At 47.8% G+C, this 140,939-nt stretch overlaps 5 protein-coding genes across 11 annotated transcripts; 2 read left to right on the forward strand and 3 right to left on the reverse strand.

The window, feature by feature from the left end:
- Window positions 1-6,646: 6,646 nt before the first annotated feature.
- On the reverse strand, window positions 6,647-27,019 carry LOC148687426 (uncharacterized). The gene is made up of 6 exons (XM_088660700.1): window positions 26,742-27,019; window positions 22,970-23,077; window positions 17,653-17,739; window positions 11,176-11,345; window positions 9,428-9,531; window positions 6,647-6,918 (listed from the first exon to the last, which is right to left on the reverse strand). Exons 1-6 carry the CDS (start codon window positions 26,932-26,934, stop codon window positions 6,762-6,764), a joined length of 819 nt encoding a protein of 272 aa, XP_088516826.1. The 5' UTR covers window positions 26,935-27,019; the 3' UTR covers window positions 6,647-6,761.
- Window positions 27,020-27,782: 763 nt separating this feature from the next.
- Window positions 27,783-61,871, forward strand: LOC118079513 (C-type lectin domain family 4 member F-like). 2 transcript variants are annotated; one of them, XM_088660702.1, is made up of 7 exons: window positions 27,783-27,871; window positions 47,662-47,775; window positions 49,807-49,914; window positions 50,636-50,734; window positions 58,729-58,880; window positions 59,721-59,833; window positions 60,865-61,871. In XM_088660702.1, the coding sequence occupies exons 1-7, from the start codon at window positions 27,865-27,867 to the stop codon at window positions 61,001-61,003; spliced, it is 732 nt and encodes a 243-aa protein (XP_088516828.1). In that variant the 5' UTR covers window positions 27,783-27,864; the 3' UTR covers window positions 61,004-61,871. The 2 variants fall into 2 exon arrangements, with proteins under 2 accessions (XP_088516828.1, XP_034959628.1); XM_035103737.3 differs by lacking the exon at window positions 27,783-27,871 and adding an exon at window positions 43,290-43,404.
- On the reverse strand, window positions 61,765-65,730 carry AP5S1 (adaptor related protein complex 5 subunit sigma 1). 2 transcript variants are annotated; one of them, XM_088660701.1, is made up of 3 exons: window positions 65,327-65,730; window positions 64,893-65,081; window positions 61,765-63,394 (listed from the first exon to the last, which is right to left on the reverse strand). In XM_088660701.1, exons 1-3 carry the CDS (start codon window positions 65,542-65,544, stop codon window positions 62,968-62,970), a joined length of 834 nt encoding a protein of 277 aa, XP_088516827.1. In that variant the 5' UTR covers window positions 65,545-65,730; the 3' UTR covers window positions 61,765-62,967. The 2 variants fall into 2 exon arrangements, with proteins under 2 accessions (XP_088516827.1, XP_034959626.1); XM_035103735.3 differs by having other exon boundaries at window positions 65,585-65,725.
- A 9,327-nt stretch (window positions 65,731-75,057) lies between these two features.
- Window positions 75,058-102,254, reverse strand: CDC25B (cell division cycle 25B). Of its 2 annotated transcripts, none has more exons than XM_035103698.3 (16): window positions 101,619-102,254; window positions 97,181-97,290; window positions 96,062-96,113; window positions 90,184-90,225; window positions 89,109-89,145; window positions 88,307-88,417; window positions 88,053-88,169; window positions 87,190-87,333; window positions 84,937-85,014; window positions 83,590-83,766; window positions 81,204-81,299; window positions 80,915-80,977; window positions 79,233-79,331; window positions 78,376-78,509; window positions 78,031-78,142; window positions 75,058-77,172 (listed from the first exon to the last, which is right to left on the reverse strand). In XM_035103698.3, exons 1-16 carry the CDS (start codon window positions 101,798-101,800, stop codon window positions 77,032-77,034), a joined length of 1,695 nt encoding a protein of 564 aa, XP_034959589.3. In that variant the 5' UTR covers window positions 101,801-102,254; the 3' UTR covers window positions 75,058-77,031. The 2 variants fall into 2 exon arrangements, with proteins under 2 accessions (XP_034959589.3, XP_088516829.1); XM_088660703.1 differs by lacking the exon at window positions 101,619-102,254 and adding an exon at window positions 97,810-97,970.
- Window positions 102,255-123,601: 21,347 nt separating this feature from the next.
- Window positions 123,602-139,005, forward strand: SPEF1 (sperm flagellar and cilia associated 1). 4 transcript variants are annotated; one of them, XR_015947827.1, is made up of 9 exons: window positions 123,650-123,937; window positions 126,626-126,737; window positions 128,095-128,248; window positions 129,259-129,321; window positions 132,433-132,481; window positions 134,796-134,850; window positions 135,892-136,003; window positions 136,371-137,003; window positions 137,088-139,005. XR_015947827.1 is itself a non-coding variant. In XM_088660704.1 (9 exons), exons 1-8 carry the CDS (start codon window positions 123,826-123,828, stop codon window positions 136,476-136,478), a joined length of 765 nt encoding a protein of 254 aa, XP_088516830.1. In that variant the 5' UTR covers window positions 123,650-123,825; the 3' UTR covers window positions 136,479-136,480; window positions 138,511-139,005. The 4 variants fall into 4 exon arrangements, 3 of the variants coding, with proteins under 3 accessions (XP_034959616.1, XP_034959615.1, XP_088516830.1); XM_088660704.1 differs by having other exon boundaries at window positions 136,371-136,480; window positions 138,511-139,005; XM_035103724.3 differs by having other exon boundaries at window positions 123,633-123,937; window positions 136,371-139,005.
- Window positions 139,006-140,939: the final 1,934 nt, after the last annotated feature.

Genomic DNA, 140,939 nt, shown 5'->3' on the forward strand with positions numbered 1-140,939 from the left:
GTGAAGAATCAATCTGATGGTTTCTCACGCTACTAATTTAGCAAAACCCGAACACCCCAAGGGTCCTCTGGTCCAATCCTGTGCAATGTGGGAATCTCAGCTAAAGCATCCATAATAGATATAGAAGGGATAAGTATTCTTGGGGAGCCAGAAGTCTACTTGACCAGATGCCCCTCAGATCAATACTTTGAGCACATCTATTTGTGCCATTTCCTGGCTATCTGTTGGCAGGCCGTTGAATTTCATGCTGGATCCTGTACACTGATTAGCTCAGCAAATCATTGTAAAGGGAAGCCACCCTGTAGAACTAGCTGCAGAAAAAGAATGAAATAGAACCCTTTGCCGTTCCGAAGTGCTCCTCTCTGGGGAACAAATAATTTGGAATCTCGGGGTCACTTTCTAGGAGGTGACTTTGTACAGGTCTAAAATGGTCACTTCACTGCTCGGCAGTGCTCCGTTTGCTGGCCCCCTCACTTCCCGGTAATCTCGGGAAGAGCCCCGGAGAAAGTGGAGGCAGGCGCCGCGGGAGCCATTTTGAGCGTCATTTTACCCTCGCGGAAAGAAGCCCTGACGCCGGTGGAGGAGAGCAGCGGGTTCCCCTAAAGTAAGGATTAAATTTACTTGAAACTATCAAAGACTGTGGAAATTAATCTAATTAGAAGAACCAATTTGCAACAGGGGGTAATCTAAAAAGGGAGTCGATTACCCCCCCCCCGAAAGACAATGAGGCAATGACTTAGCCCTTGGCTGTCAAAAAGATCGGAAGCATCGAATTTACCAGGATGCAGACTTAGAAGCTCCTCTGCAGCAGGCGCAGGGGAGAGAATTGATCGTATGGAGAGCCTGCAAGCAGCATTATTTGATAAAAGAGAGTCCCCTTGAAAGCTGTATCTGGGTCCAGGGACAGGTCAGTGAACGGACCCAAGAACATTAATTTATCAAAGATTTGGATTACAATATTGAAGTGGGAATTGAACAATTGAATTGTTGTTGTTTAGTCGTTTAGTCGTGTCCGACTCTTCGTGACCCCATGGACCATAGCATGCCAGGCACTCCTGTCTTGCACTGCCTCCCGCAGTTTGGTCAAACTCATGTTCGTAGCTTCGAGAACACTGTCCAACCATCTTGTCCTCTGTCGTCCCCTTCTCCTAGTGCCCTCAATCTTTCCCAACATCAAGGTCTTTTCCAAGGATTCTTCTCTTCTCATGAGGTGGCCAAAGTATTGGAGCCTCAGCTTCACGATCTGTCCTTCCAGGGAGCACTCAGGGCTGATTTCCTTAAGAATGGATAGGTTTGATCTTCTTGCAGTCCATGGGACTCTCAAGAGTCTCCTCCAGCACCATAATTCAAAAGCATCAATTCTTCGGCGATCAGCCTTCTTTATGGTCCAGCTCTCACTTCCATACATCACTAGAACAATTGAATTAAGAGTTGTTAAAAAGTGGGCAATGGACTTAAGAAATATATGAAGGAAATGAGATTTCATAATAAAGGAGGGATATACCCAACTCAATCAAAAATGGCGCAGAGAGAACTTGGATATTTGATCCCTGCCATTTCCGGCTGCCCAAGCGACTAGAGGCATATGAAATTTGAGATGTCTGAGAAAGACTTAGCCACAACAACATCACAAGACCTTGTTTGGCAAAAGATTTCCTCTGTGCTCCAGGATATCAAGCAAGTGTTAAAGCAAGATTCAGAACAGCTGCAGGAGCTCAACAAATTATGGAGAGACAGAGACACTACAAAAGACTTACAAATACAATCCTTGAAAGAAGAGGAACAGGAAGAACATAACGCCCCACAAGTGGGAGATGTGGGGCAAGACTTAGATCTTTCCCAAGGAGTCCTCAAGAAAGAAACAGTGGACACTTCTGAACTCCTAGTGAGAGGGGGAGTTCAGGGTAAAAGCTGGAAGATGGAAGGAAAAAGGAGGAAAAAAGAGATAGATATGGATTTGGACAATGTAATGACCTGGTTTCGAGATACAGAGGAGAAAAAGAGCGCAAAGGAAGAGGGGAGGGATTGGACAATAGGAGTAGTCATGATGGGGTGGCGGAGTTTGTGGAAAGAACTTTGGGGTTGGACCTGGGAAAGGGTGGGAATAGGTTGAATAAGTAAAGAATATCTTTAATGGACGGATATGTTTGGTTTGGTTTGGGTATGATAAACGGAATTCACTGAAATGTCTAGAGGATCTGGCTATAGCAGTAGGGGGGATGGGATTAATTAATTAATGAGGAAGTAAGAGGATAGATCAATTGATTAATTGAAAAGGTATACATTTTTGGTAAAGAACAATAAGTTTAAGGGAAGAAATAAAAGATAGAAGAATTAAAATAGAGTTGATTTAAGTTTGGGAATTGAAAGTATGAAAATAATTATTTAAATATATAAATATGTTATCATGTATAATTTAGAAAATTAATTTTTGAGTATCAAAAAGGATTTTATTATTATTGTGGAAATTGCCAAATTGATAATTAATAAGGAACCCAGAGTGGGGGGAGTCGGGGAAGTCCAAATTGTTTTAACAATGATATGAATCAGGATTTTTTTTAAAAAAAAAAATCCCCTCTTTTTTCTCTTTTTCTTTTTTGGCCCTATTTAGGTCATTTTTTCTTTTTCCTCTTTTTTTTTGTTGGTCATTGTATGTACAAATGAAATTTGATCATGATGTATCTTTAGATATAAAGCTATTGGAAAATGAATAAAATTATTTAAAAATAAAAAATAAAATGGTCACTTCACAATGGACGCTATCGGCACATTATCTTGGGGTGACCCACAGAATTTCTTTATGTTGTGCGTTCTGCTGAAGTTTGGTGTATATAAACTGGGCAGACATAAGGAGTCTGGTATGAGTGCTGGATGAAAGAATGAAGAAACTTAAGTTTTATTGTTCCTGGCAGACAAAGCCATTCTGAGAACAGGCTTGGCATATGGCCAGTAGGACCGGGCAATATCTGATTTTCATCATCGTGGTACAGTCATACCTCGGTTTAAGTACGCCTCGGTTTGAGTATTTTCAGTTTAAGTACTCCGCAGACCTGTCTGGAACAGATTAATCCACTTTCCATTACTTTCAATGGGAAAGTTCGCTTCAAATTAAGTACGCTTCAGTTTAAGTACTCCACGGACTGTCTGGAACACTTTCAATGGGAAAGTTCGCTTCAGGTTAAGTACGCTTCAGGTTAACTACAGACTTCCGGAACCAATTGTGTTTGTAAACCGAGGTACCACTGGTTACAGGTAGGTAGCCGTGTTGGTCTGGATCGAAGTAAAATAAAAAAAATTCCTTCAGTAGCACCTTAAAGACCAACTAAGTTTTTATTTTGGTATGAGCTTTCATGTGCATGCACACTTCTTCAGATACAGTGAAATGGAAGTTTCCAGGCACTTATGTAGAGAAGGGGTGGGGAGGGGTGGGGATGGGGAGGGGGCATCACTCAGAAGGGTGGTGGAAATGGGTGATTGACTGACTGATAGCTGTTGATGACTGCAAACGACTGCAAATGGTTTTGCATGAAAAAGCAAGGGTTGAGATGGCTGAAGATCGCTTATCATGTATAATGAGATAAGAATCCGATATCTCTGTTCAAACCAGGTCCCTCCATGGTTTTGAGCTTGGTGATAAGTTGCAATTCAGCAACTTCTCTTTCCAGTCTATTTTTGAAATTCTTTTGTAGTAAGACAGCTACTTTGAGATCTTGTATAGAATGTCCTGGGAGATTGAAGTGTTCTCCTACTGGTTTTTCTGTCTTCTGGTTCCTGATGTCAGATTTATGTCCATTTATCCTTTGGCGTAGGGTTTGGCCTGTTTGTCCAATATAGAGAGCTGAAGGGCACTGTTGGCATTTGATGGCATACACAATGTTAGAGGATGAGCAATTAAATAGTCCTGAGATGGTATGTTGGATGTTGTTGGGGCCAGTAATGGTGTTGTCTGGGTGTATGTGGCAGCAAAGTTGGCATCTGTATATCACCAGCTAAGCATAGCGATATACCGATATATCACAGTGTCTGAAGTAAGGATAGAGTGATGTAAAGGCATTGCCAGGCTTCACAGTTTTTCCTGCATTGTGAGTTTTGCTGGCAGCTGCTATTGTGATTCGCTGCCACCCTGCAGAAGGCAGGGAGAGCTGAGTCAGCAGAGTTCACAGGGGCTGCAGGAACTGAGAGAAACATTGGCTGGCTTCACAGTTTTTCCCACATTGTGATTTTCGCATGGCGCACACATCATGATTCGCGATATATTGCCAGGCCAAAAACCAATGCCACAATATGGTCTTCAAACCAGTTTTGGACTATATATCGCCCAGCCCTAATGGCCAATATGGAGTGAAGGGGTTAACACCCACGCTCATACGTCCTTGGACTAACTAAGCCAGAGAAGAAGAAGCAGGGAAGGGAAGCCTGAAATGAATTGATCCAGTGTACCAAGAAAAAGTTACAGTACTAAAGGATAAGGCATCATTGAGGATGAATGACAGGTCCACTCTCGGTCAGAGAAATAAAACAGAGATGAAAACCAGGTAAAAGAAAGCAATACAGGCTCTTTAAGACTCATCTTTATTGATCTTCTGCAACAAAGTCACGCCCCGCCCCCAACAAAAGGAAGAGAAAGAGCCCTGAACAAAGCCAGGAACAACTTTTAAAACTGCAGAAAGTTTCCAGCACCATTTGAGGGTTGAACATGTTTGTTTATAAAAAGTGGCTTTCTTGGGTGTTATATTTGATTGGATGAAGCAAATATTGGTTTTATACAGTGGACATATGAAGAATCAAAACCCTTTTCTTTCAGCATCTTATTTGTTTCTATCTTTATCTTTTAACCTATTTTCTACACTTTATTTATTTTTCTATTGCTTTTTCCTCTCCAAACAGAGGGGTTTGCTCTCCCACACCTCAAACTGTATTACGAGTCGGCATGTTTGTGTTGGATGAAGGAATGGGTGGAACTAAAAAATGCAAACATCCCAGACCTAGAGTGGTTCAACCTGTCTTTTGGATGGCATGCTTACCTTTACTATGGAAAAACCAAGCTGCATAAGGGATTCCTAAACCACATAATTAGGAAGGTCTTTGTGTTGTGTTTTGGCACGACACAAAGATCTTCTAGAAAGGAAGACCCTTGATTGGATATCCCCTACTGGGGCTGGGGCGGTGAAAAAGGTAAATTTGGATAAGAATTTGGGTACTTATAAGGATCTCCTTAATTTGAGAGATTTGTAAAATAATAATAATAATAATAATAATAAGGAAGGGATTCCAAATTGGGTTACAGATTGGTTTCAATATTTTCAACTAAATGAGGTCTTTAAAAAGGATAAAGAAAGAGGAGGCTAAGAATTTGGGGGTGAAATGGTATAAGGGAACAACAAATTAATGTAATTTTCTGTGTATAAGACTAGGTTCTTTTACCTTAAAATATTTTTTTAAACTAGGGGGATAGTGAAGAGGTGGGATGGGTGCTTGGTGGGTGCTTGGTCAAGGTCTGCTGCGGCAATTGGGCGGGCAATTGGCGTTTTCTTCCTGTAAAAGAAAAAGCTCAACAACTCTGGGCAATCTCCCCCCCCCAAAAAAAACCCAACAACTCAAGGCAATCTCCCCACATTTCCTCAATTAGGAGTCCCAAAAAGTAGGAAGCAACTTATACACGGGGGCATGTTATACATGGGGAAAGTACGGTATATAATATATATAATATATAAATATAATATAAATATAAAATTAGAATAGGAAACCAAAGATGAAATGGTTAAGGCTGCAATGACACACTGGGCAATAGACATTGGACATAACATTGAAATTTCAGCCTGGGATAAACTATGGAGCAAAACCATGAATTTTTCAGCCTGCTATTTGATAAAAGAAAACATGAAAGATAGGCTCTATAGGTGGGTACCCGACACCCAGAAAATTGGTAAAAATGTACAAAAGAAGGTCTAATTTGTGCTGGAAATGTTCAGAGGTGGAGGGATATTTAATTCACATGTGGTTGTGTAAACATGCCCAAGAATGCTGGGAGATAGCCTATGACAAGCTGGAAAAGATATTGAAATTTACATTCCCCCCAAAACCTGAAGACTTCTTGCTGGCCATAATTTGTGACAAGATACCAATGAAGGCATGTAATCTATTCCTTTATGCAACTGCAGCAGGCAGAATTGTATAGCATATGCTAAAAATTGAAAAGAGAGGGAAATCTCTACTGATAGAATTTGTCGAACTAGCAAGCATGACAGCCAAAATAAGGAACCAGAATGACTAGCAGACATGGGGTGAGTGGGAATGCTTTGGGGGTGTATTTTAAAAGATATGACACCAAAATCAACTTTCAGGTAGGGTCAACTACAATGAAGGAATGAACGAGGAAAAATAGGGTGGATAAAGTATCTACCGTATTATGAAGCAAAAACAAGGTATACCTTGAATGCCTTGGAGTGTTGGATTGGGAAGTCTGTATAGAAATAATGTACAATAGGAAAACATGATGTGTAAGCAGAAAACTGGAAAAACATAAAAAAATAAAAAGAGGGAGAGAGGGAGAGAATGGCAACCCTTCCGAAGCACCCATCACCCAAGTGATAATAGCAAACAACCTCTCAACTCTCTTGGTTTCAGGGAGCACAAAGAACAAGGCTTGTGTGGAATAGTTTATTTCTGTTCATTCTTTCTAAGCAGACTTCTCCTGAAGTTGAACCATGGGGTGAAACCCATTCTGTCTTCAGTCACGTGTTGGCCCAGGTTTGGCCAGCTTAAATTTCTACGGTCTCCTTACAAACCCAGTTCCGTAGTTCATGGCAATAGGTATCGAGCCAATTATTTCCAGGCAGCGAAGGCACAATGGAGGTGCAGTCCTTCTCCAGGCTTCTCCTGCTTTCTGTGTAGAAAGTGTATTCCTCATGCCAATACCTGGGACAGAGAGGAAAGACTTCCATTAAATCCAAGACATGCGGAGAGGATGGATCTACCAAGGCAACAGAATGAGGAGGATGTGAGAGATGGCAAGACCTGTTGAGGCAAAATGGGCTGTGACACTTTTGGATTCTATGTGGGGAGGAGAGCCACATTTTTTAATGTTCAAATTCCTGCATGTTCTTATTAAAAGACGACTAGACAGATTCACCAAGGAGAGGGCCACCAAAGGCAGGTTTTTCACAATGGGCATCTTTCTGGCCACTGTGAGAACAGGATGCTGGACTAGATGGGCCAAAATGTAACAAAAAAAGGGGGAGAAAGGAACGCATGTTAACTTCAGCAGTCCTTGGGCAGAACATCTTGGTAAGTTGTGCCCTATAAAGATCTACCTGGGGATCCTGCCACCTAAGGTGGCTGCCTCACCTGGCACCATGGGTAGGCCAGCCCTGGCCCTATGGCTGAGCTCTGTCTGCCTGACTCCTTCTCCGTGGCCCTTAATCCCACCCCAGAAAATTGCTCTATGTGACAGTTGCCTCTGTTTCTCCTTTCTTCGGAAAGAAGGGAGATTGCACCAAACGGCACTTGGCAACTTGCAAGTGTCCAATTAGTGTGTGAACAACAACAACAACAACAACAACAACAACAATATATTTATACCCCGCCCATCTGGTTGGGTTTCCCTGGCCACTCTGGGCAGCTTCCAACAGAATTAAAAGCACAATAAAACATCAGACATTAAAAACTTCCCTAAACAGGGCAGCCTTCAGATGGATTCTAAAAGTCAGGTAGTTGTTTATTTCCTTGACATCTGATGGGAGGGCGTTCCACAGGGCAGGCGCCACCGCCGAGAAGGCCTTCTGCCTGGTTTCCTGTAGCTTCACTTCTCACAGGGAGTGAACTGCCAGAAGGCCCTTGGAGCTGGACCTCAGCAGAAAGATGGGGGTGGATGTGAGCTGAGGGGGTTAATAGCTCAGCAATCGCCCTGCATCATGGGGGCCTGTGACGTTTCATGCATCCGGAAATGCTATGTGCTATTGTATTTCTGTGTAATTTGAAACGCTGTATATTTCCTGTTCTGTCCTGTCGCTGCTCTCAGCCGAGATGGACCTAACAAGCCCCGGCTGAGGAGCTCTTAATAAATCTTCTCTGTTTTACAGAGCTGGGAGTCACTCTATGTTGTTGTTGTTGTTGTAGTCGTTTAGTCGTGTCCGACTCTTCGTGACCCCATGGACCAGAGCACGCCAGGCACTCCTGTCTTCCACTGCCTCCCTCAGTTTGGTCAAACTCATGTTCGTAGCTTCGAGAACACTGTCCAACCATCTCGTCCTCTGTCGTCCCCTTCTCCTAGTGCCCTCCATCTTTCCCAACATCAAGGTCTTTTCCAGGGAGTCTTCTCTTCTCATGAGGTGGCCAAAGTATTGGAGCCTCAGCTTCACGATCTGTCCTTCCAGTGAGCACTCAGGGCTGATTTCCTTAAGAATGGATAGGTTTGATCTTCTTGCAGTCCATGGGAGTCACTCTATACACTCTGCTATTTCAACTGAGAAGGAAAAAAGCTTTTAAGAGACTTTGAAAGCAGAAAGGCGCAGCGGGAGACTTTCTTTTTGTGACGCAGCTGAAATGCCAGTGGGCAGACAGGTTTCTCACCTTATGCCCCAGCTGCTGCGTTGATAACTTTCACTTTCTCCAACAGTGGAGATGCTCCTTCAGGTCTACTGGGCTGAGGTCGTTTAGGGCTTTAAAGGTCAGCACCAACACTATGAATTGTACTCGGAAACGTACCGGGAGCCAATGTCGGTCTTTCAGGTTATATGTTATATGGTCTCGGCGGCCGCTCCCAGTCATCAGTCTAGCTGCCGCAATCTGGATTAGTTGTAGTTTCTGGGTCATCTTCAAAGGTAGCCCCACGTAGAGCGCATTGCAGTAGTCCAAGCGAGAGATAACCAGAGCATGCACCACTCTGGTGAGACAGTCCGCGGGCAGGTAGGGTCTCAGCCTGCGTACCAGATGGAGCTGGTAAACAGCTGCCCTGGGCACAGAATTGACCTGCGCCTCCATGGACAGCTGTGAGTCCAAAATTACCCCGAGGCTGCGCACCTGATCCTTCAGGGGCACAGTTATCCCATTCAAGACCAGGGAGTCCTCCGCCCCCGCCTGCCCCCTGCCCCCCAAAACAGTACTTCTGTCTTGTCAGGATTCAACCTCAATCTGCTAGCCGCCATCACTCTGCATGTCCCAGAAAGCACACTGGTGGTCTCTGCCGGGGACATGCAGGGTGAAGCATCTCTGCTCCCCCTGTTCCTAGGTAAGGTAGAGCTGGAAGTGGAGGGTGGGGTGGATGAGTCAGCCTGGCTGGCCTGGCTAGTTTGGGGGAGCACCACACGTGTGACAACATGCATGTGCAAGGCACCACAGCAGATTACTTAACTTCCTTACATGCCCAAGGACAGTAACACCTCTTGACCTAACACCTCTTGAAATACCCCCCTTTTTTTAGACTTACTGTTTTATTACTCTGGAGCCATCTGTCCATTCCCAATTGCCTTCCTCCCTTTCATCTGTAAAACCAATCCAGGCGGGGTCTCTGAGCTGAGAAGTGATGTAATTCTGTGGAAAGAAGGAGCGACCTCAGCTGTCAAAATGCCCCAATTCACCTCCCTAAGCCTGAGCAATGTGGCTCTAAGGAACTGCACTTCGAATGCTGTGACTTGTTGCGAGGTGCTTGGCAACATGTACTTGTAGGGGATGCTGGGGCGTCAAATTCCTTGGTGATGGGGGGGGCGGAGAGCAGAGAGGAAGAAAAGAGAATATTACTTCTGTCTGGTGCCTATATCGGCTCTGTGGCACCACTTCATTTGTGCCCAAGAATTCGGTGGTGATGTTTACTTATTTTATTTATTCATTTCATCACCAGGGCGCATATTTCCTGTGGTGGGTTCACCTGAGATCTGGTACTCCCTACAAGTGGTTTTCTACAAATACTTTGGCATATAGTAAGCAAAGATGCAGAATGTGACAACTTTGCAAAGAGGCTTAGGCACGTCTCCTGCTATTAAGAATTCACTGTGTAGTCAACTTACAGTATGATAATATATCAATCTATCTACTCAAAAGTAAACGCCTCTGTGTTTAATGGGGTTTCCTCCCAGGTAAGTGGGTGTAGGACTGCAGCCTGGCTTCCTTGTGTGGAAAGAGTGGGAAAGCTTCAGAACTTAAATATTGGGCAGTCCACTGTGTTTAATGCTATTTTATAAAGGAGGAGTATTAAATAAAATAATTTGAGCACAATTAAATTATGATTAATATTATTATTAAAAATGCATTTTAAAATCATGTTAATTATCTCAGTGCTTTTGCTGCTGGGGAAGAACATTGGAAGATGACATTTGGCAAGACTGTGTGAGCGGGGGGGGGAATAATGTTTGGAATACTTATAAAAATGGCTTGGAACTTCTGCAGAGTTAATTCTTTCATTTGCCCCCTCGTTGAGGGGAAGAGGGACTGGACTTTGAAGACTTGCCGGGGCTCTGGCGGGGAACCAGATCATTCTTCTACAAATAATTATAATTAATTGCTTCGACTGGACGTGGAGGGGAGAACTTGGAGGCCTGGCAGGCAGGACTTTGGCGGAACATTGGCTGACTCCCTGTTTGAAATCAAAAGTGGAATTTTACAGCCGCATCAGAAGAGTTGAGAACAAAGAGAGAGACCTCTCCAGGGTAACTCTGAGTCAAAAAAGGAGATTGGGAATTAATTAAAATGGACTTAATATTTGATAAAGGAACAACTGATGGAAATTTAAACCTCACACAGGACGATGGAGAACTTCATTTGCAAATTTACTAACTACTATATGTTTTAATACGAATTGAAGTTAATCATTGTAGCTGTGGTATAAGGGATTTTTATCAAGAATAGGTTGCATTTGGTTTGAGCAATAGTCTGGAGTCAGAACTAAAGGGAACCAGACCCACGTGGGAAGCCATACAACATTTATAATTGGCTATGTAATTGATTTGTATCTGAATTGGTATTGCTATTTGGTATTAATATAATTTGGCGCATATTGGATTTTTGTAATTGAAAATTAATAGAAATTATTTAAAACAAAACCGAAGCAGCCATGCCAATAGCTGCAAGAGATCGTAACATATTTGCAGGTGAGGGCAAGAACAACCAAGGTTGACAGGAGGATTGGGCACTAGAGGGGATGACCACTTTGTGGAAGAGAGAAAGAAAAATATATATAACCTGTTCTTCATCACTTAAGACGGAGGCCAAGTGGGAATCTCTAGACATACAGAAGTTCTCCGCATCATACCAAGTCTTTCTTCCTTTTGAAACATAGTAGAGATTCCTCCCAAAAGTTTTCCAGGTACCAGCAGATTTAGACATTTTAGTATCTTTCTTGAAGATATTTTCTATGAGTGAGAGAGAGAAATGCTGCTATTGCATGGAGCATGGACTGTGATCCGTTGTGTTCAAAACCCTGTTCATCCCTTGTGTGGTGTGGGGCATGTGGTCTTGGTCCACGTGGGAACCAATGACACTGCAAGCCATAGCCTCCAGAAGATCAAAAGTGATTATGAGGCTCTGGGCAGGAAGTTGAAGCAATTAAATGCACAAATTGTCATCTCATCTGTCCTCCCAGTTGAACGACATGGCCCAGGGAGAGAGGGAAAAATAGGGGAAGTGAACAACTGGCTTTGCAAATGGTGCAAACAGGAACGGTTTGGATTCTTAGATCACGGTCTGCAGTTTCTTGAAGACGGACTTCTGGCAAGTGATGGGCTGCACCTCACAAAGGTTGCAAGGAATGTTTTTGCCATGAAACTCAAAAACCTCATCAGGAGGGCTTTAAACTGACTTATGTGGGGGAGGGAGACAGTGGTCCTGAAGGTAGGAGTCTATCAAATGCTGAAGATGATCATCCAAATGTCAAGGACCAAATGGAGCAAACAGCATGCAGACCTAGTGGAGGGAGGAAAATATCCTTAAATAAGAGACATGGGGGAATGATCAATGGTCTTCAGTGTCTGTATACTAATGCACAGAGCATGGGAAATAAACAAGATGAACTTGAGCTCTTGGTACAGCAAACTAAATACGACATAATAGGCATCACTGAAACCTGGTGGGATGAGTCTCATGATTTGAATGTAGAAATAGAGGGATACAATCTATTTCAGAGAAATAGACCAAACAGGAAAGGAGGAGGAGTAGCGTTATATGTCAGGGATGTGTATACCTGTGAAGAGATGCAGGATTTAAAACTTCAAAGCCAAGTTGAGTGTATCTGGGTCAAAATTAAGGGAGAGAAAAATAACAGTGATCTCATTGTGGGAGTTTACTATAGATCCCCAAGCCAAACTGAGGACACAGATGATGACTTCCTGGAACTGATGGCCAAGCATTCAAAAGGAAGTGAGATAGTAGTAATGGGGGACTATCCTGATATTTGTTGGATGTCAAACTCAGCCAAGAGCATATGGTCAAACAGATTCCTCACTGGCCTTGCAGACAATTTCATTGTCCAGAAAGTGGGAGAAGCAACAAGAGGATCAGCCATTTTAGATCTGGTCCTAACCAATAGTGATGGCCTGGTTAGTGGGGTAGAAGTGGCAGGATCATTAGGTGGGAGTGACCATGCTCTTCTGGAGTTTATGATACAGCGGAAAGGAGCAACCAAGCATACTAAGACACAAATCCTAGACTTTAAGAAAGCCAACTTCAGAAAACTTAGGGAAACGCTGGGTGAGATCCCATGGAGAGAAATACTAAAAGGGAAGGGAGTTCATGATGGTTGGGAGTTTGTTAAAAGGGAGACATTAAAAGCACAACTTCAGGCAATACCAATGAGACAGAAACATGGAAGGTGCCTAAAGAAGCCAGGGTGGCTATCTAAAGAACTTTTAACTGGGTTAAGATTTAAAAGGGATATGTACAAAAAATGGAAAAGGGGGGAAATCACCAGAGAGGAATTCAAACATATAGCCAGAGCGTGTAGAGACAAAGTCAGAAAAGCTAAAGCACAGAATGAACTCAGGCTCACCAGAGAGGTTAAAAGCAACAAAAAGGGCTTTTATGGGGTATGTCCGTAGCAAAAGGAAGAACAAGGAAACAGTGGGGTCACTTAGAGGAGAAGATGGTGAAATGCAAACATGTCAGACTAATCTGATCTCAGTTTTTGACAGAATTACAAGCCTGGTAGATGAAGGGAATGCTGTGGATATAGCCTATCTTGATTTCAGCAAGGCTGACAAGGTGCCCCATAATATTCTTGTAAAGAAGCTGGTAAAATGCAGGCTAGACAATGCTACCATTCAGTGGATTTGTAACTGGCTGGCTGACCAAACCCAAAGGGTGCTCATCAATGGCTCCTCCTCATCCTGGAGAGTAGTGACTAGTGGGGTGCCACAGGGTTCTGTCTTGGGCCCAGTCTTATTCAACATCTTTATCAATGACTTGGATGATGGGCTTGAGGGCATCCTGAGCAAGTTTGCAGATGACACCAAATTGGGAGGGGTGGCTAACACCCCAGAGGACAGGATCACACTTCAAAATGACCTTAACAGATTAGACAACTGGGCCAAAGCAAACAAGATGAATTTTAACAAGGAGAAATGTAAAGTACTACACTTGGGCAAAAAAAATGAAAGGCACACATACAGGATGGGAGACACCTGGCTTGAGAGCAGTACATGTGAAAAGGATCTAGGAGTCCTGGTAAACCACAAACTTGACATGAGTTTGCAGCAGCTAAAAAAGCCAATGCAATTCTGGGCTGCATCAATAGGAGTATAGCATCTAGATCTAGGGAAGTAATAGTACCACTGTATTCTGCTCTGGTCAGACCTCACCTGGAGTACTGTGTCCAGTTCTGGGCACCACAGTTCAAGAAGGATACTGACAAGCTGGAACGTGTCCAGAAGAGGGCAACCAAAATGGTCAAAGGCCTGGAAACGATGCCTCATGAGGAACGGCTTAGGGAGCTGGGTATGTTTAGCCTGGAGAAGAGAAGGTTAAGGGGTGATTTGATAGCCATGTTCAAATATATAAAAGGATGTGATATAGAGGAGGGAGAAAGGTTGTTTTCTGCTGCTCCAGAGAAGCGGACACGGAGCAATGGATTCAAACTACAAGAAAGAAGATTCCACCTAAACATTAGAAAGAACTTCCTGACAGTAAGAGTTGTTCGGCAGTGGAATTTGCTACCAAGGAGTTTAATAATAATAATAATAATAATATATTATTATTATTATTATTTATACCCCGCCCATCTGGGCGGCTTCCAACAGAAAAATAAAACACAGTAATCTATTAAACATTAAAAGCCTCCCTGAACAGGGCTGCCTTCATATGTCTTCTAAAAGTCTGGTAGTTGTTTTCCTCTTTGACATCTGTTGGGAGGGCGTTCCACAGGGTGGGCGCCACCACCGAGTAGGCCCTCTGCCTAGTTCCCTGCAACTTGGCTTCTCGCAACGAGGGAACCGCCAGAAGGCCCTTGGTGCTGGACCTCAGTGTCCGGGCAGAATGATGGAGGTGGAGACACTCCTTCAGGTATACTGGACCGAGGTGTGGACCGAGTGTGGTGGAGTCTCCTTCTTTAAGCGGAGGCTTGACAGCCATCTGTCAAGAATGCTTTGATGCTGTTTCCTGCTTGGCAGGGGGTTGGACTGGATGGCCCTTGTGGTCTCTTCCAACTCTATGATTCTATTATTCTTCCCAGGGCCCTGAAGGGTGGCGTGAGGAGGCACCTCTCTCTGGGGTGGGGGCTCAGAGATGAGGGGCCTGGAGGACTCCCAAGGAGAGGGGAGAGGAGAGGAGGTTCAGGGAACACTCCACAAGGAAAGGTGTTTGAAAAGGGGCGAGGGGCTGCCAGCTCTGCAGGCAAGGGGTGACATAACTGGGCTCCTGTGCCCCACAGGGGTGCTGCAGAAAGAATGCAGTTGGTCAAGAGAGCCATGGACGCAGAAAGGTTGAAAACCTCTGTTCCAGGGTCTTAGTCAGCAGTCAGTGTTGCCACTTCAGCAACGAGGTGACATGTGGCAACGGGCAGACCCGTAGCTAGGGGGTGGTAAGGTGGGCCCCCACCAGGGACGCAGGCGATTGGGGGGTGCAAAATCATCTTTAAAAAAATGTCCATCAATATAAATATCAGTTATTGCCTCATAAGAAATGGTTTTAAATAGAAGGTGAATTGAATGGGTGGAGGGGAGATGGGTTTGGAGAAGAGGCAGAAAGAAGAGCTCATTTGTCAGTGGCTGGGGGGCGCAATCTGGACGGTTCTGCCAGGGGCGCAAGATCACTTAGCTACGGTTCTGTTGATGGGCCTAACGGATCGGCCTCATGCACAAGTTTTGACAAGTAGCTAGGACTCGTTCTTCACTGGAGAAATCACATTGGGCACACAGAGGTGGTTTGAGGTTAGCGTGCCCGGTGAGCATACCTGCTAGGAACAGCTGGAAAAACGGGGATTTCCCGGGGAAAACAGGAGAATTGGCAGCTATGCCGGTGAGGTCGCACTGGGTGTCATGCTGCAGGGGGCACCACAAACCAAAAACCACCAGAATGCCTATACTGTATTACGCAAATCCAATTGAAAAAAAAACACATAAACGTAATAGGCCTCATGGTAACAATTACGAAATTATTTACTAGAAACTACTTCTCAAAAATTAGATACTGTCACGGTCCGGTCGGCGGGCGTCAGGACCAGAAGTGGTGTAGAAGCAGGAACAGGTGCAGGGCTGAGGGTCCAGCAGCAGGCAGTCACAGGGTCAAGGAGCAAGGCAGAGCCGAAGGTCTGGGAGTCAAGGAGCAAGGCGTCGGCAAGGCAAAGGTCCAAGGAGCAAGGAGCAAGGCGAAGGCTCAAGGAACAAGAAGCACGGCGAAGGTTCAAGGAACAAGAAGCAAGGTGAAGGTTCAAGGAACAAGAAGCAAGGCGAAGGTACAAGGGTCGAGGATCAAGGCGTCGGCAAGGCACGGGTCCACGGAGCAAGGATAAAGGCGTCGGCAAGGCAAGGGTCCACGGAGCAAGGATCAAGACGTCGGCAAGGCAAGGGTCCACGGAGCAAGGATCAAGACGTCGGCAAGGCAAGGGTCCGAGGAGCAAGGATCAAGAGGCCAGATGCAAACAGGCAGGGATAGTGTTGCTGTGGCAAAGAGCTGAAGGGAAATGCTGAGCTTTTATCCCTCCCAGCTCCTGCCACCAGGTGCAGTGAGGTATCAAGTGGCCTCACCTGAGTGGCCACTCCTTGCTTCTCCAGCACAAGCTGAGGCAGGCCCCAGTCCTGCAAAGCACTACAGGCCCCAGAGCCTGACTCCTGCCCATACTCCTGACAGATACAGCTTCTTATAATGTCAGAATCAACAACGCAACATAACATATTAAAATGTAGCTTTCCAGTTGACCACCAAGTTCAGTATGTACAAAATACAAGTCCTATATTGTCAGTGCCGTGGTACATTCCTTTCTAATTTTTTCATGTTCTCTTATATTTTTCTGTCTGTCGTATTCCTTAGAAGAGTAGCGTGAAATAATCTTCTAAGTGCATAGCTGCCAAGTTTTCCCTTTTCTCGCGAGGAAGCCTATTCAGCATAATGGAAAATCCCTTTAAAAAAGGGATAACTTGGCAGCTATGTCTAAGTGTCTAATGAAGATGATTGGGTTGGCAGACAAAAGAACCTGGCACTGCTGGATGCTGGCACAGGCAGACAAGACAAGGATTCCTGGATTCCCTGTTTCACCCAAAGATTATTTCAGGCCACTCTTCTAGGGAATACGACAGACAGAAAAAATACGACAGAAGATGAAGAAATTAGAAAAGAATGTAGCACGGCACTGACAAGATATGGTAGGACTTGTATTTTGTACATACTGAACTTGGTTGTCAGCAGGGGGGCAGGGGCACCACAGCAATACTGTAGAACAGAGTGCGAGAGGTGCAGGGGTGCCAAATTTTAGCATCACACAGCTACTACGCTGCACCTCATTGCCTGCAACGCTTCGGCTTTTCTGCCAGACCTGTGGCTCCCCAAGCAGTTGCTTCGGTGGAGGAGGGGATTTGATTTAAAGACAAACCTGCCTGATTTGCACTCTCCAAAACGACCTGAAACACAACCATTCCTCAAAAGTTACACTCCTCTGGGTTTTGAAATGCAGTTTGCCAGCCAAGGAACTTTGGGAAAAGGCACAGACTAGGGTGAAGGGGGCGTTGAAATGCCTATGTTTGCGATGTCAACAACAAACAAACAAAAAACACGCATCCTCTTAAGAGGAAATTACTTTGCAAAAATAAAATAAAATGCATCTTCAGCAATATTGCAAGCAAAACTGGGCATGCTGAGGAGAAACATGCGCTGAAATGCTGGTGCATTTTCATGACAACCTGTTTTAAATAAATGCAAACTGCCATGGGAATGTGGGAAACTGAGAAGCTGAAGAAAGAAACCAAAATTGACGGAGCAGGGCCTGGGTAAAATGCAAGAGAAAGCTGCTGAGACTGAACACTCATATGTCCCAGCTCCTTCCCTTAGCTTGTGCTCTGTACCCGCATTTAATGCTCATTCAATGTGGCTTTTAATCTTTGTGGCAGATAAGGGTGTGCCCCCCCCCTTTTTTGCAATTCCAGCATTCCACCCTTTCAGTTTCTGGCATGCCGCCATATCCATTTGCCCCCTTGCATTCTCAAAGTGTGCCCCGTATTTAGACATGCAGATACTCACGGTAGGTTTTCTTCTGCTCTGCAAATTCGTGTTGGTTGCTTTTCAATGTGTCCAACAATGTCACAGCAAATTCTGATAACTTTATGGCTGAAAGTATTCCCAAAATTAGAATGAGAGTTTCTTCAACACCAGCCTGACCCAGACCCAGACACATTTGCTTCTTCATTTGAACATGTTATAGGGTTGCCATATTTTAAAAAAGCAGGGCACCCCAAAATTGTTTAGCTTTATTTTGACAAAAATGCCCCCCAAACCCCACAATTTTTAAATGGATTTGCCTAAGATCCAAAGTGCTGCCTTTTGGAAATTCCCTCCCCCCCCCCACTGAAATCCAAGTAATGACGACAAGGCAGGGATTCCCCCCTGTCTCCATTGTTGTTAATCCTAACACTGGAAGTGTTAACTAGAGAAACACGGGGAAATGATGAAATAACAGGAATTAAGGTTGGGCTGAGTGAGTACAAAGCCAAAACCTTGCAGACAACATTGTGTCGACATTGAAAAATCCAATGGAAAGTGTCCCAAGGACAATAGAAACTATAACAAAATTTAGCAAAATAAAATAGAAAAATTCCTTCCAGTAGCACCTTAGAGACCAACTAAGTTTGTCATTGGTATGAGTTTTCATGTGCATGCACACTTTTTCAGATACCACGCAGACTTCTTCAGATTCTCCAGAGTCTTATCTGAAGAAGTGTGCATGCACACGAAAGCTCATACCAATGACAAACTTAGTTGGTCTCTAAGGTGCTACTGGAAGTAAACTTTCCTATTTTATTTTTATTGTGTTTTGACAGCAGACCAACACGGCTACCTACCTGTAACTAAAATTTGGTAACTTAGCAGGATTCTATGTAAATAAGGTGGGGGGGTGATACTTAAAAATCTACACTCAAAGGCAAAAGAAAGACTCGAGAATATTATGAGAATTAAAATTGGGGGGGGGGGTTAAAATATTTGGGAAAATGGATATCAGCAAAGAAGAACTTAAACCTTTTCCAGGATAACGTATGTTAAAATTGTGGGACGTAATCCATTGGAGCAGTCAAATGCAGCATTCCTTATTTCCCTAGAGTGGGCACAGGCAGGGGGACACCCAGTCAGGGTAACTTTCTCTTCCGCTGGTCTGGAGCATCCTCCCCCTGCATGTGACCTGGGAGATGGGCATGGCTCTGGCTAACTGCATAAAAGAGCTGGGTCACGCAGCCATTTTCTCAGTCCAGTTCCATCTATTCTTGCTTCACTTGCTCTCTTGTTCTATCTTTTGCTGCCATGCTGCTCTCCTGCAGCCCTTTTATTATCTTAATGTAATTTTGCTGTCTGCTGGCTCTCAGCCAGCAGCACATGAGTTCAGTCTCCTTATGAGATGAACTCACAGTTTACTCCCCAAGTAAAGCCTGCCTTTCAGGGATCATATTGTGAACTGAAATGTGAGTAAACCTTTTGTCACTTTACTCAGAAAGACTCTGGTGCCTTTATTCTTTTAAGAGGGATCAAAGGGGGCACCAGGAAATAATATTAACTAAGAGATTCAAATGATTCTGCAAACTAGCTTCCAGCTATATTGAGGGGAATCTGCTCTACTACATCACTTACTAGTGTGAGTGAAGGAAGGATAAAACTTATCCAATATAAAAAGATGTTTGGCCCAAGATGATCTTCTTATTTCAAACACTCACGGTAATAAATAGCCCAAAATGTTTCAAACAGTGGAAGAAAGGCATGGCAAACTTCATCTGGCAGGGGAGAACCCCTCCCCCCCAAAAAAAATAATTATAAAAAATATGACAGACGTAAGAGGCAGAGGAGTTTTTGCCCTTCCAGACCTCAGACTTTATTATGAGGCAGTGTGCCTGTGCTGGATGAAGGAATGGATGGAGCTAAGAGATACCAAAATTTTAGACCTAGAAGGTTTTGATCTGTACTTTGAATGGCATGCATATCTGCACTACGACATATCAAGCTTCCCAAAACCATGTCATAAGAAGAAGTATATACATGGTTTGATAGAGACACAAAGATCTTTTAGCGAGAAAACTCAAGATGGATATCACCAACAGAGGCAGTCTCAGTGAAAAGGTTGAACATGGATGAGAAGTGGGCCACTTATAAAGACCTTAAAGAGTTTAAAGAGTTCACCTGGGGGCGGGGGGGGGAATAGATTTTGGATCATACTATAGATTGGTTTCAGTACTTTCAGTACTTATTTAAAAGAGATAATAAGGAAAAGGGATTTGCAGAAATGAGTTCAGAATTCGAAAAAAATGTAATAGGAAAGGATGATAAATTAATCTAGAAAGTTTTTAGAGAGTATTGGGAACTGTTCCACACAGAATTAAAAAAGATTCTACAACTCACATTTCCCAAAAGACCAGAGGCCTTTCTATTAGGGATAATAGGTGATAACATCTGAAGAAGTGTGCATGCACACGAAAGCTCATACCAATGACAAACTTAGTTGGTCTCTAAGGTGCTACTGGAAGGAATTTTTTTATTTTATCCCCCAAAAAGGCACTCAGTATTTTTCTGTACATGATCACTGCAGCTAGAACAGTATATGTGAAAGAATGGAGAGAAGCAGAGATACCATCGAAGGAAATCTGGCGGGACAAACTGATAGAATACATAGAATTAGTCACCGTGACCAGGAAACTAAAGAATAAGGATGAGTTAAAGAGAAGAGTGGAGGGTATAATGTACAATTTAACCTACAAGTAGGAGTTAACATATGAGCAGCAGATAACATCAAAAGAGGAAGACTTCAAATGATAATGGGTGAAATGTTAGGATATGCAGCACATCCAGATGTCCCTAGCATACCACAGAGAGATGGATTGGGAAGTCTTAGGGAAAGAGATGAGTGATTGATACTGTATGACATGGGTAGGCAAACTAAGGCTCGGGGGCCAGATCCGGCCCAATCGCCTTCTAAATCCGGCCCACGGACGGTCCAGGAATCAGCATGTTTTTACATGAGTAGAATGTGTGCTTTCATTTTAAATGCATCTCTGGGTTTTTTGTGGAGCATCGGAATTTGTTCATTTTATTCCCCCCCCCCAAAAAAATATAGTCCGGCCCCCCACAAGGTCTGAGGGGTGGTGGACCGGCCCCTTGCTGAAAAAAATTGTTGACCCCTGCTGTACAATGTGTGTATAAAGCTGTTAAAACTGCAGAAATAAAAGTAAAAATGAAAAATGAAATCCCAGTCATGTCTGGGGAAATCTGGATGTATGACAGTCCTAAACATGTAGCCCACCTTCGTATCTCACAAAGTGGGATCCTCAGGGAAGTTAATGAGTCAGAAGTCTATACTGTATATGCATTCACAACCCGCCCCCGCCCCCAATCTAGAATAATCAAGCACTGAAGGTATTATCTGTAACAAAACAAAAACAAAAAAAATCCCATAGAAGCCAGAATCCTAATTAGATAATAAAAGCAAAAGAGTCCTTCTAAAATGTACACCACAACAGAGTGGTTCTAATAGCATCTTCAGAATGGCAGCCAAGCCTGCCTTTTAGGGGAGGATAATTGGTTTAATTGACACAGAAATGAAAATGTGTGTGCATTAATGAATTTTTAAAATGGAAAGTGGCTAAATGTCTATTGCTAACATTGGGGTTTTTTCACAGAAGAAGTGAACTTGGTGAGCTGATAATTAACTAGTTGTCGTTTTCTGCTAGCTAACATATAAGTGCCATAACCTTTTAACAGGTCTCATAAAGCACAACTCTGTGTATGGAAAATAAGAGTATATTCAATTTATTGTACACATGTTAATACCGCAATATAACACGTACTAATGCTCCAATTGGTATGAGCTTAAGCGTTTCGTCACCCTTCACCAGGTCGGTCCAAGTACATTGCTAAATGATACATGACATTCTGTTAATGACTCATATAATACATTCCCATATGCAAAAGGCCAACTAATATAATCCAAAATATTCAAGTATTACACTTACATGCACAGGCAACTTAACGCTCAACCATAAGGTCATCTCGCCCTTGCAAGATATACCAATATGTTGTTTAAGCTCATACCAATCAGAGTATCATACATGTTAAACTCTGATATTTTGTGTACAATACATTTAATATTCTCTTATTTTCCATATACAGAGTTGTGATTTTTGAGGTTTTTCTATCTGTAAACCTTATCTGTATATCAGGTGACAAAGGTATTTGGTTGCAAATCTCCATTTTGAAGGGAGTTGCCTTTAGTCTTTTGTCTTCCAGACTCCATGGAACAAGGATATAAACAAAGCTCTCCTGAAGCAGCCTAAGGTCAATAGAGGCTGGAATGGAGGCTGTGAGCCGAGATAGACCTGTTTCCTGGTGTGTCTGGATCATTTCATATTTTCCAATATGCTGGGTCTCGGTTGGACAGCACAATACATTGTGGGGATATTTTGGGTGTACCTAGAATGCTTATGTTCTGTTTCTGAAGAGTTCTGCAAGTAAAAGTTTGAATAATATTTTAATGGGTCTGGACGAGGATTTCTTGCGGAGTTGAGGTCCAGCAGTTTAACAACCCTGATTGCCCAGTTGTGACCCGTGACAGGGCCTTCTCGGTGGCAGCCCCATTTGTGAAAAGCCCTCCCCTCACGGTTTACTTCTAGGATAGCTTTTTAATATGTTCCTTTTTTTTACCCAGGCATTTGATGGCTGAGAGTTCAGAATTGGGCAACCCTGAAATTATTGGTCTGAGAGTAGGAGATTACTTTGGGGGATTTTAAACTTTTTTAAAAAAATAGAAGAATGGAGGCTTTTGAATTATGGTGCTGGAGGAGACTCTTGAGAGTCCCATGGACTGCAAGAAGATCAAACCTATCCATTCTTAAGGAAATCAGCCCTGAGCGCTCACTGGAAGGACAGATCGTGAAGCTGAGGCTCCAATACTTTGGCCACCTCATGAGAAGAGAAGAATCCTTGGAAAAGACCCTGATGTTGGGAAAGATTGAGGGCACTAGGAGAAGGGGACGACAGAGGACGAGATGGTTGGACAGTGTTCTCGAAGCTACGAACATGAGTCTGACCAAACTGCGGGAGGCAGTGCAAGACAGGAGTGCCTGGCGTGCTCTGGTCCATGGGGTCACGAAGAGTCGGACACGACTAAACGACTAAACAACAACAACAACAATTGCTATATACACAGAAACCACAAACTTCCTATAAAGGCTAGCCAAAATTCCACATCTGTCTCTTCAGGAGACTTCCGCCTTTTCTTTTCACTCCTCGGAGCTATGGAAACTGTGCCGCGCCCCGCATTTCGAAACCAGAATCGGAAATAAATAGTTATTCCTATCCCACTTACCATTTCCGTAATTGAGCTTAGGGCGTCTGTATGAAGCGGCCATTGAGCCTCTGAGTCTGGACACCGGCTGTTCGAGGGGATGTTCTTCTTCTGCCTGCATTTTCTTATCTAAAGTTATTAAGATAAGGAGGGGAACTAAGATTTCCAGGTGCCTAACTTTAAGCTGCTTGAAACCTGCCCCCAAACAACTGCCCCCCATAACCCCATATGCCATGGGTAGGCAATCTAAGGCCCGGGGGCCAGATCCAGCCTTATCACCTTCTAAATCCAGCCCGCGGATGGTCCGGGAATCATTGTGCTTTTACATGAGTAGAATGCGTGCTGTTATTTAAAATGCATCTCTGGGTTATTTGTGGGGCGTAGGAATTCATTCATTTCCTGCCCAAAAAATATAGTCCGGCTCCCCACAAGGTCTGAGGGACAGTAGACCAGCCCCCTGCTGAAAAAGTTTGCTGACCCCTGCCATAAGCACATGAAACTGCCATATTCGGAGGTTGAGCCATGTTCCACCGAGCCTTGGACTGTCTTCTCAACAGGTAGTAGCTCTTCAGAGACTCCTGCAAAGCCCTCTACCAGCTTACCCAGCCTGAGATCATAGAATCATAGAGTTGGAAGGGTCCCCCAAGGGTCATCTAGTCCAACCCCCTGCATTGCAGTAATCTCAGCTAAAGCATCCATGACAGATGGCCATCCAGCCTCTGCTTAAAAACCTCCAAAGAAGGAGAATCCAGGTGAACTTCCCTGCAGAGAGCATTCCATAGATGGGGAGCCATTGCAGAGAAGGCCCCGTTCTTGTGTTGCCACCCTCCAGACCTCTCGAGGAGGAGGCACACGAATGAGGGCCTCATAAGATGATCTCAGGGTCCGGGTAGCTTCATATGGATAGAGGCGGTCCTTGAGGTATTGTGATCCTGAGCCATTTAAGGCTTTATAGGTCAAAATCAGCACTTTTAATTGGGCCCGGAAATTAATCGGTAGCTAGTGCAGTTGGACCAGGATCTGTGTAATATACTCAAACCATCTTGCTGTCCAGTGAGCAACCTGACCGCTGAATTGTGCACCAGCTGAAGTTTCCGAACTATCTTCAAAGGCAGCCCTATGTATAACACATTGCAGTAATCTAACCTTGAGGTTACCAGAGCATAGACAACAGTAGTTATGCTACCCCTGTCCCTATAGGGGTGTAGCTGGGTCACCAGCCGAAGCTGATGGAAGGCATTCAGGGCCACTGAGGCCACCTGAGCCTTGAGTGACAGCAAAGGATCCAGGAGTACCCCCAAGCTACGAACCTGCTCCTTCAGAGGAAGTGTAACCCCATCAAGAGCAGGCAACCTCCCAGTGATCTGGTCTAGGGAACCACCTACTAACAGGGCCTCAGTCTCATCAGGATTGAGTTTCACTTTGTTGGCTCTCATCCAGTCCATTACCGAGGCAAGACACTGGTCCAGCACTTCTACTGCCTCACCTGCAGATGTAAAGGAGAAATAGAGCCGTGTATCATCAACATACTGCTGACAATATACTCCAAACCACCGGATAACCCCACCCAGCGGTTTCATCTCTCCTTGACATCTGATGGGAGGGTGTTCCACAGGGCGGGAGCCACCACCGAGAAGGCCCTCTGCCTGGTTCCCTGTAACCTCACTTCTCGCAGGGAGGGAACCACCAGAAGGCCCTCGGAGCTGGATCTGAGACTCTGGGCTGAACGATGGGGGTGGAGATGCTCCTTCAGGTATAAATGTGATATCCACATGTTTAGCACTGAGGTCTGCAAAGTGATTGCTCCACAGCTGCTCAACTGCAGCTGGTCCATACAGTCATCATCTCTGATCCTGGAAGGAGTCTTGCTCACATGCACCCCATATAATTATTATTAGGCCACAGGTGGTTAAAGGCCCAAGGCCTGGTTAAAGGGGAAAGCTTTTTGGCTGGAGCCTCGGGGTATATAATGATTGTGCCATGCAAGATATCATAAATGAGCCACTGAAATACAGCTCCGCCCCGCCCCCCGACTGCCAGGCTGCACAGCTAGGCATTGAGGGGGTGTGGCTGGTAGGAGTTTGACATCAGACAAGTTTTACATCAGTTTAGGGGGTTCAGATGAGCCCCTCAAAGTATGAGTGACTTCAGGGGGCCACCTGGGCGAGCCATATCTCCTGTGCATGCACATGAGCAAGCCCAGTGGTACTTGCATACAATTATTTCTCCAATGTTAACAGGGACGTCCTGTTCCATAACAACAACAAGAATAATGTTATTATTTATACCCACCCATCTGATTGGGTTGCCCCAGACACTCTGGGCAGTTTCTGACAGATATAAAAACATAATAAAACAGTAAACTTTTTTTTAAAAACCCCACTTCCTTATACAGGGCTGCCTTCAGATGTCTTCTAAAGGTTGTATAGTTACTTTTCTCCTTGGTTTGGGCGTCACATAACGGCACACCCTCCAACAATTCTCCAGTGAAAATAGAGACGTCCTAAGGGAAAGTGGGACATTCCGGGATCAAGTCAGAATCCAGGACGGCTTCTGTAAATCTGTGATTGTCCCCATGGTGGATATACACTCATCCTATATAATAAAGTCCAAGTTGTCCCTGCGTCCAAGTTGTCCCGTGTGTCCCTGGGGTACTGCGCATGTACCCCAGAGACACAGGGATTGGACAGCAGAGACTGGACGCACACACACGCGCGCTCTTCCCCCCCCCCCACCTACCGTTTCCCTGCGGCTGCCAACCGCCGCTCCTGGCTGGACTGAGCGTTGGCGGGGGGGAAGCGCGCACGTGTGTGCGTCCAGCGAGGACAGGTCTCCTTCCTGTCACCTCCCGTTTGAGCTGGTAGTGGCGCTCCTGCTGACGGGGCAGCCGGTCACCCCCGCCAAAGCCTCCCAGTCCCCGGGCTCCGGCTCCTGCTGCTGCGGCTCCGGCGGCCAGGCTTTCCCCCTCGTCGTCCTAGGCGAAGCCCGCAACGAAGCGCACTATGGCTGAGGGAGGCGGCTAGGTCCAGGCGCCGGACTCCGCCTTCCGCCTCCCCTCGCGCCTTCCCCTCGCGCCTTCCCCTCGCGCGCTCGACGGAGGAGCCCGTAAGAGGAGCGGCGAGGCCACGGCCTTCCCTCCCTCTCTGTGCTCAGCTGCGGGGCACGACAGGATAGCGAGTTTGTTTACTTGCGGTCCTGGCGCGCCCCGCGGCAGAGCGCAGAGCGAGAGAGAGAGAGAGAGAGTGCTCCCTCTCACATATCCTCTAGCGCCCGTTTTCTAAACAGGCTGAACAACACTAGTGGTTTATAAAAATAGGAAGAGTTAAGGACTGCTTTCCATAACATAGATGGACACATTACGTCTTGCTTGCAAAGTTAACAATGTGTTATTAAAATCTGATGCCAGAGGTTTCTGCAGAGCAACCAGGAACCAGGCAATAGGGAAACTGTGTTGTTACCAACAAAAACCAGGTAAGGGACATTATTTAACGTACCAGTATGTCCTGTGACGTTTTAGAACGATATATCTAATATCGCTCTAATAACGTTTAAAAGTTCAGCGTAGATCCAGCCCTGGAAAAGAAGGGTGCTTGGAGTGTCTGTATATGCTAAGGGCCCCTTCAACAAGCCTGCTGCCCGGTGGAGGTGCCAACAGACACGTCATAACTGTGCCCAGTCCTCCTCCCCTGTTCACTGGGCGACCCTCTGTTCCCTTGATCAACCCTCTGTCCTTCAGCAGGAAAAACCAAGCGACAGAGTTGAGGAAGGTGTCAGCAGACAGAGTTGAACTTACAGAGATGGCCCATCACTCCAGCTATGGTCCCGAAGACCAATACCGTCCCGACAATACACATCCATATCGTCTTTAATTTTTGCGGTGTCATGCCACTTTGTTCCGGTGCTGGTGGTGGTGGTGGTGGCGGTGCTCCCTTTGGTGGTGGCGCCGCCGCTCCCTTTGGTGGTGCTGGGGGTTTCTTGGGGGCCATGGCTCCAATGACAAGAAGAAAGAGATACCCATGAAGACAACAGATCGAGGGGCAAGTTCATCATCAAGCCCCCTGCCTTTTGCCTATTCAGGGAATTTGGGTGCTGCGCTCAGGACCCAATAGGCAGAGGGACCCCCTAGCATTTGGTGGTAGCTGAGCGACAGCTGAGCGGGGGGGGGGGGAATCATCTGGAGAAGGTGGGAAAGGAGGGGCAGTTGCCTAACAGATTTTTAACTGTTCTTTTAAGTTCTCAAATAAAAACACTCACTGTGAAAAGGGAACAGTTTAAGCTCCAATAATGAGAAGCTGAGGTTGAAAATTCAGGGATGGCCTAAGTTAGGGTTGCCATATTTCAAAAAGTGAACATCCGTACACAAAGGTTGTTGAGGGTTTTTTGGCAAAATTGAACCCCCCCCCCCAAAAAAGAGAGAGAGATAGATTTCTGAGCTATTTTTTAAGGAAAATAGCCGAAAACAACACTAGCAACATGGTTTGCCAATCAGGTTTTCCCGGACATTTTTTTTGCGATTCTTTGCCCAGACACTGCTTCCGACTGCGGTATTCCGGCTATGTCTGGAAAATTCTGGCTGGATGACAACCCTAGCCTAAGTAGATCTTCCCAACATTGGATAAGAATCATCTGCAGTGTAGCAGGCACTCTAGGCAACTACTGTACCTCCTGCTTCTGGTTCACCTTAGGATTCCCTTCCAGAGTATCTTTCAAGGATTTCCCTTGCTCCTCTTCTGAGTCTGATTCTCTTGAACCCTATGCTATTTCTGCTCTGTATTTCCCATGGATTCTTATGCCTCCCTGCCACGGCCTTTATTCGCTTCCTTTGTCCTCCCAGTATGGTCCCTGTGACACAAGCCGCTTGCTGATTGGCTGCCTGCCCTGCCCTGCCACCATTCCCATCACAAGGACACCTGTGGATGAAAGGTAAGGCAGATTGTGATGGCGCTGGGCCTGTGAGGCAGGCAGTCTTTGGCATCCCAGGTCAATCCAAATGGGTGAAGGTACCAGGAAACTCATCAACTTTCTGACCTCAGCTGTGACCCCCTAATCCAGGCATCCCCAAACTTCGGCCCTCCAGATGTTTAGGACTACAATTCCCATCTTCCCTGACCATTGGACCTGTCAGCTAGGGATCATGGGAGTTGTAGGCCAAAACATCTGGAGGGCCGCAGTTTGGGGATGCCTGCCCTAATCAGTCCCCTAGGTGGAACTGATGGTGTGATGAAATTCAAACCACAACTATTACTAAAGCACCACTCATTTGGTTTGCCATTCCTCATGTGGTTTATCTCTATACATTTGCTGGTTTATTCGTGTTTCGTTTTTGAAGAGAAATGCTTTCAAAACTTGGAGGAATTCTGGAAAGGTGACTTGGGGACTTCATTTAGCCAGTCATCACTGGCCATATCTGAGCCAAGTCCTGTTATCTTCATAGCTAGTCTCTTTTAAAAATTCCAGAGCACATTTTTCTTAACCACAAGCGGGGATCCCACTCTTCTAGGTCAGGACAGGCACGAGGGAAGAAAAAGAGGGATGAAAAATGGCTTGCAATAAAGCACCTGACCTCTCATCTGAACATTTCCGCTCACAGTGGGTTCATGCAGACTTCGTTTTGTGTTGTGTTTCCAGGCACAGGTACATACTTCCGCACTGTTATTCATGGCTGAGGCAGCGTCTAATTCTGGGGATTCAGCCAGCAAAGAGGGAGATTAAAAGGGGGGGAATCTTAGGAGGAAACTCAGAAGTTTGTAAAATTACACATGGCATGTAGATAGTGGGCAAAGAAAAGTTCTTCCTCTCTCCTAGCACAAGAACCCATGGGCATCCAATGAATCTGAGTGTTGGAGGATTGGGGAGAAATGAAAGGAAGTCCTTCTTCATGCAGGACTGTGGAACTCCCTGCCACAGGAGGCAGCAATGGCCACCAACTTGGATGGCTTTAAAAGAAGGATTAACCCAATTCATGGAGGAGAGGGCTACCGAAAGCTACTGGCCACAATGACTATGCTCCACCTCCAGTTTGAGGCAGCAGTGTTTCTGAATACCAACTGCTGGAAACCACGGGAGGGGAGAGGGCTCTTGCGTGAATGTTATGCTCCTTATGGGCATCTGGTTGGCCCCTGTGAGAACAGGATGCTGGACTAGATGGGCCCTTGGCCTGATCCAGCATGGTGTGATCTTATGGTGTGATCAGCAGACACCCTCAGGAGGTGGTGGACTCTCCTTCATTGGAGGTTTTTAAGCAGAGGTTGGATGTCCATCACAGATGCTTTATATGAGATTCCTGCAGTGCAGGGGGTTAGACTAGATGACCCTTGGGGATCCCTTCCAGCTCTACAATTCTATTATTCTATTCTTTCCAGCTCTGTGTCCGAATGGGAATTTGTTGTTGTTCAGGTGCTTTCCTCAGGAAAACCCACATTTTTACTGCAGAATTAGAGCAAACGGCAATAGCAATGATCACAAATAAAAAACAATAAGCGTTACAGAATTTAAAATTAGAGCTCTGGGACTTCCAGTCTACTGCCATTGCTGTTTGGCGAGAGGATCTCGAGCTCCGAGATTCCCTGGTGCTGTGAGGGGGGGGAGCCGCGAGAGTGCCGCGGACCCCCGAAAGAGCCCCAGATTGAGCGTTCTGGGGACGTGGTTACTCAGCTGTACCTTTTTCTGTCTCCTCTGCTCCCCGGTAACCCCTATTAAGGGAGCCGAGAGCGAGCGGAGTGGAGACATGGTGCCTTGAGTTAAACTGCTACCCTCGCAGCACGAAGCTCTGTGCTGGTAGCCTGTGGAGCGGTGCATTCTTCCACACTTAAAGGATTTGAAGACATTGGACACCATGAGTAAAGGAAAAGAATTTTTTTAAAAAAATCAATGGGAAAGAATTGGCCACAGGAGGAGATTTAAAAAGGAAGTCGATCTCCCCCATTGAGAGAACTGAGATGCAGTTACTTTGCCCGAAGCCACAAAGATTGACAGGAAGCTTTCAATTTCCAAAAATTGGATTTAAAACCTTCTCCCTAAGGCAGGGTAATGGGGAGAAGGGTTGAACTCAGTAAAATCCCTGTAAAAAGTCCCCCTGGAAGCTGAAGTTGGGTCCCTGGAGGGATCAGTAAGCCACCATTATGACATCACAATAGGAAGGAATTTGTTTACCTCTTTGAGGTCATGAACTGTCAGCATTGAAGAGAGCGCAAAATATTGTTGTTGTTGTTGTTGTTGTTGTTTAGTCGTTTAGTCATGTCCGACTCTTTGTGACCCCATGGACCATAGCACGCCAGGCACTCCTGTCTTGCACTGCCTCCCGCAGTTTGGTCAAACTCATGTTCGTAGCTTCGAGAACACTGTCCAACCATCTTGTCCTCTGTCTTCCCCTTCTCCTAGTGCCCTCAATCTTTCCCAACATCAGGGTCTTTTCCAAGGATTCTTCTCTTCTCATGAGGTGGCCAAAGTATTGGAGCCTCAGCTTCACGATCTGTCCTTCCAGGGAGCACTCAGGGCTGATTTCCTTAAGAATGGATAGGTTTGATCTTCTTGCAGTCCATGGGACTCTCAAGAGTCTCCTCCAGCACCATAATTCAAAAGCCTCAATTCTTCGGCGATCAGCCTTCTTTATGGTCCAGCTTTCACTTCCATACATCACTACTGGGAAAACCATAGCTTTAACTATACGGACCTTTGTCGGCAAGGTGATGTCTCTGCCTTTTAAGATGCTGTCTAGGTTTGTCATTGCTTTTCTCCCAAGAAGCAGGCGTCTTTTCATTTCGTGACTGCTGTCACCATCTGCAGTGATCAAGGAGCCCAAGAAAGTAAAATCTCTCACTGCCTCCATTTCTTCCCCTTCTATTTGCCAGGAGGTGATGGGACCAGTGGCCATGATCTTGGTTTTTTTGATGTTGAGCTTCAGACCATATTTTACGCTCTCCTCTTTCACCCTCATTAAAAGGTTCTTTAATTCCTCCTCGCCTTCCGACCTGAGGGGCTCATCTTCCAGCGTCATAACTTTTATATGCCTGTTGTCTTTGTCCATGGAGTTTTCTTGGCAGGGATACTGGAGTGGCTTGCCAGTTCCTTCTCCAAGCGCAAAATATACGGATGTGAAAAATAAGTTTGATAATGCTCTTTTCATAAATGGACGTAAGAGTTTTAAGGTATGAAGAAGAATTAAAAATGCGAGTTTGCAACCAGTTCAGACACAATTTCTGTTTTTGAAGTTTGGAAATACTAACTGCACCATTTCCTGCCTTGTAATCTGTGCTGTTCCCATGAAACCTGAGACGAGCAAGATGTCAGTAGACATAATATCATCTGACTTCGCAGACTTTCAAGAGGAACTCCTGAGATTGCTTTTGGATTTAAGAAGTGAGGTGCACCAGAATACTATACAGATTGGAAAAATAAACCAGAACTGTGTGGAAACCGAAAAAGGACTAATTTTAACAGAGATTGCAGAGAAGAAAGACGAACAACCATCAGTCCTGGACAATGCAATTGAACCTAAGGAAGAAGAGGAAGGTGCATGGAACATTGTCCAAGACCCATGCTTGATTCAAAGGTTTTTCAAAGAAGAGACAGTGTGGAATAATGCCACACACACCCCCAGTGAGAGAGGGAGGGAAAGATCCATACTGGCGTCAGAATTCAAGGGGATTAAAAAATGTGAAAAGACTGGAAAGTGGAAACGTAGTTGGATGGCATTGTGTAACAGCTAGAGAATTGGGGAGGCAGCAGGGGACGAAGAAGGAAGAGTGGTGGATAGGTTGTGATAGAGTGGGAGTGGGGTGAGAATAATGGATGTTATTTTTTGACTGATTAAGATGGTCCGAAACTGGAACGACTTATAGAATTGGCTGATTCATCTGGGAGACCCTGAGTCCAGGGGGTGGGGCTGAATTAGATTTAAGTGTTTAAATGTCATCAGGAAAGAAGAAGTAATATTTGAATTTATGGAAAATTTGTGGGAATAAATTTTAGGCTAAGGGGGGGAAATAGAAGATAGATGGATGGGAAAATAAAGTTAGATTTGGATTAATTGATGAATTTTAGGTTTAGGATAGTTGATGTTTTTAGAATAAAAATAGTTGAGAGATAATGATAAAAATGTGTAAAATGATGTAAGATATAAAATGAAAATTGCTTAATTTGGATTTAAATACGAACCCAGGGGGGGGGGGGAATTGAGGAAGTCTACAATGTCAAGTAAAAATGTTAGAATAGATATGTTTTTCTTTTTTTCTTTTTTCTTTTTTTTCTTTTTGTTTTTTGTGATTTTTTTGTATTTTGTAGTGTTTGAAAATGAATAAATATTTTTTTGGGGGGGGGAGAAAATTAGAGCTCCAACGCAGTTGAAGGATGGAAGATTAAGAATAAAAGAAAGTACTTTTTCACACACCAGCTATGGAACTCGCTCCCTTGGGAGGCAGCGATGGCCGCCAACTTGGATTAAGAATGATTGGCTCCCAGGGGCTTCCGGTCTGCAGCGCCGGCGAGAGGACGCAGGGACCTCGAGGTCCCTGGCATCGCGGAGGAGGGGGGAATCCGCAGGGCGAGCGGATTCCCCAAAAGAACCCCGGGAAGAGCGTCCCGGGGGCGCAGGTCCAGCAGAGCTCCGGATCGCGATTCCTCCGCTGCCCAGGGAATCAATAGAGCCCCTGCGAGCCAGCGGAGTGAAGAGTCGCGGGAGCCATTTTGGACGTCAGCTTACCTCCGAGAAGTGAAGCCTCGAGTCTTCTGCCTGCTAGCTGTGGATTCTTCCAAAGAAAATCCAAGGCAAAAAGTAAGTGGAACTCTCAATTGGAACTTTGAGAAAAATTTGGCAACAATTTGGAAAAATAGGAGGAGATTTAAAAAACAGAAGTTGATCTCTTCCTAATGGACAATCAGGAGGCGCAGTAATTATCCCTAAACCGAAAGGGAATTTGATTGATTGTGAAACCCGAGAGAAAGGAAGACTTTTGCAGCCCTTCTCAGCCTCCCGGAGTCGGCACCCCTTGAGGACCAGCAAGATTGTGGGGGGAGAAAGTGCTTTGACAGCTGTCAAAAGCTGTCAAAGCTGTCAAAAGACTAGACAATTATATTGAATCGCTGTTTAATGGTGTGATTTGCTACAAGAAGAGTTTAAAGTCAAGTTAATCTGAATTAGGATTTGATAAATGGAGAAGTTAAAGACAATGGGAAAGGACAGCCAAGATGGAGGCGATCGTGTAGCAGGAAGGAATTCTCCAGTGCCTTTTGTCTCCTAATCTCCTGTCTGCTTGGAGAAAGAATGAAAAAAACTTATTCCCTAGCTTTCCAGGAGGCTGTGCTAGATCATTTGCAAATACTGAAAGACATCTATAAGACATTGCAACATTCCAGTCCATCATGTACAGAAATTGTGACACAAGATCAGGACTTAAAGGACAATTTCAATTGTGAGATTAAGAATAAAGAGCTAGTAACAGAGGACAAAATCAAAACGGAGTTGGATTATAAAAAACTGGAACTGGATGACGCACAACAAGGACTTGGAAAGAAAGAAGATGAGGTCAACGCACAACAAAACGAAATGAAGAAGCAAGAAAAGGAGGACCCTGGAGGGACTGAAATCTGGAGTTGGAGGATTGAGGAGTGGGAAATGCAGGAGGAGGGGGGGACAGAGGCCTGGATGGGGAAATGGGAAAGACGGGGTGTGGGATGAAAATTTTAGTTAAAAGGTACTTAGGCTGGCTGATTAACGGTCTCTGAAATTTTGGCATGTTAAAGGAAATGTTGGTTCAATTGGGGGAATGACACCGGGGGAGGGGGAGGTGGGTGTTTTGATTGTATATAATTATTGAATTTTCTGGAGGGAGAAAGAAGAATGGTTGGGGAAGGAAAATTTAGATTTGTAATAATTATTTTTATGTTTAGACAGGTGCCTGGGCAGAGAGCTACCTCCCGTCCTCCCTTTACTTGGGAGCACCTGGTGGCAGGGGGTGCCCTGAGGGGGGAGGGGGGAGGGAAACCCAGACACAAAAATGGATCTCCTTTGGAAGGCCGCATCTCACGGGTTCCTCTCGTGGCAGGAGGGGACTTGTGATGATGGGGCAAGAAGAAGGAGGAGGACAAAGTGATATATTAAGGAAAAGATTTGGAGTTAAGATTAGAAAATCCGCCATAATCATATTGAGATATTAAGAAAACCAGGAAGAAGAGATTCGAGGAAGTCGTAAATACAATGTTAAGAAATAAGAATTGAAAAAATTATTTGTTTGTTTTATATGTGTGTCTTGAAGGAGCAGCTGAGGGAAATTCAAACCTGTCTACTCCTCCACTCCTGACCATCTGGTGGCGGGGGGGGCTGGGAGTGGAGTGGGGGGGAGGACAAACTCAGCCCTAAAATGGACCACCTTTGACTCCCAACGCCTACGGGTCCTACTGGTGGCAGAAGTGGACTGGTGGGGGGAGGGAGGATGGAGGGATGGAATATATGTATTATGTTATGTTTTGTCTTTGTTTATATTAAAATCAATAAAAATTATTTTTTTAAAAAAAGAATGATTGGCTCCCAGTACATTTCCGGGCACAATTCAAAATGTTGGTGCTGACCTTTAAAGCCCTAAATGGCCTCGGTCCAGTATACCTGAAGGAGCGTCTCCACCCCCCATTGTTCTGCCCGGACACTGAGGCATAGCTGCCAAGTACCCCGTTTTCCCCGGGAAACCCCCGTTTTTACTTACCTTTTCCCGGTGGTCCCCCGTATCACTTCGTCTCCCGTTTTTCTCCGTTATTTTCTCCTGCCAGCGGTCATTTTTTTTCTTTCTGATTTGCCCTTCTATGGGCACTAAAAATGGCTGCCGCCGGCTTCGAAAGTGGCGTCTACGCATGTCTAGTGTCAGCGGCGGCCATTTTTGGTGCCCATAGATGGGCAGAGCAACACTGGAAGTTGCGTTGACGCACTTCCGGACATGCGTAGAAGCGACTTTCGAAGCTGGCGGTGGCCATTTTTGGTGCCCATAGAAGGGCAAAGCGACACCGGAAGTTGCGTCGACGCAACTTCCGGTGTCACACGGCTGCCGGTCCCGGATTCTGCAGTCCGGGACTTGGAAGGTAAGCACTGAGGTCCAGTGCCGAGGGCCTTCTGGCAGTTCCCTCGCTGCAAGAAGCAAAGCTACAGGGAACCAGGCAGAGAGCCTTCTCGGTGGTGGCGCCCACCCCGTGGAACGCCCTCCCAGCAGATGTCAAAGAGAAAAACAACTACCAGACTTTCAGAGGACATCTGAAGGCAGCCCTGTTTAGGGAAGCTTTTAATGTTTAATAGATTATTGTATTTTAATACTTCTGTTGCAAGCTGCCCAGATGGGCGGGGTATAAATAATAAATTATAATTATAATTCATGAAGGATAAGGCTATCCATGTCTACTAACCCTGAGGGCTGTTCCCTAGGGCCACTTTCGGACGCCGCGTTCTTATCGAAGTCACTTCCTAGGAATAGCAGGTGGAGGGTTTGCAGAAGCCAACGAGCCATTGCCCTGATCCAGCAGTGTGTTCTTACGTTGATTCTGTCCCCATGAGAATCTGTGGAAACTTAATTGTCATTTTTGGTCCGCCTCTCTTTTCTGAACCTCAATAGATTTGTGGGGCACAAGACTCCAATATAGGGCTCATCTAGACTTCCTTTTGCATAACACTTTCCAGGCAAAGGCCTGTGCTTTAAAGCTCTGTGTCCGAGCACTTTTTAAAAATAATAAAATCTCACTGCTTTATAAAACCTGTGTTTTATCACTGAATTGGGACAAACGGCAGTCGGTGGAAAACTCAATTGTTGTACAGCCTCAGTGCTCTCTAACATCCTCTTTCATTTATGACAGTCTTTGCAGCCTCACAGGAAGAAGACAAGTCAACCACACACAAAACCCCCCAAGATTTTAATTTGCTTTATCACTTTCTGCAGGAAGGGAGGAGAGATGAGCTTCTTCATTTTTTGAAACGTTTCCATTGATTTTACAATACGGCAATGGAACAACTAGCTTCAACAGTAGGGTTATATGCATATATACCAATCACGTGTGTGGAAAACTGAGTTGGAGCAGAGATGAACTTTGGATTTGCTTTATTGAGCTCGGCCAGAAGGATGGAGAGAAATGAGAGTCTCTCCTCTTATGAACCAACCCAGACCCTGCAATCGCCATCTGAAGCTCAGCCCAACCCCCTGCCAAGCAGGAAACACTATCAAAGCATTCCTGACAGTTGGCTGTCAAGCCTCCGCTTAAAGACCTCCAAAGAAGAAGACTCCACCACAATCCTTGGGAGCAAATTCCACTGCCGAATAGCTCTTACTGTCAGGAAGTTCTTCCTAATGTTTAGGTGGAATCTTCTTTCTTGTAGCTTGAATCCATTGCTCCGTGTCCGCTTCTCTGGAGCAGCAGAAAACAACCTTTCTCCCTCCTCTATATGACATCCTTTTATATATTTGAACACGGCTATCATATCACCCCTTAACCTTCTCTTCTCCAGGCTAAACATACCCAGCTCCCTAAGCCGTTCCTCATAAGGCATCGTTTCCAGGCCTTTGACCATTTTGGTTGCCCTCTTCTGGACACGTTCCAGCTTGTCAGTATCCTTCTTGAACTGTGGTGCCCAGAACTGGACACAGTACTCCAGGTGAGGTCTGACCAGAGCAGAATACAGTGGTACTATGCCAGATGTCAAATAAATGAGCCCCCCCTCTTTATTTTATTTTATATTTTTATTAGTTTTTATATATATTTTCCAAACAAAACATAACATCTCCTCTCATCTTATACAACATTTTTGGCTATAAGCCTAGGACTTCCATCAACCACGTCTAATTATTTTCAACCTTCATCACTTAGCCTTACATTTCATTATTTTCGCTATTACTTTTAATAGTCCATAACTTATTATCTATTCTCATAAATTTTCCCTGCAATATTTCATATAGTTCTCCTTACAAAATTTACAAGTGTAGTCAGTTGATTACAACGGTTTTACAAATACTTCGCATATTTACTCCAATCTTCCAAGAATTTCCGCTGCAAAATTATTTAAGTTGGACTGGGGAAAGCCCCCCTGGAACTAGACTCGGATCCCTGGAGGGATTGGCCAGCCGCCATTGGGACATCACAACAGGAAGGAATTTGTTTCCCTCCTTGAGGCTGAGAACTGTTAACTTTGAAGAGAGAGCCAATATAAGGCTGAGTACAAGAAGTTTGATAATGCTCTTTTCAGAAATGGACACAAGATTTTTAAAATATGAACAAGAATTAAAAATGAGAGTTGATAACCAGATCGGACGTAAACTTTGTTTCTGAGCTTGCAATCTGTGCAGCTCCCATGGAATTTGAGACAAACAGGATGTCAGTAGACACAACATCATCTGGCTCTTTAGACTTGGTGGATGATCAAAAACTCCTGGAACTGATTTTGGACGCGAGAGATGAATTGGGGCAGAATAATATACAGATTCGCAAAATAAGACAGAACTGTGTGGAAAGTGAAGGTGGATTGGTCTCAGTAGAGAATGAAGCGAAGCAAGATGCACATCAACAAGCACCAGCCGGGGACAATATAACTGAACTTTAAAAAGAGGAGGAAGAAGTACGGAATATTGTTCCCCCAGTGGGAGAGGGGGAACAAGACTTGTGTTTGATTAAAGGAGTCCTCAAAGAAGAACCAGCATGTAATAATGTCCTCCCATTGAGAGAGGGAGGGCAGGATCTATGCTGGGACCTGAGTTCAACTGGGGGGGAAATTGAGATAGGGCTGAAAGGTGGAAACATAGCTGGATGGTAGAAAATTGGGGGGGGGGAGGCAGCAGGGGACAAAGAAGGGAGAGTGGTGGAAAGGTGGTGAAAGAGTGAGAATAGGGTGAGGAGCAACAATGGGTTTTCTGATTGATTAAGATGGTCCGAAACTGGAACGTTTTATGGAGCTGGTTGATACATCTGGGAGATCCGGAGTCCAGGGAAAGGGGGGTAGAATTAGATAAATGAGGTTAAAGGTTATTGTTATGTACTGAGCTGAATCCTAGAACAATAGGATTCAGAATCAGTGGGAGCTACCCAATCCAACTCCAGGTGGAAGTGAATCCGCAACCTGATTGGCCTGCTGGAGCAGCCAATCAGGCGGCTGGCAGAAGTGAATCTGCTACCTGATTGGCCTGTAGGAGCAGCCAATCAGGCTGCAGGCAGAAGTCAATCCACAATATAATTGGCCCACAGGTGTAGCCCTGAAGTAGCCAATCACGCAAGGCCCATTGTGTAAATAATGTATATAAGCAGATGGTTTTGGGAAAAGAGCCATTCGTCTTCTCTTCTCCTCCTTGATGACTATGAGCTGAATAAAGAGCATGAAATTCACTCTCGACTCCGAGTATATTTCACTGGCGACGAGGATGGGATCCTGCTGAGCTGACCGCCACCACGCACTGCACCGCAGCACCGCCACCTGCTGCACCGCTGCATCGCACCATGCATCCAGGCTTCAGCTCCAGGACCCAAGGAACCCAGAATGGCAACCGACAGCAGCTTCTCGCCATTCAAACCAGCATCAGGAGACTGGGAAGGGTACGCCGCCCGTTTCAACTTCCTCCTGCAAGCGAAAGAAGTCACCAACGATGCCATGAAGAGGGCGACATTCTTCAGCGTCTGTGGAGAGGAGACGTTTGAAATCGCCCGGGCTCTCCTTGCACCTAGAGATGTCGCTACCGTCTCTTACAAAACAATAATGGAACGGCTGAAGGAGCACTTCTCACCACAGCCCTCGGTGGTAGCTTGCCGAAATGCCTTCTACGCAAAGCGGCAAGCCCCAGGGGAAACCATAACTGGATTTGTGACCTCCCTCCGCCAAGCCGCCCGGTTATGCAACTTCTCAGAGTTGGAAAACATGCTTCGTGACCGCCTCGTCGGTGGCCTGAGGGACGAGATGTTACAACGACGCCTCTACGCCAAAAAAGACCTCACGTTCCAGATTGCTCTGGAGGAAGCCCTGGCAACCGAAGCCGCCGAGAGGTCAACGCAAGAGGCACGACCGGCCCCGCCATCCCAACCGAGGGTCTACCACGAAGACCTCACCGACGAATCCGAATCTGACAGGGAGGAAGTACACCGAGTACAGCGGCGCACTCAAGCAGCACACACACCACAGCAGCCTCGACGAGAAGGAGGGAACTGTGCAAGCTGCGGGGAGAACCACGAGAGGAGGACCTGTCGTTTCCGCAACACAGAGTGCAGGCAGTGCAGAAAATTGGGACACATCGCCCGGGTGTGTCGGGCTCGACTCACCCGTCGACAAGCATCAGATGACCGACCCAGGAGCCCCAGGTCACACGGCACCATGCACCAAGGCAACTCGACGGAGATCACGGACTACCAGGTATTCCAGTTGCCCCATCCCAGCACAGAGAAAATTTATATAGAGGTACAGATAGAGGGAGCCCCATGCCGCATGGAGCTGGACACGGGTTCAACTCTATCCATAATCTCGGCCCGAACATTAAGGGAACTGTGCCCTAATGGGGGTCCCAAACTAAGGCCGGCCCCATTCACCCTCCGGGACTTCCAGAAACGTAAGGTCCCTACAATGGGGGTGGGGACCTTCAGGGTGCAATATCGAGGGCGAAAGCAACAATTGGACTTGCTGGTAGTTAAGGGCCCCTACGTTAGCTTACTGGGACTGGCATGGTTTGGACCTCTGGGGCTAGCCGTTACCGGGGTGAACCGCACTAGCTTACAAGTGGACGTGGACGCCATATGCAAAGAGTTTCCAGGGGTTTTCGATGGGGCATTGGGACGATATACAGGACCCCCCATTGCCCTACAGCTAGACCCCGCTGTACGACCCATCAGGCACAAGGCCCGCCGGGTCCCGTTCGCCCTGAAACCCCGCATAGACGAGGAATTGGACTGGCTCGTGGAGCAAGGAGTGCTGGAGCCGGTGCCCAACGCCCCCTGGGAAACTCCAATTGTCACACCCGTCAAGCCTAACGGTTCGGTCCGCATCTGTGCAGACTACAAATGCACCATAAACAAGGCTCTCACGGCCCATGCATACCCAGTGCCAGTGGTCAGCCATGTCCTCGCCACCCTGGCTGGGTCAAAAATCTTTGGCAAACTGGACTTGGCCCAAGCGTATCAACAGTTGCCTGTGGACGAAGCCACAGCAGAGGCTCAGACGATTGTGACGCACAGAGGGGCATTCAGAGTAAAGCGGCTGCAATTTGGCGTTAGCGTGGCACCAGGCATATTCCAGAATCTAATGGACTCTCTCCTTAAAGGGATTCCTGGCGTCACCCCCTTCTTCGATGATGTACTGATCGCCGGGCCCACACCAGAGGAATTTGAGGACCGCCTCCGCTCCGTCCTGCACCGTTTCCAGACGGCGGGCCTCAAGGTGAAGCGGGAAAAGTGTTTACTGGGAGTGCCGCAGGTGGACTTTCTGGGATTTAAGGTGGACGCAGAAGGGGTCCATCCAACCGGTGACAAGGTACGGGCCATTTGTGAGGCCCCAGCGCCCAAGAGCAAGCCCGAACTTCAGTCATTCTTGGGACTATTGAACTTTTACCATGCCTTCCTTCCCCATAAGGCAGCGGTAGCGGAGCCCCTACACAGACTCCTAGATAAAAGGACCCCTTGGGTGTGGGGCCAGCGACAAAGGGCCGCATTCCAGGCAGTCAAGGACTTGCTCGTCTCGAACTCGGTCTTGGCACACTTCGACGAGAGGCTGCCAGTGGTGCTGGCATGCGACGCCTCTCCCTATGGCATCGGCGCTGTCCTGGGACACCAACTCCCGGGTGGAAGAGAGGTGCCGGTGGCATACTTCTCCCAGACGCTTGCTGCAGCCGAACGAAACTACTCACAGATTGACAAGGAGGGTCTGGCAATCGTGAAGGGCGTAAAAAAATTCCATGATTTCTTGTACGGGCGGCCCTTTACCATAGTGACTGACCACAAGCCGTTGCTTGGCCTGTTTGCCCCCGAGAAGCAGACGCCCCAAGTGTTGTCTCCACGTGTCCTCAGGTGGTCAATTTTCCTTGCCGGCTACCAGTATGCACTAATCCACCGCCCTGGGAAGGCAATGGGCCACGCAGACGCCCTCAGCAGGCTACCACTACCAGAAACAGGCCCCGACCCAGCGCCTGCGCAAGAGGTTATGACCCTGGAGCTGCTTCCCGACCGACCCATTCAGGCACAAGAAGTTGCGCACCATTCCACAAAAGATAGGGTCATCTCCCGGGTCCTGGACTGGGTGTGGCGAGGATGGCCCAGCAGCAGCCCCGGGCCAGAATTCGCTGGCTACACAAACCGCAAACATGAACTGTCGGCCCACAAGGGGTGCCTGTTATGGGGAAGCAGGGTTGTTGTTCCCCAGCCCCTCCGCAAAAGGGTCCTCACAGCCCTACACGAGACACACCCAGGGGTAGTGAGGATGAAGGCCCTTGCCAGGAGTTATGTGTGGTGGCCGGGGATTGACAGAGAGATAGAGGCCTGGGTCCAACACTGCCAGACCTGCCAAGAATCCCGCCCAGATCCCCCAAGGGCCCCAGTCCAGCCCTGGGAGTCCGCCCGAGATCCATGGTCACGCTTGCACGTGGACTTCGCTGGCCCCTTCCAGGGAAAAACATTCTTCATAGTGGTGGATTCCTACACCAAATGGCTGGAGGTCGCACTGGTACCGTCCACTTCTACGGCGGCAGCCATCCGGGTACTACGTAAGCTGTTTGCAACCCACGGGCTCCCTGACACCCTCGTCTCGGACAATGGAACCGCATTCACGTCAGAGGAGTTCCAGACCTTCACAGCGCAGAACGCCATCCACCACATCCGCTCAGCACCATTCCACCCTGCCACCAATGGCCAAGCGGAGCGCATGGTGCGGACCACCAAGGACAGCCTCCGCCGCATGACACAAGGGGACTGGGAATACCGCCTTGCCGCATTTCTTCTAGCACAGCACAGCACCCCAAGCACAACGACGGGCCGGAGCCCAGCTGAACTACTAATGGGCCGGCGCCTTGCAACTAGACTGGACCGACTTCACCCCGACAGAGCTCAGGATGAGGTAGTGGTGGGGAAAGGCAGGAACCCCCGGACATTTGTGGCCCAGGACCCAGTGTATGCAAAGAATTTTGGGGCAGGCCCAGCATGGGTACCCGCCACAGTCACCAAGGTGACCGGTCCCGTGTCGTACGAGGTACTAACGGAAGGGGGGCAATGTTGGCGCCGCCACTGCGACCAGCTACGGCGACGATTCCCAGGAGGAACCCGGGAGGAGAGCGGGACAGAGGGGTCCCAAGGGGACAGCAGGGCAGTGAGGCCTGTAGAGCGAGAGGGGTGGGCAGGGGAAGCAGAAGCAGTAGGCACAGAGGGGCACCCCGAGGCTGGAAGGACACCGGAACCAGAGCTACAACCTAGTGGTTCAGTGGCGCCAGACCAGACAGCCCCGGCACAGCCAGCAGCCTCGGAACACGAGCCAGAACCAGAACCCCTGACCAAGGAACACCCCAGGCCACAACGCACACATATTTCAGTTATTATGATAGAAGAAATAATATTTGAATGTATGGAAAATTTTGGGGGTATAAATTGAGAGGGTAAAGGAAGAATTAGAGATGGATGGGGAAATAAATCTGGATTTGGATTAATTAATGAATTATAGGTTGAGGATAGTCGATGTTTTTTTTTGTGTGTAGATTAGAATTGGTTGTGAAATAATGAAAAATTGTGTTAGAATGATTTAAGATGATAAAGAAAAATTGTAGTTACAGGTAGGTAGCCGTGTTGGTCTGAGTCAAAGCAAAATAGAAAAAAAATCCTTCAGTAGCACCTTAAAGACCAACTAAGTTTCTATTTTGGTATGAGCTTTCATGTGCATGATAAATGGACCCAGTGTAGGGGGAATCGAGGAAGTCCACAATGTCAAGTTAATGTAAGAATTGATATGTTTTTTGTTTTTTGTTTCTTTCTTTTTTTGATTATGTTTTATTTTTGCTTTTTTTGTTTTTGTTTTTGTGTTCAAACGTTTGAAAGTTAATAAATATTATTTGGGGGGGAATAGAGTGGGACTATGACTTCCCTTGATCTGGACACTAGACTTCTGTTGCTGCAACCTAGAATAGCATTAGCTTTTTTTTGCTGCTGCTGCATCACACACTGTGGACTCATGTTCAGTTTGTGGTCCACCAAGACCCCTAGATCCTTTTCACACATACTGCTAAGTAAGCCAGGTGTCCCTGAGTGCTACTTCCAGCCTTGTGCCAAGTGAGCAGAGCTGGCAAGGGAAACCCCAGCGCAAAGTTGCAAAGTCACGGTGTTTTTAACCACAAAGCCCACAAGCCTCTTGCTGGCAGCATGACAGTAATAGAAAGGCGTTTGTCTTAGAGGGAGCAGCTAGAGAAGAACAGGCAAGACTGGGGGCATCCAGAGAAGGATGGCGCAAGAGATCGCCTACGTGAATACAATGAAGTTTGAAGCCGGTGGTAAGGGCACACTTTAATGACAGGCTCCCTTCCCTTTTAAGAAATTTCTCACATTTTGAGTCGGGGCTTATTTGGGGAGACTTGGTTGGGGGACCAAAGGCATTACAGCAGGGGATTAGATACCGGTAGTTTCATGGAGAAGAGGGCTATCAATGGCTACTAACCACAATTGCATCCCCTCCAGCATTTCTCCAATGAAAATAATGACACCCAGTGCTATTTTTCTAGGGGAGAAAGGGGCTAGAACTCATGGACACCTCTTTCATTCTCTTTGAATGGCAATGGTGGCCATCTGAGTCAAGGTGCCGGAACTCAGTTCCAGTGAGTTCCAGCTGGGGGGGAAAGCCCTGAGGACATCCTATTCCATGCCCTCCAACATTTCTTCTTCTTCTTTTTTTGCCTGTCATGCACTGTTAAATATATATTTATTTATTTTAATAATTTTTATTGGTTTTACATAAAGAATAAAGAAAAAATAGAAGAAGAAAAAATAATACCGGTAATAATAATAACAATGAAAAAATATAAAACGAAAAAATGTGTAATAATATCATACTCTTCTTTACATCTTGTCACCGACCTCCCCGTCCCTCCCTTCCCGACTCTTTTTCAGATCTATAATACTGCTCTCTCTCAAAACTTACAAATAATTAAACAATTATAATTCTTATTCTTCTATCACTGCTATTTCTTTTTCAACTTTAAACACCCTCCTAACTTCTTCTAATTATCTCCTTTAGCCTCTAGTTACTCTCTATGAAATATATCATATTCCCAAATCCTCCCTCTTTGTAAATATTTACCAATCCTCTAAATTTCCCCCCCTCCCTCTCCTGGGTAGCAATTCCCTCAAAGCCACCCCCAGATCCATAATCCTTAAACTTAAATCCTTAAATCCTTTCCAGTTCTTAAACCTCATAAGCCATCCTTTAATTAGTACCTTAAAAAATATTTTTACCCCACACCCTCCCTAAGCCTTTCCATCCCAAACCGTTCTCCCCTTTTTCCCCTTTTGTTGTTTCATACGCTCAGTCCGTCTCCCTCCCACATCTTCATTTTCCTTGACCCCCATTATCGCCGAACTTCTGACTGGATTGTGTCCCCCTTCTCTCACTAGAAGGACACAAAACCAGTCCCAATCGTCTTTTGCTGCTACAACTTGGTTGTTTCTGACTGAGACCTGGTCTCCCTCTCTCACTGGCAGGCCAGGGTCCCAGACTTCGTCCCACTCTGGAGAGTCTTGTATCCAGTAAAAGTCTTTCTTGGCCACTCTCACTGGCTGCTCTTCATCCAACTGCTCCTCTTTTTCTTCTTCTTGTAGATTTTCACTATAATTATCTTCTTCCTCCTGCTCTTGTAGTTGTAGAGCTTCCACTTGCGGCTGTAAGGTCCTGTTGGGGTAGCATAGTTCTTGGGTCATTTCTTGGATAAAATCCAGGATCTGTTGTACGGTGGTCTCTTCCCGCTGCATGTCTGATGTTTTGTCTAACTAAATACTTTGTCTTCTCGTATTACAGCGGAAGGCATGTAGTATGGTTCCCAGGGTGGTGTTATTGTCCTTCGTTTATTTTTGTCCGAAACAAAAGATCTCTTTTACATCCAAAGTCCAAAGTTCAAAGTCCAACATCCAAAACTTCTTAATTCTCAAAATAGCTCAAAGTCCAACTATATTGTAACTATACATCCAAAGTTGACCATTATTGATACATTCTCGATACATTCTTTCCCCTCATTTCCTCGCAAGCTTCACTGGTAATGGCTTCCAGAGTCCCGCTCCCAGGGTCCAGAGGGGGAATTATTTAGCCTCAACAAGTTTCTTGCAGAGATCCAAAATAAAATGCTCTCTCCCCTTGGCTCTGCCTCCAAAGGGAAGGGTTCAAGTTAACTTTCTTAGAGAGGTTTGTTTCCTTTCATAGACACGGCTGCAGGCTAGTTAGCTGCTGATTATAATATCGGGGGGGAGCGACCTCCGTTCCCTTTTAATTTAAACTCCCCTCCCGTGACCAAATTCAAGTCTCTCAAGCCAATTCTTGTTTCCTTTTACTCACGGTCAGATTCTATTTTGGAGGTATCTGCCGCTCTCCTGTTGTCGGCTCGGAGCTTTCCGCCATCCAAGTAGCACTGGACCCAAGGCTCCGTCACGTTCTCTCTGCTCTCAGTGCCCCCGAATAGGGGCTTTCTGGGCAGCGAATCGTGACTAAATGGGGCACAGCTGGGACATCCAAGCCCCCAGAACGCACTATCTGGGGTTCTACGGGTGGTCGCGGCACTCGCGCGACTCACCCCCTCCTTGGTGGCGGTGGGGGGTCTCGGAGACCAAGACGAACCCCGCCAAGCGACAATGGCGGCAAACCGGAAGTGCCCTCCAACATTTCTCTGACGAAAATAGGGACATCCTAAGGAAAAGCAGGACATTCTGGGGTCAAATCAGAAATGTGGAAGGCTTCTGTAAATCTGACATGGTCCCTGGAAAATAGGCACACTTGGAGGGTCTGCAATGGCGATGTTATTACTGCGATGTTATCTGGGGCGCAGTAGTGCTTTTGAATACCACCAGTTTCTGGGGGGGTGTTGCTGTTGCACCCAGGTCCTGCTTGGGGGCTCCCTTTGGGGCATCGTGAGACCAGGATGAATGGGGGCCTTATGGCCTGATCCATCAGGATTCGTAATGCGCCTTTGTCCAAACACAGCGGGGAATGAATATCAAAGTGGGGGATATCGGGGAGGAAGTCTGCCTACACCTCTTTGCCCCTTGCAGTGTTTGGAATTCCCCAGGCACCAGAATACCAGAAGACCCTGCTGGATTATGCCATCCATCTGGTAAATTTGAGGGGCGTGGCTTTCCTTGTGAAGGACAATTGCCTTACCCGAGCCACTGTTTTTACCTGTGGCAACGCAATCCTGCGAGACAGTCCTGGGTCCGGCGATAGGAAAGTAAGGAATCGTAAGGTCAATTGCCGGTGCCCAATGCGAAAGTCTGGTGCAAGGCCCATTTTGCAAGAACGGGCTTGGTCAACATCCTGCTTCCTCTCTGCATATCAGTGCCCCAGAGTCTGCAGTGGCTTCCTGTTGTCTGAAGGTTGAATTTAATCCACAATATGGGGCTGGGGCTGGGGTGGGGGGGCCACACACACCCCTACGGTCCTCCTGATGGAGGCGGTTGCTGGACTCTCCTCCTCCTCTGCAAAGATGGCCAGAAACGATGGGGTAGAACTCAGCATCAGCAATGAAGCTCTTGAGAAATTGCAGAGCTTGCAGAGTTTCACAGATGAAAATAAATATGCTCTTAACAAACATCCCTCCCGCCTGATTCCCACACCAACTCTTGTACCCCACCCAAACTAGGCATCAAGGGAGACACACTGCAGAACACGCCTGCAAATGGACCAGAGACAAAATGTAAAAAGAAGACATTTATATTATGTTATATTTTTGACATTTTTTGCCTTTGGGACGTTCTATATAATTGCCTGTAGAGTTGTGTGAGCCGTGTTTCTTTAGCTCTCTGTATTCCTTTGTGTTGCATTTTGCAATGGGACCAGAGCAGTTTTTTAAAATATTTCTTTTAGTGGGGAATTTATTATTTGTTTCTATTCAAAAATATATACTTATAGACTGCTGGTTTGCATTGCGCATGACACCGTAAAAGCAGAACGAAGTGCAATCTCACAATGGACCAGAGCAACTAAATCTCCAACGTATCACATAAGAGCACATAAGGAGAGCCCTGCAGAATCAGGCCCAATGGGTCCCCCTAGCCTAGCATCCTGTCCTCACAGCAGACAAGCAGGTGCCTGTGGGAAACCACAAAAACACTCTTCCCTCCTTTCACTTCTCATATTGTTTTGGGAAGTGTGAATTAGATGGGGAGGGGTAATCGGCTTCAAATGTGAACTAGAATCATAGAATTGTAGAGTTGGAAGGGACCCTGAAGGTCGTCTTGTCGAACCCCCTGCAATGGAGGAATCTCAACAAGACCATACATGGGTTTCTTTCTCCTACTCCCCCCCCCCGGCCCATCCCTATTCTTCACTGGGGTCCCACTCAGGGCTACTCAGCCCCTCAGGTTTTTCCCCCATCGAGTTTTATGTAAACTGCTTTGCTTGTTTTTAATGGTATGGTTCTAAACTACCCTGCCTGGGACCTACTGGTGGAGGGCAGGTAAGAAACCTTACTTGCCCGGAGCCTCACATTTAAGAGAAAGCAGGGTGGGGGAATGAAATTTTAATCTTTCCCACCATCCTCTGCTCCCCTCAGCTTCCTCTCTATCTCGCAAGAGAAAGATCTCCGCCACCATCATCATCATCATGACCATCCTGGCTCTGCTGGTCCTACTGCTGGCCACCTCCCTCATTGCAATGGCCCTTCTCTGTAAGTAAAGGTAAAGGGACCCCAAACCGTTAGGTCCAGTCACGGATGACTCTGGGGTTGCGGCGCTCGTCTCGCTTTACTGGCCGAGGGGGTCGGCGTACAGCTTCCAGATCATGTGGCCAGCATGACAAAGCCGCTTCTGGCGAACCAGAGCAGTGCATGGAAACGCCGTTTACCTTCCCGCCAGAGCGGTCCCTATTTATCGACTTGCACTTTGACGTGCTTTTGAACTGCTAGGTTGGCAGGATCTGGGACCGAGCAATGGGAGCTCACCCCGTCGCGGGGATTCGAACCGCCGGCCTTCTGACCGGCAAGCCCTAGGCTCTGTGGTTTAACCCACAGCGCCACCCGCGTCCTGTTTCTCTGTAAGTACAACTTTGCATTTCCACTCTGCCTGATCTCCATGGCTCTGGCACCTTATCCAAAGTCTGACCATTGGTGCCCTATTATCTGTGCTGACTGGCAGCAGCTGCCCAGGGTTCCAAGCACGGGTCTCCCTTGCTCTCCGCCCAACCTGGAGAGGCATCAGGGACGTACCAGGATCAAAATTAGGGGGGCAAGGGGCGGGGCCAAGGCACGGGAGGGGAGGGGCCACAGTGGGAATGTGGGTGGGGCTACGTGGCCTGCACCTTTCAGCTGTTCCAAGGAGGCGGCTCCAGGCTCCCGCTCCCCACGCGAAGCTCCAGAGGCGCGCGGGGAGCGTTAGCCTTGGGCCGCCACGCTGCGCCCCTCAGCCTTTTGCTTCTAGGGGGGCAACTGCCCCCCTTCCCCCTCTGCCTATGCCCATGAAAGGCATGCAAAGCAAACATCCTTCGTCGGTAAGACGAATGGGTGGCGAGAGTGCCTCTGAGGACATGCACAATGACACAACCATTTTGCTGCTTCAGGCAATCACGCAACGGCTTCCATCAAAAGCGAAATGCCTATCACGGCCCGCCCACCCCCCAAAACACCCCGCAGAAACGAGAGAACCGGAGGACAGGGGAGGTTTTCCAAAGTGGGAGGGAAATTAGCCTTGAAACGCGATGGTGGGGAAGGAAGGGATTTGATCTAAATAGGGAAGAGTTGGCTGGCCTGCAGAAAATGCCACCGGCCCCTGGCTGCCAGGAAGACTAGCCAAAGGAAATCTTGGAAGGGCCAAAGTGCCATTGGTATTCAAGAGGCAAGCTCAGGGCTGGGCTGCAACATCCTAGAAGATACTGCAAGGCTCCCTAGATCAGGCATAAGCAAGCTCTGGCCCTCCAGATGTTTGGGACTACAATTCCCATCATCCCTGCCCACTGGTCCTGTTAGCTAGGGATGATGGGAATTGTAGTCCCAAACATCTGGAGGGCCGGAGTTTGCCTAGGCCTGCCCTAGATGTACATGGGAATTTACAGGAGAACATGAATGACAGGTCCCTGCCCCGTGGAGCTTACAATCTAGAATTTGGCAGGGCAGGTAGGAAACAGCAGGAAGGAGAGGCAAGGACACCCAAATGGATTGTGTGCCAATGCAGTTCCGTTTGTGCCTTCACTGCAGTCAGGAGGAGAACAAGAAAAGTTCCGACCCTGTTAAAAAAGAAAAGAAGTTCTGAGCAAAACTCCAAACTCTGAAATCTGTTCAGCATTTTCAGGTTTTTGGATTTCCTACTTTGCATGTCCCCTTCGCCAGCACTTTTATTTGTAAGTTAATCCTGCAGCAGCCATGTCAGGGCAGATAAAAGAAAGCCCTTCTTCATGCAGCGCACAGATAAACCGTGGAACCCACTCCCACAGGAGAGAGTGATGGCCACCAATTTGGATGGCTTTTAAAAAGGATTACTGTAACTAGACAAATCCATGGAGGAGGAGAGGGCTATCGATGGCTCCTGCCCACAATGGCTGTCCTCTGCCTCCACAGTCGGAGGCAGCCATGCTTCCGAATCCCAGTTGCTGGAAACCACAAGAAGGGGGAGTGCTGCTCTTGTGTTCGAATCCTGCTTGCGGGTTTCCCACAGGTCGGCCATTGGCCTGATCCAGCATGCTCTTCTTATGTCGATGTGATTTGCAGATTCCCAGAAGGAGAAGAAACTCCAGGAAATCGAAGGAGTGATGGAGAAGATCAGAACCTCCCTGTGGCTCAGCAACATCTCTCTTTCGCCAGCGGAAGCATCTGAGAGTAAGTTGCAAAACCCAGAAATGAGAACAACCCTCAGAGAATGTGCGGGTGGAAAGGGTTCCTATTTTTAATTGTTTCCCTTCCTTTCCTCCAGATGATTTCTGCTCTTCGTCATTTAATTTGCGCAATGAAAAGTGTTTGTCCTCACAGCCAAGCTAGGAAAGTAGGTTATTGTTGTGCCCTTTTTACAGCTGGTAAACTGAGGCTGGGATAGTAGGCCACACAATGCGCCTATGGCATAAGAAGAGGAGCCTGCTGGATCAGGCCAACGGCCCGCCTAGTTCAGCATCCTGTTCTCACAGTGGCCAACCAGATGCCCCTATGGGAAAGCAGCAAGCAGGATCTGATCACAAGAGGAGCACTCTCCCCTCCTGGAGTTTCCAGCAACTGGCAGATTTTAAATACCCCCTTCAGGGATAGGGAACACCTTTTTCTCTGGTGAGAGTACCCTGTGCCTTTAAACAGAAACTCAACAGGTGCAGCTGCCCCAATTACTGCATCTCAGTGATGTTCTCAGCCAGAGAGAAGTTTCTGAAAACGTTACATTTCTCCTAGCCTCCCATTTCGCTAAGCTCACTTTGGCCTGACGCTGAACTCTGCACTTTCATACCAATGACAAACTTAGTTGGTCTCTTAAGGTGCTACTGGAAGGAATTTTTTTTATTTTGTTTCGACTACGGCAGACCAACACGGCTACCTACCTGTAACTCTGCACTTTCAGGTGTTCAGCTGCTCCAAAACATCTCTGAGGCTTTCTCCAAGATCCAAACACGCCTGGGGAACGTCAGTGCATCAAAAACCGCTGTCCAGAATCGCCACAGTAAGTAGGGGTCAAAATCACTGGCAAAGACCTCTTCCAAACCCACCTTTCCTTCAAGGGGGATCAGCATCCCAGACCATCTCCGGTCCTGGACATAAGGGTTGCCAACTTCTTAAACGCCTACTGCTCCTGTAATTGAAACATATTAGGAGGTGGCGATGTTGGTCTGCATGCAGTTAAAGGACTTTGCCACATGATTTCTGCACATCAAGATCCAGTTAAAGTTTCAGGAGCAAAACCAAGTCCCCACCCCAACTTGAGTTATGGCAATCCTCCTGGCCAGGCCTGGGGCAACCACTTCCCATGGGAGTCTGTTCCTCTGTTGAACAGCTCTTAACATCAGAAAGTTCTTCCTGATGTTTAGTCGGAATCTCCTTCTTGTAACTTGAAACCATTGGTCCGAGTCCTACCCTCCAGAGCCGGAGAAAACAAGCTTGTGCCATCTTCCCTGTGACAGACCTTGAGATATTTTGAAGATGGATATTGTCAGGGGGCCTGATATGGCTACTCTAGAGTAACGACTCCAGCATGGTCTTTTTAGGCTTTTATTAAGTGCTGATTATTTACAGTGTTCAGAGCGGTAAATATGCATCCTTAAGGTGAGGTGTCAGAACCTCCGAATGGCGATTGGCGCGTTTTCTTCCAGCACAGAAGCTTTGGGAGACCCAACCTCTTCCCCCTACGTTTGCGTCGCAATTCGGGAGTTGGGGGGATTGGCCTTCCCCCCGGGCCCCCCACTTCCTGTCCCACCTGGTGCATGGGCTCCGCAACCTTGCCTGAGCCTCGGACCCCACTTCCTGACTCTCCGCTAGAGGCAGAGCTCTCCCTACTCTCTCCAGCGCTTGGGGATGGGCTGGAACTTAAGATGGGAGGGACTTCCCTGTATCCCTTGTCCCTCACATCCACCCCCCTCCCAGGCTCCTCTCCCCCCCTCCCTAAGGGCTCTCCGCTTGCTGGGGACGAGTGAAATCCCAAGAAGTCCGTGGCGTCAGAGCCTGTGGGTGTGAAAATTTCCCCCCAATCTGGCGATCTTTCCCTCTCCCCCTGAGAAGACTGGAATCCCAAAAAGCCTGTGGCGTCAGAGCTGGTGGGAGTAAAAATGTTCTGCCAGTTTTCTCCTGCCTCTGACGTAGTCGACCTTGGTGAAACCCACACCTCTTCTTCCGTATCCTCAAATTCCGCTTCCCATCTCCATGGAGAGCTGCTGCCTGCTCTCCCTTCCTCCCGCCCCTCCCCCTCCTCCTCCCTTTCCATGTGCCAGGGCTTGGGTCTGTGGGGGAAAAGGGCGTGAAACTCTTCCACCAAAAATTCCTCAGGTACTTCCGTGGCCGGTATCCACTCATTGTGGGACGGCGGAGTATCCTCCCATGCCATAAGGTACTCCAGCCCTCTCACCCCTCTCCGTGAGTCTAAAATCTCCGTTGCCTCATTGAGTCGTCGGGCGTCTCCCGTCTCCCCCCCTCCCTCTGGAGGCTGATCACTGTCCCGCAACCTGGTGCTTTCTCTGTACGGCGACAGCAGGGATCTATGAAACACTGGGTGCACTCTCATGTCCTCAGGCAGTGCTAGCCTGAAGGCTACCGGGTTGACCTGCTGCGTGACCGTGAAGGGGCCCAGCCTCCTGGGTGCTAACTTCTTGCATCACCCCCTGGTGGGAAGACCTTCCGAGGACAACCAAACCTTGTCCCCCACCCTGATGACCTCCCCCGGTCGCCTGTGGCGATCTGCCCCCTTCTTGTACGCTTCCTTGGCCCTCTCCAAGTGTTCTCTGAGCTGCTGGTGCACCGTCTCCAGGTCCTCTGCCCAATCCTCTGCCTGTGGGCCCTCTTCCTCCTCCTCCCCCTCCCTCTCCGGGAAAGATCTGAGGTCGCGCCCGTAGTTGGCCTTAAAGGGCGACACCCCTGTGGAGACGTGCACCGCATTGTTGTAGGCAAACTCTGCCAGTGGCAGTCGATCCACCCAGTCCGTTTGCCTCTGGCTGACGTAACATCTCAGGTACTGCTGCAGAATGGCGTTGACTCGCTCCGCCTGTCCATTGGTCTGCGGGTGCCGAGCCGTAGACAAGCTGACCTCCACCTGCAGGAGGTTCATCAGCCGCCGCCAGAACCTGGAAACAAATTGGCGGCCACGATCCAAAATAACTCTTAAAGGCAATCCATGCAGTCTGAATACGTGGTCAACAAACAGTTTGGCCGTCTCTTCTGCCGAGACCGCCCTGGCACACGGTATAAAATGACACATTTTGGACATGAGGTCCACCACCACCAACACTGCGGTCTTGCCCCTGGACGACGGCAGGTCTGTGATGAAGTCCATGGACACTACTTCCCACGGCCTGTGCGGTGTGGCTAATGGCTCCAGCAAACCTGCTGGTGGCGCTCTGACCACCTTTGCTCGCTGGCAGGTGTCACAGCCCCTTACATAATCCCGAACATCCTCCCGCACTCCTGGCCACCAGAAGTGTCTCATGACTAGGTGAGTGGTTTTGTCCCTTCCGAAATGACCCGCCGTCGGGTTGTCGTGCATCTGCTTGAGGACCTTACCTCTTAGCTGTTTGGTGGGCAGGTACAGGGCTCCCCTGTAAAAAAGCAAACCCCTCCTTTCCTCAAAGTCTTTTGCCCGCTCCCTCCCCCCTCGCAGCTCTCTGAAGATGCGGGTGACGAACTCATCTGCTGCCGTCAGTGCTGTGAGCTCTGCCTCGCTTACCACTGCTGCTCCGCAGGCCCATGCGGACTGGGGAAAAATGTGCCGGGGTGCTGGTGGCAACTCCTCCTCCATGTATTCCGGCTTGCGGGAGAGGGCATCCGCCCTGACGTTCTGCTCCCCCGGTATGTAGTGGATGGAGAAGTTGAAGTGCGAGAAGAACTCTGCCCATCGTATCTGCCGCTGGTTGAGCACCCTGGCCGTTCTCCAGAACTCCAGGTTCTTGTGGTCCGTGCACACCTGAATGGGATGCTTGGCGCCCACAAGGAAGTGTCTCCAATGCTGGAACGCAGCGTGGATCGCGAGAAGCTCCTTATCAAACACCGTGTAATTGCGTTCTGGCTGGGTTAGCTTTCTGGAGAAGAAGGCACAGGGTCTCCACTCTCTGTTGGCATCCAGTTGCAACAGGATCGCTCCCAAAGCCCTGTCTGAAGTGTCGGTTTCCACGCGTAGGGGCGCATCCTGCACCACGTGGAACAGGTTCTGGTCGGAAGCGAACACCCTCTTGAGGCTTTCGAACGCTGCTTGCGCCTCTGGAGTCCACCTGAACTTCTGCTTGCCTCTTAGGCAGTCCGTGATGGGAGCCGTAACGCGAGAGAAGTTCTTGATAAACTTCCTGTAAAAGTTGGCGAAGCCTAGTAGGCGTTGGGCATCTTTGCGTGTCCTGGGGCTGTGCCAGTCCAGGATGGCCTGCACCTTGTCCTTATCCATTGCTAGCCCCTCGTCTGACAGCTTGTAACCTAGGAAGTCCACCTCCCTGGTGTGAAACTTGCATTTCTCCAGCTTCACATACAGGTGGTTCTCTTTCAGGCGCTGCAACACCTCCCTGACATCCTTCACATGCTGCTCTGGGTCATTGGAGTAAATAAGGATGTCATCCAGGAAGACCAGGCATTTCTTGAAGAGGAGGGACCCCAGGACGTGGTGCATGAAGGCCTGGAAGCATGCTGAGCCCCCTTGCAAACCGAAGGGCATGACCAGATATTCAAAAGAGCCCAGTGGCGTGAACATCGTGGTCTTCCACTCATCGCCTTCCCGGATCCTGATCAAGTTGTACGCCCCCCTCAGGTCTAGCTTGGTGAAAATCTTGCCCCTGCGTGCCGCTGTCAGCAGATCATCCACTCTGGGCATTGGGAAAGCCACCGGTTCCGTCATGGAATTGAGCCGTCTAAAATCCACCACCAGACGGCGCTGTTGCGTGTCCTTCTTGTCCACCCAGAAGACCGGGCTGCCCCCTGCTGCCTTGCTTTCTCTGATGAACCCCCGCTTGAGGTTCTTGTCGATGAACTCCCTCAGATCCTCCAGTTCCTGATCTGACATGGAGTACAGCTTGGCTGGGGGTAGCGTGGCCCCTGGCACCAGGTTGATTTGACAGTCAAAGGACCTGTGTGGGGGTAGGTGGTCGGACTCCGCTTCGCTGAAGACCTCCTGTAGGTCCCAGTACGGTTTGGGTATTGCCTCACCCCCCTTGACGTGCATGGTGGCCACTGTGGCGATGGGAGGCCCCTCCCCAGGTTGGCGCTGCATGCAATGCTCCAGGCAAAAGTCCGATCCAAACATGATGCATCTCTGGTGCCAACTGATGGAGGGGTCATGGCGCGCCAGCCAGCTCATGCCTAAGACGATGGGGGGGTCGGAGATGGAGGTGACGTTGAATGCCAGCGTCTCTGAGTGTCGTCCCACCGTCATTCTCATGGGGGGGGTCTGGTGGGTGATGGCCCCCCCAGCAACTCCCTGCCGTCTATGGTGGAGACGTGCAGGGGGAAATCCAGCTGCAGAAGTTGGATCTGGTGCTCTTCTGCAAAGTTTCTCGAGAAGAAGTTGGCTGATGCACCACTGTCAATTAACGCGAGTACCGTCAGGGGATAGCCATTTGGGAGCGTTAGCGTCACTTCTAGAACCACCCCTGCTCTGGGGGGGGTGGGCTGTCGCTGCTCCTCGCTGTGCGGGTGGGTGGGTTGGGGCCGGTTTGTGCTAACTGTGCCTGGCTGCTGCCCCTTGTCTCCTGCAGCCAGGCTGTCTCGTTTCCCTGCTGTGGTGCTGCTTCAGTGGGGGAAGGTACACCCGTTCCCGCCTTTCCTTGCCACTCCCTGCGATGAGGGCAGTCTCTGACGTGATGCCGGGGGGAGTTGCAGAGAAAGCAATTCCCGCCTCTTCCCTCCTTGCGTCTTGGCGCCGCCGGGGTTTGAAAAGCCCGCGTGCGCGCTCCACCGATCTCCATCGGTTCCGGCTCTGGGCTTGGTCTGGGCGGGTCTGGGGGCGGGCCCTGGGGTGGGGTTTGGTGATGTGGTCTGTCCTGGGAGCGTGGGAACCAAGGCTTTGCTGCGCGCGTCGCTTGTTTGTCATTCCATCTGGATTCCTGTCTCACCCCCACCGCTAGCGCCACTTTGCTTAACTCATCCATAGTTCGCGGTTTAGGACCTCTCGCCAGCTCATCCTTAACGTCTGCGTGCAACCCCAGGTAGAAGGCTGATTTCACTGGCTCACTTTGCAGATCCCACCCCAGTTTGTGCACCAGCATGGTGAATCTCGCCCAGTAGTCCCTAACTGTCGATTTTCCTTGTGTTAAGTTATGAAGCTCCTCTTTAGTGGCCTCCATTTCACTGTCACTAGCGTACATTATTTTTAAAGCTTCTAGAAATAGTTTTGCGTTCTTCATGCAAGGATTTTTTTGCGCGATGAGCGGTCTTACCCATTCTCGGGCGGCCCCCGTCAAATGCTCTATGATAAAGGAGACTCTGTGCGCGTCATCTGGGAATTCTGCTGCATGCAATTCCAGCGCATAATTTATTTCTGTCTCAAATCCTAGGTACTCCCTAGGGTCGCCGCTAAACTTGGTGACTAGGCTCTGTCCCCTTCTCACTTGGACTAGCTGCGGCTGGGGCGCCCCCCCACCTCTAGCGGCTTTCTCCTCTTCCAACTTCTTCTGCAGGTCTAATACCATCACCCTTAGCTGTTTCTCAGTCTCCTCTTTTGTCCTCACCTGGTCCACCAGCTTGTTCAGCTCCTCCTGCGCCCCTCGCGCTTCCTCCTGAGCGGCATGCAATTGCTGCTGTGCCTGCGCTGTGAGGTTCCGTAGCTCCTGCTTCGCTGCTTCAGCCTCCAGCCTCCAATGCTCAGCCTCTTGCGCGCTCATCGCGGCACTCCAAAGTAGCCAAAAAAAGATTCGGAGGTTGCTGTCAGGGGGCCTGATATGGCTACTCTAGAGTAACGACTCCAGCATGGTCTTTTTAGGCTTTTATTAAGTGCTGATTATTTACAGTGTTCAGAGCGGTAAATATGCATCCTTAAGGTGAGGTGTCAGAACCTCCGAATGGCGATTGGCGCGTTTTCTTCCAGCACAGAAGCTTTGGGAGACCCAACCTCTTCCCCCTACGTTTGCGTCGCAATTCGGGAGTTGGGGGGATTGGCCTTCCCCCCGGGCCCCCCACTTCCTGTCCCACCTGGTGCATGGGCTCCGCAACCTTGCCTGAGCCTCGGACCCCACTTCCTGACTCTCCGCTAGAGGCAGAGCTCTCCCTACTCTCTCCAGCGCTTGGGGATGGGCTGGAACTTAAGATGGGAGGGACTTCCCTGTATCCCTTGTCCCTCACAGATATCCTATCCCTGTTCAGCCCCCTCTTTCCCAGGCTAAACATACCCAGCTCCTGCAACCATTCCCCATAAGGTTTGGTTTCCAAACCCTTGGGCATCTTGGTTGCCCTCCTCTGCAAACCTTCCAAAAATGCTCAAGGAGGCTGCGAAGCGAGGCCAGTGAGGGGTGCTGTCTGGAGACAGCCCTGAGAGCCGGACAGAAGAGCCTATAAGGCAGCAAGAGGCAGTGTGGTAGTGTCAGACTAGGGTTCGAATCCCCACTCAGACACTGGGTGACTCTTGGGCAAGCCACTCGCTCTCAGCCTAGCCTATCTCACAGGGTTGTTGTGAGGATGAGTTGGAGCAGAGAACCCTGTACACCACCTTTTGTACACAATTGCTGGGATATACAATGTGTGACCAGAAAGTTCAGTGAATGGTCACAGAAATCGGACAGCGATAAATATTTGAACATACAACCGGCATTGGAAACCCATGAAATGCTCACAAGTGTGTACGGAGATGAGGCTGTAACTCGAAAGACAGGGTGTGAATGGTTTAAGCCAGGCATCCCCAAACTTCGGCCCTCCAGATGTTTTGGACTACAATTCCCATCATCCCTGGCCACTGGTCCTGTTAGCTAGGGATCATGGGAGTTGTAGGCCAAAACATCTGGAGGGCCACAGTTTGGGGGTGCCTGGTTTAAGCATTTCCATGAAGGGCGGCAAACCATCAAAGATTATCCTCAGTCTGGCAGACCGTCAATGAGAAGAAGAAGAAGTGTTTGGATTTGATATCCCGTTTTATCACTACCCTTCAGGAGTCTCAAAGCGGCTAACTGTCTCCTTTCCCCTCCTCCCCCACAACAGACACCCTGTGAGGGGGGTGGGGCTGAGAGACTTCAGAGAAGTGTGACTAGCCCAAGGTCACCCAGCAGCTGCATGTGGAGGAGCGGAGACGCGAACCAGGTTCCCCAGATTAGGAGTCTACCGCTCTTAACCACTACACCACACGAGCAGAACGGCAGCAAATGTCGACAGAATTCATGAGTTTTAATGCGAGATCGGCGTTTGTCCGTCCAAAGAATTGCATATTCTGCCTGAAATCGTTGCTGAGGTTACAGAGTTGTCCCACCCTCCATATTCTCCCGATCTGGCCCCACCAATTTTTTTTCTTTTTCCAAAACTGAAATCTGCACTGAAAGGGCACAGATTTTCCAACATTTCACACGTCCAAGCTGCTGTGACGAGGGAGCTGAAAGCAGTACAAAAAGAGGACTTCTCCAGAAGTTCCCAACAGTTCTATGAACGTTGTCAACAGTGCATTGTATCAGAGGGGAGTCTACTTTGAAGGCCTGTAAGGAATATTTCTCGCTGTCCAATTTCTGTGACCATTCACCGAACTTTCCGATCACACCTTGTATATGCACCAAACAAGTAAGAACGTTCGAGAACTGCAGCTTCTCGCGCCTCTGCATGACAAGCTCCATCTTGAGCTGAATGGGGGGAAAGTTGGGTATAAATGCAATACATAAATAATATTTATGCACACACACACCATGCTTGAGCCCCCACCCCTTCTCTAGCACACATCCCTTCCCTTTTTTGAGATGCCAAATGCTTCATCCTCGAACAGACGATGCTCAGATCCAGCCCCTCCAATCGGCCTTTCCTGCAGTTCAGGATTGCTGAGACTCACTCCCTCTTTTCCTCCCAAAGGGGACCTCCTGGCATTGCTCTCCAAAGGCTGGAGGTTTTACAACGGCAACGCCTACTTCCTTTCCCAAGAGGCAAAGCCCTGGAAGGAAGCTGAGGACACCTGTAGAGCCCAGGAGGCACACCTGGTCTCCATCACATCAAAGGAGGAGATGGTGAGCACACACGCAGGGCCATCTTACCCAGAGGTGCTAGGGGTGTGGGGCACCCGGGTGCCAGGCCAAGAATCCAGGGCCCAAGAGTTGAGTCCGGGGAAGAGCCTGCCCGTCGGTCGGAGTGCCACGACGGGCTCTTCTGCTGCGGACGGCTCTGTGCCGCGGGTTTGGGGGCAACCAAGCCAGCAAGACACTGAGGCAGCCAGCCGGCTCTGCCCTCCTGCATGCACACCTGGAACTGAGCAACTGGGGAGGGGGGCACGCCAGGCGGATCTTTGCACCCCAGCGCCTCATATGCTTAAGACAGCCCTCCACACCCGCTTCAAAACACCTGGATTTACCTGCTCAGCTAACAAAAACACCAACACCTGGGCTGGCCCAAAACATTGTCCTGGCCCAAGCAGCCGCCTCGCAGTGTGCTGCCATCTTCTTCGCTGCCCTCTGCTCCTGCGCCTTTGCCAGCAACTTAGCCTGCCGATATTACCAGGCCAGTCACCTTCCTAGGGAAAGCAGTTGCTGCTGCTGCTCTCTGCACATCAAGCAGCTGCTAGAGACACAAGGGTTTGTTTTCTTGGTCAGTTGCCATTCCTAAAGTTGAGGGTCCTTTGCACAGAAGGGGGTTAGGCACAACTCGCTGATTCCTGAAGCCCCAGCCTGCCTCTGGGAACTGGGTGGGGCTTACTTCTGAGTAAATGTGCACAGGATCAAGCTGCCCAGCTGCAAATCCAAAGGCCATTTGCTGCTGAGCCAGGATTTGAGAATGGTATCCCGTCCCTGAGCCTCTCTCTCTCTCTCTCTCTCTGCAACCCTGGACCACTGTGGTTTGAAACTGTTTTTCAGGAATACCTTGCCAGGGAAGCCAGAAAGCAGCCCTTTTGGATCGGACTCTCTGACCAAAATACAGAAGGCGTTTGGACCTGGGTGGACAGCACAAAGTACGACGAGAAGCTGAGGTCGGTCTTATCAGCTCTTTAAAAAAACACAGTGTGGGGCTTTCTGTATTCTTTCACTTCAGGTGCCCCTACAAAACAGACCTTTTCGTAGAGTCCTCTCCTCCGTCCCAGGGGGCCCCTGGAAAAGTGCCACTCTGTGATTTCCTAAAACAAACCAAAATCAGGAAGAATAATCCCTGACCAATAGGGATCTTTGATTAATAGGGACCCTGACTAATAGGAGCACATCATGCTCCTTAATCTGGTGTAGTCTGACCACCTTTGGTCACACTCAGCTCTCACCTGTGGCTCCTAGAATGTGTTAGCATGTGACAGCGGCCACAACCCCAGGAATGGCTTCGACTGGCCGGCTAAACAAGGAGAGGGGGGCTGATGGATCTCAAGCCGTCAGCGAGTTAGGGACTTCCCCTGCATCCAAAGACAGGCTCTGGGAATTGAACGGACGGGACTAATAGTGGTTCCCGCGGTCAATAAGAATAATAATAATTTATTATTTATACCCCGCCCATCTGGCTGGGTTTCCGTCAAGAAGGCGGTTTCCGCACATGCTGTAGAGGGAAGAGAGGGGCAGGTGGGGCTCATCCACCTGGGAAGGCAGCCCATCTAGGAGAAGGAAAACTCTGATTCTAAACTTCTGGTGCCTTGCGGGACATCTTCCAGAGAAGAAAAGGCCAAGGAGTAAACTCTACACAAATCCGGAGCGGAGTCCCTAAGAGGGTTGGCTGGCACCTTGCATGCCTTCTTCCAGCAACTGCTGCAGCCAAGCGGGTGCCAAACGTATTGCTCTGCTTTCCTTTGGACCCCATCAGCGAGGCCGAGAGAGGGGTCTTGTCGCCTGGGCAGCCCAGGACCTCCAGACACGTGGCCCAGGCTTCCGTCCTGGGGGGTCACTTTGGTGCTGCTAACATAGCGGTTTGACTTCACCCGCAGAGGCAGACCGAGGCCAACAAGGGATCTGTTTCTCTGTATGCACAAAGCTCTGCTAAGATTTTGCCAGCTATATAATCCCAGCCTCTCGCCTTCTTTTCCAGTTTCTGGGGACCAAGACAACCCGACAACTGGCATGGAGCACCACAACACAAGGAAGACTGTGTTCACGTCACAACACACTGGAACGACGTCAGCTGCACATACAACTATAAATGGTTCTGTAAGAAGGTCCTCTCCTGAGCAGATGCCCCACTGCCTTTCCAGGACAGACTAAGGGGGTCACCGAACCCAGTCTTCTGGATCCAACGGAGGACAGTCAAAGGTCTCCGGAAGTTCATAAGCAGCTGTAACTCCAGGAGAGGCCTAGCCCCATGACGGCCGGATTTTCTTAATCGATAGGAACACTGCGCCCTCTGCCTGAATGCTTCATTTCCCCCAATCTGCATGTCAGAATTTTAAAGGCTCGGAGGAGGCAAGGCTGCCTTTGACAGACTTTTGCAAGATGAAAAAGCAGGTCAAGCAATAAATTTGAGAGTTGCCTTTGTGCCAAAGTCCCAAACTTTTACAGGCCACTGCCCACTGAGCCCCCTACCCCATAAAAAGGATTGTTCAGAAGAACACTTTGCACGGCCCACTAAGGAAGACAATAATGCGACAGAATTCAATACAGCGGCAATTTATCCGAATCCCAAGTAAAGCTATTTAGTTTGATTAATTCAACAAACTTGATCCAGGGAGACCAGCTTTGCAAAGTCTGATTTGCAGCTCCCGCACCCACCTGCTACCTTATTGCCCCCCTAGATGACCTCTCCCGCCCAGGGGGCGGTGACAAGCACTTTGCAAACCACCAAACTTCTGTAGTTTCTTCTCACACGCATGGCCATCTGTCCAGGATGCTTTAGCTGAGATTCCTGCATTGCAGAGGGTTGGACAAGATGACCCTTGCTGGGGTCCCTTCCAATTCTACGATTCTACCTCTCTGTCCTCCAACTAGGCAGGCAGTCAGTTCAGTTTTATTACAGCAAAAGCCAGCAATACAGAATAACATAATTCCAAACAAAAGAAATCAGCAATAACATCACCAGAAATAAAAAAAAATTACACAAAGGGAATTTGCAATGTGTTATTCAATAAGAGAGATTTACGTTTCTTAATAACTAAAGTGCAAAATTTGGCCACATCATATGATACTGGACTTGAGGAATCTTCCAGAAGGAATTTTCGTAAGTTTTCAGAGGAGAATTCCAAAATAATATTGTAAGGGTGTAAATTTTGAGAAAAGGGGTAAAATAAGTCGAGCTCGTTCTTCACTATAAAATTCGCAAAATAAAAGGATATGAGTGACAGATTCTACCTTGTTAGACATGCTGGGGCAAAGGCGCTCATGAATTGGTACCCGCATAAATTTGCCGTACAGCACAGCTGAGGGCATTGCCTCAAAACGGGCTCTAGAAAATTCCCATCTATAGGCTTCGTTAGTGATGTTAGATAAGTAAGGGGCAGCTGCAAAATTATGCCATGGATTTTAGACATCTATAATTCTCCAGGAGTAAGGCATCTTCTTGTTGTAATTCAACATCGTGAAGCAACCAAGCAGCATGACCGGGGCTCAAGGACCCGTTGCAGCCAGGCAAAATCCCTCAAGGAGGCACGAAGCAGGGCTGGAGATGAGTGTGGCAGTCTCGAGGGCCAGGCAGAAAGGCTCACAGGGCCGCATTTCCTCACATAGCCCCCCAGCCCCACACCTGATGGTTCTCCACCCCTAATTTATGCCATATGCTTTGAACACTGAAAAACCATAGCTATGTTTTATTAGCAATTACTGTACGACAGCAACTCTCCTAACAATGTCACCAGTCGGGGCCAGTTTCAAGGGAGCAGAGGGAAAATCAGAACTTGAGTTCTGAAAAGCGGGTCGTAAAAAGAGGTAGTAAGTCTCCTCCTCCTGTTTCTTCTCCATCATGCAGTGTGCAATGTAACGTTGCTCTCGCAAAGAGCAGATTTCACCCACCTGCAGCCCCTCTGGGTGCTTGGGACTGTCAATCCCATCGTCCTGTGCTGGCTGTGGATGATGGGAATTGTAGCCCCAAGCGCTCGGAGGGGCTGCAGGCAGGTCGAGGCTGGCATACACAGCAGGCGGCAAAACAGCTGACCCATCCACAGCTGCCCACGGCCGTTCAAGCCTCCATCCCTTTGGAGATCTTTCATTTGGAAAGCGCCACGCTCGCCTCTCTCTCCAGGCCCAGCGCAAACTGGTCGTTCAGGAAGAGCAGCTGCCCGTGCGGCAGGAACTTGTGGAGGATGACCTCTGTCCTGTCGGCCTTGAGGATGACGTCGCTCCCTGAGCTCAGCAGCTTGAGGTGGTCGATGAGGGTCTTGGCAAGGTGCTTCAAGGTGCTCTCGGCCAGCAGCAGGTTCTCCTGGGGGTCACAGACCAGAGCAAAGCCCAGGCACTGGATGCCCACCCACAGAACGGTCTTGTCCTCAGAGAAGGGGTCCCCCAAGGGGAGGCGGAAGACCCCCAATGGGACATCCTGGAGAGAAACGGGTTCGTCAGGGAGTTGGGCTAGGTGCTCGGAGTGAGGCTTCCCGGAGGCCCGCAGGTGGAGTTTGCAGGCTGACTCCACTTGCCTGCAAATGGAGAGGAAGCGGAGTTTTTAAGTTTATCAGAGGGAGCTTTCCTTCCACGATGGGATGCGGGTGGCACTGTGGGTTAAACCATAGAGTCTAGGGCTTGCCGATCAGAAGGTCGGCGGTTCAAATCCCCATGACGGGGTGAGCTCCTGTTGCTCGGTCCCTGCTCCTGCCAACCTAGCAGTTTGAAAGCACCTCAAAGTGCAAGTAGATAAATAGGTACCACTCTGGCGGGAAGGTATATGGTTCTGGTTCGCCAGAAGCGGCTTTGTCATGCTGGCCACATGACCTAGAAGCTGTACGCCAGCTCCCTCGGCCAATAGCGCGAGATGAGCACCACAACCCCAGAGTCGTCTACAACTGGACCCATGAAGGAGCTTGCGAAGGTGGCAGTGGGGAGAGAGACGCAGAAAAACAGTGTGCATAAAAAGAGCATTGCTGGATCAGGCCAATGGCCCATCTTGTCCAGCATCCTGTTCTCACAATGGCTGACATGTGTGAAACCAACAAACCACTACAGTGGTACCTTGATTCTCAAACTTAATATGTTATGGAAGTCCATTCCAAAACCAAAGCGTTCCAAAGCCAAGGCACACTTTCCCATAAAAAGTAATGCAAATTGGATCAATCAATTCCAGACTTTTGAAAACAACCCCTAATACAGCAATTTAACACGAGTTTTACTATCTAATGAGACCATTGATCCATTAAATGAAAGGAATAATCAATGTACTGTACTGTACTATAAAATAAATAAGACAGTATTGTAGATGATAAAAATTAAAATTATTTTTTTTCTTACCTACACTGATGACAGTCATTTTTTGGATTGGGGGGGGGTGGGCTTTTATCAATTTCCACAGTCACACAATCAATCAATCAATCAATCAGCAGCTGAACTGGGTTCCACACAGTCACAAAAACAAATCAACCGAAAAAGCCTCAAAAACAAAAGCGCGAAATCAATAGCAAAAACAAAAACGCCAAAATTAATCCGTTCCGGAAGTCCGTTTGTCTTCCGAAATGTTTGAAAACCAAGGCGCAGCTTCTGATTGGTGCAGGCGCCCCGGAAACAATAGCCGAGAGCCGCATCGGACGTTCGGCTTCAGAAAAATGTTGAAAAACCGGAACACTTACTTCTGGGTTTTTGGCGTTTGGGAACCAAGGCATTTGGGAACCAAGGTACCACTGTAGATGGTGTTGTGGGAGAGTTTGGGGGGGGGGATTCACACCTGTTCAACCAATGCGCCCCTTTAGTTCCAGACAGTACATGTGTAGGTGAGTCTTAAAAGCCCGGGACACAAATTTTCATGGCCCTCTAGCGGCTATGGTGGCTCGTTCACCAGAAGTGATGTACTGTATTTAACATTAATTCTGGAAGTTTATATTCCATTCTGACCCAACTCAGCCTCCTGGTGTACATTTTCCTCTCGGAAGCTGAGTTTGGTCAGAATCACGTACACACTTCCAGAGCCCAGCATGCGGGTTGTGTTACCTGGCAACGGCCAGAATCTGCTCCTTCTTGCGCAGCCGCTCCTTCTCGCGATCCTGGGGCCCAGCATTTTCCAACCCTTCAGGGCCGAAGACCCTGGAATAGAGCACTCGGCAGCAGCCTGTCTCTTCCCCGGGTCGGCAGCGTAATGTCTGGATGACGAAGGCGTGGACCATGGTGGAAGGCTGGGCACTGCACAGGACAGGAGAGAACACGGGAAAGCTCAGTCAGTAGAGCAGGAGACTCTTAATCTCAGGGCCGTGGGTTCGAGTCCCACGTTGGGGGGAAAGATTTCTGCATGGCAGGGGGTTGGACTAGATGACCCTCGGGCTCCTTCCAACTCTATGATTCCAGTCCTAGCCCTAGGCTCCATGAATTTGCCTCTGAACTAGGAGGGTTCTTGCAGCAACCTTGACTAAATATCCGCAGACAGGCACCTTTTATTCTCCAGTTTCAGAGGCAGAGACTGGGTGGCCGTCTGCTGGGAATTCCTTAGCTGAGATCCCTTCCTTGCAGAACTAGATCCGATCCCCACAGCAACACTGTGAAATGGGAGAGGCAGGGGCTGACCCCGCTGCCTCCCAGCTCTAACCACTGAGAGGGACTGCCCCTTCCTGCGAAGAGCCGCCCGCGGAACTTTCTGCCACTGGAGCATTGCCAGGGCCCCACCGAAGCTCCCGCTCGCCCCCACTCACGCGTCCACCCGGCGGCAGCGGCCAGAGGCTCCCGGACCCTCCGAGAAGGGAAGGCGAAGCTGCAAAACAGCTGCTTCTAATGGGAGGAATCGGAGAAACTACATTTCCCAGCTTGCCGCGCGGGTTAAAAGTGGGCGCAGCTGCCCGCTGGAACGTTCCGCTATGCATTCTGGGATATGTAGTTTCATGGCACAAAGCTTGCCGCCCGGCCTGACTAACGCTTCCTTTCGCCACATGCGCATGCGTCTGCCTGTTATTCTTACTATGATTGGCTAAAGGGCCAAAGGAGGCGCGGCTTCACAATTTCCGCGTTCATAGAGCGGTGGGCGTCTCCCAAGTGCGAGTGGCAGGCACTCGGCCAATAGGTGGAATAGGGAGGCTTAAGAGCCGGGAGGCGGGGAAAGTCTCCAAGAGGGAGCAGGCGCTGATTGGGCCGATGTTCTGAAAGACAAGGCTGCGCCCTCCAACGATTGGCTAGTCCTTCAGAATGCAAAAGTTGGCTGTATTTTGGAGCGCACTTTGATGTGTTTGAGCCCTTTGATCAGGCATAGGCAAACTCGGCCCTCCAGATGTTTTAGGACTACAACTCCCATCATCCCTAGCTAACAGGACCAGTGGTCAGGGATGATGGGAATTATAGTCCCAGAACATCTGGAGGGCCGAGTTTGGGGTTGCCTGCCTTTGTTCTTTTCCTTTTCAAAGCTTTGGGTGGGTTTTGGTGGCATTTAAAGTAAATTCCTCCCCAAAATGAATTCCTGCAAGGGAATAGGTCTGCAGGAGCAGCAGGAGACCCTACCACGACCCAGATGGTTTAGAATCGTCCAAATCCCAGCCTCTCCCTCTCTCTCCTGCTTTAATCAAAATTTACTCATCGAGGAGGGGGGGGGATCTGATAAATAATATTTTTTTAAAAAAGCTCTGCTGCCAACAACTTGATTGTGATATTTAAATGACCCACAGCACCCAGCAATATAATTGCTAGCACATTTGCAAACCTAAGCAGGGTCCCGTATGGTTTCAAAGTGGATGGGAAACCCTGTGTTGAGATTCCTGCATTGCAGGGGGTTGACCTAGATGACCCTCAGGGTCCCTTCCAACTCTGTTGTTGTTGTTTAGTTATTTAGTCGTGTCCGACTCTTTGTGACCCCATGGACCAGAGCATGCCTGTCTTCCACTGCCTCCCGCAGTTTGGTCAGACTCGTGTTCATAGCTTTGAGAACACTGTCCAACCATCTCGTTCTCTGTCGTCCCCTTCTCCTAGTGCCCTCCATCTTTCCCAACATCAGGGTCTTTTCCAGGGAGTCTTCTCTTCTCATGAGGTGGCCAAAGTTCCAACTCTACGATTCTATTATTCTAACTCATTTGTGAGATCTAAGGGACCCAGGTCACATCCACACATCACACACTGAACACACATCAAGCACATAGCTTCTCCCAAAGAAGCCTGAGAGCTGCAGTCTGCCCTTCAGAGAGCCACAATTCCCAGCACCCTTATGCAAACTACAGTTCCCAGGATCTTTGGGGTAGAAACCATGTGCTTGAAAGCTTTGGTGTGGATGTGACCTTACTGTATTTGCAAATGACAGAATAACATTGTCAGTTGTCAGCCAGCAGGGGGAGCTCCAAGATTGGGTTTGCAAGCTGCCACAGTCTTAAATCCAGCATGATTTGAAACTTCAAATGTTTCAAATTGAGAGCCAACGATGCCAAAACCGTAGAAAAGAGAGAAGCAAAATACATTCATTGCAATCCACTAAATTCATATTGAACAATTAAAATTCGTAGTATACCTGCACTTGGTTTCAAATTTGGGTTTTAGTTGCCTTCCGTCTCTTAATCTTATATATTCAGGTAGTTTAGTACATTGGGCTGCTTCCTAAACTTTCTTATCCAATCTCCCCGTTAAAGGTTTTATACTGTGATGATATATATAGCATAGGTGTGATTCCTGCATTGCAGCGGGTGAGACGAGGTGTCCATTGGGGACCCCTTCCAACTCTACAATTCTATGGTTTGCCACACAACTGTCAAAAATAAAGAAACGTTATAACTCAGGCCTTAAGCATCCCAGAATACTATACTTCTATAAAAGCTTCAAGCTTTAGTTCATATTCAACTGGTTTGAATTCCAGGTAAATTCTATTCAAAATAGACCTGCTGAAATTAGGGGCCCAAAGCTTGTCATACCCATTAATTTCAATGAGCCTACTCTACTCTGATAAACGTTAGATAAGGATATGCAGAGAGCCCTGTAGCTGGATCAGGCCAAAGGGGGTCCATCTTAACATTAGTCAACAGTGTGATGATGCCACAGCAAAAATAAGTGAATGCTTTCGCACACACACAAAAGCAACTTATAATAATAATATATCACCTGCATCTCCTATGCTATGATGGAAGCCTGCCTGTTTTGCACCACCATTCCCTGAAAGGGTGCAAAAATCAAAGCAGCAGAAACTAGGAAATTGCAATGGTTCTTTGAATTCATTCCCCTACCCAGCACAGGAGCAGTTTTAGAAGGCGGCCTTCCTTCTAAAGTTTGTCAAAGTTTCCCTCCCAAATAAATGCCTTTGTGTGTGTGTGTGTGTGTGTGTGTGTGTGTGTGTGTGTGTGTGTGTGTGTGTGTGCCGCTGCAAAAGGAGGCTCAACGCAGAAAAGCAAGACCAGGCTTGAAAGTTGTGCCTTTGGGAGAACTTTAGTGGAGGGGGTTATGAATTTTTAGACACTCCCTCAGTTTAATTTGCTTCCCACGCTTCTCCTTGCCTGTGGGCCAAGTCTCCTAAGTCCAGCTCCTCCCCTTCAGGTTAGGGAGCCAAACCAGGGAGGGTGCGGCTTCTTAACCCTTCTTGTGCTTCTCAGCTAACTCCTGGCAGTTTCCAGAGAGGTTTTTTCTTTTTCTTTTTTTTAATAAGGACCGTGCAAAAGAGGACTTTGGTTTTCTTAGGGGGTCAGCATGCAATTGCGCATCCTTGGCCACTATGAGAAAGTCCTCAGGGGTGGGGGGACAGGAGGAAGCATGGTGTAGTGGTTAGAGTGCTGGACTGGGACAGCGGGGAGCCTGGGTTCGAATCCCCACTAACATATGAAGCTGCTTTGCTTGACCCTGGGCTGCTCAGCATCTGGCAGAGTCTACCTCGCGAGGGAGAACCACCGTATGGTGCAAAAGGGGAAGGTGAAATGCACTGAATTATTGAGGGGGGAGTTGTTCTTTCTTTATGGAGAGGGGATGGCAAGGTTAAGGTGTCCTGGAAAAGGTGGCAAGAGGTGTTCTTTCCCAAGCCTTCTGCTTGAAATCCTGGGGAGTGAGTGTGCTTTGCTCCTCGGCAAAAAGTGAATAATAAACATTTTCTTTTCCTTGCATGGCCAGGCAACAACAAGTGCAGAAACAGTATTTCTCAAGCTTGTCCCTGTGTGTATTTGCAATGAATTATGACCTGTTCTCTCCACTGTAAAAAAAAACCTTGACTCCAGTTAAATGACAGAACCCAAACCATTACGAATCCTCTGCCACACACCTCTTAACCTGTCATGAAATAAAATCGTGCCAAGTGGCCAGGAAAAAAAAATACCAACCACAGGACAGAGAGACCCGAAGCCTTTTCAGGATGGGATTTGTGATTTTAGAAGGCGGAGGGGGTCCTGTTCTCACGCGTGGGACAGAGGAAAGGGCCTCTCTCCAGTCACATGAAGGAAGGTCCCATGTGCGAGGTTTCAAGATCAAGTGCAGTGGCTTAGCATAACAGTGATTCACAGTTCCGGGAAGACTTGGCACAGAGTCCGGAAGCCCGAGATCTAAAGCTGAGCAAAAAGGGCCTGCCCTCCTCGCAGTACTTGTGGCCAAATTCACATTGCAGGGCCACGTGAGAGGGTTTCCCTCAGCCTCACATGTGGGCTCTTTGCCCTCCAAAAAGAGCCATTATTTAAACCCAAACATCCCCTCACTGCAAAACAACATCCATGTCATGTACAAGCATGGTTGCTGCTGGGCTTGTTGTTTTTTGTATACTGCCTGTGGTGCTTTGTGCATATGTATATAGATAGACAGATCGCAAACACACACATTTATTATTTCCTAAAATGTATACGCCACTTGGTTGTCAAAAGCAAACAAACCTCAAAGCAGTTTACTACAACGCTATTATTTGTTAAAAAAACCCGAAACGATCAAAAAGATTAAAACCAGCCATAAACTAAGACACACACCAGCATCCTAGCCAACTGGGTTGGCTTGTCCAGTGCTATTTCCCTAGAAAACGAGGTTCCAGAGCTCGCCATGACCTCCTGCCTTCTTCTCTTAGAATGGCAAGGGCGCCTACCTGAGAGATAATCAAAAATGGGTAATCAAAAATGTTTTTAAGGGTATGATGGTGGCCTGTCTGACCTCAATCGGCAGGGAGTTCCAAAGGGTAGGCACCGCCACACTCAACAGTCGAGTTCTTACCAATGTGGAACAAGTATCAGGTAACAGTTCCGGTTCTGATGATCAAAGCAGCCAAGCGGTTGTACCTGGGGTAAGGCGTTCTCACAGGTAAACTGGTCCCAAGTTGCTAAAGGCTTGTATACTAACAGTTCTAGAATCATAGAGTTGGAAGGTACCCTGAGGATCATCTAGTCCAACCCCCTGCAATGCAGGAATACGCACCTCTCCCATATGGGGATTGAACCTGCAACCTTGGTGTTATCAATGTCATGCGCTATCCCTCTGAGCTATCCAGGATTGTTGTTATATTTATTTATGCCCTGTATTTTGCCTTAACAGGGACTCAAGGCGGCTTACAGATAAAATAAAGGAAAAGGTAAAGGGACCCCTGACTATTAGGTCCAGTTGTGACTGACTCTGGGGTTGCGGCGCTCATCTCGCTCTATAGGGCGAGGGAGACGGCATTTGTCCGCAGACAGCTCATGTGGCCAGCATAACAAAGCCGCTTCTGGCAAACCAGAGCAGTGCATGGAAACAGCGTTTACCTTCCCGCCAGAGATTTATCTACTTGCACTTGACGTACTTTCGAACTGCTAGGTTGGCAGGAGCTGGGACCGAGGGATTCGAACCGACGACTTTCTGATCGGCAAGCCCTAGGCTCTGTAGTTTAGACCACAGCGCCACCCGCATCCCTTAGCACAGATAAAATAATAACAGCTAAAAACAATCACACATGAATAGAATTAAAACTATGGTTTTACACCACAAACCCTAAGTACCCCTGGAATCACACTGCTATCATCTCCTTCTTCTTTAGGATTGGGACCAAATGCCTTAACTATGGCAAGAGAATCTGTTCAGTAGGTCCTGCCTGTTCCCATCACAGATTCTCTTCAATGGGAACAGGCAGAAGGTGCTATGATTTAATTCCAGACGCCTGCAGACAGAGCTGAGAAAGCGTCCTTCAAAACTTACAGAGCTGCTGCCAGCCAGTGTAGACAAGACAGAAAGGTGAACTAATGTTGTCAGAGCTGCCTTCAGATGTCTTCTAAAAGTCAGATAGTTGTTTGTTTCCTTGACATCTGATGGGAGGGCGTCCCACAGGGCGGGTGCCACTACTGAGAAGGCCCTCTGCCTGGTTCCCTGTAAGCTCACTTCTTGTAGTAAGGGAACCACCAGAAGGCCCTCAGAGTTGGTCCTCAATGTCCGGGCAGAACGATGGGGGTGGAGACGTTCCTTCAGGTATACTGGACCAAGGCCATTTAGGGCTTTAAAGGTCAGCACCAACACTTTGAATTGTGCTCGAAAACGTACTGGGAGCCAGTAGTCCAAGCAGAGATAACCAGAGCATGCACCACTCTAGCAAGACAGTCCGCAGGCAGGGAGGGTCTCAGCCTGTGTACCAGATGGAGCTGATAAACAGCTGCCCTGGACACAGAATTGACATGCACCTCCATGGACAGCTGAGTCTAAAATGACTCCCAGGCTGTCCTTTGGGGGCACATTTACCCCATTCAGGACCAGGGAGTCCTCCACACCTGCCCGCTCCCTGTCCCCCAAGAACAGTACGTACTTCTATCTTATCAGGATTCAACCTCAATCTGTTAGCTGCCATTCACCTAGGTTCCAAAGCGTACCTTTAAAAATGCACATTGTATGCCCCCCCCCAAGGAATAAACTAGACTTTCATTTGCAAAGCAAACCATTTCAGGTGAGGGGAAAACAATGGTTTCTTTGCACATGTGAGACAGGCTCATATACCTAACCATTTGGCTTGGGCAGGACATAGAGCACACATGCATCTGGAACGAAGTTGGTGGTGGGGCCTCCATTTAAGCCCAGAAGGCCCCACACCCTTCTCTTTTCATAGCTCCAGACACGCCTGCATTCCAGGCATAGTCCTCTTTCATGAATGGAAAAGCATCTCTTGTGTTAAAATGCAAACAGCTGGAGCAGTGTGTTACTCATTCAGAGGTTGCACAAGTTTGCCGACTGTCACGTGGCGCCCTCTAAGTGTTTTGCCTTTCTGCAACCCCCGTCAGGAGGGCGCCAGCTTGGGAGACGGATTGCACATGGCGCTGTTTGCGTTTTTATTTTCTTTGCAAATGGCGCAGGTTCGCATAGGGTCTCTTGCCCCCTCCTGGGCTTCAGCCAGACAAAAGCGGTGAGTGAAACCCCTTGCTTAAGGCCTCCTCGATTTAGGTACAGGGACCAATCTAACATTTTAAAGCATGGCAGGATCCTGACACTTGCACCAGGTGTGTCCAAAAGGAGCGTCACCTTTCAAAACCAGAGGGGGCACCCAAGACATGAGTCAGCAGTGTGATGCAGCAGCTAAAAAAGCCAATGCAATTATGGGTTGCATCAATAGGAGTATAGCGTCTAGATCAAGGGAAGTAATAGTACCACTGTATTCTGCTCTGGTCAGACCTCACCTGGAGTACTGTGTCCAGTTCTGGGCACCACAGTTCAAGAAGGATACTGACAAGCTGGAACGTGTCCAGAAGAGGGCAACCAAAATGGTCAAAGGCCTGGAAACGATGCCTTATAAGGAACGGCTTAGGGAGCTGGGTATGTTTAGCCTGGAGAAGAGAAGGTTAAGGGGTGATTTGATAGCCATGTTCAAATATATGAAAGGATGTCATATGGAGGAGGGAGAAAGATTGTTTTCTGCTGCTCCAGAGAAGCGGACACGGAGGAATGGATTCAAACTACAAGAAAGAAGATTCCACCTAAACATTAGGAAGAACTTCCTGACAGTAAGAGCTGTTCGACAGTGGAATTTGCTGCCAAGGATTGTGGTGGAGTCTCCTTCTTTGGAGGTCTTTAAACTGAGGCTTGACAGGCATATGCCAAGAATGCTTTAATGGTGTTTCCTGCTTGGCAGGGGGTTGGACTGGATGGCCCTTGTGGTCTCTTCCAACTCTATGATTCTATGATTCTAAGAGAAGCAATCCGCACCTCCACCACACCCTCCAGCAGTCAAGGTGCTCAAGGCCACTCAGGTTATTTTGGTGCCTGAGGCCAAGCAAAAAGAGAGAGCATCTCTCTCTCTCCCCCTGGCAGGAAAAATACAGCAGCTGTACATTAAATAGTGAGCAATTTGCTACTTTCTCCTGATACCCAAAGTCAGCTACTTCATTCTGTCTAATGGCAGGGCCATGGCAAGAGACTTTTCTCAGTCTGAGGGCCACAGTTTCCTTCTGGGGAACTTTCCGGGGGCCTCAGGCAGCAGTTGGGGTGGCCATCCATCAGGATTCTTCAGTTGCGGTCCCCGCGTTGCTGGGGGAGGGTTGGACTAGATGTCCTTTGGGGGTCCCTTCGAACCGCGCCATTTTACAGTTCACGCAAGAGGAACACTGGATACAGCCCTTAACTTTCTACAGTGAGGCCATATTCCAGACACACAGAAGTAGCCACGAGGTTTACACCTGGGCAAGAAATTTCATTCTGACCAGCTTTGGGGAAAGGCTGTACTAGACTAGCTAGAGCAGCGAGAGAGGAGTTCCACAGCTTCGCCAAGGTTTATTTTAAACTTTCAACGTTGACGTGACCAGGCTCCCTTCCAAGACAACTTTTGCAGAGCTCACAGCGGATTTTCCCCAAATGCTGCCAGCGAATCACAAAAGGTTTGGCTTTTTGAACTGCTCCGGATAAAGGATAAAGGGGCACGTGGTTCTGCTCTGGGCTGGTGGAGGCTTTTTGCTTCCCCAAAACGTGAGCCACGTGAACTTCTGCCCGTTTTGGCAGCTGTCGATTGTAGGTTAGGGAAGCGCATGCCAAGGAGGCCAGCAGTGGCAACGTGACGCAGTGTTTGCCTTTAAAAGAAAGAGGCCGTTTAATTCCTGGTTTTAAAGTTTAAAAAGTTAACCGAGAGCTGCCAGTTGGGATCTGCTGCGAATGCAGTTTATTCTGAAGGCTGTTTGGAAAACAGCAGCTCCATTTCTAACCATCACAAATTCAGGGGGGCTTGCCTATTGATTGCCTTCATAGCTCACCCCCCCACCCCCAAAAAAGCTCTGTTGTCTCCCACAACAACCCTGCAGTGGATTGGCCAGGGATCACTCAGTGAGCTTCATGGAACCCTGGTCCCCCAGGCCCTAGTGCTACTCTAACCACTGCACCACACTGCCTTTGGACTTCTGTATTTTGACTGAATAAAGTCTCCAGCTAAGCCAAGCTTGCATTTCACCAGGTTTAAGGCTTGCTAGCCTGTGCATTTTTACATGGGAGAAGCTCCACTGGGCTTGATTAGATTTACCTCCAAGTAAACATGTGCAAGATTTGCTCTTAAAACCCACATTTATAGATTTAACCAAGGCAAAAACCTATCATTACTACCTCCTCCAAGCCAATTTGACCCTGGCAACCCTCATTCATGTCTCTGCGGTCTCAGAACTGGACTAAATAAATGTCATTTGCAGAAAGCCGCCTTAGAAGATTTCAAATCCCACTGATACCACGGTTCCTAGCCCTCATGAAAGTTTTTATCCTATCTAGGAGGAAAGCCAGGATCCCACATGCATAGACTGAACAATATTAAGTTTTGTTTTCGTGTGTTTCTACAGCTTTGAGGGTTACCCCCCACACGATCAGGCTATCCCTGCCAGCTATTTGTCGTGGGGGTGGCATATGAATTGAACGTAGCAGAAGCAAAAGTAGACCCAAGAGGCACAGGTCCCAATCCAAGCGCCTTGGGAGATATGGTCAGATACCAAAAGGACTGCAATTTCTGGGCAGACTTTTGTGACAGCTGGTGCAAAAAATAAAAATAAACTGAGAGGCCTGTGCAGCGCTCTTTTTTCCCTAGAAAAATGTTTAGGGGTACTCTCATTTTCCTACTCATATTGAAATACTGCCCCTCATTGGGGCCAAACAGACTCAGAAAAAAAGCACTAGGACAATCACCAACCCCACCCAAGTCACATTCACACAAGAGGGGAAGTCATGTGATTAGCTGCGATTCCTGCATTGCAGAGGGCTGGACTAGATGGCCCTTAGGTTCCCGCTCTACGATTCTGTGAATCTCTGCACAAAGACCAGCATTTGAGACTTTTTCTGAAACAGATTTGCAGTTTATTCACTCCCTGATTACACACGACTGCATTAGGGGTGGGGGGGGGCAAAGGGACAAAAAAAGAGAGAGCGTTTTTTCCTTTTTACAATGGAAGAAATGTTAAGGGGTGAGAGAGCACACACTGGGCGTACAAACAAAGCGATCATCATTCTTGTAATATCCGGGAGCCCCTCTCCCCCTCAGGTGAAAACACAAGTTTAAGAGACACTTTGATGCCAAACCGGATTCAACAGTTTTACAGATGGCCCCCCCACCCCCCCAACGCAGAGAAAACCCAAGTGTGGGCTTCGGGATCATGAACCATGAGCATAAATAGATATATACACACACACACAAATAGGGCCTTTTCTCTGCATCAGAGCAGAGTCTCAGTTGGAACTTCAAGCGCGAGGTGGGGGCCTCCAATCCCCTTTTCCGCCACCCCGGTCCCCTGCAACCCAGGAGGGGAGTCTAGGATGCAGGATTCACAGTACAAATGATGGCTCCTAATTTGCAGAGATTAAGCGCCACCGTGAAGACGCGGGAGACACAGCAACCAGGTCCCAGTCGCGTCCAGAATTAGGGCGGCCACCCTTCGCAGTGGAACCGCGCGCCATTCCAGGCGTTTGGGAATACAGTGCCCATCAGCCCCAGCCAGACAAGGCGCGGCACGATGGGTGCTGTAGTCCCAAGGCAACGGGTTAGCAAAGGCTGCAGGGCTTTTCACAGTGAAGTTGAGGTGGTTTATTAAGGGAAAAACACAACAGGCAGTAAACAGTTCAAAGTCTAGTCTCTCCAAAACCACAGATCTAACCCTGACCACATGAGAGAGGGAGCAAAGGCCTGGCCTCTCACGCTACAAATCAATTAATGGAAAGTCCTTTTTCTCTAGACGGAGACATACAGCATTCAAGTGCAGGACTCTTCCTCTCCCCCCCCCCAATAGTCAAGCTACAGGACATTTCTTCAGAGCTCTAGGGTTAGGTTTCCAGGGCAGGGCGATAGTTCCAAGTGCCAAATACTGCTAATCTTCCTAATACTGAAGCCCATTAGAATCCTTGTTACCCAGATACTGACAAGTCGTTCTACTTTCCGATTTCAACCTTGCAAAAACACAGAACGTGGGAATCTGTGCAAACCAAGAGTTCCTTCTAAGTGCTTTCTCCCCCCCCACCCCCCCACCCCGGTCCTTTGCGGTGTGCAACTGAAAAGAAGTGATGGACAGAGCTGATAACTTTTGCCCCCACACTTTGGGGTGGAAGAACTAGTTACTAGGGGTGGGAGGCAGATTCCCCAGCCAGGAGCACAGGGTGGTTTACTGCTTTGCCTTTCAGTGGTAGTCCTGGGGTAGGAGAGAGGAAAAGACTTGCTTCCCGAGCGCATTTTGGCCTCCGAAATCCTCGCCTCCAAGCAGACAGGCCCTTCGACGGGGCTCCTGCACAGCCCCGATGTCGCTTCCCATGCAGTTTGTGCGGCGAGCTCCCTCGTCGCCCCTATAGTGGACGTTCCCCAATAGCTGCCAAGGTTTCCCCCCTCTTGAAGGAAGGCGGCATCACGAGCCGAAGGGGTGCGGGAGATTCTCCCCCAAGTTCTCCCGGAGAAAAGTTTCACAAGCCGGCAATGGAAGCACATCCCCGGGGCTCAGAGAGAGAAATAGACCCAAGCCCACCGCAGAGAGAGATTCACAGCATTGAGGCAGGTTCCAGCCTGCTGGACCCAGAGGTATCGCTATTGCTGGAGTTGCTGTTTAGACAAGCAGTTGCGACTCTTCCCCCCCCCAAAAAAATGCAAACCCCAGAATCTGAAGTCTCCAAATGAGCACAATTGGTGAGGAAAAAAAGAAATGTTGATTGCATTTCCTGCACTGCAGAAGTCCACCCTGAATTCAGTGTGTGAGGAAAAAACGGCTCGCTCCTTAAATCCTGCATCAGCAGCAGTCCCCCCCCCCAATATCCCCACTCCCTCCCCGCCTTAGAAGTTCTTGAGGCGGCTGTATAGCTCTCGCTTGCTTTTTTCCCCAGCCCATGTACGGCTCTTCAGGCGGAAAGTGCGAAGGTCCTCTTTGAAGTCTTTGTGGTGCATCGGGCGGTAGTTCTGCGGTTCACAGTGAATCTGGGGTTTTGGGGGGGGGGGAGAAGAGGAGAACAAACAGTGGTTAGTTTATTTTGGGGGTTGCTAGTCGTACCTCAGCTCCCGAACACCTTGCGAGTCGAACGTTCTAGCTCCTAGAAAACCGAAAGCGAGAGTTCCGGTTTTTGAATGTTCTTTTGGAAGCCAAACATCCGACGGGGCTTCCGATTGGCTGCTGGAGCTTACTGCAGCCAATCAGAAGCCGCGCTTTGGAAGTCGAATGGACTTCTGGAATGGATTCTGTTCGACTTCCGAGGTACAACTGTATTTTGTTAATGTTGTACAAATTGTAAAATGCTGCGTTGATTTGTTAATCCTATAATGTGACTTTTGGTTTAATGCTGATGTTTAGCTCATTTTCGTAGAATTATAGAGCTGGAAGGGACCCCCAAGGATCCTCTAGTCCAACCCCCTGCAATGCAGGAATCTCAGCTCAAGCATCCATGACAGATGGCCCTCTAACCTATGCTTAAAAACACCCGAGGAAGAAGAGTCCACCACCTCCCAAGGGGGACCCTTCCACTGTCAGACAGCTCTTACTGTCAGAAAGTTCTTCCTGATGTTTAGTCGGAATCTCCTTTCTTGTAACTCGAAGCCATGGGTTCGAGTCCTACCTTCCAGAGCAGGAGAAAACAAACTTGCTCCCCCTTCCATGCGACAGCCTTTCAGATATTTGAAGATGGCTATCCTATCTCCTCTCCGTCTCCTCTTTTCCAGGCTAAACACACCCAGCTCCTTCAACCGTTCCTCAGAAGGATCGGCTCCCAGAGCCTTTATCATTTTGGCCGCCCTCCTCTGCACACATTCCAGCTTGTCTAAGCTCATCACAAAAAAACTCACTTGATATTGCGGGAAGAATTCTTTATAGCCTCCTTTCAAGACATACAGCTCAGGATAGTGGAGGGACGGGTAATCATTGCAGGCCCGGTCTTTTTCCCTGACAAAACGGCACCTATGGAGGAGAGCGCAAAATGTAACACGCATAATCTTAAATACGGAGATGCAGGTACACACACACACACACACACACACACGACTTTCTTGCTGTTCTGGGCATCGAAGGACTAAAAGGAGATTTCTGCTTCAAGCCTCTAGTCCTCAAGGAAACAGAAAACTGAAAACACTTAGGTCAGGAAAACTAGGGAGTGGCTGGGGTTCAGAGAGGCGGCAGCAGAAGCTACTCACGTCCTGGGTCCTCTCTCGGAGGAGAACTCGCAGTGGAAAACAACGATCACCCTCTTTGCCGGGTCAAATGGCACAATGGGCTTCTTGAGAAGGAACTCTTCCACGTCCTTTCCCAGAGGAAGGTTAACAGCGCCCTGGAGAGAAAGGCATGGTCAGGGCAGGATCCATCAAACAGAACCATAGCAAAAAGCGTCACCAATTCCCTCCCTCCCACACCTGGTGTGCAAACACACTTTTAATTGCAGGTATGCAACAAAATATGAAGCTTGTTGAAATATGGGCATCGATCTTGAGAGAAGAAAGATTTCTGTAGGTGAGCAAGACTCAGACTTCCAGCCAAAGACTCTCACTGCCACTTGATGCCAAGTCTCTAATGTGATACTTTTCCATTTCATAGAATCAGAGTTGGAAAGGACCCCCAGGGACTATCCAGTCCAACCCCCTGGATAGGATAGATGTCAACAAGCCCTCAGCTAGTCTAAGAGTATAGAGTTCGATAGGGGCATAGGTTTTGTGCTTTGCCAAGACTCTGAACTTGAAATAAGGTCCAGTTTAAGTAAACCAGCGGCTGAAGAGATGGACATTGATCTGGGGGACAAGGGGTGATGAAAGGTCACCACTTCCCAGACTTCCTCTGGTAGCCTTAAAGGCGGGCTCTGCAGGCAACAGGAACAGCCTACCTCACAGGGGGGTTGCCAGAGCAAAAGAAAGCCTTTTTGCACGTGAAGAGTGCCAAACACAAGACCAAATGCAAGCGCCACAACTGATTTTCAACTTTTTTTAAAAAAAATCCATCAATATACAGTTTATAAAACACTGAGGATACAGGGAGGAAAACACAACCGGTAGGGACTCACCTTGATGTGGCCTCCTTCATATTCATAGGGGTATCTGCAGTCCACGATCACACAGTTCTCGATGAGGTTGCTGAACTGACCCGTCAGCACAGCCGCCATCTGTGGACAAACGACGATAGTAAAAAATAAGCCATACGCAGAATCACTTGTATTGTTTTGCACTGGAGACATTAAGCGCTGCTTGCTGCCATCCAGGCTGGAAGAGGCCACTGGTGCCAGACTATCTATCTATATATACTATATACACACACACACTATATATATCTATCTATACCTGAAGGAGCGTCTCCTCCCCCATCGTTCTGCCCGGACACTGAGGTCCAGCACCGAGGGCCTTCTGGCGGTTCCCTCGTTGCGAGAAGCCAAGTTGCAGGGAACCAGGCAGAGGGCCTTCTCGGTGGTGGCGCCCACCCTGTGGAACGCCCTCCCAACAGATGTCAAAGAGAAAAACAGCTACCAGACTTTTAGGAGACATTTGAAGGCAGCCGCCCAGAGTGGCTGGGGAAACCCAGCCAGATGGGCAAGGTATAAATAATAAATTATTTATTTTTATTAATAATAATAATAATAATAATAATAATACCGTACATACTTTTCACATTTATACATTTCATTAGTTCTACAATCATTTTAACATTTCAAAGTTCGACTTCCTTTCCCCCCCTTTCTGCGATTCCTTAAATTTATTTATCTTCTGCATATCCAAATTCATTTAATTATCTACTTTAAATATATACTCTTATGAAACTGCAGGTTGTTACAATAATCCTGCCGGTGCTTTTGTCTGTTTTTCAATTTATCTGTAACTATTCAATAAACCATTTCCATTCTTTTATAAAAAGTGTGTTATCTTTTGATTTCTTATTCTCCTGGGAAGTTTCCACGGGCGCCAGGCTTGGCCTCCTTGCTTTGCCCAAGTGCCCAGAGCAAGCACCGCTGATGGGGGTGGGGGGGGGGGTGGGCTAGATGAGGCTCGAGACCCCTTCCGACTCTACAATTCCAAGACCACACCGGGGGGCTGGGCTAGATCACTGGAGACAAGGCCTTTCCATTGCCTTGGTAGTGGGGTAGGAGAGCTGGGAATAATGCAAAGGATATTCGCACCTGGCCACCCATGAGCCCTTTTCATTCCGGATAGTACTGTATTGGCCCGAATATAAGCCGCATTCCCCCCCTCCAAATTCCGACCGTAATAAGTTACAAGTGCAGCTTAAATTGGAGATCTTACAAGAATTGGTTTTTACAGTATCACTGCTGAAACAGACATATGGTAAAACGGAAAGGGTGTGGCTTATATTCAGGCCAATACGGTACACGGGTAGAGGCGTCTAAAAAGCCCTGGACACAAATTTTAATGGCCCTCTAGGGTGGTTCGTTTGCCGGAAATATTGTGTTTAGTGTTATCTCTGGAAGTGTAGACTCGATTCTGACCAAACCCGGCCTCCTGGTGTATATTTTGCTCTAGGAGGCCAAGTTTGGTCAGAACCGGGGCCCATCGGTTTCTAGATGTGAATTTCCTCCCAGCTCTCCTTCCCCCACTATGGCGTTTTTGACAAGTTGCAATGGGCCACAAGATTCATAGGTAAAGGAAGGCTGTGTTGACTTCAAGGTGGTGGCCCCCGGAGTCCCTCGTGCGAAAGAGGAAGAAGCGGCCCGGGATATTGGATTCCGAACTTGCTCACCATTTCTGCAGAGATGTACTTGAGGTCTTGGTGCTTCCCTTCCACCGTTTGCAAAATGTAAGCCTGGCAGGGAAACAAATGAATTTTAGTCCTTCTGAAACGCTACGATTTCCTTCGGTTTTGCATTGTTTCATGTTTGCACTGGTACTGCGAGCTGTCTTTTTTGGCCAAAAGGCAGTGCGCGCATAGCACAGCATAACATAACACAGTTTCCGGGGGGGGGGGGCACTCTGCCCTTAGCTTGCAGGGGGAAACACGTAAAGGCAAACAGCGGGATTCTTGCCGGTACCTTTGAGAAGTCTCCAATCAGCTCCCGGTGGTCGTTGTCCAAGATGTTTGCGATCTCGCTGGGGCAGCAGGAGCGAGAGCGAACCAGCCGAGGTTTCTAGGGAAAGAGGACGAGAAGGACTGTTAGGGAGGCTGTGCGGCTGTGTCCAAGATGCCAAAACCAGTAAGCGTCCTGAGATCAGGAGCAGGGAACCATCGGCCAGGGCCTGGTGGACTGCGACTCCCACCAGCCCCAGCAAGCATGGCGATGTATGGTGGGAGTTGTAGATCACAGGCACCCAGAGATGGGGACATTCGCCTGCTAAAACCGGCAGAGGCTCGTTCCTGAGCACCAGCAATTGGCTCAAGCAAGCCATTTGGGCAGAAGCTACATCAGAATCTCCTCCCAGGTTTGTTTGTTAAAAAAAAAACAGCTGATTGTGGTTTTGTCGAAATCAAGCGCTATACAAATCTTGCAAAATGAAATAAACAAATCCACAATAAGCGGCCAAAAAGCCGCCGCCATCACCACCCGTCTCTTCTGAAGCAGCCCCCAGAAATTGTGCAAAACCTCACGAGAAATACGTGGCAACCCCATTTTAAAAGACCGGGCCAGAAAGCGCCCTGGGACTCGGCAGGCTAAGCATCGACCAGCTTTCACGCCAGCAGCCTGTCTCTTCCCCCACCCCCAATATATTATTATTTATATTCATTAGTGGCTTTTTTGCCGCAGTAATTTGAAGCGACCTCCAACATCTTAAGCGAAACAAACACATTAAAAAGAAAAATCTGAAAGTTTAAACTATGTTAAAATATCCCTGCAAAAAAGGTCACAGATGGTTCAAAGCCAAAGGCCTGGTGAATGAGGAAAGTTTTCGCCTGGCGCCTAAAGATATGCAACGATGGCGTCAGATGGGGAGAACATTCCACAAGCAGGGAGTCACCCCTAAAAAGGCCCTGTTCCCTTTATTGCCACCTCCAACCCTCCCTCTTCCCACATCCTTTTTTTTAATTGAAAAGAGCTTTATTTCAAATCTTTAAAAACATTACAAAATTATAACAAAAAAACACCAATAAAGGAAAAGTACAAAACTTAATAGAAATTATGAGAATATCCAAAAACAAAACAAAACATATAAATAAATATTCCAAAACAGAACATCATTTCCTCCCCCTCTTCCCCCCACACTTTCCCGACTTCCATTTCCACTTTGATATTCACTCGTGCATTTATTTTCTATAAGACTCTACAGTAATACTAATAAAACTTTCTCAAACTCTGTTTATTTTATATTTCTCTTCATATCTCCTATTCAACGCATGTTAGCATGTCCTCTTTCGAACAATGCTTTTTCATGTAGTCATCATAGCTTTCCCACTCACTTCTTAATTTTTGCTTGGACTGGTTTCTTACTGTTGCTGTCAATCTTGCTATCAAAAGATATTCACTCAATTTATTAATCCATTCTTCTTTAGCTGGTACTTTACCCGTTTTCCAATTAGCTGCTATTAACATTCTCGCTGCTGTGCTTGCATATAAGAATACTTTTTTTCCCCTTTTGGAATTTCCTCATTCAATAGGCCTAATAGATACATATCTGGTTTTTTTGGAATTGATTTTTTTCATCATTTTTTTCATTTCCTCATGTATGATATTCCAGAATTTAACAATCTCCTCACATTTCCACCATACATGTATGAAAGTTCCCGGTTCTTTGTTGCATCTCCAGCACAGATTTGATTTTAATTTATAAATCTTGGCCAATTTCACTGGCGTTAAGTACCATCTATAAGATATTTTTAAGAAGTTTTCTTTTATATAATTGGCAGCTGTAAATTTTCTGTCCTGTCCCCACAATTTATCTCATTGTTCGATATATATTGTATGACCGAGATCTTTGGACCATTGTATCATCACCTCTTTTGTACTTTCTTCTAATAAATCCCAATTCAATAATAAACTATATTTATTCTAGATAATGTTTTCTTTTTATTTTGAACCACTTCTATTTCGAATTTGGAATCTTCTTTAGCAAACCCTTTTCTTTTTATCTACCTGGAAAATACTGGCCAGCTGTCTATATTGCCAATTGTCAATTCCTATCTTTTTTTAATTCTTCAAATTTCTTCAGCTTATAATTCCCCTGATCTTCTTCTATTAATTCTCTATAAGTGGGCCATTTCTTTTCAGTATTTAATGTCTTATTTCCAAATTCAAAGGATTCCTGTTTCATCCATTTTAATTTATTTTCCAATTCATTAGCTAATAACGTTGACAATTGGGATTGTAGCAATTTAATTTTCTGATTTAATTATTTATCTTTTGGTGATTTTATTAATAATTTTTCATTATCTTCGATTTCCCACATCCTTGTGAGGCAGCCTTGTGAGGCAGCTGCATGAATTACCGGCTCTTCTTCCTTCTCTTCGATGGCGCCGCCAGCCAGACTCTTCCGCCTCTTGCTTTTCACGGGCGTCTCTTTGTCCTGGGGCCGGTCCAGCCGCTTAAGGATGGGCCTGATGACAGCGCTGGGCATGGACGGGGAGCGGAAAAGACGGCGGCATTTGCCTGTTCCCAGGGGGCTCTGCTCCAGTTTGGGGGAGAAAGGGGGAAATTGTGACACCCTAATACTGCACCAAAGAGAGACAGACCTTGGCACAATACTTTTTATTTACATAGATTTTTTTAAACGCAACAAAGGCAAAGCCATTTCACATGGCCTCGGAAAATATACTGTTTGTGGAAATATCGCGCGGTCAGGAGGAAAGGCCTGAGACAAAGCGTTTTCCTGCCCTGCAAGGGGCCAGAATGGATGGCCTCAGGACCCTTCCAACACTACGATTCTAGAAATTCTCTACCACTGCTTCTTAGCAAGAATCAAGGTCCACATGGGGAAGCCTTGAATCAACGCAAAAGTGGGGCAAGGCTTTGCCGACCTAGCAATCTCCGGAGGCTTTGAGCTACAACTCCTATCAGCCCCTGCCAGCACGTAAGAGTCACCGGAACAGGCTAACATGCGGACAGTTTCAATCTCAGCAAGTAGCTGGAAGGCCAGGCAGCCGTCTGGCCCTAGCTTATCCAGAACAGTTTGCAAGAAGCTCTGGGGGTGAGTGGCCTTCTCCCAAACACCCCACAGCAATAATGCTGTGTACACTGGTTAACTCTTTATTAGCCAAAAAAAAACCCACACACAATCTGCACAGGGGTGTCAGGCCTAATGAGCACAGCAACTCATCTCTGGTAGGTCTTCCCCCATGAAGCAGTTGCTGAGACTGAAGGTCCCTGACTCCCCACAGCTGCCTAAGTCCCCTCCTCTCCAAGGTTTCCCCCAGGCAATCAGAGACTGTGCCAGCCTGCAGCTAACCTCTCCTCCGTCCTTTTCATGCCTCTCCTGGTCCTGGGAGATTCATCTCTACCTCTCTCCTGCTTCTGCCTCCAATTCTGGACTGCTCTCTGCCACGGTCTCTCCCTGCTCACTGAGCCCTGTTGCCTCTTAATCTTCCAAGTCTTCCCCCTCTAACCACTCGTTGTTGTTCCACTACCACTCCCCACCGGGGAAGGAGATGGGGATCTCAGGAGGGGAGAGAACGAGGGAGAAGGAAGGCCCTTCCTCGAGCTGTTTCTCTTCCTTAAAATGCCACCCCGCAACTCCAGTACCAAGACCTTGGTCACCCACAGAAGAAATTCTTTTTTGAAAGGGTGTGTGTGGGGGGGGGGGGGAAACAAAGGGTGTTAACGCGGCACTGTCACGTACCAGGCTGGACTCATCTTCCTTCCTCACCAGAGGGGCCATTAGCAAGTTCTCCATACCCAACGGGAAATCTCCATCGCCCTGGAGGAGGGAAGGTAGGACCCATTTACTGAAGTGGGGGTTGGCGCAGCCGACCGCCCACCCCCACCCCAGGCATAACAGAGGAACCTCACTTTACGCTCCACCCCAAGCAAGGAAAGTTGGAGGAATAAAGCTTATCTGAAAGAGTGAATTGTGTGTGGATGGAAGACTGCCCTGGCTACACACACACACACTCTCTCTCTTTATATATATTTAATTTTTATCGGTTTAATAAACTTAACACAAAGCCCCACCGTGTTTCTCCAAAAATAAGACACAGTCTTATATTTATTTTTCCTTTAAAAAAAACCCACGGTGGCTTATTTTCAGGAGATGTCTTATTTTTTTTATTAAGTGTGGTACAGTTTAACCTACTAGGTTAAACTGCCTATCACTATGGCTAATTTTGGGGGTATGGCTTATTTTTGGAGTATGGCTTATTTTTGGAGTATGGCTTATTTTTGGAGTATGGCAAATTTTTGGAGTATGGCTTATTTTTTCCGGAGAAACACGGTACAGTGGTACCTCTACTTACGAATAACTCTACTTACGGATGTTTCTACTTACGAATGGAGCTCCGTCTGCCATCTTGGATGCAGTTTAGATAGGATTTTTTCTACTTACGAATTTTTAGATAGGGTTGCTTCTACTTACGAATTTTTTCTCCCAGTGCATTCCTATGGGATTCGACTTACAAATGTGCGTTCGGAACGCATTAAATTCGTAAGTAGAGGTACCACTGTATTTCTATCCTTCTCTTAACAATTCGACTTCCCATCCTTAACAGTCATGACACCCCCCGCCCTACAATTACCTGCTGCCCTAAATTCAATGCTTATTCTGCTATATTTACATGTATACATTTCCGTATTTACTTTATTCTTGCTATGCTTCCTTTGCTAACACTTGCAAGACCTGCTCGCAATTTCATTGGGCTGTAAGTACTTCATTTTGGTCCCCTAGCTGGTGTGCGGTTTAGCAGAGATATTTTATGTGCCTGACAAAATTGAGTCAGAGTTTTCACGGGGTGCCCTGGCAAGTCCAGGGCAACAGTGGGGCATGTTAAAAAGGCAGCACCAAACACTTTGCGGCTTGCTAAACTACGCGTTCAATGCTTGGGGTTTGTGCAAAAGGAAAGAGAGGGCAGGGGAACAGGGTTAGGGTTAGGGTTGGGGACCCTGAAGAAAACCCAACAGCGATACGAAAGGAGCAACTGGCTACATCTAACAAGCAGGCAGCCTCAAAACACATCAGAAGACAGACAGCCAAAGCAAAGGATTTAAAAACATAGCAAATAAATCAAAGCAGCCGATTTTAAAAGCTTAGGTCGGAGAACAAAATATTCTGTGCTAGCTGATTTCTGGGCCATTTTTGGATGGCTGCCCCGCATACAACACAGGACAGTACTCTTAACTGTATATACGAATCTGCCATACATGGCGAGGCTACTGGATCAAGCTACAAGAGATCTGCCAAGGATTCTTTACTTGTGGTTCCTGCATTTCAGGGGGTTGGACTAGATGGCCCTTGGGAGCACCCTCCCAACTCTAAATTCTGTGACTCTGTGGTGCAGCTGGGCTAGTGTCAGATTAGAGCCTGGGAGACCAGGGTTCAAATCCTCTCTTAAGCCATGAAGCTCACCAGGGTGATTCTTCGGCCAGCCGACATCTCTCTGCCTAGCCTACTGGACATGTTGTTGCAAGGATGAAACAGGGAGAGGGAGAACGGTGGGTGCCACCATGTAATACAGAAAGGCGGTTCTTGCACAGACCCACAGCACTGCTCCACACAGAACTCAGAGAAAATCTCAATATTTATAGTATATTTTCTATCCAGGTCACAAAGACAAGTTCAAAAATCGGCCAGCTGTGTTCCCCTTCTATATGCCTAACAAGCAAACAACCACAAGTCTAATTAATTTTGTTATTTTGGAGAAAACTCAATAAAAAGCAGCAGTTTGCACGCAGAAACCAAAAAACAGCAGCGAAAATGCCGGCACAGACTGAGGTTTGCAGAGCGAGCCGTGAAGGTTAAATTACAATACCAACCAGTGGTTTTTTTTTTGGAAATTTGCACCATTAAAACCTACTCCCAAGTTAGCCTTGCTTGGGAGTGCAGTTCAAGCAGACAGAATTTTGCTTTCTTTGAAGCAAGATAGGATTTTAAAAGCCTTACCTTTGGGTCTTCTTCATCCAGGATTTCCAAAAACCCATCATCATCATTATCTTCGTCAATCATGAAGGAGGTCAAGGACGAGCGGCGGAGGTAGACATGGCTATCAGACCCTGGGCTCCTGTTCTCTTTCTCTGGGCTCGAATACTGAAAGGGGCAAGGAACACAGAACCATCAAGACATCATTTATGCCCTACAAGAAGGCTCCCAGAATGGCGCTTTAAAAAACAAACAAACAATTCAGTAGCATTACTCTTAGTTTGCAAACTTAAAAAGGCACAACACAAGAGGAAAAAGGGACAGGAGGGAGGAGGAAAACATGCAACAGGGAAAGACATGAAATGGGAGGGGGCTGGAAAAAGCCACCATTGTGTGTTTGCCCCTCCACCTTGTTCATTTTATTATGGTCATATCCTGTTCTTCATCTAACGCAGCAAGATGTAACAGGATCTCCCACCCAGGGTCTGTCTAGGCTAAGACCTGCTTAACCCCAGCTACTTTAATTGGCAGTATCAATTGGTTGCAAAAGAAAAAGAAAAACCGGGGGTGGGGGGGGCTTCTATGCTCACCAGTTCTGCAACAAAACCTGTTCTCCCCCACCCCCAATGGTGGGTCTTGGAGAAGAATTGAGCACAATGCTCAACATGGCAAATTTTCTCCCCGTACACAGCAACTGCAAAGATTGTGCATGTCTGCATCTACCCTAAGCTAAGAGTTAGCACAGTTATCATCCGGCTGAGAACCAAAAACCCATAGCGAAGCTTTAACGCCAAGAATTTCAACCTGGGAAACGAGAGGTGACCAAAAACTGCAGAAAAACCAATAAATCAGAGAGTATTGCTCTTACCCCCCAAAAAAGCACTCACCATGAGGTCTGGAGCAGAGTTTGGCCTCTGTGCAAAGAGGTTCCTTTTGCCTGTCCCACCACCCGAGAGGCAGAACCTGCTTGCAGGTCGCAGGGGCTTCTTGAAGATGGCGCCTTCCTGCAGGGGGAGGAAGCAGAGATGCGCTGCAACTTTGGGAAGGGCGTGAGGAAGTCGTCGCCCATTCAGCAGCGCCGTGCAGGGGGCGGAGAGGGGATTGGGTGGCTGCACCAGGAAGGCACTTTCTCACAACTTACATTCCCCCCGTTGCCGTGGAGGCCAGAGTCCGTCTCGGCCGCCACTGGCCTATTGAATTCTTTGCAGTTGGAAATGTTCCTCAGCGTGGGACTCGAACCCAGTAACTGCACCTGTCAAGCGGTTGAAGAAGGATGAGTTTTGCCCTCGGGTTTAGATTCTCATGCGCAACCACAAAGGATAGACGTCTCCACCTCCATCATTCAGCCCAGACACTGAGGTCCAGCACCGAGGGCCTTCTAGCGGTTCCCTCACTGCGAGAAGTGTGGTTGCAGGGAACCAGGCAGAGGGCCTTCTCGGTGGTGGCGCCCGCCCTGTGGAACGCCCTCCCATCAGATGTCAAGGAAATAAGCAACTATCTGACTTTTAGAAGAGATCGGAAGGCAGCCCTGTTTAGGGAAGTTTTTTTATGTTTGATTCTGTTTTTAATATTCTGTTGGGAACCGCCAAGAGTGGCTGGGGAAACCCAGTCAGATGGGTGCAGTAATAATAATAATAATAATAATAATAATAATAATAATAATAATAATAATAATAAATGCCCACAAAAAGCAGGGAATGAATTTCTGCAAGCAATGAATTTCTATATCGCTGCAGTTCCTTGCATTGCATGGCTAGAGGATATTTTGGGTGGGGTGCAGATCTATCATTCTACAATATGGCAGCTGAAAGATGAGAGCTCAGCCTAGCTGCACAAAGACTCCCTTGCTCCTGAGCATGTACAGAATATTTCTGCCCCCACTTCTCAAGATGAGGAGGCACCAAGCAAAGCTTCCTGGTTAAAAAAACAGCTGGTAAACTTACCGGCAAAGATTGGATTCTTCTGAAGGGAGGATAATCACTGCAAGGAAAAAGAAAAAAATCATTATCCGTCGTGGACTTGGGTCTGGTGGCTCCTGCCCTTTGGGACTCTCTCCCACTGGAGATTTTAATCCTACTCTGAATATGTGCCAGATCTGAAATTATTTTGGAAAGTTTCAAAAATTGTTTTTTACATATGAAACTGCTGTATGTGCATATTTATTGATGTTCTATTCTCAAATCGCTTTGCAATGTTCCATAAAAAAAGATTCATATCTGGAAAGGGATAAATAGATACTTTCAGAGGACCCCCAGACAGAAAAGCTTTCTCCTGTCTGTCCCGCCTCTGGCTGCAGGCAAGGGACTGCGTCTCTGAGCCCTCTCCCTTCAGAGAATCATAAAACTGTAGGGTTGTGGAAGAGGCACTAGTGGTCATCCAGCCCAACCCCCAAGCACACTTCCTGGGTGTGCAAAGGCAGAATGTCAAATGAACAGCTGTGAGTCCCGCTTGGTAAATGCTCCTTCACATGGAATAGGAATTTCCGCAAGGAGCATTTCAGCCTCTCAACAGCACCCCAACAACCCCAAATGCCATTTCTAGGTAGGGCTGACCTCTATCAAGCCCTGGAGATACACAGCTGCCAATCAGTGGAGGCAATACTGAGTTAGACAGTATAAGGCAGCTTCCAGCATGCAGACCAGAAAAACCTTCGCTGCTCGATTCTGCTGAATGCATAGACGACCTAGTTAGTTCAATCTCCCCAACCGCCATAACGGGAGCCTTGCCAATAATAATTACAATAATGAGCAGGGACATAAAAAGCCCACCCACCCCAGGAGGTAATAAAACCCTGCAATATTATTAGCGTCTACAAGTCTTGGCGTGCTTAGGCGACGTGCAGAAGGCAGCAGAGAGGGAAGCAGCTGGTTTCTGAAGCAAGCCAGGGGTGGGTGGGGGGTGAAGCCCTCAAGGGTGGGGGGTTGCGAGCATCTCAAAGGAGAAAGGAAAGCATCTCAAAGGAAAGAGTCAGAGGGCTTTCCTGGGTCATTGTGCCACTGTGGGATGTAAAGCACTTACTTTTTGAAGGCTCTCTGAGATCTGAACACATTCCTCTCAAACCTGTTGGATGAAGACAAGAAAATCATGCATGTTTCGCTCAGTGCCACGGGGCACCCCATGTGTTGGTGTGAGAGTCCCCTGTCTGGGGCCAGTGGGACTTGGAGGGCCGCAGCCTCCCAAGGGTGCCATGTGGGCTACTGTGGGTGCGAATCAGGGCCAGCTACACCCTAATCCGGGCTGTGTTGCCCCAAAGGCAGAGAAGGAGACGGATAGGCTCCCAATCATAAAGGTACACAACTTAAAGACCATTAAAGTGCCTTCCTGGATCAGGCCAAGGGCCCATCTAGTCCACAATGGCCACGACCCAGGTGCCCCAAAGGGAATCTACAAGCAGGATTCGAACACAAGACCAGCACTCCCACTTCTTGTGGTTTCCAGCAAGTGGGATTCAGGATTATGATTATGGAAGCAGAGCAGAGCCATTGTGGTCGCCTGCTCTCTAAATCAAGCAATTCACTAAGGAAGGCCATCAGTTAACCAAAGTTACGCATTTTCTTTCTTTTTTTCCAACTCTGCACTTCAGAACTAAAATCAGAGTTGCCCCGTCTTGCTTTTTTGTGCAGAGTTCAGAACCCGCTCCTCTATAGCCATACCACGCTCAGCCATTCTTGTCTCCCACTGTGCAAAGGTTTCACACATTCACACACACACACACACACAGCCATTTCCCAGCTGCCCCAAGCTGGGCCCCCTTGTGCTGTGGCCACTCGAGAGTTAATTAGCGTGGCCCGGCGGTTGCAGGGTGGTCTTTGTGGAGAAGATAAAGCAGCGAGGCCTGCCAAGGAGGGAGGGGGCCTTGGTTCAAGGATCCCCAGGAAAGAGGATCAAAGATCCCTTTCTGCGTGGAGGCGTGGGGCGAATGAGGGCATTCCCATGGCAGCAGGTGCTGCTGCGAATCGGGGGGGGGAACGCTCCTAGGTGCCATCTGCCAGCTACATGGCACAAACCCACTCCCGGCTATTGCTGAACATGCCCGCACATCGCCAGCCTTCTAAGCAAGGTTATTCCCCTCTTCTGTTAAGCAACATTTGCAACAGACAGAGAATCGGGCGTCCGGCTTAATTCAGCCAGGGCTGCAAGACGCAGCAAGCCATGTACCGCAGATCACTCATAAGGATGCAAGATGGCTGGATCAGGCCAAATAAAAAAATTCCTTCCAGTAGCACCTTAGAGACCAACTAAGTTTGTCATTGGTATGAGCTTTCGTGTGCATGCACACTTCTTCAGATACACTGAAACAGAAGCCACCAGACCCTTATATATAGTGAGAGGCTGGGGAGGGGTATTACTCAGAAGGGTGGTAGGAATGGGCGATTGGCTGATAGGTGTGGTAAACCTGGTGGTGAGATGGCTAAAGATACCCTGTTTCTCATATTTTAAGGCATACCCATAAAATAAGCCATAGCAGGATTTTTAAGCATTCAAGGAATATAAGCCATACCCCGAAAATAAGACATAGTGATAGGCGTAGCAGCAATGCCGGCCACGGCAGGAGGAGGAGGAAAAAAATAAGACATCCCTTGAAAATAAGCCATAGTGTGTTTTTTTGAGGAAAAAATAAATATAAGACGTGTCTTATAATATGAGAAACACGGTAGCTTTATCATGTATAATGAGATAAGAATCCAATGTCTCTACTCAGACCAGGTCTCTCCATGGTTTTAAGTTTGGTACTAAGTGGCAATTCAGCAACTTCTCTTTCCAGTCTATTTCTGAAATTCTGAATCACAGCCCACAACCTGCAGGTCCCAATCAAAAGGAAAATAGATTCAAAGCCCGCCCAATCCCTTGCTGCAGGCTCTTTACAAAGGCAATCTTCACCCTCCCCAAGACAGAGCGGAGTATTAGTTACAGTGTCGGACGAGGGCATGGGTTCAAATCCCGCCGCTCGGCCGTGAAGCTCCCTAGGTGTGACCTCGGGGGCCCGTCGCTGTCTTATCTCAGCCTAGCCTACCTCGCAGGGATGTTGTGGGGGGTTAAACAAAGAGGGGGAAGCATGGGTGCCACTTTGAGCTCCTCGGAGGAAAAGCTGGGATATAAATACAGAAAATGAAAACACTAATAGGAAGGGAACACAACTAACTCCCCCCCTCCACTCTCACAAGCCACCTAGATAGTGGGGGAGGGGCTCTCTAAGGCTTTCCTGCTGCCACCCCCCCTTTCAACCTGAACACAAGCAAGTCACAGCCTAGCAGATCCCCCTTTGCATCTGTTCCCCCAAGTACAAAAGGCCTCATTGAAGCAGCCCTGTTTCAAAAGGGGAGCCCTGTTGCATCTCCTAACACATTTGAAGATGAATGAATGCAAGAGAGGGAGGCAGAAGGTTGGGAAGGGGGGAGAGGAGGAGTATTTAAGGCCCTTCAACTGGACACTCCCCAGGAATGCAGCTTTCCTCTCTCAAAAGACCAAGAGGCTGCGGCTCAGAAATTCAGGCAGATGTTCCCTGCTTCAATAAAAGAGGGAGGGGGCGCTTTCCAACCATCTGTCTCCAATCCCCATTCACCCGCCTTGCAGCTGCCAGGCCAGGAAACACGCCCCCCCCCAAGGCAGGTGCAAAAGGGGACTTTTAACTTGTTAAAAAGACCAAGCCGAACCCACTTTTTAAAAATCTCCAGCCCTTCGGTTTGTGGGAAGCTGCTAATTGCACTATCTCAAAAAGGCACCTTTTAAAATAATGTTCTAAAGGGGTGGGGGGGGGAGAGAACAGGACACATTTGGGCCAACAAAAAAGTATGTCAACGCTGTATTCGGCTGCCAGGTTTTGAGGGGGAAACAGATGAACTTGCCTTAATTCCAAAAACCTCCAGTGTTTGGGAAGGTTCCATTGTCACAAATGTACTGGCGCTGGTTTCAGTTACAACCAGCCCACCCCCATTAAAATGCTGGCTTGACTCAGCTTGCCCTTCGAGGGCCCAGGGGTCCCCGCCTGCCTTCAGCCTCCCCAACTAATGGGGAAGGGGGAGTTTTAATCAGTTTCTAAAATGTTGGCAAACTGATCAGCTGCAGCAACAAATTAAAAGCTGCTGTGCTTGCAGCCTAGCGCAGCCTTCTGTGGTTCAGAAGAGAGGGGGGGAGAAACTAAAGGGAACACACATTCCCCCCCCCACTCCAGGCCCGATGAGTCCCTGGCATATTGGGGGTTCAAGTGAAATAAAAAATGCTCCTCACTGGAGCATGAGATGGAAGTTGGAAACTGCAATTCGCTACGGTTCCCCAACACACACACTTTTTATTAACTGTCTTAAAATTGCCGTGGTTGGTTTTTCCCATTGATAATTTTATCTCTGTTTTTGCAAACCGCTTTGTGGTGGGCGTGTTATTTTTTCAATCCAGCGGTGTGCCAATTTTACGAAATAAACAGATAGGGTAAGAGCAGGCAGCCTTTTGAAAGCAAAGCAAACTTTAGAAAGCAAACTCTCTTTCCTGTTAGATTCTGAAGACATCGACAACAGGAAACTGCCAGGAGTGTGGTTAAGACCTTCACCCATCAAGTCTCAAGAACTAGGCGGGGCTCCACCCTTCCCTTTTTGGAGGGCAGGTTTCAAAAGTACTGGTTGGGGAAGAAGATCTTATTTTCCAACCACTGAACCATCTTTTGGCAGCGGCATGCCCCAAAGTTTTTTGCTTTCCGCTGGCAAAGATGGGCGGGGAGCGCTCTTAATTCTCCCACGGGAAGACTGGTTTTTCTCAAGGCTGCTGAGCGATGGGAGAGGCCTGTTTTCCCAAGGCCACACCACCTGTCAACCCCTCTCGGCTCGCTGGAGGCAAGGGAGGCCTGGCCCTACCTGACTACGTAAGTGCATCTGCAGGGGGATGGACTAGATGACTCTAGGGACCTCATCCAACTCTACAGCCGCTGGTCTCCAGCATCACCTCCACAGCAGCAAGAACTGGGAGAGCGAGGCTGCCTCTTTCTTCTGCAGAACCCATGCGGGCAGTGAGTCGAGCAGCTGCCGCTCATGTCTGGAGTGGAAGAACCTGGACCTGTAGAGTGGGAAGGGACCCCCAAGGGACATCTAGTACAACCCCCCCTGCATTGCAGGAATCATTCGCTTTGCGTGCAGTGCCAGCCCGCCAGGTGGAGATGCCAGCCGCCAACCTGGCACCCAGAGATCTCTGCATGGTTGCAATTGCACCTGCAGCGGTTGCAAAATTGGCCTGGCGCCTGGGGAATTTCTGCTGAGTGCCTGGAACCTGGAGTTTCAATTTAGAACTCAAATTAATAAATTTGGGGCCCTGCTGAGCTGCAAAGCCAGGAGGACTCCAGTTTTGATCTTGCCACTGGGTCTCTTTAAAAGTTGTGGCTTTAGCCTAGGCACCATGTCCCCAAAACACCCCCATCTGCAATACAGGGATAGTGCTGGCCTACCCAGCAGGGCTGTTGTACGGCCAACATAATGCATTGCACACCCTACGCATTTGGTATTTATTTCACGTGCCTGCACACAGATTCTCTGCTTATGCTACCGGAGGCCAGGCAAGAAGATATATGGGACTGTTGCACGCAGCCCTAGGCACAGAACAACCTTCTGGCGCACCCTGGAATGCGATATGGGAAATGGATTAGTCACAGTGGATGCAAACTTCCAGGAAATACCAGCATTTCAAAGTATTGAAATCTGGGCACTTCGAATACATTCGAGGAGAGAACAAAGGCCACGCCAATCCACAAGCAGTAAAGGGATTAAGGAGGCCAGGAAACACATCCTGAGCTTTGAAAGAGAAAAAGCCACCTGAGAACCACCAAGCCATAAACCTGCCACACCCACCCCCCCACCAGCACACCTGAAACCAGCTACCTCACCCTCTCCAGAAAATGCGAGAAGGTTCGTGCAATCCCCAAAGAACAGAATCCGTCTCTTTAGGTTTCAGCCCCCTTGGGCTACACTACAGGTCTGAAACTGGTTTGGAGCCCAGCATAGCTCCTGCTGAAGAACTTCAGGAGATGCATGCCAGGTGCAAGTCCACGCCAGAGCAGGCAGAACCCAGATTACGGTTAACAGGAATGGAATTCACACTTCTTGAGAACGGCACGGGTTTCAAATTAGGGGGAAGCGGCCATGTTCTCACCCCTGGGGGATTGGAAACATACACACAAGGCAACCTGCATGGAATTCAAGAACCCAGAAGCCTGCTAGGGGTCCTTGCTTCCTTCGACCAGCCCAGCTCATCATCTTTGCATATATTCTACAGGTCACCATTTGGGGGTGGGGGTGTATTTGGATAACGGTGGAGAATGGACCCTTGAACCAGATGCCTTGTGGGAAACCAGCAAGCAGGATTCGAACACAAGAGCAACACTTTCCTCCTGCGGTTTCCAGCAAACTGGTATTATTAATTATTATTATTATTATTAATACTAACTAATAATAATAATGAGATCTACCCATAGATCTCAGGGCAGTTCATGACATAAAATCACAATATATAAAATAATACATAATACAAACAAAACCCAATAATCTTCCCTTCCACAACACAATTCTTGAGCCATTTGCTGTTGTTTCTTGGAAAGATCCCTTGGCCCTTTCTGTTCCAAGAACCTAGCATTACGTATCAGCAAACTGCATCAAAAGACAGAGCCTCAGGATTAACGCTTTTTCATGCTTCATTTAAGCACTACCGTTACAGCAGAAGACGGGTAATAAGTTACTCCCGGGTACACCCCCAACCCTCCCCACTAGGGCTAGAAGCCACTGGCAGCCTTCGCCTCTGCGAATTTCTCGAATCCTCATTTTAAACCCTTTCTCATTTTAAACCCTTTCTGCTGGGGGTTGAAACCAGACAACCAACACCTCTCCACCCTCCAAGGATCAGCAAAAAAAATCCAACTTACACATCTTCCAAGATCTCCAGGTCTGGCTCCATTGGGGAATCCGGGCCCATGCCTGCGTCAACAACAACAAAAAAGATGTTCCCGTGACGAAAGAGAAATTCGAGGAGTATAGCTAAGGCCGGCAGGACGGGAGGGAACCCCACAGCCTCCTGAGACCCTGGCTTTTGAGGTCTTCCGCAGGGCTCCTCTCTTCCAGAATCACATTCCGCTAAAAAGGAACCTGACAAAACTTAGACGTTTCTCGGGAAGAGCTACGAAGAGGCTCCAGAAGGCACATTAGGTTTGGGGAGCTTATGGGATGATGTTGGGGTGCAAACCTTTGTGCGGGGAACAAGAGAAATGGCATATATTTGGGCTGCCATTCAGGGCTTGGAAAGGAGAGCTGCACTTCTTGTGTTCCAGGTTCGGGGGGAACCTGGACTTCCAGGTATAACTGAACTGAAATCCCACCCCAAAAAATTCTGGCCACCGCCCCCTTAAGCTGCATAAACCGAGCCCCAGTGCCCCCTGCCCTATAAAAGCATCCTTCAGAACTGCGGTTTGCACAACCCACTAAAGAAAATGGTTCAAATGGTTTAGTTTGATTAATGCAACAAAAGGGATGGACTAGGTCCAGCGATGACAGTCTGATAGTCACTTTACACCTCCAACGCCAGCCCACGCTCACGCCTTTTACTGCGCCCCCTAGATAACCCCCCTGCATTTTGACCATTGTGCAAGCGGGCGGAGGCTGATGAGGTCTGAGTTCAGCGACCCTGCGAAGGCCACACATTCTCCCGATTCCAGATCATATAGAATCTGTGATCCTGGATCATAGATCGTCTGCTTCAGGCCACGCCAACCCCTGATCTGCAACTGCAGGATCCCACCTCCTAGGAGAGTCTCAGAGGCTTTTGGGAATGCCCTGCTTTTACAGATTAAAGGGTTGCTGAAACCCTCTGGAATCTTATCAAGAGAGATAAATGAGGTGGGAAAATCAGCAAGAAGTTTCTCCGGTCAGGCTTCCCCAAACTGGCGCCCTCCAGGAATCTTTGGACTAAACACCCCCATGACATAGTTCAGTGAAGCACAGGAGCCCCCTTTGGGGAAGGCGGTTGGCAGCTCCCTCCAACCACTGACCTGAATCTCCCGATTCCTGAGACGACTCCGAGGAGACGGAATCCTGCGAGGACCACTCTTTCTTGAAGTCAAGGCCCAGCCGCTTCCTTCTCTTGGGTGTGTCACTATCACTGCAAACAGGGAAGAGAAAAGATGAGTGATTAAGAACCTTGGAATATATTATTATTATTATTATTAACAGTGGTATCCCACCATCTGACTGGGGCCCCCCAGCCACTCTGGGCGGCTTCCAACCTATATAAAAACATAATAAAACATCAAATATTAAAAGCATAGCTTCTGTTTTGTTTAAATCACATTGACCCTCCAAGGCCGCCGTCTCCATATGTTCGGACTACAGCTCCCATCCTGCGGTCTGGGGCGCTGATGGGAGCTAAGGTTCCTGGTTGGGGGTGGCAGCTCTAAGGAGGCCCAAGAGAAAGCCATAGTTCCTGCTCTCACTTCATCTGCACAACCACCCTGCGAGGTTGGTCATGCTGGCCACATGACCCGGAAAGCCGGCTGTGGACAAACGCCGGCTCCCTCGGCTCGAAAGCGAGATGAGTGCCGCAACCCCATAGTCGCCTTTGACTGGACTTAACTGTCCAGGGGTCCTTTGCCTTTTACCTTTAGGCCAGCCACTCTCTTACCCCAAAGTCAGCGTTACAGCCAAGCGGAGATCTGAACTCAGAGCTTCCCATCTTAAGTCGCCTACTCTACGATGTGCTGCAATCATGCCCCTTTCAACTAACTTCCCAAGGGTTTTGTGAAACAGAGAAAGCTTGCTCACTCCTCGGCAACTTCTCCTTTAAAAAACTAAGGAGAGTCTGACAGCTTGGTGGTTCCAGATTGTCACAGCTCCGCTTGACCTTGGGGCGCACACCAAGTTTCAGGCCTCTAGGCAACATACAGAGCGCAAGGCACCTTATCGTAAGCCACAGCAAGATGCCAGCCCGGAGCTGCTCAATGATTAACTTACGGGGCAGGTTGGCTAACATGATGGGAGAGGCTGCTGGGCAAGCTTAACTGCAGCCCCAGAGATAAAATAATATATCTCGCACCCATTTCCTCTCTCTCCACCCAGCTGCAAAAACAAAATGTTCTTGCCAAAACCGCTGAGGGAGTGGGTGAAAAAAGCCCAGGAGAAGGGAAGTGGCTGTGCTAAGGTCTTGCCTGAGACCCCATCAGCCTGTCTTTGTGCTTTTAGTCCGGTGTCTTATTTCTGTGCAGGCAGAAAAGTGGCTTCTGTGTCCTCTGCAACCGAGACACCTATCTAGGAGAGTTTTCTCCCATGCACAGTAGGGGCGTCTCTACCCACTGAGCGGTGGTTCCCCCCCCACTCCCCCCAAATGTGTTCAGATTGCAAACTGGGCATTTCCAGCTTTCTAAGCACCCAATTCACTGAGTAGAAAAACAGATTTGTAGAAATAGAAGGGACCACCGGGGGGGGGGTAATCTAGTCCAACCCCCGGCAATGCAGTACTCGAACTCACGACGCTGAGATTACAAGTCTCATGCTCTACCGACAGAGCTATCCTCAGTCTGCATTCCACCAGAGCCCTCCCCCTGGGGGATACTCCTAACCTTGCAAAGTTGCTGCTGTTGTTGGACTACAAATCCCATCATTCCCTGACTGCTGGGCCCACTGGCTAGAGATGATGGGATTTGTAGTCCAACAACATCCGGGGAGACCGAGCCAGGTGGACCCCAAAGGCCTGATTCACAGTTAAGGCAGTTTCCTCTACTCCAAAACAAAAAAACAAAACCCCACATGGTACCTCCTGAGCAAAGGACCTCAGTATCACTAGTCAGGCTGCAGGCAGCTCTTGCCAAAATCCACCCCACTCACCCACCCACCCTAGGACAAATCCTGTGGTTCAGACAGGGTTACAGACACCATAATTATAAATACAGCCATGCAGTTACAGTTTCGCAAGAGCAGATTTTTCTGCAAAGCCTTTTACTTCTACAGGGAAGAGCAAAAAAAAGTCCTGTGTGCGCCCCCCCCCCCCACCGCATGAAAGGCATGCAAAAATTAGTTGCTCTGCTGCACACCCTGGCAGGGAAAGGAGAAAAAACCACACACACACAAACAAACATCAAGCACACATTATTTCTTCTTTTTGAACAGAAGTGACATTGTGCAGGCAAACAGTCCTAGGAGAGAAGGCAGCCCTGAGAGGAAGAAAAGTCTCTCTCAAAGAGGGGAAGAGAGGAAGAGGAACAAAAGGGGGGGGAGAGGAAAGAAGAAAGAATGCATGCATGCTTGCAACCAACCAACCACTGGAGGAGGACAAAAGAGAGCATTTAAAAAGCAACCTAAGGAGACAAGTTTACATGGACTTCACTCTATGCCCTGGGTTTAAGGAACTGAACTCAGGTTTTGATAAATCCCCATTTGATTTTCCTGCCCCACTGCTGAGCACATGTGCACAGCTTCAACCCATCCCTATGGGCCTCCCTTCCTAATACCCTATGCTTGCTTAGGATTGCAGCCTCATGTGAATTTTTTCAAAAAGGAAACTCCCTTTCGAAAGCCTCGGGCTTCTTCGGAGGAACCAGTTGCATGGAGTAGGGGGAGGGAGGGTATAGACAGGGCCCCTGACCAACCACAGCCTCCTCCTCCTCCCCCTCCCCACAATAACCCCCCTCACCTACACAGACCCCCATCTTGCACATGATTACTCAGCAGTGCACCACACATTAGCCAGAGTGGGCCAACAGAAAAAATCCCCCAGAGGCAAATGGAAAAAGCAATGGATCTCATTTATGGTGCATGCATGCAGATCCTAAAGGCTGTGTGGCATAGTGCTTAGAGTGTGTTGGCAGGGCAGCATAAACACACTTCCCAGGGAAGGAGCCCCACTGTGCAGGGGGGGGGGAATAAATATAGATCCCCCATGTGGGGTAATTAGAAATCACAAAATGGGCCTCGACAGTGAAGCTGTTAGGAATGTGGGCTTTTAGACCTTTTTAACATCCTGTTTGCACTGAGCACAGCAGACCTTATTTCCAAGTAAGCATTGCACTGAAGAAAAGCGCCCTGAAATTTCAACAAGTGCATGGCCCACACAGCTCACTGCATCAGGTGCGCTCCGGTGCGCTATGGGCAACCCTGAACTGGGAAACAGGAGTGCGCAAGTCTGCACACACTCAAAGTGCTTCTTGCAGGCTTCCTGGGAAACAGAATGCTAGGCTTGATGGGCCTCTGGCCTCTCACATTTGGGGAGGGGGAGAGAATGAAAGGAAGGTAGGGCAGAGGAAAGACCCTGTGCATTGCAGTGGGGCTGGGCTAGAGGACCTCTGGAACCCCCTTGCAAATCTACAATCCTAGGACTACCCAAAGGAAAACTGATCAGTGTTTAGGGTACGCCAGAGCAGAGCACCTTCCAGATGTTGCTAGATTCCAAAGCACACACCCCACCCTGCCCCAATAATCCCAGGCCTGATCCTGCTGCAAAACTCTTACATTAGGAGTGGAGGGAGAGAGAAGGAAAGGAAAGGAAACTCAAGAAGATCTAGTTTCTTTGCAATTCCTGCGTAGCAGTGAGGCTGTGCTAGGAGACCACCTCAAGGGGGGGGCGCTTTGTTTTGTCTTTATTCTGCATTTTGAATTTCTAACTGGGGGGGGGGCGGTTTGCTGCCCCAGCCCGGAGCTCTGCGGATGAATATACAAATTTCATTTTTAAAAATGGAGAAATAAAGGGGAACTAACCAATGCTTAGGTTGGGTAAAGCAGGAATCGGGGGATCTCTTCCAGATGTTGCTGGCCTATCGCTCCCTCCCCCAGGACAATCCCAGGCCGTGCAACATCTGGAAAGGCGCATACGGCCTCTCTTTCCCGACCAGCCAGCCCGGGAGGGGGGCTCCTGCAGGGACCCCGATTCTTCCTGGACCCCACGCGTGTCCCCCCACTACCCCCACCACCTCCTGACAGCCCTCCGGCCCCCGCCGGCATTCCTGATCCCGTTAAGGTTCCCTTTGTCCGGCGGCCACGCGGCCCCGGCGCCCCCCACCCTGCAAAACAGCTGCTCGCCCTTTTCACCCAGGAGAGATGGGGGGGAGGAAGGGGGGTCGCAGCCTCTTGCTTTTTTTCACACGCAAACGCACACACAAAACCCTGCAGTGTTGGAAAGGCGCGCGTGTGGGCCCCTCCGCCCCGTTCTAAAAAAACCGCGGTCCCGCAAACTACCCTTCCCCTATTCACGTGAAATAAAATCATGCACGCCTGCAAAGACTGCACGTGAGGATCGGAATGCTCGATCGCTTGCAAAAAGCGACACGCACCCCCCATCTCCAAAAATAAGGGAATTCCTTTTAAGCCCGGTCTGTTTTAATACCACCCCGCGGCAAATCCTGCGTGCACAAAATGACATACAAAGCGCGCGCACAAGCACCCGCGGACATGCCCGATCCCCCCCCTTTTTCTCCTCCAAGGCGCTAGTCCTCGTGGTCTTACCTGCCCAGGCCGGTCAGCTTGTCCATATTCAGCGCCAAGGTGGTGACCGGGGACATCGCGGCGGCGCCGTCGTCCGGGAAAAGGGTCTTCGGCCCGACGGCGAGGAAGCCGAGGGTCTTCCTGGATCTCCGGGCTTCGCGGCAGGCCTGGGGGGATCCCGCGGGTACCCCGGCGCTCTCCATCTGGGGCTGCTGGGGGGGAAGGCGAGAGGCTGGAGAGGCTCCGCGTTTCTTTCTCTAGGGCAAAGCGCCGTTGGCCGCCGGGCAGCTGAGAAAATTAAAGACGGAATCCGATCCGAGGCAAGGGCACGCTTCGGCTGCGAAGACACGTGTCGGGGCGCGTTCCCACGGGCATGCATGCGAGAGGCTGCCCCGCTGAAGTGCTCCTTGGTGAAAGCGAAGGTGCTTTGGGGGAGCAGAAAATAAATCACCCGGAGGCTTTTTCAAAAGCTGGCGCTGCGAGGGCAGGCCAAAGGAAGAGAGATGCTCGTTGCACCAGAGGGAGCAGGGATGCGCGGCGCCCGGAGGGGGGTTTTTATAGGCGGCTGGGAGGCGGGACGGAGGCGAGGAAGCTCCGCCCGGCGACGCGGCTGACTCCGCGGATGCTCCGCCCGCATCCCTCGCCGCTTGCATATTCGAAAAATAACAGAGCCAAGAAGAGAATGTTGCGCAGCCAATGGCAGCAGCGCGGGAAGGAAGGAAGGGGCCGGAGGGGGAGGAATTGGCGGGGGGGGGGGAGAGAGAGCACCGCGCGAAAAGTGCACGATGCACGTGCATGTGCGAGCCTGGAAAAAGGGGTGGCACGATAGCATAGACCCCTCCAGCATTTCTCCGACGGAAACAGGCAGTGCCGGATTTACTTACTGTATAAGCTAAACAAGCTATAGCTAGGGCATCACTCTCTTGGGGGGCCCCCCAAAAAAAATTGAAGGGGGGGAACTGGATGTACATTTGCAAAATATAAGATAATTTTTTTTTGATAAAATACATATTTTGTTACGTGAATGGCTTTAGAAACCTATTAGGTCCATAGATTACCATATAGCAGGAATGTCCAACAGGTAGACCGTGATCTACTGGTAGATCACGGGGTGTTCCTGGTAGATCCTGTTTGATCTCTGGCTCCCCAGCGATCTCCTTAGAAAAAAGAAAAGGGAAAACCCACAACTTTGCCTTTCTCCAAAAAGCTCCACAACTTTGGCTTCCTAAAAAAGCTCAACAACTTTTGCTTCCGCAAAAAAGCTCAAAAACTTTGGGTACATCACTGCTAGTTTTTTTTTTTACAACAATGGGTAGATCACGGCCAGTTTTTTAATACTGTCAGTAGATCACAGTCTATTGGGAGTTGGACATCCCTGCCATATAGCATCTATTCAACACAAAAAGACAGCCACAAAAAGGACAGTTGGCCATATAAAGGGCCCCATTACCTTCAGGAGCTTAGGGCCTCATCAAACCTAAATCCAGCCCTGGAAACAGGGGCGTCCCCTTCCATAATGATAATTTTACTCCTTATACGTCCCACCCATCTGACTGGGTTGCCCCAGACACTCTGGGCAGCTTCCATTCAACATACATTAAAAAAACATATTCAAATATTAAACAAACAACTTCCCTCTAGAGCAGGGGTAGGCAACCTAAGGCCCGTGGGCTGGATGTGGCCCAATCCCCTTCTCAATCTGGCCCGCAGATGGTCCGGGAATCGGCATGTTTTTACATGAGTAGATTGTGTTCTTTTATTTAAAATGCATCTCTGGGTTATTTGTGGGGCATAGGAATTCGTTCATATTTTTCCCCAAACTATAGTCCGGCCCCCCACAAGGTCTGAGGGATGGTGGACCGGCCCACAGCTGAAAAAGGTTGCTGAGTCTAGAGCATGGCCTTCAGATGGCTTGGGGGTCGGATAACAATAATAATGTTCTTATTTATACCCGTCCATATGATTGGGTTGCCCCAGCCACACTGGGAGGCTTCCAACAGACATGAAACATAATACGTAAACCCCACATATATTAAGTAAAATAGAAACATCCTCCCCCACCCCCATCTACCTCTCTTCCCCTTTTCTTCCCAATGTCTCAACAAATGAAATTGATTTGCAAAAGTGTTACAAGAGACATTGCACATATTTCTGTAAATCAAGAAAATCTTTAATTTAAAAAACAAACAAACGTAAAGCATTAAACGTTGAAAAAAACCTTCCCTACACAGGGCTGCCTTGCACCAGAGTCCGTCACGACTGGACCTAATGGCCAGGGGTCCCTTTACCTTTAAGGAAAAGCAGGACATTCCGTTATCAAATCAGAAACCGAAAAGGCTTCTCTAAATCAGGAGCGTCCCTGGTAAACAGGGACCCTTGGAGGGTCTGAGGGGTGGGGGGTGGGGAGTCTTTTTCTGCTACTCTCCTAAGACTAGAACTGAATGGTGCAAGGTTCGGGGCAGGGAAAAGAAAGCTCTTCTTTACGCAGGGCGTAGTTAATCTGTGGAACTCCCTGCCACAGGGTACAGGGATGGCTTTCAAAGAGGTTCGTGAAGGAAGAGAGGGATCTCCTCTCCCTCCACAGTTGGAGGCAGCAAGGATTCTGAATCCCATTTCCTGCAAGCCACAGGAGGGGAGAGCTGCTCTTGGGCTCAGAATTTCAGGGGTCAGCAAATGTTTTCAGCAGGGGGCCAGTCCACTGTCCCTCAGACCTTGTGGGGAGCTGGACTATATTTGGGGGATGGGAATGAACGAATTCCTATTCCCCACAAATAACCCAGAGGTGCATTTTAAATAAAAGGACACATCCTACTCATGTAAAAACATGCTGATTCCCAGACCTTCCGGAGGCCAGATTGAGAAGGGGATTGGGCCAGATCCGGCCCAGGGCCTTAGTCCAGCAGGCTCTTCTCACATCCTTATGTATGCAAATACTGCCCTGATCCAGCAGGCTCTTCTCACATCCTTATGTATGCAAATTTGTTTTTTGTTTGTTTACAACCCAGTGAGGTGTGTTAAGCTGAGAGATAGTGGCTGGGCCTAAGGAAACGCCCATGTGGCCCAGCATCCTGTTCTCAGACCAGAGGCCTGTGGGAGACCATCAATCAGGATTCGAACACAAGAGCAACACTCTCCCCTCCTACGGTTTCCAGAAACTGGTCTTCAGAAGCCTGGCTGCCTCCAGGTGTCAAGGCAGAGCACAGCCATCCTGGCCAGTAGCCACCCATAGCCCTCTCCTCCTCCATTTGCCTAATCCTCTTCAACTGCCTTCCAGCTTGGAGGCCATGCCTGCCTCCTGTGGCAGGGAGTTCCACAGTCTAAGCTGCTACTATAGGTTTCAAGGTGATTTACAAGGCAAGGTGTAAAAACTATATAGAATAAAGACCTAAGACAGAGAGAGAGAGCTTTTCACCCCACAGGACAAGCCTGTTGAAACGAAAATGTCTCCGCGTCTGACGTGATGGAGGTGGAGAAGAAGAATTGTGGAAATTATATAATGGTGGCTTTGGAAGGGACCCGACCCTATACAGTGCTTGATCCTTGGATTTCTGTATTTTAGTGTTTTGTTGGAAGCCGCCCAGAGTGGCTGGGGGAACCCGGCCAGATGGGCGGGGTATAAATAATAAATTATTATTATTATTATTATTATTATTATTATTATTATTATCCTGCAAGCTTGGTATTATCTGCACCTCGCTCTAAGTGACTTAGCTGCCCAGTGATCATTTGCAATGGGATCCGTTTTAATTCCACTGGATCAAACCTTCTCCCCAGAAACCATAGGAAAGGATTTTTTACTCTGTGTGTGCTCTGTGCCCCCACGCATTGCCAATGAACCTTATTTGGGAGGGAGTGTCCAGGGGAGGGCAAGGGGAGCAACTTGGGAGGGGGTGCCCCAGGAGGTACCCCCCTCCAGGAGTTGGTGACCCCCTTTCTTTAGGCGCTAAAAGTTCTGATGGATGATCTGGCTATGCTGCAAATGGCAAATGACATGTGGCGTGAAGGGTAATTATTATTACCATCATCATTATTAAATTTATTTGCCTCCTCTCCACCAGCAGGTCCCAGGGCAGATTGCAACAATTTAAAATCCAGCATCAAAAACAGCTAAAACAAACTACAGGAAAGACGACTGGCCCTGGAAACACTAATCTCACAGCATCTTCGGGAGTTTTAAGGATGAGTGGGACGGAAATATTCTTAATACATAAATACTGTATATAAATAAGGAAACTGCTCCTTTATTTCGATGGAGATGCTTGCGAAACAAAAACAAGGCATTAACGCCATCAGCTTTAAGGCTATTTTTGGAGTTGAATATTTTTACTTGACCTATTTCCCCATTTCAACTTTTAGGTATCGTAAGTTAAAATGAATGGTTGGTGTCGCTGCTGTTGTTTTAAAGTGTTAATGCTGTAGTGGTAATTACACTTTTTATTATGTGTCGTTATTGCACTAATGTATCTCAAATATTTGTTGTCAGCCTGGATGTATTTGTGGAAAAATCAGCCTACATTGGCTATGAATACCAGCTTGGAAAAGCGAAGGAAGCTTTCTGAAGAAAAGGAATGCAGCAATTAGGCCTTTAGGCATTTTAAAATCACCTTATTTTTGTAACGCTTGCACTCCTCTTACAATGATGTACATAGTATAAATGTGAAAATAAATTTCACCCCTTTAGCTCCAGAATGCTAATTTTGAATCACAAAGGAAACTAATTTAAATTTTATTTATGCACTCTTTTAAATTTTATTTAGGCGTTTCTGGTTGAACTGCACCATAGCTCCTTTGGTCTGTGATGTTGATTGGATTTTATTGATTGGATTTCATTCTCCAGCCACCACCCCTTCTTCCTGAATAATCCCAGGGTGCATTGTTATGGATTGCCGGGTTTGCTTGGGGCTGCAGTTTTGAATTCCAAAGCACTTTTATTCAAGGCAAAAAAGCACCTTGCCACGAGGTCATCTTGGATGGCTTTCAGATGAGATTCCTGCATTGCAGGACCCTGACTAGGGGGTCCCTTCTAACTCTACAATTCTATATTCAGGTAGGTAGCCATGTTGGTCTGACACAGTCAAAAGAAATAAAAAAATTAAAAAATTGTCCAGTAGCCCCTAGGAAGAGCCCCCTGGACCAGCCCATCGTTGTCCAGCATGCCGTTCTCACAGGTTGAAATTTTAATCTAATGTACTTTGACGCACAGAGGAACTGCATACTGAATAGTTACAGGTAGGTAGCCGTGTTGGTCTGAGTCGAAGCAAAATAAAAAAATTCCTTCAGTAGCACCTTAAAGACCAACTAAGTTTTTATTTTGGTATACCAAAGGTGCTACTGAAGGAATTTTTTTATTTTGCATACTGAATAGTTACTGAACTGCCAAATCAAGCAGCATGCACCGTTTTAGCTTTAAACAAACAACCGACTGAGTTATGGATTCTGCCCAAGAACTAGACAAACTAAAGACGGCAATATTGTTAGTTCCTGAATTCCCTATGGTTCAAAAGAGTTAGCCAGGCCTTTGTGAAATCCTAGATTTCATGGAAATAGGTAGCAAAATCTTGCTTGCTTCGGAGGGCAAGTGTCTCTGCCCATGGCATAGGGCAGCCTTTGTTTGTGGTGCGAACTGAGTTTTGCTCTGATCAAACACTGATGAAAAGGTTGGGCTCTGTTCAATTGCTTGAACATTTGTTGTATAGGACAAAGATGTATTTTCAATTGTTCTCCCCAAAACTCAGAAAAATTGTGTGTGTGTGTTTGCATCCACATGTACTTCACCTTTCGGCTTCCTTACTCTATAGAATCACAGAATTGTAAAGTTGGAAGGGACTCCGAGGGTCATCTAGTGCAACCCCCTGCAACGCAGGGATCTCAGCTAAAGAATTCCTTGCAGATGGCCATCCAACCTCTGCTTAAAAACCTCCAAGGAAGGAGAGGCCGCCATCTTCCAAGGGAGCCCATTCCATTGTCAAAAAGCTCTTTCTCCATCGGAAGGTTCTCCCAGAATCATAAAAGCTATGTGCCACAACTGAACATGTTTGTGGTTTCCAATTCTGGTCATAAGAACATGCAAAAAGCTCTACTGGGATGAGGCCAACGGCCCACTTAGTCAAACATCCTGTTATCTCAGTGGCCAACCAGATGACTCCAGGGAAACCCGCAAGCAGGATCTGAGCACAAGAGCAACATTCTCCCCTGCGGTTGTTTCCAGCAACAGGTCTTCAGAAGCATTGCAGCCTCTGGCTGTGGAAGCAGGGCAGAGCCATCCTGGCTACATAGTAAGGTAAAGGTAAAGGACCCTTGACAATTAAGTCCAGTCGTGAACGACTCTGGGGTTGTGGCGCTCATCTCGCTTTACAGGCCGAGGGAGCCGGCGTTTGTCTGCAATTTTTCCCAGGTCATGTGGCCAGCATGACTAAGCTGCTTCTGGCTTCCCGCCAAAGCAGTACCTATTTATCTACTTGCACATTGATGTGCTTTCGAACTGCTAGGTGGGCAGGAGCTGGGACTGAACAACGGGAGCTCACCCCGTTGCCTGGATTTGAACTGCTGACCTTCCGATCGGCAAGCCCTAGGCTCAGTGGTTTAGACCACAGCACCACCTGGCTAATGGCCATCATGAATAGCCCTCTCCTCCATGATTTTGGCCAATCCTCTTTTGAAGCCCTCCAGGCTGGTGGCCATTGCTGTCTCCTGCAGAGACGGACGAGTTCCGCAGTTTAACTATGCACTGCATGAACAAGGACTTTATTTCATCCATCCTGAATGTGGTGGTGGTGGTGGGGATGGCGGGCTTAGTGGGCCTGGCCGGGTGGGTTGGGGGCCTCGCACGTGTGACCTCATGCATGCGCGACAGCCCCCACCCGATTTTGGTCGCAACTCGGCACCTCTGCCTCCCACAGAATCCCCTTGGAGAGAATGTAGATTCAATAAACCAGCAAATAAAATGGAAATCCTTTAATTCACCATGTAAAGAACCATTGGGTGACATCCAACTAAGTCATACTTACTTGATATCAATGGAGTATGTCTAATATTGGCAAACAGCCTTTAATGCCTTAAACTAGCCTTGTGACTGCTGCTATTTTGAAACCAGATGTGACCACGAGAGTCAGGCCGGCGAAGCTAAAAGGTCAGATGTTTGTAAGTGCCTTGCGAGTGACTCCATCCTTCCAGTGTGTTGACCCTGGGGGGAACTGGGTGGCAAACGAGTGCATCTCCAACTTGAATCCGGAGATTTAATTATCTGTTGGTCAGCAGGTCTCAAGGTTGCTTGCTCTCTATTTAAAAAAAAAAAAAAGCTGAGTAAGGGGAAGTATGAGGACTCCCCCCCCCCATGGGCGGGGAGGCTTCTGAAACCCCATTATCACCAGATATCCTAAACTAATGGCTCCAGTGGGATCACTGGGCAGCTGGAGTTGGCAACCAGCAAGTGATCTAATCATGGATTTTGTTATGTAGATGTGGCTCTGGGAATGCGTCAGAGCTCTGGGGAATCAGCAGGTAAATGGAAAATGACATTAGTTTGGGGGCAGTTAGAATCCTTGATCTGCTCCTCCTCGCCTGATTGCAGAAGCCACATTCAGAGAAGAGCCAGGAAAAGGAACGCCAAGGATATTATTGGGTGGGGTGGGGGTGGGGAGGGAGAGGTCTCACACTGCTTGTGCATTCAGGCGTTTTACATTCTGGATTTGGTGCTCTTGAAAAAGAATATAATGTTGTTATTGTTAGAATGATAGAATCATAGAGTTGGAAGAGACCACAAGGGCCATCCAGTCCAACCCCCTGCCAAGCAGGAAACACCATCAAAGCATTCTTGACATATGCCTGTCAAGCCTCTGCTTAAAGACCTCCAAAGAAGGAGACTCCACCACACTCCTTGGCAGCAAATTCCACTGCCGAACAGCTCTTACTGTCAGGAAGTTCTTCCTAATGTTTAGGTGGAATCTTCTTTCTTGAAGTTTGAATCCATTGCTCCGTGTCCGCTTCTCTGGAGCAGCAGAAAACAATCTTTCTCTATATGACATCCTTTTATATATTTGAACATGGCTATCATATCACCCCTTAACCTTCTCTTCTCCAGGCTAAACATACCCAGCTCCCTAAGCCGTTCCTCATAAGGCATTGTTTCCAGGCCTTTGACCATTTTGGTTGCCCTCTTCTGGACACGTTCCAGCTTGTCAGTATCCTTCTTGAACTGTGGTGCCCAGAACTGGACACAGTACTCCAGGTGAGGTCTGACCAGAGCAGAATACAGTGGTACTATTACTTCCCTTGGTCTAGATGCTATACTCCTATTGATGCAGCCCAGAATTGCACTGGCTTTTTTTAGCTGCTGCATCACACTGCTGACTCATGTCAAGTTTGTGGTCTACCAAGACTCCTAGATCCTTTTCACATGTACTGCTCTCAAGCCAGGTGTCACCCATCCTGTATTTGTGCCTTTCATTTTTTTTGCCCAAGTGTAGTACTTTACATTTCTCCTTGTTAAAATTCATCTTGTTTGCTTTGGCCCAGTTGTCTAATCTGTTAAGGTCAGGTTATATATGATAATGATAATAATAATAATATATACCTGTATATATTATTATCATTATCGCCTGTATATGCCCATTCAACCGCTTTGATCTGCAGAAATGGCCTTGTAAAAGATGTCAATAGGTTTTCAATTGGCAGGGAATTCTGAAGTTTAAAAGCTCCTATTTTAACTTTTCTGAAGTTTTAGGTGCTGCCACACTGAAGGGATTCCTTCCCTAAAGTGAGGAACGGGTATTACGTGGCATCTATAACAGGGCCACGTAATGGCAAATGATTGCTGGCTGCGCATCACCAGCGAGCTTTACGGCTGAGCAGGGATGTGATCCCAGGTCTCGCTGCTCCTACGCACCAAACTCTGCCCTACGGCTCCTGTGGGACCTTTGCCTCTGGCACTGAGGGGCTGAGCTGGCTTGGTGATATATGGAATGTCCCGGCTGCTCAGGAAATAGAAACCTGCAGTCCAGCTTCTGAGACTGAAGGGAAAGTTGTCGGTCTGGCTGGGGTTAAAAATGGACATGGAGTTGGCTGAGGAGGAAAGAATGAGAATAGGGTTTAAGGAATCTGAAGGATAAGGAGGCCAGACAAAAGGAGACTGAAGATAGCAGAAAGAGGAAGCCAAGGGGTCAGTTGAGGCTTGAGGAGACAGGGCAGTGAGGCATGGAGAAGTGAATCTTAGAGGGCGCTGCAAAGTAGGTGGCGTTTGAGCAAGCAAGGGAAAAGGAGTGGGCAAGGGGAGAGGCCGAGGCTATGGTGGGAATTTTGAAAATCGTCTCCAAAGGATTGTGAGGAAAAGCGACTCCTGCACAGCAGGGGGGTTGGCCTAGATGACCCCTTTGGTGGGTCCCTTCCAACGCAACAATTCTATGACCCTATGAATACCTGTCTTTTGAAGAACTGACCTTTCATGCTTGCCTAAAAGGGGCAAGATGAGGGATTTGGCACAGACCGTCAAGACGACTCTTGGATGCTGAGTTCCTAGGGATCCCCAAACTCTTGCCAGACCCCGCAGAACTTTCAGCTTGCAACAAACTGAGACTCGATGAGCCCATTTATTTCCCTGCTTTCCACCGGAGAGGCACTGAGCCCCTTCTTTCCTGGGGAGAAGGAGGTGGAATTCAGCAGAATAGTTCAGGAGGAAAGAGACCAGCGCTTTCTCCTCTGCTGGAAGAAAAGCTCAAAACGTTGCTTTTCTTTAAGGGCAGGATTCAGGAGCCAATTTGTGTCTCCACCTGGAAAGGAAGAAAGGAAACATATAATCTCTCAAAAGCAAGCCAGACTTCAAGGGAGGGGAAATGCACAGTGGGTTTTTTTTTTTTTTTAAAGACAGGTCTCAGATGCAAAGCTCTTACAATCTACTTGGGCCTCAGAAAGGAGCGGAGGAGATGCAAATGGCAAGAGCACCAGACCAGGAAGTGGGGAGGGGGGTTATAGGAAGGGCAGCACTGGTATCTGAAGAAGTGTGCATGCACACGAAAGCTCATACCAAAATAAAAACTTAGTTGGTCTTTAAGGTGCTACTGAAGGAATTTTTTTATTTTACTTCGATCCAGACCAACACGGCTACCTACCTGTAACTGGTAAAGTGGTTAGAGTGTTCAACTACGACCAGTGAATCCCATGTTCAAATCAGCTGCGATTCCTATATTGCAGGGGGTTGGACTAGATGTCCCTTGGCAACCCACTCAGATGGGCAGGGAAGAAGAATAATTCCTGTCATTGTTCCTTATTGATGGATAATCCTAATATTTCTTGCAAAGCGCTTGCAGGTTTAAATACTGTACAAACAAGCGGTATATACAGAACCACAGCTTGCCATAGACAGTGGTAGCTGGGGCTGGGTGAGGGGAAAAGCCACTTTGCAGATGTACACACACACACACACACACACACACACACACAGAGAGAGAGAGAGAGAGAGAGAGAGCGCTTGGAGGCATCAAAGCGCTCTCCAGGGATTTTGGCTGCTTGTTGTGCAGCTGCCTTGAATACTTTTGAAAATGAAGCACATGCACAACCACAAATCTCTTCTCTTCTTCCTACTCCCCACCCCCCACCCCCGCCTGCTGGTGAAAAGGAACTGGGCCTCCCAGCCAAACTGAAAAAGGCAGATCTGGCAGGAACAGGAATCAGAGAGCATTTGCAGGAGAACCAAAACCCAAAGCAGGCACAAAGAACCAACCATATTAGGCAATGCAGTCAAAATGTGTGTGTGTGTGTGTGTGTGTGTTACATTCTATAATCGTTTAAAAAGCTCTTGGGGAAAGGTGGGTTATTGTATTTGACTGTCATTGGGAGGGATTAAATGACTTGCATTCTCCCTCTTGGTATTTATTCCCCATACGCCTTGATTTTTGCAGGCGATAAACCCTCTACTACTACTACTACGGAAAGAATGACTTAGATGTTACATTCACATGTACAGAAATAAAGAGTAGAAATACAAAAAAGTAGAAATGCAAAATAATGCAAAAATAAGAACAAAATAATATTTAGATTACCACTCAAACAACATTTTTTTCAGATGGACTTGACACAAAAATCTCAGATTAAAAAAAAGAATTATTATCAAATAATATGAAGACATTATAAAGACCATACAGGTTAATATTGGACTGTAACCTAAAGATTTGAAGGTGAATGGTAAAATAATGGGAAAAACCTTAAAAGTCATCATGTGCTATCTGACAAAAGAGAACTCTATGGGGAAAAACACAGATGGTACCTGAAAAAACATCAGTAATAAGTTTTGGAGATGCAGTGAATGAAAGACCTCATTCCACGTGATGGACTGATGGACATGCCCCAAAATATAACAAAACAAAGCACTGACATATGAGGAACCAAAATAAATAAATATATGCTAAAACACACAATTTCTAATAATGAGCATCTCAAATAAAATAAAGAGAGTAGCAATCTAAAGTTGTGCAAGTATGGTTAGATTAATTTCATAGACATAATGGAAAAACTGATTTAATAAATGAAAGCAGATTATTTGTAACCTAAAGAGAAGCGTCAAAGCCAAAGAGAAATAATAATAGAGGAAAAAGGAAATTACTGTTTGTATCTCTTCACTCCCCCCCCCTTTTTTTTTTGCTGTGGGAGAAATGAAAGAGTAGACACTTGTTACTGGGGTTTAGTCTTCTTAAAGGTTCACGTATCCTTTAAGAAATGCTCTTCCTGGGAAAGCTGTGAGAATAATTTTTGCATGTTAGGTTGGAACTTTGCAAGGGGGGGAGGTTATGCAGGAGTTAATGCTTGGGGTGAAATGCAAATGCAAGATAAAGAAAGAACAATAGTGCCTTAGTTTGCATAGTCTGTCACCTGGGTGGGTCTGACCATCAGAGTAGTATGAAGAAAAGACAGCGAGATTTTCTATGAATTTCCAAGTGTGAAGGGCGCTTTACATTTAGAAATTTGAATAATATTTCATGTGCAGAGTATAACCTTGACACCTCTTAAGTTACAACCTCCTTTTTCTCCTGTTGAAAGGGGAAACAAACAACAACAACAACAACAACAACAACAAATACTCAAGAGATGAACTCAAAGTGGGAGTGCTGAGATATTTACCTCTGGAAAGAAATTTTGCATATTATATTTGGAATGATGGTCCAGCACTTGACCCTTTTGTTTTCTCAAGTGACCCCTGGAGTCAAAGACACATAAGGAAATTTAAACAAATTTCCCCCTGCATGGCACAGGCCCTTCAGCATTTGGTTGCTGTTTTTGTTTTGTTTTGTTTTTAACCTCCTTTTTCTCCCTATTTTTCTCTTCAAGCTGGCATAGCCTCTGTGCATGTACAAAGTTCATGATTCAGAAATCCATTGTACCACTTGAAAGTGTTGCAGCTGTTGGCTAAATTACCATTTGAATAGAGGAAGGGAAGGGTGAATAGGTTAGATTTTACACAGAAACCCAGCAATTAAATTCAATTAAATTCTTTGGTCAGTTTAAATCTATTTCTTTAGCTTTTGTGTCCTGAGATATTTCTGACACCTCTTATTTCCTGTTCCTTGCTGCTTTGGAAGCAGGCTTATAAATCTTAAACTTTAAATATATAAAACTTCAACATCCAGACAACCCAATATTTTCACAAGAAAGCTGCAATAAAAGTTCGGTTAAATTAAACTACTTAATGAAGTCATGGCACTAATTAGCCATGTTTACTGTACTATATAAACATCTCATACCCCAGGCAAAATAAATCTAGATTTGCCCCCTTTATCTACAGGGTTTTGGGGTGCAGACTTGTATTCAAGAATATTTCACAAATGTGGATTATTATTATTAGTGTGCTTTCCCTCTAGTCATTAGCGGAACAATGACCCGCCCCCTTATGTATGGGTAAATGACCAGTCAGAATTCATAAATTGCAAATGTTTGTTTGTTTTAAATAATTTCAGCCATGGCAGACTAAATTCCCTGCCCCCTCATGTATGGGAAAATGGCTACAGGGTCACAATTCATAAGATATTTTCTGCCATTTATTTACAAGGGAAAATGGTCAAGACTTTCATATGTGCTTAAACTTTAAACCTTAATAGACAAAATGGTAAAAACTTATATAATCACTCCTTAAAAAACAACGACACTCTTGTTCTAACTCTGAAAACCAATAATCTTTCCTTGCCAGAAAGCAGAGCTGGGCTGAATTTCAACCCATCACCACATCAGACACATTGCCTTTCACATAGCTCTAAAATGGGAGTTAGAAGGGACCCTGAGGTCATTTAGTCTAACCCTCTAAGATACAGGATTCACAAGATTTGAATGAAAATACCAACTTTATACAGAACCCTTTAGCAGATGAGTTTTTTTCCCTAAGAGACTGATATCAGGAGCCCGACAATAACCCTTCTGTCTAACACAATCAAAGTTAAAACTAGACTCAGATAGACAATTCCTGGCTATGGAAGCTCTACTTTTGACAAACAAATCACCTTTATAGGAATAGCTGTTCAATTTTCCTTTAGTAAAAATTCCTCTAGTCACTTGGAGAAAGACTCCCCTTTGTAGCCTCTCTCAATAACAACATTTGCACACCTCATTCTCATATTTATCATGTTTAAGATTGATCGGTTCAACATTGTTTCTTTATACTAGAAATTTAAAACAAGTTGGCAGTTTTAACTATGCACACTTAAGAAGGCAGTCTATGGATGTTGTGGCCAATTTAAACACAACCCCATAACATTTCTAAACATTGAGTACATCTCTTATCCACATAACTCTACACAACAAAGCATTTTCTCTGATATTTTGCATGCACAAGAATGTGTGGCCCTTTCCCCATTGCACACAATCCCTAAGGCTGAATGCATTCCTGGGCAACAGTAGGGTCCACTCAGGGCTTTTTTTCCCTGGGGGGACGCGGGGGGGGCATTTTGTGAATCTTTGTATATAAAACAAAGAAGGTAAAGTTACCCAAGGCTTGCTATCTGGGCAAACTCCGACGGACAACAAGCCTTGGAGAGAAAAGGGCAGCCGCAAAACCTTCAGCCTGGGCAGACTCCGACGGGCTTTGGGCTTTTGGCTGGGAAAAATAGGAAAGAGTTTGATTGCTGTGACAATTCCCACCCCGAAAAGCCAATTTTCCTATTGATACTCACGTCGCAGCGCGCTGCCTTCTTTTCCTGAAGCTTGATCACCTCGCGATAACAGGAGAAGAAAATCTTGGAAAATCAACCCCCACGGCCGTCTGGATCCTGTTTGTTTTCCCTGTGTGGTCCCGCTAAGGATCCCAGTTAGGCCAGAACTCCAGGGACAGTCGGGGAAGGGGATCCCCCCTGCAAATGGCTGGGTGCGCTTGGGCTCCGCAACCACGGCGCCCCAAGAGTACGGCTAAACGGAGTCTCCTGCCCTGGCTCGTCATATTGTTATGAAAAATGTACCCCAAAATGCGTTGCCTTTTAAGAAGGACAGATGCGGGTCGGAAGCTCCAAAATTTGCACTAAGTTCAGCTCCGCCGGGAAAATGACAGAGACCACACGATGCTGTCAGGAAAAACAAACTGATCCCTTTATTGCAGAATGCAAAGCTACAGCTGTAGGGTCCCTGCCTCTGGAAAGAAGGAAGGAACCTCGGGAAATGGTAAAGTCCCCTTACCCTCCTGTCCCTGTATGGAAATATCTGGACTGGGAGGGAGGGGGAGACAAGGGCGACGGGTGGGGGATCGGATTAGCTGGGTGCGGAGATGACTTTTCCTTTCAGATGGAGAGATGTCAATCGCTCTTCTCCTGTCGCTGATGGTGCTCCCTGTTGTTTGGCAGGAAGGGCAATCAGTCGAGATGGGTGCAGAGGTGGGGCAGTTCCTGGCGATTTCCGTGGGGTGGAAGTCCGCCCAGCAGGTGTTTTCCTCCAGGCCATGGAAGGGTGGGCTACGTTGAGGATGGCAATTTATTTGAATAAAGTTGTTCCAGCTAATCCCTCTATTGTCCGTGTGTCCTTGAATGGGTATAGGGTGGTAGTAGGGCAAGGTTCAGGTGGGTTGGGATCATACAGGGTTCATACAGAAAATATACCTGGAAAACATACCTAATACAGGGATTTCTAATTAAAAGGTAGCAGTCCTGACATATACAGTTCTAAGATATAAAACAGCAATTCCAATACAGAGAGATACTAGCAATTCTAATACAGAGGCAGCGGATAGAGATTTCATGGTAAGAGAACATATAAACATATAGTAGGCTGTATTATTAACTTGAGTAGAAATGTGTCACTTTGGATTTGGGCGGTTCCCCCCCCTTCTTCTGGAAACATTGTTTTGTTCTGGGCGGAGGGGAGGTGGAGAGGGGAAATGTGTGAGTTTATGCTAACTGTTGTGCATATGCAGATCCTTAAGCCTTCCTTCTCCTCACTTCCTCACTTCCTGATTCCTGAGGAGGAATTAAAGAACCTTTTAATGAGGGTGAAAGAGGAGAGCGAAAAATATGGTCTGAAGCTCAACATCAAAAAAACCAAGATCATGGCCACTGGTCCCATCACCTCCTGGCAAATAGAAGGGGAAGAAATGGAGGCAGTGAGAGATTTTACTTTCTTGGGCCCCTTGATCACTGCAGATGGTGACAGCAGTCACGAAATTAAAAGACGCCTGCTTCTTGGGAGAAAAGCAATGACAAACCTAGACAGCATCTTAAAAAGCAGAGACATCACCTTGCCGACAAAGGTCCGTATAGTTAAAGCTATGGTTTTCCCAGTAGTGATGTATGGAAGTGAGAGCTGGACCATAAAGAAGGCTGATCGCCGAAGAATTGATGCTTTTGAATTATGGTGCTGGAGGAGACTCTTGAGAGTCCCATGGACTGCTAGAAGATCAAACCTATCCATTCTTAAGGAAATCAGCCCTGAGTGCTCCCTGGAAGGACGGATCGTGAAGCTGAGGCTCCAATACTTTGGCCACCTCATGAGAAGAGAAGAATCCTTGGAAAAGACCCTGATGTTGGGAAAGATTGAGGGCACTAGGAGAAGGGGACGACAGAGGACAAGATGGTTGGACAGTGTTCTCGAAGCTACGAACATGAATTTGACCAAACTACGGGAGGCAGTGCAAGACAGGAGTGCCTGGCGTGCTCTGGTCCATGGGGTCATGAAGAGTCGGACACGACTAAACGACTAAACAACAACAACAAAAGCCTTCCTTCAGGCAGGGTCGTGTCCTAGCGGGAGGGGAGGGGAGACAGGGAAGATGGCATTGAACAGGATGTCAAATTCTGTCACCCCTCTCTGTTCATTAATAATGGTGTCCTGCAAAAAAAACCCCATATGATTTTATAACACTAGCTTCGAAGCCAAAAGGGCAGAGAGATACTGTATACTCCCCCCCCCCATATTCAGTCTGCATGGAACTGGGGTGGGGCCTCCCAGAAGGGAAATATCCTGCCCTGCCTGTTTTGATAGACCTTGTGATTCCAACAACAAAAGCCATACCAGGAATGACAATCTAATCTAATCAGAGCGGGGGGGGGGGGAGAGAGGGGATTTTAGTTACCCAGATTTTAACCAAATTGTGCCTCCTTTGACCACTGACAAGTGCAAACAGGGACAGCCCTTTGCCCCACTGAATGCATAGTCTTTACCCACTTGCCTGGGAGTAAGTTCCATTGAAAACAGTGGGACTTACTTCTGAGCAGACAGGTAAAGGTTGCTCAATTTGCAATAAAGGAATAAAGGCTCACGTAATTCCTAAGACATGGCTATGTAGATGCAGAAGCATTGCAATGGAAGGATTGAAAGTGGATTAGTGACCTATCCCTTCAAAATTATGGGAAGGGCTTTGCATGCCACGAAGCTTCACCATTTCCTTCATTTGGCGCAGGAGTTTTATTTTCAGGATAAAACAGTTTTTGCACCTACATTCCCCCCCCCCTCCACTTTTAATTGTTCTCCAAGATGCGTAGGGGAGGAAAAAGGAAAACTGTGACATTCTGGGATCAAATCAGAAACTGGAAAGTCGGACACTTTGAAGGTATGTTTTTGTTTTGTTTTGGTTCTAAATACATTTTATTAGATTTTCTTCCAACCATACAAAAGTGAAAAATCACCATAACGGAAACAATAATAACAAACACACACTACTATATACCAAAACAATTTCAAATCCAAAAATAGGCATTCTCCCAATCCCATGACTTTGCCTCCCCCCCCCCCGGTTCCTTAATTTTTCTTTTCAACTGCATATATCTCTAAAATTACAAGTGTTCTTAAAATCCTGCCAATGTGTTAACTTGGTTACAATACTTTTGCATATACCGTATACAACAAACATTTCCCCTTCTTTTCTGAATTTCTTGTCGTCTTGGTTTCTGAGCTTTCCAGTTAACTTAGCCATTTCGGTGTATTAACTTGATTTCCCAGTCTTCTTTAGTCGGGGCAGCTTTTTCTTTCCATCTTTGGGCTAACAATATCTGGGAAATGCTCGTGCCATGCAGAAACAATTTATTGGGAAGGCATGTTAAGGCAACATATCAGGGCAGCAGAATCTCTACATTACAAATGTCAAAACCATCTTAACTGCCATGGCTTCCCCCTGCCCCTCAGTTCTGAGAACGGCCACCTTAAAAATAAGTGCTGGCCTGTCCAGTTCCAAAATAAGGACAGCCTGATGCGCGACCAGATAGGGAAACCCGCAAGCGGGATTCGAACACAAGAGCAGCTTTCCCGCTTCTTGTGCTCTTCAACAAGCAGCTTCACAACAGAATGGGAAGAAAGTGCTGTGAGTTTCTGAGGGGATTGAGGCCATGTGCCCGAAGCCCTTCTAATTCCTGAATCCAGCAAGGATTCAATTGCTTCTTGATAGATAACGACCCCCATGGGGTCACGAAGAGTCAGACAGGACTAAAGGACTAAACAACAGATAATGGCCACAATAAATATGGGTCATTAAGGGAACAAAAGAAGTGGTTCTGTGCCAGAGGTCAAATGGGTGGGGAGCCCCTCCCTTAACTGCCTGATACAAAATCCAGAGTTGAGCCTTTAATGCTTGCTTCCCCCCCCCCAATCTTTTTTACCCTCTGTATTTTTGTTTTAAACCACACAGAGCAACTTGGGACAACCCAGTCAGATGGGTGGGATATTATTATTATTATTATTATTATTATTATTATTATTATTATTATTATTAGAGGTAGCTAGAAGCTGGTGGGCAGCAGGCTGGGCAGCTAAACAACAGAACCATGCCTGATTTCTGCTGGGATTAAAGGCTGTGGCTATGGAAGAAGGAGGAATACTTTCTTGGGGTGCAATGCTATGAGCCCCTCCCTCCTAGGCTCAGATTGCATACTGTATATGTGCAAATGAACCATATATTCTAAAGACACCAGAGTCTCCGCTGTCCCTCATTCCATGGAAACCGAACCCTGGGGGAGCTCCTGGAACCCCAGAGCTTGGAGACTGGTGTGACATGCAGCAATATATGAAGCAATCGCACATATAGAAAACAAGTTCGAATCCCACATGGATACCAATTCAAATTTTAAAAAAATCTTCAAGGTTTGCTGGAAAAGAAAAGCTCTCCAATGCTAAGGTTATGCACAACTGTTATGCTGTGCCTCTGAATTTGGAGCTTTCAATTAAGTATTATGGGACTCATAGCTGACAGTGCGGTGTAGTGGTTAGAGTAGCTCTGGGAGACCTGGGTTCACACCCTACTTGGCCAGAATTCTCTCACTGCTGGTGACCTTGTGCCACTGTCTCCCAGCCTTTCCTACCTCGCAAAATGGTTGAACCAATAAAATAAGATGGAAAACAAACAGGTCTGCTGTTACACAGAGGAAAACAGAAAGTAATAATGAATGAAATAAATAAATAAATAGAGAACTGGCCTCTGCTCCTCCACTATATAGCCCCGTTTAAAGCCATCTCAAAAACTAACCAATGCTGCATTTTGTGAATGCCACAAAACAAACTCTTTCACATTTCCCCCCCTCTCCACCCCCCCCAAAAAACCCGTTTCACTGATCCTGAGGATGTGTTAAACTGTTTTTAAAACTGCGTTTTTAAATTGCTGTAACCCAGCCTGGCACTTTATGGCAAAAGGCGGGTAATAAATCAAAATAACCACTGAAACGTAAATGTCTTTCTGCCTCCCACTTATAAGGATGTGCCTGGACCTGCTCTGAAATCAGAATATCCAACAGATATGCTCAGCTTTCTCTAGGCAGGAAGAGTCTGATAAGTGGGAAAACTGCACCTGTTGAATTTCTGCATGCAGAGCAGCTGCTAAAGGTATACAAACCCTTCCTGAGGGTGGGGGGAAGAGAAAAATAGGTCCGAGTTATTAGCATTTAGCATTGTAGTAGAGCTTTACCAACCTGTCCCCAGATGTTTTGGACTCACTTATGGAAGTTGTAGTCTGAAGCATCTGGAGGAAACCAGTCAGCAAAGACAAACCTGTCCTAAACTGGCAACAAAACCAAGTTTCCACAAATCTAGCTGAGATTCCTGCATGGCAGGGGGTTGGACTAGATGACCCTCATGGTTCCTTCCAAGTCTACAATTCAATGACCCTATGATTACAGAGTAGTCTCTGCTGCCACCTGGTGGTGTTCTGGCTAAAGGACGTTGAGAGCTGACTTCCACATAACTCTACACAACAAAGCATTTTCTCTGATATTTTGCATGCACAAGAATGTGTGGCCCTTTCCCCATTGCACACAATCCCTAAGGCTGAATGCTTTCCTGGGCAACAGTAGGGTCCACTCAGGGCTTTTTTTCCCTGGGGGGACGCGGGGGGGGCACATTTTGTGAATCTTTGTACTTTTGTCCATTTACTGTATTTCATAGAATCATAGAGTTGGAAGAGACCACAAGGGCCATCCAGTCCAACCCCCTGCCGAGCAGGAAACACCATCAAAGCATTCTTGACATATGGCTGTCAAGCCTCTGCTTAAAGACCTCCAAAGGAGGAGACTCCACCACACTCCTTGGCAGCAAATTCCACTGCCGAACAGCTCTTACTGTCAGGAAGTTCTTCCTAATGTTTAGGTGGAATCTTCTTTCTTGTAGTTTGAATCCATTGCTCCGTGTCCGCTTCTCTGGAGCAGCAGAAAACAACCTTTCTCCCTCCTCCATATGACATCCTTTGATATATTTGAACATGGCTATCATATCGCCCCTTAACCTTCTCTTCTCCAGGCTAAACATACCCAGCTCCCTAAGCCGTTCCTCATAAGGCATCGTTTCCAGGCCTTTGACCATTTTGGTTGCCCTCTTCTGGACACGTTCCAGCTTGTCAGTATCCTTCTTGAACTGTGGTGCCCAGAACTGGACACAGTACTCCAGGTGAGGTCTGACCAGAGCAGAATACAGTCAGTATTTATTTTTCGCGATTTGAACTATAAAAATGGTGATTTTATTGGGTCAAAATGAGAGTACCCCTAAACATTTTTTTAGGGAAAATGCACTGGGCGCACTTAAAACTGCAATACTGTACTGTGTAAACTGGGAGCAATGGGGAATGAGTGAGGATCTGGAATGGTTACAGCTTCTGCCTGGCAACTGTTGGCTCTGGTGACACCTCGAGGCAAGCCCACGATGTTTATTGAGCCTTTGGAGAGAGCAACACAGGCCTGGCTCCAGAAGGTGGTGATGCCAGCTAAGTATTTTGGGGGGGAAGGCCGTAGCTCAAGTGGTAGAGCTTTGCACGCCATAAAAATACAAGACCCCCTCCCCCTGCTGGATCTGACCGGTGGCCCATCTAGTCCAGCATCCTGTTCTCACGGTGACCAACCAGATGCCGTGTGGAAAACCCAAGAACAGGATCTGAACACAAGAGAAATGCTCTCCCCTCCTGTGGTTTCCAGCAACTGGTAGCCAGAAGTATTGTTACCTCCAGCTACGGCGAGAGAACACGAGTTTGTCTAATTCTCCATCTAATTCTGTCAAGCCATCCAGGTTGGTGGTTGTCAGTGCCTCCTGTGGCAGAGAGTTCCACAGTTTAAATTAGATTTGGATAATAAGATATAGAACTTGCCAAGAATGTTCTGCAATGAACGTTAGAAGGGGGACTCGGGGAAGTCCCTTACTAAAATGAGGAAAAATGGAATGTATGTGTTGTTGTTGTTGTTTTTAATTTTTAATTTTTGTATTTTTGAATATGGATGTTATAACAATGTATAATTATATGGATGTTATTCTTTTCTTTTTATAAAACTTAATAAAAAATTATTATAAAAAAGAGAGTTCCACAGTTTAACTATGTGCTGCATGCAGAACAATTTATTTATTTTTGTCTGTCCTGAATCTTCCAACATTCAGCTTCATTGGATGTCCACCACTTTGAGGGCCATGAGAGAGGGAGAAAATTGTTTCTCTGTCCATTCTCTCTGTGCCATGCATGATTTCATATCTTCTGCCAATGTGCCTCTTCCTTGCCTGTTTACTTACCCTCTGATAATGCTCTGGAACCTGGGACCGTCTGATCAATTCGAACAGACCAGCCAAAGGAAGGACTGTGTGCAGTTAAGCTACGGAACTCACTGCCACAGAATGTAGTGATGCAGTTATCAAACCGAAAGGCTTCAAATGCCAGGGGGCAGGGGTGGACAAATTCACAGAGGACAAGGACTTTGGTTTGAAGAGCAGACCACCACACATCTTGTTTCCCAAGCACTGCAGGGGGTTGGGCTAGATGACCCTTTGGATCCCTTCCAACTCCAAGCCGAGAAAAATACCAGCTGCTGATTCCTGTCGCTCAAGCTGCGGTTAAAGTCACAGGAGCAAGCCGGGGAAGATGTTCGAAATCACTCAGGAACCTTAGCCCCCCTTGCATGTGTGAATACATTCCGCTTTCCTGGCCTCTGCCCCCTATTCTCGCAAGCTTGTTGGGGCCCCAGACGCACAACCAGCCATTTCTGGCTCTCTCCCCCCCCCCCAAATGCCTCTTAGCTGGGCAGCTCCCATCCCGTTGCTAGGCAGCTGCTAAGATGCTCCAGTTGCCTAGCAACCCTGCTGTTGCGGTTACTGTTGCTGGGCCTACCGCTGGGAACTACCGCTCCCAGGGTGCTTTGGGGTCTGCCACACCTGAGATGGGGGGGGGGAGGACGCTGTTGACGTTGCCATGGTCACAAAGGCAAACAATATGGCTGCGCCCAGCCCTCCAGGGCAGAAGGGAGCTGGTGGAGAAGCTCTGAGCCCGGTCCAGGGGGGCACCTAGAGGGCTGCCAAGGATACAGGGGAGACGAGCATCAGCATGGCCAACGGGGAGCTGGACGAGGAGAGCCTGAACGACCTGTACAGCTGGGTCGATGCCATCCCACTTTCGCGCCCCAAGAGGAACATCGCCCGGGACTTCAGCGATGGAGGTTTTTTTTTGGGGGGGGGGCACTTGTTCGAATCCTGGCACTTGTATATGTGTGTTTCACAATAGATTATAGAATCAGAGAATCCGGGGCCTGCATAAGTCATGCAGACTCTCTAATAATAATAATAATAATAATAATAATAATAATAATAATAATAATAAATTATTTCTACCCCCTGTCCATCTGGCTAGGTTTCCCCAGTCACTCTGGGCGGCTTTCAACAGAGCATTAAAAACAGAACAAAACTTCAAACATTAAAAACTTCCCTAAACAGGGCTGCCTTCAGACGTCTTCTAAAAGTGTCCCTATTTTCCAGGGACAGTCCCGGATTTACAGAAGCCGTCCCGCCAGTTTCTGATTTGATCCCAGAATGTCCCGCTTCTCCTTAGGACCTCTGTATTTTCATCAGGAAAATGTTGGAGGGTTTGCGTTATGCGACCCTTGAGACAAGGAGACAAGTAACTACAGTATTTAACCTTGGGAAGGCATCTCAAGGCAGCCCTGTATAGGGAAGTTTTTTAAAATGTGTAATGTTTTATTATGTTTTTATATATGTTGGAAGCTGCCCTGAGTGACTGGGGAAACCCAGTCAGATGGGCGGGATATAAATATTATTATTATTATTATTATTATTATTATTATTATTATTATTATTAAATAGGATATCCCTATTTTTGTTGGAGAAATGTTGGAAGGTAGGAGTCATGATGATGATGATGATGATGATGATATTATTAATAATAATAATTTATTATTTATACCCCACCCCTCTGGCTGGTTTCCCCAGCTACTCTAGGCAGCTCCCAACATAATATTAAAACATGATGAACATCGAACATAAGGAGAGACTGCTGAGATGTGGGGCCATGTGGGGCTCTTAAAGTCACATCAACACTGAGTCTTGCAAAACAGAGTCATACTGAGGCAGCAAAAGAGCATTTGTTCCCATCCCCCCCCAACCCTCGGATTAAAGGTAAAGGGGCCCCTGACCATCAGGTCCAGTCGTGTCCGACTCTGGGATTGCAGCGCTCATCTCGCTCTATAGGCCGAGGGAGCCGGCGTTTGTCTGCAGACAGCTTCCAGGTCATGTGGCCAGCATGACAAAGCTGCTTCTGGTGAACCAGAGCAGCGCACGGAAACGCCGTTTACCTTCCCGCCGGAGCGGTCCCTATTTATCTACTTGCACATTGATGTGCTTGCGAACTGCTAGGTGGGCAGGAGCTGTGACCAAGCAACAGGAGCTCACCCCGTTGCGGGGATTCGAATCGCCGACCTTCTGATCAGCAAGCCCTAGGCTCTGTGGTTTAACCCACAGCGTCACCTGGGTCCCACCCCCCGGGTTAAAGGACCCCTGACCATTAGGTCCAGTTGTGACCGACTCTGGGGTTGCGCGCTCATCTCGCATTATTGGCCGAGGGAGCCGGCGTATAGCTTCCAGGTCATGTGGCCAGCATGACAAAGCCGCTTCTGGCAAACCAGAGCAGCACATGGAAACGCCGTTTACCTTCCCGCTGTAGCGGTTCCTATTTATCTACTTGCATTTTGACGGGCTTTCAAACTGCTAGGTTGGCAGGAGCTGGGACCAAGCAATGGGAGCTCACCCCATCACAGGGATTCGAACCGCCGACCTTCTGATCAGCAAGCCCTAGGCTCTGTGGTTTAACCCACAGCGCCACCTGGGTCCCACCCCCCGGGTTACTGTGCCTTAAAAAACACACGACACCAATATAATAAACAGTTGCCCCACCCCTTCCTAGCCGCTGTAGGAAAAGCTTCACCTGTTGGTTTATTAGCATCATTCTCTGTTGCATAGCGCAGTCAGTGGGTGTGTAGTTCCTGAAAGAGAAGCTGCAAGAGGTCCCCGCCCCGAGGAGCCTCCAATCTAAACTCTTGCACTGAGGAATAATAATAATAATAATAATAATAATAATAATAATAATAATAATAATTTATTTATACCCTGTCCATCTGGCTGGGTTTCCAACAAAATATTAAAAATACAATAAAACATCAAAGGAAGCAATAGAAATTGGTGAGTGAGAAGGAAGCAGAGGCAAAGGAAAGGTGGCGTCCTTGGTTCAGTTTCAGGCCCCTCGGCTACATTTCAGGAGGGAGGGAGGGAAGCTCCAGGGGGGCTCCAGGGATTCCTACCTGCTGTGCACCTGTAAGGGTCCCTTCCAACCTTTCTTGGAAGTTTTAAAGCAGAGGTCAGGTGGCCGCCTGTCAGGGATCCTTCAGCTATGATTCCTCCATTGCAGGGGGTTGGGCTGGATGACCCTTGGGGATCCCTCCCAACTCTACAATTCTATGATGTGGTGGTAGCAAATTGTGAAGTTTATCAATGTGCTGTGTGTGAAGGTCTTCCTTTTGCTTGTCCTGGACCTTCCAAGGTTCAGCTTCGTTTTATGAACCGTCCCCCCCCCTTGTGTTCTAGCGTTAGAAGAAAGGGAGAAAAACAGATGTCTCTAACCACTTTCTCCATTTGCCACCTGTTTGGAAAAGCCCCTGAGCTCTGGGCCTTGGGACCTAGGTTCCATTTGGTGGGTTCTGCTCTGGTTGGAGACATGTCGGGCCACCATAGACGAAGTTTGTAGGAAATGCCAGGGATGGGGTGGGCTTGGCGGGGGGGGGGCGTTGTGGGTCACCATCTGCTTCTGCTCCTACTTCTCCCTTTGATTTCCCATGCAGTTTTGGTGGCTGAAGTGGTGAAGTTTTACTTTCCAAAAATAGTGGAAATGCACAACTACGCGCCAGCTAATTCTACGCAGCAGAAGCTCTCCAACTGGGGACACCTGAACAGGTCAGTCACACCCCTGAGCTATACAGTGGAACCTCGGTTTATGAACACCTCGGTTTATGAATTTTTGGTTTATGAACACAGCGGACCCATCTGGAACGGATTAATTCATTTTCCATTACTTTCAATGGGAAAGTTCGCTTCAGTTTATGAACGCACTTCCGGAACCAATTACACCCATGCTTCAGTTTATGAACGCTTCAGTTTAAGTACTCCGCGGACCCATCTGGAATGGATTAATCCACTTTCCATTATTTTCAATGGGAAAGTTCGCTTCAGTTTATGAACGCTTCAGTTTAAGTACCCCGCGGACCGTCTGGAACAGATTAATCCACTTTCCATTACTTTCAATGGGAAAGTTTGCTTCAGTTTATGAACGCTTCAGTTTATGAACAGACTTCTGGAACCAATTGTGTTCATAAACCGAGGTACTACTGTATCCTGAATTTAAAACCCACTGCTGCTGGCTGAGATATGGGACATGTCAAATGGGAACATTAAATGTTTTTTTAAAAGATAATTTATTAAATTTTCCAATTAAACACATTTAAACCAAAACAAAACATACAACCACAAACACAACAACACATAATAAACATATTTTTCTTCTTCTTAGCATCTTATCAGTTACTACAATTTTATTTGCTCTACCGAGCTTTGACTTCCCTCCTTCCCCCCAATCGGTTTTCTTATCCATTCCTATCTCACAGTTCCTTTATTCCTTCTACCTAAAGTCAATTCGTAGGATTTATTTCAATCCTGCAAGTGTCTTTAAACTTCTACAGTTCTTCTCCATATAGTCCACAAATTTACTCCAGTCTTTTTGGAACTTTGCCTCTCCCTGGTTTCAGATCCTGCTAGTCAGTCTTGCTAATTCCGCATAGTCCATCATTTTTGTCTGCCACTCTTCAGTCGTCGGTAACTTCTGAGTTTTCCATTTTTGGGCTAACGAAGTCCTAGCCGCAGTTGTCGCATACAAAAATAATACTTGATCTCCTTTCACTATCTCTTGTCCTATAAGTCCTAATAGAAAAGCTTCCGGTTTTTTGGGAAAGGTGTATTTAAAAATCTTTTTCAGGGGAACATTAAATGTTAAACGTTGCTTGTTTTTGCTTGGTGATGCTCTCGTCTTCTTTGTGGATTTCACTGCATTTTGCTGCAAAACGGAGCCTAGCTGGCCTCTGAGCTTTAAAACGCCTTTGGAAATCCACCACAGCCTTCCAGAACTGCCCATGTACAGCTCCCAGGAGTCAAAAACCTGGGTGCCTTAAGCCCTGATGTGTCCAAGGAATTGCACCCCGTGTTCCAGTGGGGACTTTGGATACGCTGACTTGATTTCATTGCCCTTCTTCTTCTGCAGGAAAGTTCTGAGCAAGCTTAACTTCTCCATCCCAGAAGACATGGTCCGGAAGATTGCCCAGTGCACCCCTGGGATGGTAGAGCTGGTGCTGATTCCCCTGAGACAGAAAATCGAGGAGAAACAAAAGCAGGCCAAGATGTCCAACTCCTATCAGGTTAGCAGAGCCTGGAAGGGAGGAGGGATGGAAGGCAATAAGTGCATCTTGCACTGTTAGAGCATTTCCGTTCACCTGCAACTTTGCAAGTAGCCCGTGCAGCAGGAAACTATTGCGCCCATTTTGCGGATTTACAGAACTGAGGCTGAGAGACAGCAGTTTGCCCCAGAGCGCCAACAACTCCTTGCTAATGGCCCAGCCAAGTCTGAACCGCTGCCTCCCAGATCCACGTGGAGCCATCAAGCCTGCGGGCTGCAAATGTGGTTTCTTGTTGCGCCGTAATCACTACGGCTCATGCTCTGTGCTCTTGAATAGAGCTCATTCATTTCAATGGGACTTCCACAGGAGAACTTCCCAGTGGATCATGCCCAGCATTTGTAGCGGCGCAGTGAAAATACTAAGCCACCTTAAATTTGTCAGTTTTTTGCATGCAACCGTCCCTTGTCCGTTGGCATTTTTTGGTCATTGCACCAGAGTTTATTTTGCATGTGCAAACTGCAGGAGACAAAGCCATTAGGTTTATGCCACAGAGTATAAATAAGGTGGGACAGTCCCAAACAGCAAAGCAAGAAACAGGCCAGGCTACTTGCTATTTTTCTAGAGAGCAGCAGAGGGTGCTCGCCTCAAGCCGCCAAACTGCTTTTTTCCAGCACTGGGAATGCGGTGTCAAGCTTAAGGCTGCAACCACCGCATGCATTGTTTTTAAAAGACGTTTTCTTAGCATGTTCTTCTGAAATGTTTCTTGCTGTGCTGCAATGCCCAAATCTCTGGAAAGTGAGCTAAATCGATGAAGGTGATATTAGATCTGGCCAAAATCAGCAGCTGGCTGCTCTTCTTTTTGCTGCTGAATCAGAAAAAAATTGGTTTGCCTGCGGATTGGAGTTTGTTCTGATTCAGCAATAAGCAGAGGGTTTTCCTGGGAAATCAGCAGGGCAAATGGAAAACATCTTGGACGTGTGTTTTCTAGGCAAGCCCCTTTTCACGCCTTCCTCCCTTCTGCTTCCTTCCAGGGCCATCCTCCAACCGCTGTGGGCTCCTGCAGTCTTTGCTCCTTTCCGTCTCCATTGCCCCAGGTCTCAGCCTTTTTCCTCTTCAGCATACGCCCCTGCTGGAAGGTCCCCTCTCTCGCTCCCCCTCTTTCCCCCTCTGCTTGTCTGATTCACAGGCTCCAGGCTGTGTGGCTCTTAGGATTGCCAGTTGAGTTGCCCATTGCTCGAAGGGTTGCCCCTCCTCTTACGAAAGGGTTGTCAGTTATTGCAAAATGCCACATCCTTACACCGATTCACAGAATCATAGAACTGCAGAGTTGGAAGGGGCCCCAAGCGTCATCTAGTCTGCCCCCTGCAATGCAGGAATCTCAGCTAAAGCATCCCTGGGAAATGGCCATCCCAACTTTGCTTTAAATTCTCCACTCAGGGAGAGTCCACCACCTCCTGAGGGAGACCGTTCCACCTTCAAACAGTTCTCCAATGAAAATAGAGCTGTCCTATTTATCTTATTTACTACTCTTACTCTTGCTATTATTATGATCAGAGCTAGAAGCTAGAACATTTCTCCAACAAAAATTGGGACATCCTATTCCATCATCATCACCATCATCTTATTATTATTATTTATATCCCACCCATCTGACTGACTTGCCCCAGCCACTCTGGGTGGCTTCTAAAATAATAATAAAACATCAATCATTGAAAGCTTCCCTCCACAGAACTTTCTTCAGATGTCTTCAGATGTATAGTTACTTATTTCCTTGGCTTCAAGAGGGGGCCCCCATAACTCCATACCCTCCAACATTTCTTCGATGAAAATAGGGATGTCCAGGAAAAGCGGGACATTCCACGATCAATTCAGAAACGGTGACGGCTTCTGTAAATCTGGGACTGTCCCTGGAAAATAGGGAGACTTGGAGGGTCTGAGGCGTCACAGAGCTTGCTGGGAATGTTTGGAAATGTAAAGGATTCTGGCAAGAATAAGAAGAGACTGAAAATCTCCTTCTCATCGGTGGTGAATATGCAAAAAAGTCGGATCTGCGTCAACAGATCCAGCGCACTGATTCTTGCATGGTGTGAGCTGCCCCCTACGGATGCTGCGGAATCTCTTTTCTTGGATAGATTCCACGGGGCTGTCGTCGCAGAGAATATGAATTGCTGTTTGATCCGCCAAAGCCCATTCACAAGTGACAGCCGGCGTTTGAGGCCAGGGTTGTGGAGTAATGGGTGAGCCGTGCGCTCCGAAACCCTGCCCTTGCGCTCTGTACAGCATGTGCTGCTGTCAGCCGAGAGAAGGGGCCAGCAATCCTACGTGCAGCCCGTTTGTGGGACTCCACGGGACGCATCGGCCAGCGCTGCAACTTGTTTAATGCAGCACAGGGCGGTCCAGCATCTAGAAAGAAGCCAGGGAACTTCCACCCAGGGCGGGGGCAGGGACGGCATCCAGGAAACCCCCCCCCCCCCGTGCAGGGCAGGAATGCTGTAACCCTTCCCGACTGCCTGCTCTCCCTTCCCTGCCCTGCAACTAGTATTCAGTGGTAAACTGCCTCTCAACCTGGAGGTTCTACGCAGCAGCCATGGACATTAGTCATTGATCTGCATCTCCTCGGTGCATCTGTCTCTAGCCCTCCATGGCTGCCCTTTCTTCCTTTCTTTGCTTCAAGCAGAGTTAGAGCTGCCATATTTTGAAAAGCAACGAAGGGTAGGCTAGGATGGCTTGTTTCAAATACCCCTACTATACGTAGGCTACAGAAGCTGTGATCTATTGCTTGGGGGGGGGGGAGGCAGGAGAAGAGAAGAAAAAAAGCAAGTCTTCAACCATTTGGGTCTCATATTATTCCCCGCCCATCTGACTTGCCTCAGCCGCTCTGGACTAAGGTTACCAGATTTTTTTCAATGAATCTGGGGAAACTTTTCAACCTCCTACTAAATACAGTGGTACCTCGGTTTATGAACACAATTGGTTCCGGAAGTCTGTTCATAAACTGAAGACTTCATAAACTGAAGCGAACTTTCCCATTGAAAGTAATGGAAAGCGGATTAATCTGTTCCAGACGGTCCGCGGAGTACTTAAACTGAAGTGTTCATAAACTGAAGCGAACTTTCCCATTGAAAGTAATGGAAAGTGAATTAATCCGTTCCAGATGGGTCCGCGGCGTTCGTAAACCGAAAATTCGTAAACCGAGGTGTTCATAAACCGAGGTTCCACTGTAGATTGATTTTGTCAGGAGACTGATTTGTAAATCCAGGGACTGTCCCTGGGAAAAGGGGACGTCTGGTAACCTTAATCTGGACGGCTTCCAACAGATATAAAAACATTTTTTAAAAAATCAAACATTAAAAAGCTTCCCTATACAGGGTTGCCTTCCAATGTCTTCTAAAGGTTGTATTGTTACAGTCAAACCTCGGTTTACACCTACCTCTGTTTGTGACCGCTTCGGCGAGCGACCGCCGCAGACCCAGAAGTGTTTGCATCTGGGTTCCGTGGCGTCGGATGCGTAGATGCGACCTGTGCAGTGTGTGCGTGCGCAGAAGCGTGCCCTCCGTGGAACGGATTGCGGTCGCAAACCGTGGTACCACTGTGCTTATCTCCTTGGCTCGGGGGTCACGTAACTCCATACCCTCCAACATTTCTCCGATGAAAATAGGGACGTATCGGAAACCAGGACAGCTTCTGTAAATTTGGGACTGAAAATAGGGATTTACTTTATTTATTTATTACTCTATTTATTTGGGAGTCTGGCATTGGGAATGGGCTTTGAAGTCTCCTTAGCTTAGTGCCTGGCTGCTCATGGCCTGACCCTGCTGAAGAAAATAATCTCAAAAGCCCGAGAAGCCACCAGCTCGCCTCCCCTCTCTCTTGACGGCTTCTCATGAGCCCCAGAAATGATTTGGGTGGCTGTTCCTCAACGGGTAGCCAAACGGCTGTGCCTCTTTCCTTTGCTGCCCTCCTTTCTCTGCTGCTGTAGGATTCATCCTGCCCTGCTTAGAGGCTGCTGCGACCCCCACGCTCCTTTCCAAGCTCACACCTGCATGTTACAACTCAAACCAGCATCAGACCAGAAGGTGGGGAGGGGTGGGGTGGGGGAGCCAATTTAATTGAATAGCATTGATGTGGCCAGGAGGAAGGAAGCAGCGGGACCCTGAGCGCTCAGCGAGTCAACTTGCTTTTCTTCTCTGGCTCTCTCGACACAGGAGCTGGGAATGCGCTCGACCCTGGAGGAGAACAACTATCTGGATACAGGTAGGATCAATGTTGGATCAGGCCAGAACGTCAGAACATCAGAAGAGCCGGCTGCTGGATCAGGCCAATGAGTAATCTGGTCCAGGCATCCTGTTCTCACAGGGGCCGGCCAGATGCCTGTGGGAAACTAGCAAGCAGGATTCGAACACAAGACCACCTCTCCCCTCCTGTGGCTTCCAGCAACTAGCGTTCAGGAGCATCGCTGCCTCTGACTGCGGAGAGCAAAGCATAACTATCATGGCTGATAGCGATTGACAGCCCTCCTCCTCCATGAATTTGTCTAACCCAGGCATCCCCAAAGTCGGCCCTCCAGCTGTTGTTGGACTACAATTCCCATCATACCTGACAACTGGTCCTGTTGGCTAGGGATGATGGGAGTTGTAGTCCAACAACAGCTGGAGGGCCAAGTTTGGGGATGCCTGGTATAACCTTTGAAAGCCATCCAAGTTGGTGGCCATCATTGCCTCTTGTGGCAGGGAGTTCCGTAGCTTAACTCTGCACTGCATGAAGAAGGGCTTCATTTTGCCTGTTCTGAACCCTCCAGCATCCAGCTTTTAGATGTGTCTGTGGGTTATTGGTTTGTTTTTGTCTTTGCATTTTGGGTTCTCATTTTGTATTTTTCTGCTGTGAACTGCCCTGTGATGAAGGGCGCACATTTTAACAACAACAACAACAACAACAACAACAGGGGACCACAAGGATCATCCGGTCCCTGCAATGCAGGAATCTTTTGCCCAACGTGGGGCTCGAACCCACAACCCTGCAGTTAAGAGTCTCCCGCTCTACCAAGTGAGTTACCCCAGTCCTAAGCCCTGGAGGAAACTTGCTGCCAGTCAGTGTAAGCCATACTGAGCCAGAGGAACCAAAGGTCTGACTCTGTACAAAGTAGCGGCCTATCCTCCTAGAGGGATGTTTATGCACATAGCTAAGAGGGTCTATTTATTACTATAAATTTATCACACGGCCCCAGCAGGTCCTGCAACCTCACCCCCAAAGGCGCCGCCCCCCATGGTCTCCCAAGGCATACAGGTGCCAACCAACCATAGCCATTATTTATTATTAAACTGTGTAATAATATAATAATAATTTATTACTTATACCCCGCCCATCTGGCTGGGTTTCCCCAGCCACTCTGGGCGGCTTCCAATAAAATATTAAAATACAATGGTCTGTTAAACATTAAAAGCTTCCCTAAACAGGGCTGCCTTCAGGTGTCTTCTAAAAGTCTGGTAGCTGTTTTTCTCTTTGACATCTGGTGGGAGGGCGTTCCACAGGGCGGGTGCCACCACCGAGAAGTCCCTCTGCCTAGTTCCCTGTAACTTGGCTTCTCGCAGCGAGGGAACCGCCAGAAGGCCCTCGGCACTGGGCCTCAGCGTCCGGGCAGAACGATGGGGGTGTATGCATCTTTTTCCTAAATCAGTCACTGGAATGCAGGAAGGAACATAGAAAGGAACAGGATCCATCCATCAGGGACTTGCTGAGGAGGGCTGCACTGAGGAAGCACTGAGGTGGAAGACTCCCCCTCCCCCTCCCCCTGACCAGGATCCTGAATCTTCCCAGAAGCAGTGGGGCAGTATAGATTTGGAACAGTGGTTTGCAGAGGGGCATAGTCCAGAAGACAAAAGTTGGGAAGAATTGGGTGGTGAACAGGTAGGAGGAGAAGAACCGGGAGAGAGAGAGAGAGAAGAAAGTTAACAGACTCCAGCCCCTCAGTCCAAGGTCAAGGAGATTAGATAAGGTAGCTGCACAGAAGGCATGGTGGATGCGAGATCAGGTTGCAAGATGAGGAAGTGACTAGGGGGGAAGTGGGTGTAAACCTTAACTGGGAGCACCTTTACTCCGAGAATAGACTCTTTGCTCTTACGCTGTGATCATTAGAATCTCTTTAAATGGTAAGAGACTCTTTTTGCTTTGTTCTGCTTATCCACGGCCAAAGGCAGGGAGGAAGCCGCTCCCTCAAAGCAAGACACCATCCATCGTAGTATTGTCTACACCGACTGGCAGCAGATCTCTAGGATTCCGGGCAGGAGTCTCTCTCAGCCCTGCCCGGAGATGCCATCGGCGATTGAACCCAGGACATTCTGCATGCAAAGCAGATGTTCCGTTACTGAGCTGTGGACCTTCCCTAATAAGATAGATCAATAAATAATAACTTTTCATGGGATTTTTTTTAAAATAAAAAATGTAATATAAAGGTATAGATAGCTATAAATACAGAGTCTCAGTTGAATTCTGGTTTCATTGCGGATTGTGGGGCGGGGATTTTGGAGGGCCTACACGCCTCTAATGATAGTCTCTGTTTCACATTTTACAGGCTTCACTTCAAAGCCCAAACCCAACAGCACCCAGGACTCTCCTGCGTTGGAAAGGTAATTAAAAGAAAAGAAAAGAATTACTGCCAGTTAGGGAAACCCTGTCTTGCCAGGGCTGGCAGTACAGCTGCAAGCAAATAATAATAATAATAATAATAATAATAATAATAATAATAATAATAATAGGCTGGGTTTTCCCAGCCACTCTGGCAGCCATCACTGCCTCCTGTGGGAGGGAGTTCCGCGGTTTAACTGTGCAAAGAAGTACAGTGTGGTGTCATGGTGTCGGACCAGAAGCTGGGGGACAAGGGTTCAAATTCCCCACTTGGCCATGAAGCTGACTGGGTGTCCTTGGGCCAGTCGTTGCCCCTCAGCCTAACCTGCCTCACTGGGTTGTTGTGGAAGCAGGGGTGCCATGTCAGCCCCCTTGAGCTCCTCGGGGAAAAAGGTGAGATATAAATGCAAAGGATGAATGACTAAAAAAAAGTTTTCTGTTCTGGAAGGGGGAGCCTGGGAGTCTTCCCCCTCCTCTCCTCTTGCAGCCTCTTGTGGCAGGGAGTTCCATAGTTTAAGGGGCAGGTCTACCAGGGTGGGCAGCCTGGTGGAAATCCCCTTGGTTCTTTCTCTCACCTGAGCCCTGTCTGTGTCCTTTCCCAGCCTTTCCCAGCACAGCGCCCTCCAGACATATTTGACTGCAACTCAACTCCCACCCGCCCCCGCCCCATCTTATCCCCACAAACAACCCCGTGAGGTAGGCTGAGAGGTGGCGAACAGCCACAGTGAGTTGAGCGGGGATTCGAACCCCGGCCTCCCAGGTCCCCAGAGCCAGAGAGGAGGAGTGGCAAGGTCGTACGGTAGTTCAGCCACATCTGGAGGCGCCCTGTTGGTGAGCTCTGCTGCGAACTGTGATAGCTAAGTGGAGCCTCCAGGATTAGTGGCAGTCTAGCTGAAGTCTTGCACCAAATCTGGGCTTTTGCTTTGACCTGGTAAAGTAGCTGGCTGCTCTTATGGTCAAGTGTGTGTGTGTGTGTGCGTTTTGGGTAGGAACCCCCAGGTTTTTGCACCACCGTGACCTCCAGAACTTTTCCTTGTCTCCAGGGGGCCCAAAGGACACCAGAGCTACACAGTGCCTCTGCAAACGGACGCCAATCTCCGACTCCACTTAGCAGAGAGGGAACAAGCCCTTCTGGCCTCGCAGGAGATGGTTCAGGTGAGAGAGGCGCTCCCTTGCCTTCCCCCTGAGGCCCAGCCAGGTTCATCTTCCCCACCTGAACTTTAGCCCTGCCCTGCCCTTCCTCAACCTCACAGAGCCATGCAGTTGGAAGGGGCCAGAATGGGCATTAATGTGGCACTTGCAACAGCGCCCCTTCTGCATGTTTCTACAGGTGGGCAGGGTTAGTCTGGACAGACGCGTCTGAGGTTGTTAGCCACACGCACCACCCGAGGAACTCCCTGCCACAGGATGCTGGCTGTGGCTGCCTCAGGGCCCTGGGTCTCCTTCCTCTCCACCAGGAGCTGCTGGGGCTACTTGGGAGACCCTTCGAAATCCACCCCTCTCTGTCTCTTCCCTGGTCCAGATCCTTCAGATGAAGGTCCGCCGCTTGGAGCATCTCTTGCACCTGAAGAACGTCCGGATTGATGACCTCACCCGCCGCCTGCAGCAAGCGGAGCAGAGGCGGAAGTGAAGGCGCCGTCTCGGGTTCCCCTCTCTGATGCCCATCAGATGATTTTTCAGATGGCCAGGCCTTTTCTCTCTCTCTCTCTCTCTCTCTCTCTCTCTCTCTCTCTCTTTCTCTCTTTTCTGCCACCTCTTCCTTTGCGAACAGCTGCTTTCAGGCTCCAGGCAGGCTGAGACGTCAAAGGCTGGCAGAGGTCCCAAGTCGAAGGAAGGAGCCCACGCCTGTGGCTGGCGCGGGCAGATGGCCTCGCCGATGCCCAGAGGCCAGGGATGGGGTGAATGGATGGGCTGAAAAGCAGGAGTCAGCCAAGAAGAGGTGCCAGGCCAGGAGGACGTGCCCTCAATTCTCCCCAACCCTCTTGCTGGTCCGGGGATGAGAGCTCCCTCTTGGGCTCTCCAAAACCAGAACCTGCCTGAGAGCTCTCCACTCAGCAACAGTCTAGGAAATGGGCTTTTGGCTTCACTGTTGCCCTGGAAGCCCTGCTTGCCGCCTCCTCACCTGGTGACTAGGTCCAGGCACGCCTCCTCCCAGGTGAGGCCAGCTTCTGTGCCTTTCCCACTCTCTCCCAAGTGCTTGTGCTTGCAGGGGGCTCTGGAACATCTCAGAGGCCCTGAGGGCTGTGGATGGAGCAACAGGGCGTTCTGCCAGGAGCCTTGAGCTCTGCGACTTTCTGTCGAGGAGAAACTAGTTTCGGGTGCATGTAACATCCCTCAGGGGGATCCTGCTGGCACATTCCCCCTGGGAAATGTAGTTCTGAGAAGAGCCTCAGGCCTTCATGGGTGACGCGGCGATCAGGATCCAATGTCCTTCTGTGGGCCTTCTCTCTCTCCAGCAATGTTTTCAGCTTTGGGGGGCAGGGAGGGGGCGATAGTTTTGGCTGCTTCTTTTGCCTCTTCATCTCCCTGCTCCCAGTGCTGCAGATGTGCAGGTGGAACGGTTTGCCACAGGCCCCGCTTTTTCTGCAGTGAGGAGCAGGCATCTCGTGCATTAAATAGGGAGTGGGTTACCCCTTGAACCGTGTTGGTGCCCGTGAAAGCTTTTGCACAACTGCATGTGCCTCTGTGGCAAAGGGCATGCAAATCCCAGCTATGAAAGCAAACGCTTGGGGTTGCAAACCCCAGCAGGCAAAGGGGGCTCTTGCACAAAAGTGGAATCTGGAGATGCAGCAACGACAAAGAGGCGTCGTGACTTCCTCTTGATATGTTAGTTGCAGGCCTGTGTTTTGAACATAGGTTCCCCAATTTTATTTTATTTTTAAATCCCGTTCTCTGTTTTAGCCAAAATGAAAGAAGGCAGCTTCTACTGCCCTAAGCCAGACTTTGCCAACCTGGTGCCCCCAAGATGTTTTGGATGACAGCTCGTGGGTCAGTCATTGATCAGAAACCGTAAACCGATGGCTATATTATTTGAAGATTGGTGGGCAAAGGAGACCGTCCTTGGCAATAGGAGAAAAGTCATTTGCCTTACCTCTAACCCCGCAAATCTAGACTTATCAGGTGGGAGGTTTTGTGACAGTTCGGGAACACCACCCGGGATGTCCTTTTACCTTGCAACCCATTTTTTTCTCTTGGGTTGTTGAGAGGGCTGCTTTCTGAGTTCTATTATTTGGCCTTTGCTGGATGCAATTCAGTCTGACCTTGCAGACCTCCAACCTTCTCTTATTGAACTCAGGATCTGCCCATCATACAGGGGGGGGGGTGCATAATTTTTTTGCAGCAAGCTTCATTTATGGCGCCAGACTGCACTGCTGTCGCAAGGGAGGGTTGAATTCAGGGGTCGCCAACGTGGTGCTGTTTGATCCCAGCTCCCATCAGCTGCAACCAACATGGACCAGTGATCAGGAATAATGGGAGCAGTAGTCCCAAAACGTTTGAAGGGGCACCACATGGTCTAAACCATGGGGCCTCCTCCTAATGCCCCAGGAAGCTGGAGGAGATGTCCCACTTCCTATTGTCCTTGGGCATCTAGGGAGCAATTCACATCATAGCTTCTTTTTTTTTTCTTGGTGAAAATGGCGCCTGTGGATTTCCCCCACCAGGCCTTTGTGACTTTTGCAGCCTGGAACACAGAACTTGAAGGGACAAGCCAACCAGCTTCAAAACATGCCATTCCACCATGCCTGCTGCCCCGGGCTCTCAGAGGCTAACACCACATTTCCTTATGCCACACGGACAAAGGAACGTGGCACAAGGGACGGAGGAAGGCTGGCACCATGCCACGCCCTGACTACGATGAAGGCACACTTGGGGATTTTCTCAGGAGATGCTGCCTAGAGCAGATACAAGACGGGCATCCTTGGCACAGCTCTGATGCAAAAACGGTGGCGTGGATGAGCAGACCCTCCTGCCGATGGAGCAGGCCTTCTGATCAGTTGCTTTTAATCAATCGCTTTTTGATTATGGTGAAGCTAATGTTGCATCTGGGTAACGTTGGGTCATCACGGGCAGGGGTTTCTGTACAATCGTGTTGTTTCTTTGTACTGTATAGGGGCTTGTCTGATGATCTTTCAGCAATAAAACGGTTTATCCTTCTCCTTCCTCGCCTCTTTTATTTGGAGCACTCTAGCAGCAGGGAGAGTGCTCCAAAAGACTTTGGAACAGCCCTCCCAAGCTGGGGCTCTCTCGATGCTTTAGGCAAATGCCCGGGGGAGAAGGCTATCAATGGATACTAGCCACAATCGGCATGTTCTCCTTCCACTGCCAGAGGCGTGATGCCTCTAAATGCCCATTGCTGGGAATCGTAGGCTGGCAAAGCTAAACATACCCATCTTCTTCAACCGTTCCTCATATGGCTTGGTTACCCGACCCTTGATTGTCTTGGTTGCCCTCCTCTGCACACCTTCCAGCTTGTCAACATCCTTCTTAGATTGTGGTGCCCAGAACTGGACACTGGACTCTAGATGGGGTCTGACCAAGGCCAATAGAGTGGGACCACCACTGAGCACTAAACTGTTGGTGCAGCCTAGAATAGCATTATACAATAGAGGGATGCGGGTGGCGCTGTGGTCTAAACCACAGAACCTCTTGGGCTTGCCGATCAGAAGGTCGGCGGTTTGAATCCACGCAACGGGGTGAGCTCCCGTTGCTCGGTCCCAGCTCCTGCCAACCTAGCAGTTCGAAAGCACGTCCAAGTGCAAGTAGATAAATAGGGACCGCTACAGCGGGAAGGTAAACGGCGTTTCCGTGCACTGCTCTGGTTCGCCAGAAGCGGCTTTGTCATGCTGGCCACATGACCTGGAAGCTGTACGCCGGCTCCCTCGGCCAATACCGCGAGGTGAGCGTCACAACCCCAGAGTCGGTCACGACTGGACCTAATGGTCAGGGGTCCCTTTACCTTTAGAATAGCAATCAGCTTTTATTTATTTTTTGCTGCTGCTGCTGCTGCATCATCACACTGTTGACCTATGGTAAGCTACTGGTCTACTAAGACCCCTAGAACCTTTTCACATGTACTACTGTCAAGCCAGGTGTCCCCCATCTCATATTTGTGCAGCTGGTTCTTCCTTCCTAAGTGAACAACCTTGCATTTGTCCCTGCTGAAACTCATTTTGTTAGTTTGGTCCCGGTTCTCCAACCAATCTGTTACGGTCATCTTGAACCCCGATTCTGTCTTCTGGGGCATTAGCTATCCTTCCCAGTTTGGTATCATTGTCAAATTTGCTGAGAATCCCCTCAATTCCTTTGTCCAAATTGTTCATAAAGACGCTGAACAATGGGTCCGGGAGAGAAACTTGTCACTTTCCCCCAAGATGACGAGGGACCACTATCCTGATTTCTGCCTTCTGTGTGACCTGGAGCCTTGTTTCCAGAACCCCAGGTGCCATTTGCTCCCATAGACTGTATCTCATATCATCATCTCATTTGCTCTGCTTTCCTTGATCTCTGGGGCTCTGGGGAGGCATCATGGCGAAACCCAACCTCCCCCCTCCCCATGAAAGGCAAAGACGTCGGGCCCAGCAAAGGAAGCAGGGAGACCAAGGCTGTTGATGACTAATGGGATGAAGAAACAAGACCCCTCTCTCGGCTACAGACCATCCATTAGTGAATTATGGATTCTGATGAGATTACCCAAGTTATTCTGGGCTGCCGGGAGCAGAAAACAGATCGCTCCTTGCTGCTTCTGGGAGACAAATTTGTTTTCTCAAGTGCAGTGCGGTGGGGTGGCAAGTGGTTGCACAAAGCACATTTTGGTGACTGGCTGCGGAGGCAGACCGTAGTCACAACAACGCTTGACATGGGGACATTTTTATAGACTAATTGGAATGGTAGAGTTGGAAGGGAGCCAGAGGGTCATCGAGTCCAACCCCCTGGAATGCAGGGGTCACAGCTAAAGCTGTGCGATGTGATCCATGAGAGGCAGTCAAGTACAACATTCCTTGTAATGTTAGAGAAGACATGCGAGGGAATGTTTGGTCCAGCCAGTCAAAACTTCCTGTTCCTCCTGGCTGCAGCATCCTTCCTTTTGCAT

This window comes from Zootoca vivipara, chromosome Z1 (assembly GCF_965207765.1).
Source record: "Zootoca vivipara chromosome Z1, rZooViv2.hap1.1, whole genome shotgun sequence".
Lineage (NCBI taxonomy): Eukaryota > Metazoa > Chordata > Lepidosauria > Squamata > Lacertidae > Zootoca > Zootoca vivipara.

What these genes read in the sequence shown, in the direction of transcription:
- LOC148687426 (XM_088660700.1), bottom strand. Translation starts at nt 26,934, where the DNA reads ATGGCCCCCAAGAAACCCCCAGCACCACCAAAGGGAGCGGCGGCGCCA. An exon ending in TCTTAAGTGATGAAGAACAG is followed by an intron (nt 9,532 to 11,175) that starts GTTATATATATT and finishes TTCTTTCCACAG; the next exon opens with AATTACATCACTTCTCAGCT. An exon ending in GGCTCCAGAGTAATAAAACA is followed by an intron (nt 6,919 to 9,427) that starts GTAAGTCTAAAA and finishes TCTCTGTCCCAG; the next exon opens with GTATTGGCATGAGGAATACA.
- LOC118079513 (XM_035103737.3), top strand. Translation starts at nt 43,356, where the DNA reads ATGGCGCAAGAGATCGCCTACGTGAATACAATGAAGTTTGAAGCCGGT. An exon ending in AATGAAGTTTGAAGCCGGTG is followed by an intron (nt 43,405 to 47,661) that starts GTAAGGGCACAC and finishes TGCTCCCCTCAG; the next exon opens with CTTCCTCTCTATCTCGCAAG. An exon ending in CGCTGTCCAGAATCGCCACA is followed by an intron (nt 50,735 to 58,728) that starts GTAAGTAGGGGT and finishes TTCCTCCCAAAG; the next exon opens with GGGACCTCCTGGCATTGCTC.
- AP5S1 (XM_088660701.1), bottom strand. Translation starts at nt 65,544, where the DNA reads ATGCTCCAGTGGCAGAAAGTTCCGCGGGCGGCTCTTCGCAGGAAGGGG. An exon ending in CTGAAACTGGAGAATAAAAG is followed by an intron (nt 65,082 to 65,326) that starts GTGCCTGTCTGC and finishes TGTCCTGTGCAG; the next exon opens with TGCCCAGCCTTCCACCATGG. An exon ending in CAGATTCTGGCCGTTGCCAG is followed by an intron (nt 63,395 to 64,892) that starts GTAACACAACCC and finishes CTCCATTTGCAG; the next exon opens with GCAAGTGGAGTCAGCCTGCA.
- CDC25B (XM_035103698.3), bottom strand. Translation starts at nt 101,800, where the DNA reads ATGGAGAGCGCCGGGGTACCCGCGGGATCCCCCCAGGCCTGCCGCGAA. An exon ending in TCCACGGCAACGGGGGGAAT is followed by an intron (nt 88,170 to 88,306) that starts GTAAGTTGTGAG and finishes CTCCCCCTGCAG; the next exon opens with GAAGGCGCCATCTTCAAGAA. An exon ending in TGGATGAAGAAGACCCAAAG is followed by an intron (nt 85,015 to 87,189) that starts GTAAGGCTTTTA and finishes TCCCTCCTCCAG; the next exon opens with GGCGATGGAGATTTCCCGTT.
- SPEF1 (XM_035103724.3), top strand. Translation starts at nt 123,826, where the DNA reads ATGGCCAACGGGGAGCTGGACGAGGAGAGCCTGAACGACCTGTACAGC. An exon ending in AGATGTCCAACTCCTATCAG is followed by an intron (nt 128,249 to 129,258) that starts GTTAGCAGAGCC and finishes GCTTCCTTCCAG; the next exon opens with GGCCATCCTCCAACCGCTGT. An exon ending in CCTCGCAGGAGATGGTTCAG is followed by an intron (nt 136,004 to 136,370) that starts GTGAGAGAGGCG and finishes TCCCTGGTCCAG; the next exon opens with ATCCTTCAGATGAAGGTCCG.